This window comes from Amblyomma mixtum, chromosome 2 (assembly GCF_055824585.1).
Source record: "Amblyomma mixtum isolate Tamu chromosome 2, ASM5582458v1, whole genome shotgun sequence".
Taxonomy (NCBI): Eukaryota; Metazoa; Arthropoda; class Arachnida; order Ixodida; family Ixodidae; genus Amblyomma; species Amblyomma mixtum.
Genome location: NC_143013.1, coordinates 118,090,552 through 118,234,730, shown reverse-complemented (window position 1 = coordinate 118,234,730; position 144,179 = coordinate 118,090,552). Strand labels below are relative to the sequence as shown.

Here is a 144,179-nt window from a genome sequence, read left to right as displayed (position 1 = left end):
AAGTTTCTGGGCGCCGTAGTTAGTACGTATTTTTTCCTTATTATAACTTATGTGCCGTATGTTGTAGCTGTGTGGTTTCGTGAGATACTTATGACAAAAGGCGGCAGGATCAGAATGCATTTGTTGGTAAGTGGCTAACGCTATCTTTTTGTTTATAACATTCCACAGTGTAAGCAATTGGTGTTTCCTAAACAATGGGGCAGTGTGGCTAAGGTATGGTGCATTATCCATTAGTCGCAGAAATTTCTTTTGTAATAAGTATATGTTTTCTATGCTTGTTTTAGGTGCTGTGCCCCAAACAAGAAGACAATAGTGGAAACGCGAATGTACCAGTGTGTAGTATAGTTGTTTCTTTAGCCACATAGGCAAAAGGTCCTTTAATTTATACATGATACCAATGGACCTAGAGATACCTGTGCGAACTTTTTCAATGTGAGGGGACCAGTCGAGATGTTCGTGAAATATGACGCCAAGAAATTTATGAGATATTGCACGTTCAATAGATTCATCACAAAATTGAATCAGTATTTCTTGTTTAATGCACTTGTTACGTGCGCGGAATATAATGTACTTAGTTTTTTTAGTGTTTAACTGCAGTTCGTTAGTGCGGAGCCATGTGGATAAGTTTTGCAGCCATATATTGGTTTCTACTTGGAGGGCTTCCAGATCTTGTCCGCAGAAGAATACATTGGTATCGTCAGCGTACAGTACTATTTCTGGTGTAGAGGGCACGTTAATTACATCATTTATATAAAGAAGAAATAACAGTGGCCCAAGGATTGATCCTTGCGGAACTCCATAATGTATCAGACCTAAGCTGGACTTTGCATTCGGAATGTTCGTGTACTGTTGACGATTTGAGAGGTAATTCTTTATTAATGTGAGAGCCGTTCCTCTAATGCCATATTTATATAACTTGTATAACAATATCGGGTGCTTGATAGAATCGAATGCTTTCCTAAAGTCAAGAAAAACACCTATTGTATATATTTTCTGCTCAAAATTGTCTATTATCTTATCCTTAATTTTTATTAGCGCCATTTCAGTAGATTTCTCTTTCTGAAATCCATATTGCTGTTCTGCGATGATATCGTTTCGCTTGCAGAAGTTTAGTAGTCTGATGTTTATAACCTGTTCAATTACTTTCGAGAGGACTGGTAGTACCGAAATTGGCCTATAGTTATTTATATCATTTCTATCGCCTCCCTTGTGTATGACGGAGACTTTTGCAATTTTTAGTTTGTCTGGAAATATTCCGCTACTCAAAATAAGGTTGCATATATGCGTAAGTGGCTCACTAATCATGTGACTAACGGATTTTATAGGTTGAACTTTAATATCATCAGCACCACATGCACTGCTACTTTTTAAGTTTTTGATTACTGTGCAGATTTCCAATTCTGTAGTTGGAAACAGTTGGAAAAGTTCGACATGTACCTAGACGGAGCGGTCTTCACCGTGCAGACAGATCATAAGACATTGTCTTGGTTAAAGAGGCTCAAGAACCCCGCAGGCAGACTCGCGAGATGGGCGCTGACGTTGCAACGTTACGCGTACGCCATCGAGTACCGCCGGGGTAGCTTGAACAAGGTGGCCGATGGTTTATCGCGCGCACCGTGGAAGCCTGGCGGAAGCGCTTCAGAGGCGCAGCCCAGCTTTGTAGAAAGCGGCGTCACCGCTGTTAGAGAGGAGGAGAGGGCGGACGGGAGTGTCGCGCCCGGTTTGGCGAAAGAGCAGACGGACAAAGGTCCCGCACGGTGCTGTGAGAGAAGGGAAGCACAGCAGCTCGTGGCGGCGACCGCTCGCCTGCCAAGGAGCGAGGCAGAAAGAAATCTGTCTTGGGGAGTAGCGCTCAGTAGAGAAGAGCTGATCGAGGCCCAGAAAGCAGACAGTCTTTGCCAGCGGGTGCTGAAGGAGCTTGCGAGCAGCGCAGCTTGCACCGGAAACGCTGAGGGCAAGTACGACGCGTATCTGCTGGGCGATGATGGCTTGCTGCTCCGCTACATTCCCCAACTTGACGAGGAAGAGGCGATAGCATCCCCTTTCCGAGTCGAGGTCCCGAGAAGGTTGCGGAAACGGTTCCTGCAGTACTTCCATGACTCAGCGCTGGCAGGCCATGGCAGCGGCAGTAAGACTTACGACAAGTTATGCCGTGTCGCGACCTGGCCAGGCATGAGAAATGATGTGCTAGGATACGCCCGTACCTGCCCGGTATGCCAGGTAGCCAAGCCTCGGGCGGGCAAGCCCGCTGGCATGATGAAGGCGGTAGTTAGCAACTACCCGTGGCAAGTGGTCGCGTGCGATATCATGGGACCCCTCCCTCGGTCCGCGCGCGGAAACCAATTCATTCTGGTAATAACGGACCACTATTCCAAGTGGGTTGAGGTTTTCCCCCTTAGGAAGCTTGTGTCGGAACGAATTTGGGAAAAACTGTTGGAGACTTTCACTCGTTTCGGTTTCCCTTCCGACCGGATTACAGACAATGCTTCTTATTTCACAAGCAAAGTCTTTGTAGACTCTTGTCGGGCGCTTCAAATCCGCCACAGGAGAACGAGTCCCTACCACGCTCAGAGCAACATAACCGAGCGGGTGAATCGAAATCTGAAGAGCATGCTGATCGCGACGACCGAGCAGCACAGAGATTGGGACGCGCGGCTGTCCGAACTGGCGTTCGCTACAAGGACAACCGTGAACAGGTCAGTGGGTATTACACCCGCTTACTTGAATTTTGGGATAGAGATCGCTTTTCCGCTAGAGAATGCCCTACTCGACGCGGCGGGGCCTGCGCCCCCTCCGCTTTCGCAGTACGCGGCAAGGCTCCGGGAGCGCCTGGAGGCAGCGCAGCGGGCAGCCCGCGAAAACCTCGATGTCGCGCGTATGGAGCAGGCGGATCAGTACAACAAAGGTCGCCGTCACGTCGTTTTCAACACGGGCGACTTAGTACTGAAGAGAACGCACCCCCTTAGTAACGCAGCGCGCGGTTTCGCCGCGTCGCTAGCGCACAAGAGGGCTGGGCCGTACGAAATTACGGCACGGACTACGCCGCTCACCTACCAGCTGCGGTTGTTGACAAACGGCGAAACCGCCGGTCCGGTGCATGTCGCTGATTTGAAGGCTTTCCACCTTCGCAAGGACGATGGCTGCGAAGCGGTGGAAAATCAGCGCGATGCGGCGATCTCACCCCCGGGAGGACGAGCAGGTAGCGGTGCGGTTCGCAACCGACTCTACAACCTGAGGACCAGGTAGCACCTGTGTCTCTCGATCAATAGTCGCTCGCAGTGCTCTCGCCCTCTCAATATGCCTTCTAGGAAGCTCCAGCGGACCGACACCCGGGGCTCGGACTCCGGAAGGGATGGCAGACCACCGTCGAACAGTGGCCGCCATCAAGGCGTGCCACCCGGCCGGCGGCAGGGTCCACGCGAGTGGCGCCGGTTCCACGGCCGCGGTGGCCCTCACCGCCAGTCTAACCGCGCGCCTGACCACTGGAGAGAACCTTCCAGTGGTGCAGGACAACGCAAGAGGGCCAGTGACGACCAGGCGCAGGGCCCCCCTCAGCACCCAGCCGGCGCTTCGGCCGCCGAGCAGCGGCAACCCAAGCGGCCCAGGGTCCTGCGGCACGTGGCCACCTGGACCACGGTCGCCAACGGAGCGGCCATCTCTTACTACGCGCGGTCCAGGTGGCGGGACCAGGCGCAGCCCCTTCGCGGCGGTGACCTCCAGGAAGTGCCGCTGCCTTTCCGCGGCCTGACCCTGGAGGAGAGGGACCAGGAGCCCCCGGCCGTGTATAATGACGAGGAACGGGCCGGCCTTTGTTCCCTCTGCGGCACACTTGTTGTGCACCGGCCCCGCCACGAGGCCGGTGCGCTGCATAGAGCGCGCAGGGAGGCGGCGGAGAAGCGCTTGGCGGCTGCAGCACCTTCCCCCGCTGCGCCACTGCAGAGGGGCAGCCCGGAGGAGGCGGCCCTCCGCATCCTCCAGTCCAGCCGCCCAGACCTGCTGTCCCCGGCGGCCGAGGAGCTTTGGAGGGCGCTGCCGGCAGGGTCCCCAGTGGAGCCAGGCGCCTCGCTCCCCCAGGCGGCTCGGGAGGAGCCCATCCAACTAGCGGTGAGCGGCCCCCCGGCGAGCACCCCTCCCCCCTGCGACGACTCTATGGATCACGACCCGGACCCGGAGGTCATCGAACGCCTACTGGCGGACCCCGGGACGGACGTTTGAGGGGGGGGGGGAGATGTAGGGTCTGCTCGCGGGCAGGCCAAATCTCGCGCCGCTCACCGCGGGTAGCCTAGGACCCCTTCTTCCCGAGTGGTGGGGCGGGGGGAGCGAGGCTAGGAGGAAGCCTTCTTAAGGCGTGACAGCGAAGGCTCTCTCTCTCTTGGACCAGCCCTGCCAGAAGACCACCTGACCCCGCTGCCCCACGACGACGACCGGCCCCCCTGATGTGAGATTAAACCTTTTCATACAAAGACCTGCCTCGAGTCACTGCCTGTGCGTCCCCGCGCAGAGGAATCGCCCACAAACCATAGCAAAGAAGGCTATATTTTTGCGTCGCTTCATAACTCTTGTCGTCATTCGATTGTCATCAACGATGAAACGCCACCGCTAGCCCCGACTTTTTTTTTCCCTGAAAATAGATTTACAGCAGTGTCAACGCTTTTAACGACAGCAGTCGCCACAGAGGGCGGTGTAAGCTTTCGTGCGGAATCTCTGAACGAGATTCTGGCAATCGAAATACAGCTGCTGCAGCTGCTCATACGGCCCATGTCGACATCTGTGAGGCTCCCTATTAACTGTCAGCCTCAGCACTCATCCCACTCACATTATCAAGCACCACATGTAGCTTAGGTTTCGCGGTATGTGTTCGCTCTGGCCTGCGTATGCTCAAGGGCTACAGTCCTGTTCAGTTCGGGCTAAAGAAAAAAAAAATCTTGCGTATGACTCTTGCTCCAACCTGACGCAGATGGTCGCTGCACTGAGCGCTAAAACTAAAGTTCATGGTCGCGTGAAGTTGGCGCTGATACTCGTCCAACCGCTTTGTCGTCGTTGGTTGTTCTCTATCTATTTTGCCGTTATTTCTCTTCTGGAGACATGTGTTCACGTTCTCCCATCATCCGAAAACAGTGCTCATAAATTTTTTTTCTAAAACTGTGAAAACTCTAATTACGCTTTTTCCAGCAACTGCCTTAATGCTGAAAAGAAACATTTGAAATGGCGTTGAGCGCAGCTAACTGTGTTTTTGTGTCTGATAGGATGGCCGTCTGGATGATGCATCTGCTCTTATCTGCGGCACTGCAGCGAGTGCTACGAACGCTGAAAAGGATCCTTGAGGACAGTGCAAAAGTATAACTAAAAATGTGGCATACGGTGTTGGTAAAAAATTCTAAGAATAAAATGGCTGCGACAGCAGGAACAGTCTGGGAAAAAAACACATTCCACTCCTATCGTTATAATGATCGTCGCTCTTGTGAGAGCACGTACTGCAATATACATGGTCTGTTCTGAAAGTAGTAGGACTCATTTTTTAAACAAAATTTGTTCAAGAGAATAGTACAAACGATTACAATTTTTCAAGGTAGCACCCTTCCGCACCTACACGCTGCTGCCAATGAGTTTTACACTTTTCGTACGCCTCCAGGAACGCCTGGACCGGAATGCTGTTTAGCTCCCTCGTCACGGCCTGTTGAACCACCTCTACCGATCCGTGATGTTTCCCCTCGAGCGTCGATTTTATTCTCGGGAATAGAAAAAAGTCTGGCGGGGCCAAGTCGAGGCTGTAGGGGGGCTGAGGCAGCGTTGCCGCCTTGTGCTGGGCCAAAAATCGGGGTCCTCATTGACATGATGAAGAAGGTCCTACCGGTTGGCCTTTTGTTCCTCTGACAACACTACCGGCACCAACTTCGCGCACGCTTTCCTCATGGATAAGTTTTCATTCACGATCTCAAAAACTTGGGTTTGAGGAATGCTCAAGTCATCAGCAATCATTCTGATACTCATTCTACAATAACTGTTAAGTAAATGTTTCCCTAGCTACACATTTTCGTTGGTCTTGCTGGTCGAAGGGCGTGTGGAGCGGTCGTCTTCCTCCACTCTTTCTTTACCTTCTCGGAAGAGCTTGTGCCACTCAAAAAACACCTGATCTACCCATGGAAGCGTCACCGTAGGCCTCCTTAATCATGTTGTGAGTCTCTTTGCCCGTTTTACCAAGATTTATTCAAAATTTGATCGCGTATCGCAGATCCAGTAAACGCTCGACGATTCTGCGTGACGAGACGCTTCGACAGAGGTTCACAGCACAAGCGACCTCCTCTCTTCAACGGCCGAGAGCCGACTGCCGATTTTCCCCAGCATTCCCAATATCCCCCCTCAACGATCCTGCACGCGCAGACCACCTCTCGTCCGCCTGTTCGACCAGGAAAAAACCAGTCCTACTACTTTCAGAAGATAGCTTTCCGTCCTTAGAAACGCACCGCGTTCTCTATCAGCAACATTAACGATGCATATATTGCATGCATGTATCAGCAACATTAACGACGCAACATTAACGAGGCAGGGTATTCCTCATTAACTCTTATCCCCAAATGTTCCCAACACAAGCCTCTGAATACCTAGTGTGCTCGGCTAGCGCCCTAGACATACATTTTTACGCTGAGAAAATTGTAAGGCATAATCGACTGCTAACAAAGCAGCTCATATAGTGTCTGCCCAATTTACTTTAAGGAAGGTGGCCTGGTATTCACGGTTTGACACCCAACCACTACAGAAGCTATACCTACGCGCATACTCGCACTGACAAAAATTGAGGATAGAGGGCCAACGAGGAGAAATATTAGGTACCTCTGTTCCTGCATGTGATTGTACTAACAAGGAACTGTAGCATGCGCTTGAATGTATGAACGAGAAAAGATAGGAAAACCACGAGAAGCGCCATGTCTGGGGCATGGCATTGTTTATACATCATGACCGGGGCTATCAAAAACACACACACACAAAAAAAACAAAAAAATAATAGCATGATGCAGGTGCATTTTTGTTGTCATGCTGTTTATACAATTTCGCTCGTCTGCATTCAAATCCTGAACGCCACTACGTAAATTTAAAATGTAGAAAGCTTAAAGGCTACCTTCTGTGCTAATTGAAATCACTTAAAAAGATATTGCACGATTTAAAGGAAGATTAAGGTTGGTTTTAAAGAACATAGAGTGCAGCTATGCGTTATGTTTGTATGAATATTTTGCAGGTCTGTCAAAAGCCATTCAGCTTTAAAGAAAGCATCTATTGCTTCGAAATCTGTAGTTCGCGAAAGAACGCCTTTTCCTGCCTCTTGATTGAAACTCATTGCATCGATGAAGACAGCAAGCCTATTCTGTGACTCACCAAGCCTAATAGCCTTTTCAATTTTTATTATTTCAAAAACGCGATTACCTTTGTCGCTGTAGCTGAAAATTTGGGCTATTTCTCGCCGCCTCTGAAAAACTTGCGCTTGAGGAGAGAGCAAAAGGACCTCCATCACCACCCCGTGGCGCACGTACCACATCACAATCTCTGCTCCGCCCACTCTCTGGTGCTACCCGACCCTCACTGATTTATTGCTCCTGCGCGGGCGTGGCAGAGAATGTCATGAGGCGCATGCAGGTATGCAATTACTCGATCCTTACCAGCTAGCTTCTCTCCTAAACAAATCACAATTCCACACAGAGAGAGGCCGCCTTTAAGGAGCGAGAACGCCTTCACCCTCGTCGATGATTTAAGAGCGGAATGGCCATTGGTAAGGATGGTCCAGGTATTCCTGCCACAAATCCATGTGCCATTATAAAGAACAGGAACCATATGACTGGCGAAGCAGGTACGCTTGTCGCAGACGCGCGTTGGCCACCCAAACCTCAGCCACACACACCTGGAAGGGTCAAGCTGGTACTGCATACCGAAGGTCGTGAGTTTATAGCTAATGAAACACCAACAAGCCAAACTCCGGTCTTACGCGCGACCCGCAAGTTACTTGACCGGCGAAGCACTAAACGCCCTGAATGACGGATCAGGCTCCGCGCACCCAACGCCCTCACCCTAGTGTCGGCCGGGAATAGACTAGGAACCGGTACACGACAAAGACGAACAAGTTATTGCCATCCTGAAGAATGTTATGAACACCATGCGTGTGCTGCTCTCTAGCCTGCACACGCCAGCTGCACGAAATTCAGTGCAGGTGCTGGTCGTTTTGAATCCAGTCTTTGCAGCACTTCAGTAGCGTGCACAATGGCTCCCCCCGCCTTGTCTTTCCGAGAAGAAATCGGGATGTCTGATATTATCATCGATGTTTTCAAACACCAACGGCACATAGCCTTGTTTCATGGTTGAAAGTCCGCGCCCTGTGACTGCTCTGTGTCTGGCGGTGAAGGACAGACGCTGTGTTGTACTGATGTCGCAGTGCTCGGCAGGCCTCTGCTGCGGTGGACCGACTTGCAGCGCGCTGGTATCTCAGCTTGGTGTGATTACTCCAGAGAGCATTTCTGTTTTCTTTCTTTAACTTTTACAGCCCTCTTTCCTTTCCTCCTTGGAGGGTAGTCAACCGGAACGCGCTTCTGATTAATCTTGTGAAAGACATGAGAGCGCAAAACGGCAACACGGACGAGTAAGGGAACAGGACGAGCGCTGCACTTTCAACAGGATTTATTCAAAGAAAAACGTTTTATAGCCTGTGCCTTTATCCATGCTCTCGATCACAGACAATCAACTCTCATAGATATGCATCAAGAAACAGCATTTCACTGTGGCGAAGAACAACGGACGTGTCACTAATGCAACTATCACCTCTCTTCTTGATTGCATTAGCGACACGTCCGTTGTTCTTCGCCACAGTGAAATGTTGTTTCTTGATGCATATCTGTGAGAGGTGGTTGTCTGTGATCAAGAGCATGTATAAGGGCACAGGCTATATAAACATTCTCCTTTGAATAAATCCTGTTGAAAGTGCAGCGCACGTCCTGTTCCCTTACTCGTCCGTGTTGCCGTTTTGCGCTCTCATGTCTTTCACGAATATGCACCAACAAGCCCAGCTTCAAGTACTTCTGATTAATCTACCTGCCTGTTTTCTATCTCGATTCTAACTCATTCTCTCCCTTTTTGCATTTCTCGTAAAGCTTTCTTTACTTCCTCATTCATTAGCAGCGGGCTGTTGAATGCATCTGCGGCGCAATGTCTATTATTAAAGTCCTGACTGCTTCCGCCACTTTACAGACCTGCTTCGAGCCCACCGCCCGCCTTAACTATGTATCTGATCCCTATTTTTGCCTAGAGTACAATCCTTGTCGCTTGGCAGGTACATTTGATGTTTGTTACTGTCTAGTTTGTTCTTGACTGCTTTTAGGCGACCAGCACTCTTTTGAGCATGTTCAATTATCTGCGTAAAAGAGTTGCTTATGTTATCAACTTTACTCTTAATAAATAAATTTCACAGTTCTGCCAGTTATATTCTGTCTGAGATTACAGGCTTTAATATTTTGGCGTTTCTTAATTAGGTCAGTCGTCTACTGAGAGCGCTTGCCAGTATCCTGTCCAGCAAGCCTCCCTGTTAGTTCTTCTGCGGACTGCGTAATAATATTTGTGAATCTAATTATTCCTTGCACGCTAAGGTTATCATTATGCGTTAAAGCGGGATATCTGTTCTCCGTTCAGCGTGCAGATATCCACAAAGGTTCTCTATTCACTCAAATGTCCACGCACATCGCCAAGTAGAGGCTCTGCGTGGACGCAGAGTCCACGCAGATTTCATCCAGCACGTACATATCAACGTGCAGCATATGCAAGTCCTTGCGCAAAACGTACTTGAGCTCACACAATCAGCAGTTCTCGTACAAATTCACACACAATTTCTTCAATAGGGCACCTAGCCGGAAACTCCTTTATGCGCTTCTTCCGCTTTGAAAGAAGTGCTTATGAACATATTGAATGGTATATTCGAAACTGGTGATATCCCCGAATAACTTAAGATATCTGTTGTCAGGCCAATCTACAAACACGGGAAGAAAGGTGATTTTACAAATTATAGGCCGATCGCAATACTGTCATCAATAGCACATATTATGGAAAAGCATGTTGCATATGTTATGGAATCATTCTGTGAAAAATACTCTTTGAACAATGATGCGCAGTTTGGCTTCACAAGGAATAGAAGTACGACTACACTTCTTGAAGAATTTTCTGACTATGTTTACAATGCACTAGAAAATAATCACATCGTGTTAGCCTTATTTCTGGACTTAACTAAGGCATTTGACACAATAGACCATACACTACTACTCGAAAAATTAAGCTCACTTGGGTTCCGCGGTCATTTTAACAAGTTTTTTGTCAATTATTTTACAGGTAGATTGCAGTGTGTGATGCTTGATAATACGCATGGAGATTTAAAAAATGTTAAATTCGGTGTACCTCAGGGAAGTACACTTGGCCCACTACTTTTTAACATATATGTATCCGATTTGGGTTTGTTACAGCTTAAGTCAAACGTTTTTCAATACGCTGACGACACAGCGCTAGCGCTTGAAGCTACTGATTATCGTACAGGTGTGGAGTCATTTCAAACAGATATAAGTGAAGTTGTTGACTGGTTCTCGCAAAATTTCATTTTTTTAAACGTGAACAAAACAAAACTGACATGCTTTAAAAACCCTCATAAAATTGTTGCTTTCAACCAACCACTGTATCTTCATACATCCCATTGTTACCAGTGTAATTGTAAAGCTATGCAAATAGAGCGAACAGTTCTGTATCTGGGCATCCACTTTGACCAACACCTTACATGGAGCGACCACATCGTCTACCTCTCTCGAAAGATAAGGGCCATTGCGGCTATGATGTATCACCTTCGTGGTAAAGCTCCGCTCCATCTTAGGCGACTGATCTATACAGCATTAGTAGAACCTGTTTTAAAGTACGGCATTACTCTATACGGTAACTGCTCCGAATACAAGAAAGAAGCATTAAATGTTATCCTAAAAAGAATCGTCAACACTATATCGTACGGCACAAAACTACACTCGGTTGACATGAAAGAGAGATACGATGAGTTAGGCATCCTTCAAATTCGTGAACTATTTCACTTTGTTGTGTTAACACGGTATTATTATTCAAATGAATATAAGACTCCCGTAAAAAAAGATGTCACCTTGAGAAAAACAGAACGTTTTTTTAAGCCACGGGTTTACACAAACTATGGTAAAAAGATGCGCAGTTATTATGTACCGGCTGTATTTAATGAAATTCCCGATGATCTATGTATTGCAAGTAACAAACGTAGGATGATGACTGACATGAGAAATTGGTGTGCAAATGTATTTCCCTGTGTATAGCTTGAGTTCTTTCGTATGTGCAATTTTGTGTTCAAAATTTTTTTGTTTGTGTTTTGTTTGGTTTATTGTTTTTTTTTTCTATGTTAGTATGAGTGTTTAGACAAGTAAAGTATACATATGAAGGTATTTCTCCACCTGCGGCCTGATCAGCCAACAAGCAAAATGTGCTTAGGCAGATCAGAATTTATGAATGTGTACGTATACAGACAAATAAAATTTTGATTTGATTTTGATTTTGATTCCTGACTAGTTTAGTCCAATGTTTTGTGAAATCTAGGCTAATTCGAGACTTCATTATCGCCACTACATCTTAACTTGCCGGGAACCTCCATATCTACAGTATGTTAGGGTGTAAGCCAAGTATGCAGTTTATTTTAATGTCCCAGTTCAGCTTTTTTCAATTCCACTTGCAGCTGTCCCGTTTGCGGAGATGAAATTCATGAAGCCGGTAAACTATTTCGTTCTGAAAACAATACTAAAAAGTTGGTGGGGTTCAGTTTTTCTAAACCTACTTACACAAAGCGAACGCTCTGTTTAGCTTGGAGAGCTTATTCTAACTTCAATTGTAATGAGCAGCGGCAGCCTTCTCCGCCAACTTTTTGACCTTTCTCTCCTGGGAATAATTCCGTTTCTTCTCGTTGCTCCTGGTTTCAGCGACACATTTAGCTCGCGTCCTCGGCAGTACACCTTCTAGGCGAGTTATATCGACTGGATCATCAGACGCGGCTTGACGGCGACGCTGCAGAGTTGACGCACTCAGTACGGCGCACGACTCATCCATGGCGAAACTGAAAGAGAAACCGCAGACGTGGAAACTGTTACACCCTCTTCTTGTCACGTGGTATCGCATTGGCTAAGCAGTATATCCCGCAGCTGCGCCTCTCCCAGCCTGCCATCTACTAATCACGTGGTATGACAGCGGTGGAGCCATGGAGGAAAAAAAAAAACTAAGGAGGGAGCGTGACGTCACGCGGCCAGCGTTCGCAAGCCGAGTGTTTACGAAGCCGTTTCCTCGCTCAGTTTTTCGCTATCCAAATAAGTCATTTCTGTTTTGGTTCTGGTATGTTTTAGTGCGCACGTGTGTGCGGCTTGTGGCGAGGGGCGTCTACAGCGAGGAGGTTGATCTACAGCCAGTTTGTCGCGCTAGTCCGCGCATGCGCGTGCGCAGCGGGGCTAGATTTTACCGCACGCTATCACGTGGCGTGATCACGGGGGGACCGAATCTTTTTTTTTACTATATTTCTACTTGTTAAGACTAGGCTTCAAGGCTGTCGTCGGATGCTCCCTCCTCAGTTTTTTTCCCTCCATGGGTGTAGCCGTCGAGTGCGCGCTGGTGAGCCTCTGCTTGGCGAGTCACGTGATTTGCCTGCGCTCCGGGGCCTCGAGGTCAAACGCTCATCAAGATTCACCTAGGGAGACATGTAGTAATACAGCTTTCGATCTAATAATTCCCCACTGCTAATTCTAGGATCTATGTTGTAGTCCCCCACTGCCTGGTGGCCTGCCTACTTGTCGCCCACCTTAGCAGTAAAGTCGCTTATGAGGACATTATACTGAGTTTTTACTCTACTCATGGCTGATTCCCTTCCAACTATCTCGTCATCATGACTTGATGTAGGTGCGTAGGTCTGTAGAACCAGCGTTCAAATTGTACCTCTAATTCAGCTTTATTATATTAACTGTCGCGCTCTCGTTATTGCTGTAGAATAATTTTGTTTTGCCACCTACATCGTAGATGATTAAGAATACCGCACCTATCTCGCCGGTCCGCTAAACACAATAACAAAGTAGCACATGTTCGTCCTTTAAAAGAGCATTTGCTTCATTTGTCCTGTTGAATTCCGTAATCCCTATGGCATCCCATTTGATACCCGCTACTGCCTCGAACACCACTTCTAGACTTGCTTCACTGGACAAGATTCTATCTTTAAACGTGGCACATGCAGTTTCCAATGGCTGCGTGTACAGAGCAAGAGTTTCTTAGCACCCTCCGATGCATCCAACACCCGACCATCGCCTTGGTGAGGTGGTCCACAGCAGCTAGAGACTGAGGACCGAGGATCGAATGGTGTATTCGTGCAGAAAGTGGTGTAGAAGCACTAAACCTGGGTGTCAAAAACTTGTTTTGTTCAGAGGATGCGTTGTCTGCCGTTGTCAGTGCTATCACGGGGGACCGGAGTGCTGGTTATACAATTTTATTGAGGGCTGAGCTTTTTTGTAGCCAGGGGAGAATTGCGGCGGGTGCGTGTTTCGAGTCACCGTCCTCTTGTACTCGAGGCAGAAGCGCCACCTTCAAGCCTTCGCTGCATCGCGACCATTACTCAGTTGCATACTGTTGGTCAAGCCCGCAGGTACGTTTAGAAGGCGACGACAATGAAAGACCACATATGTCATGCCTCCGAAGGAGCTCAACTCTTTAACGCGCATCGTACACAACTGTGTACCTGGCAAGCAAAAATAGTTCTCGAAACAGGCAGCCTGCTGGCACGACTGCCGCCATTTTCTCGATGACAAATTTCGCAACCTGTGATAATGTCTATTTTTTTTCGGAGTTTTCGAATTGTGTGCATCTTCGAAAGACAAAACTATTCCACGATCCTTCGGATGTTGATTTCATAAATATTGATTTTTTTATCGCTCAATTAGAACTCGTTTATTAGGCAGGTTTCCAAAGTTGTGTGTGTGTGTCTGCTAAAAATTAACCATTACCGTTTGCGCTTCTGTCCTGCCATCCCACCTTTTCCCTGTGAACGTCAATTTAGCGCGCAGAATTAAAAAAAAATCATGTACCTACTACCCTGTCGGAGAGTCTTACTATATATCTTTTTAAAGGGAAAAATGCATCTTTTCATTTAAAATGATCGATGGCGCTTGAAAGAGTTAAATATCTTCGATTTCCGGCCTGGCTTTTGCCAACTCTTGGGCAGAACTGGGAACAATATTATTATCACGTCTCTCTCCATCTCCATTCATACTGAACTGTTTCCACTGTGCCTGCTGTTCGGAGCTCAAGGCCACTCCACGTTACCGTGGACCCAATAGAGAGGAGCACTGCACTTTTTAGAATGTCTTTTTCTGCCCACAGAACAGCACTCGCTATAAGGCCCAAAGCAGTAGGCTTAAGATCACCTTGGCTGCCACGGTCACTCTCCGCCCCAGATGTTCATCATGGTTCAGTCCGCTTTTAACTCGACAGCGTTCAGACTCCCGTTCAGCAGAAAATCCGGCTTCGCAGGCGTTGTGAGGGAAAAATTCCCTAACAGCAACCTTGGTGGGCGTAACGGGTGGCAATTAAATTAACAATTGATCAGTCGCGGGAGGCTTCTCGGCAAGGGAAGCCTGGGTGGCACAAGCCCCAACTGTGTCAGCACCTGCCATTGCAGAACAGAGGCGCATCACTTAACCACGGCAGCATCACGCAAGGATCTGTGAATGTAAAGTCGGGAATGACCAATTCCGCATATATGGGCATTAACCCATTGGGCCAGTTGGTGATGCATGATTTGCAGGTTGGCTTAGCGCGAGATAAACGAGGACAAGAGATGGAAACACGACGAGCTCTAACTTGCAACTGAAAGAAACGGCAGCAGAGTTACGGCCTCGGGGAACTGAATGCGCATGCCCATGATAACCACTATTTAAGACTTGGGGGCAGGATAAAGGCAATCTGAGCCGAGATAATGTGGCGCTAAAGGGCCAGATAAAATTAATTGCACGGAAAGCACCAGGAAGCGCCTCTTCCACCTTCAAGCAGCAAAACCCATGAAATTACGCAGGCAGCATTTAAAAACATAGATTCCTTTCGCAACGGAACAATACACGCCTCACTCACGCACTTATCGCTTCCTAATCTTTGAATAAATGACGCCTCACGAAGCTCCCTTGCAAGTTGTCCTTTAGAACGGCCGAGAACAAGGGACACACGCCGCTTCTTTTAAATCGCCTCAATCTAATAATCTGCCCAAGCATTTTTTGCGGTGAAAATGTCACCCACTTTTTTTGGAAAAACAAAATTTCTTGGCCGTTCTAAAGGACCACTTACAAGGGCGCTTCTTGAGGCGTCCTTTATTCATAGGTTAGGAAGCGACAAGTGCGTGAGTGAGGCGTCTGTTGTTCTGTTGCGAAAGGAATCTATGTTTCTAAAGGCTGCGTAATTTCATGGGTTTTGCTGCTTGAAGGTGGAAGAGGCGCTTCCTGTTACTTTCCGTGCAATTTTATCTGGGTCTTCAGCCCCACATTATCTTGGTTCGGATTGTCTTTATCCTGCCCCTCTCATCTTAAACAGTGGTTAGCATGGGCATGAGCATTCAATTCTTCGAGATCGCCCTTCTGCTTCCGTTTCTTACAGTTGCAAGTTAGCGCTCGACCTGTGTCCCTCTCTTGTCCTCGTTTAATTGTCTCGCGCTAAGCCAGCCGCTAAATCATTAACCCATTAACACGATCGTGTCAGAACCTTAGAGATGCACTAAAGAGGAATCAGAAATCGTGTTTTTACATCGGGAACTCGAACTACACTCTCCAAGCATTCTTAGAAACTTCGCATTATTGTCCTGTGCGGACGATTTCCCTCTGAAATTCAATTAAACGTCCCTGCTCCCGCCTTTTATTTTTTGAACTCACCTTCGAAAAGAGCAGTTAGCCAACACGTGGAGTTCCTTTCAGCCAGTCGCGTGGTGGCTTCATTTTCGCTTTTATTTTGTTTTTGTGTTAGGTTTTCGTGAATAATGTAGTTTCAATCGCAGACTACATAGCCGCAAATGAGGCCCGCGGAAATAAAAACACGCGTGCTCTCTTTGCTTTTTCCGGTCGCTGCGTATAACTCTGCCGGTGGTAGAGCGGCAAGCCGCCATGCGGATCGCTGAAAGGCACTCCACGCGTTGGCTGACTCCTCGTGTTTTCGAAGGTGAGCTCGAAAAAAAAAAAAGGCTGGAGCAGAGAAATTTAATTCGATTTTATAGGGAAATAGGCCGCACGGGACAATAATTTGAAGTTTCTAATAATGCTCGGAGCGTGCAGATCGAGTTCCCGCGGTAAGAAGACGAGCTCAGAATCCTCTTTAGTGCCCCATAAAGGCGGAGCTTAAGTGCCCCCTCCTATCCCCTCCCATTGGCCAGCAAGAGATTAATACTTTTATTTACGGCTGCGACATACCAATATGAAGACGCTGGTGCCATTTCCACAAAAGAAGCTGTCGCACGCTATCAACAGTGTTGAAACGCAGGTCGTGAACGCCATTAAGGCAGCAACACCGGAAGGTGTCCTACCCCTCCACCACCTCATTACCCTCCATCAGCTCGGATATTGCCAGTTTTGGAATAGAGCTGTTGAATGCATTTTAGGGCATTAAGCGATGCACGGGATGTGGCTGAAATGGACATGAAGGTCACTTGAAAATATTTAACGCGAAGTTTTCTTACAGACATGTCATGATTAGAGGCCGTGAATGAACTTCTCACAAGGGACATTAGGAGGCAGGCTACTCGTGGGTTTGAACTTGTCATTATTGTGAAGGATTATGTGCATCTTAAAGATCAGTGCTTATTACAAGACTTCTTTAAAGCGTTCCTGTCAGTCTAGCGCGTACTCTTCTTAACAAGCGAGTAACCTCTATGAAGCGTAAACTTGAGAGATGTCATTGGGAACTGAAAATATAAGGGAAATGTTCATGTTTCAATAAAGGAGCTCTTACATCTACTCAGAACTTTCAATCGCGCACCTGGGATAGAACTTCATACTTGTTTCTGACATATTTTTCTGTCCTTGGTTGCTGTGACTGAATCATTACGAAATATCTTTAGTCAGTCCATAGACTGTGCATATACTTTTGCAAACAAATTCTATAGACTTTCGAATGAAAAATCCCATAGATAATCTTTAGACAATACAATTTCTACAGAAAGTCAACAGACAATCTTTAGATTTAGTGTCGTACATTTTTTGTAGATTTGTATTTAGTCTGTAGAATGAATAAACAAAGGAAATATTTATAGGAAAGTAACAGAGTTTATGGAAGTCATTATGAAGTCAGTAGACCATTTTTATAAAGTACGCTGTTTCAATACGTCGTGACATCGCTTCGTGGTCTCCATGAAATAAGAATCCAAATTTTCGCTTCTTATTACACCACTGAAGGGCAACTGAAGAAATTATCGAATTCGAGAAGCAGAAAAGTGTCGTTTGCGTGGATCTTTCAGGTTAAACACGCGAGGTCTTTTTGTGTTAACATCTCGCATGGGGATGTAATGACCGATTAAAGCCGAAACGGCGTTCAGGCTTATCAGTTGTGCACAGGTAAGGGTGGAGGGCCGCATTATCACGCCACAATAAGCCACATAATCGCATGGTAGAGGCGCCCCTGAAAGCCTTCGAGCAGCTGCTGCTGGAACTAGGGCAGGGGGCGCTTTCCTCGACATTTGCAGCAGGTATGGCAGGTACGACGCAGCATGTACGACGCAGGTATGGCCGTGAGTGCATTGTCTTTTTTGTGTTTTGGATTTATCCATCACACACGTGTTGCGTTGGAAGCAAAATCAGACAGGTCCAATTTGTTTTCCTGGAGTGCGGATGTCCTTGGTTTTACCGAATCAAGAATACAGTGAGAGAGGCGTGCGCGAAAGCGCTTTAACGGCAGGCTTGTCGGAAAGAAAACACGCTGCATGAAAGTAGAAAATTAGTTTCACCAGCGACACTGAATTAAACAAGGTAGTGGGGTGCTGTGTAGCTAGAGAGCAGCAGCTTTTGTTGCCGTCAGCATGACAGATATTCTAAGCTGCGTTGGTAGCATGCCCACCGCGCTGAATTTCCTCCAGTGTCGCATGCACCTCAGGTTAGGTGGCTACAGAATAGCTTAAAGTGCACTTATCAACACAGTTGCGTCATTTTCAGTCGAAACTTTAAATGGCAACTGAAGTTGGGGAAAATATTGGGCGTTAAGCCTTCCACCCCGCACTTCCACACCGCGGATGCAGCGTTCCCGCTTGCTAACCGCGGAGGGGTTCGTTCTCGAGGGAACAAAGGCAGGGACGACAAAGCTTGAACACTCATATGCTATTTATTACAATTGCAATGAATACACAGAGCGGGCCAGCTAGCTACAAAAGATGAAGGAGGCATTCCTTGGAAATACAAGGCTAACGTAAGAAGGACTTCCGACTTACCGGCTGGGGCAGGGGCGCGACTTCGGGGGTATCGGCGGCAAACGTTGAGTACGCGATGACAATGGCGGCCGGGTTTTCCCGTGCGCGCCGCATTCTTTGGGGCAAAGCGATCTCCGAGCATTTGCTGGGGGAGGTGAGGAGAGCGCGCGTTTGCTGCGCTCCCTTCGCTGCCTGGAACCAGAAGTCCAGCGGCAGGGCACAACAGATCTTGGTGCGCCTACCCCGCAAGGTGACGAGGGCGTGCAGCTGCAACCGCTCGTATGCTGGCCGGTTCCCGAAGAGACTCTCAAGCAGTGTTGCCAAATGTTGGCGGGCAAACGTAGCTAGATGTCAGGTTGAAAGTAGCTAGAAGTAGCTAAAAAATCCAGCAAGGAGCTTAAAGTAGCTAAATGTTTTTCAAGCGATTTTTTAAAATATACTTTATGTGTATAACGCATTTATTTGCAGCTGTATCACCCTAAAAAGCAAATACAGCTCTCAAGTCATGTTTCTTTGAGGCCAACCACGCAGAACATGTATGGACGAATAATAAATGTCCTCCGGGTTCTTGTTCCAATAATTTAGGGCAGGCGCAGTTTTTGCAAGGCGTCAAGGCTTGCGAGCTCACGAAGGCCGTGCCGCGAATGCATCACGTACTGCTCTGTAAACATGCAAAAATAAACTACGCATACTTCATAGGCGTACCCAATGGCCTATGAAATCGAAACTCAAATTTCCAACAAACTGTGCAACTGTAAAACAGAAAAAAAGAAAAACTGATAAAGTGCTCAATTCTAAGCACTTTAACAAAATAGGATTTTAATTGCCTATTTTGTAGCCCTACGCCAAGCATTTATATATTGTATTGCCTTGTTTGTAAACCACATTTAATTACCATTCAGTGGCATGGAGGATGCCCAGTTGTCTGGTATATTCATCAGATAATGATCAGATACAAAAATACACTGCTAGAAGGCACCTTAAAAAAGTCTGACATTAGTTAACTAACGTCAACTTCACACTGATGAACACAAAATCACCACAAAAACACTTGAAAGCTTTTTGGATGTTAATTTTAGTAACAAAAAACTTTTGATGAAAGTCTACACATGCAGACATATGTGAAAGCCATGAACGCTCGGCAAAAAGGTTCAACGGATCGTTAGAACACTGATTATACAAAAGCTAACAACAGACTTGCTGAAGAAAACATGAAAAATGCATATTTCACTGCGTCATGTGTTCATAAGCAAAATACATTACTATAGAAAAACAAAGCTGAGCGCAATCTTCCGCACCGGGCAAACCATACGTTAACGTAGACAAATTAGGCTGCGCAGTTTGTACGGAGTGGAAAACCTTGGCGAACAAAAAAAGCACTATATTACATAACCGCAACCCATAACATATGGTAAGGCCGAGTTATAAAAATCTCCGAACTTTCATGAGAACGGCAAAACCGGATGAAGACAATATATACAGCACAATAAGCAGGAAACGTACAACTATACAGGAGTACATAAACGCAATCAGTCGTGCTGTACACGCAGTTCTTGAATAATATCTGCAGCTTGCAGAGCATCATCATCTGCCGTTGAGTAGGATGCCATCGTGCCGATTTTTGCTACCACGTCACTTGGCAAGCTATATTCATGGCATTTTTTCTTGTCACTTCAAAAGTGGGATGACCGCTGCAGGATCATGTATGATGTGGCCGCCCCAATAAATGGTCACGCTCGATCCCCCGTGCTGGCTGGACATCAGCAGCGTCGAAACACCGGAGGTCGCACGGTAGCGCTTTTCGGAAACGAAACTGTGGGTGCGAGTTGACATCCGGCACTCATTGCTTCTTATTTATAGGTCATGGCATGTTTGTCCGTTTGCACAAAAGCATACAGGCGCACAAACATCTACCATCGGCGGTACAAGCGCGTCTTCCCACTGACCGGGAGCCAAGGAAGCCGCAGATCGAAAACGAGCGTGTGGGAACGAAGAGGACACGGCGGAGCGCATTTTATTTTTTTTTGTAACATTCTTTCAGACACAGGCGGTCTAGGGTGACAGAGCAAAAGGCAGATGCTCTCTGCCTGACGAGGGCCCTGTCACCCTTACAGTGCATAGGAAAGTACAAAGGATTACAGCATTATACAAGTGCTAATGTAACAACATTAAAATAAATAACATCTAGTAAAAAGTTTGGTTGGTTATCAAAACATGTATGCTTAAAGCTTTGAGTTGGACAGTATGTAGGTTCTGACATCATTCTGCAGTGTCCACAACTGTCGCTCAAGCCGCGAGAGGGCACCACGATACTCATGGCACTGGGATTTGCTTCGGCGGAAAGCGATGTAGAAGACGGCCAACTGAACAGCGCAGTGTCGGCGACGAAAGCCCGGCTGCGAATGTGGTGGACACTCGCCCGGTGTTAGCAGCAACCCCCCACCCCTTCGACCTTTTAATTCATTCGGCTCGGGCGCGGACCTGCGCTCACCCGGTACAAAGGGTACAGCCACAAATTATCATCATCATCATCAGTTCCATCGTCTGCAGCTGTAGCAATAAGTTTTTCCAGGTTTTGACAATGTCACTGTACTAAAGCTAGACTTAGCTAAAATGGCTAGATTAGGAGCTAGATTTTGAAAAAAGGAGCTAAAATAGCTACTCGTCGCTAAATTACATTTTTGGTAACTAGTTGAGTCCAAAAGTAGCTAGATCTAGCTACAAAGTAGCTAAATTGGCAACACTGCTCTCAAGTTTCAACGGCTCCGCGGAGCTCCGCGTAGCCTTCGAGGTGGCGCTGCCGTCGCTGCTTCCTCTTACCCCAAAAGAGAAACTTCCCTCCTCGCCCAGCCGGTGCTGTCTTAACGCGCGGTGATGATGGTCGGCCGCCTCGAACACGAAGGCGTGGGGGGGGGGAACAGGCTTTCTACAAAGTTAGTTTGACAAACTTTTGGACTGTTGTGGGAGCTATAGTCGGATACAACTTAAGTCTGCAGTGAAGCTCCGCCCACATTCAGCCTCCGCGCGCAGAAATCCTCCACGACAAAAAAGTAGTCTGTGGCTGAAACGTTTCTTGTTACGTAAACAAGAAGCTTAGCACAAGAAAAAAGTTACGAGCTCTACAGTTTTGATACGAGGATTGTTTGATATAGTCAAGCATTAAAAAACTGATATCGTTTACAGTTGCGATTTGCCAGCGGAGTAATACAAGACGCCGCGGACCGCGGCCCAGTGTTAGCAACTGCTGTTTTTATAAGTTGTATCCTACTATAGTCACCGTGCTGACCCAAAAGCTGTATCGTAGAGGAGTTGCACAGGCGCTGAAAGAGACCCCGGTTCAACTTAGTTTATGCGTGATCTCTCAAAGATCATAGTAAGTATCGCAAGGCAAGCCAAGCTTTGCGCTAACATTGAAGGCAATGTTGAATCTGCCGAGCTGTTATTGTATACCGCCTAAACATCACGCAAAACGCGCTTGTTTTATTTTTTTCCCCGTAATTCATGAAAGTTCGTCAGAATTGGCGTTGTTTTGGTTCAAATTAAGCCTAGTGACAGATCCAGGAGCTTACCCTTTGAGAACGCACTGAGCACCTGAAAGGCACACAAAGAAGGCCACAGCAAACACGTTATCAGCTGTTGCGCAATAAATAAAATCCACATGAAAAGATTCTTGAGGAAAGGTAAGAGGGCCAGGGAAAGGGCAAGTTAGAAGGCACGACATTCATAAGGGACCATGCCTGGATAGATTTTTAGGCGAAAACCTTTTATGGCTCATGAATGGCGTGGGTGGAATGTGTCAAGCTTTCACCAATCCATTGCCATTTAATAAGTCAATCTACATTACAATTCATAATTCAACAAGTCAAACCATATTCCAGAATTCAATCCATTGTTCAACAAGCCAAACCATAATCCATAATACAATCCATAATCCAATCCATAATAAAAAAAAACACGAACTTCAATGAAGACAAATAAAAAGAAAATTTGGGTCTGGGCGCGAATTAAACCTGGGTCTTCGACGTGCGAGACGGGGACAATCCCACTGCTTTTTTTTCAGCATGACGTTTTCAGTAGGAGGTTATGCATGTACAGAAGTGGCTATATACAAATTATTTACAATTACCTCAGCTAGTGGCTGCGCTCACCAGCTTGACAGAAGACAACACGACTAAAAGGGCGTCAACGATAGACACCGTATCAACAGCGGGAACCGGTCCGGTGGAAAGTAGTAGTAGTAGTAGTAGTAGTAGTAGTAGTAGTAGTAGTAAAAGACTTTTATTCGAACATAACTTATAGGCCGAGCATGTCGACCGCCTGGGCGACCAGAAGCCGCTGTTCTTCTTCCCCTTCAGCGCCAAGCCAGTCGAGCCAGGTGGTGATGGATAGAGAGGGTGGGGGGAAGGAACCCGACTGCTGAGCAGCCGGGCAATAGAAGAGGCAATGGGCCAGGTCAGAGTAGATACAGGGGCAGTTGGGACAGGAAGGGTCCGATCGATAGCGATAGAGGAAGAGGCGGGACGGGATGGTAACTGCATTCATTTGGATGTGCCGAAGAAGGCGAGACTCCGGCACCGTGAGTGATGGATGAGGGGGAGGGTAAAGGCGTTTGTCGAGGCGGAGCTCAAGGTAGACCTCTTTTATGGTGCGGCGAAGGGTGAGTCTCCCACCGTCCTCCGAGGGCTTGGGCCAGGGGATCAACGATTGCCCGGAAAAGTGTGTCGCGGGCGAGCTGATGGGCCAGCTCATTGCCGTCAATCCCTGAATGCCCAGGGTCCCAGCGGAGGATGGAAGGCTGCAGTGCGGAGGAGGAGGGGTCAGGGTGCGTTTCTGTATGTGGTGTATAGCGGCTTGTGAGTCTGAATACTGTGTACTCGTGGAGAGAGGGAAGGAAGGCAAATGACTGGAGGGCATGCGCAATGGCGAGGACCTCGAGGGACAATGCGTCTGGAGGGTATAGATACGGCCCGCTGGTGTGGGTTTCAGGAGCAGGGAGGTGTGGATGGTGCAGGGCTTAGCCGCAGGAACCACGAGGAGCCACGAAGGAGGCATCCGGGTAGGCTACACCCTGGATATCAAAGAGAGGGGAATGGTGCTGTGCGGCCGCATGACGACGGACGGCGTGCAGGACAGGGGACATGTTGGTCGGGAGGGGAAGGATACGAAGATTGGGAGCGGGGTGGGAACAGGAGAGGTAAACGGGGAGATTGGAATGGGCGAGATACCCTCTTGAGTCAATACACTGACCCTGACGGGTAAGGGAAAGCCGGGCAAGCTGCGAGTCACGATGGAGACTGAGAAGAGAACGAAGAGGATGGAAAAGGCCTGTGGCAAAGAGCTTAGTGGTAGAGGTAGTGATAGGGAGGTTGAGAGCTGCCTTGTAGAGGCCCACAAGGGCAGTCTCGAGAGCGTTAAGTTCAGTCTGAGTGAAAGAGTACAAGACCTTGTTGAGGGCCAGTGCGTGGGCACATGGTCGAGTGACCACGCGCCGCAGGAGGTGAGTTACAGAGTGGCAGGTGGTGACAGCGTGGTGGAGGGCTTGCACATTCTTAGCCGCATGCAAAGGGAAGCCAAGAACTTTGCACTGTGTGACGACAGGAATGGGAGAGCCAGAAAGGTGGAGAGAGACGAACTGGTTGTGTGAGCGCTGGTAGGAGGAATGGTTGAGAAGGAGAAGCTCGGATTTCTCAGGAGCAGGAGAGAGGCCAGCGGTGGTGAGAAAGTAGTCGATGAGATTTAGGCCACGTTGCAGGGTGTCCTGTACGTGACCGGGAGAGCCAGATGAATACCAGAGAGTGATGTGATCGGCGTAAAATATATGATTCAGGTCGGGAATTTCAGCTAGCTGGGAAGCGAGAGGGGCCATAGCGAGATTGAAAAGGGTAGGAGAGAGAACAGCACCTTGAGGAGTGCCACGGGTGAGGTGGTGTGGGTTAGACAAGTGGGTATCTACTCGAAAGCGAGCCACACGTTTAGAGAGGAATGAACGGATATAGGAGTACATGCAAACACCGTCAAAGGCCTTGCGAACATCGACGGTCACAAGTGCGTAAATTTGAGTAGGTGTAGGGGACAGGAACGTTTGCTGGAGAATCAGAAACATGTCCTGTGCACAGACGCGGCGTCGGAAGCCAATGAGAGAATGGGGGAAGAACTCCCGTGCCTCAAGAAAATTAGAGAGGCGAGTCAGCGCCATTCGCTCAAAGATCTTACCAACGCACGACGTCAGGGAGATTGGGGGGAGGTTAAGAGAGAGGGAGGTTTGCCCGGCTTTGGAATCAGAAATAAGGGAGGATGTGCAGGAGCTCGGCAAGCAGCCGCTCTCCCAGGCCTCATTGTAGGTTTTAAGGAGAAATTCTTTGGCGCAGTCAGGAAGGTTACGAAGTGTGGTGTATGCAATGGCATCCTCACCGGGAGCCGAGCGTGTAGCATTAGCAGCCAGAGCAGATTCGAGCTCCTGGAGAGTGAAGCATTGGTCCAGATCGGGGTTAAGTCCACCTGAGTACACCGGGTAGGAGGGTGCCAGAGGGGGCGGGAGGTAGAGAGAGGCGAGTTGATCAAAAACTTCGGAGGGAGTCCCCTGAGTGAGGGCTTTAGCTAGATCTTTCATCATAAATGTCCCTCAGCTGGAGCATCACTCGGCTGAAATGACATCTGGATGAAACAAGAGGTTCAGCGTTGCGGTCGAACATGCGCGTTTATCCACAGGGTATGTAGCCCAATCGCTACACATCAGATTATACGTATCATTCAATAAGTCAAACATATAAAGTATGGCATTAGAGAGCAAGATTCTTCAACTGGTCAACGCCTCCATTATCTCCCGCATTACCTGTGGCACCCTATACCTTCCCCTTTGTAAGCGAGCTCAACCGGTTGAACACCCTCATCAGCCAAGTGGTTAAGGCAGTTCTGGAACTTCAACTATGTACACTGGCCGTCAAAAGTAAATGGAAGGCGACTTTGTAAAAAAAAATTAATTTCTTTAAATCTAAAGCATAATGGTCCATACTTGTTGGTGCACAGTGCAATTCGCAAAATCACAATTAGGCTGCACACATGTATTCATGAATGCATGAATTGGGGGGCCAATGATTAAATGTTTTCGTGAATATTGCCTTCCATTTACTTTTGACGGCACCTGTACGTTCACCCAACGGTTAGCCAGCCTCACGATGCACAACAAGATAGAAGAGCTCCATAAAGCCCATCGTCTAGCACTAGTCCGCCTCGTAACCACGCCCACCGGAAGGCACGTCCTTTAGACACTCCATATTTCACCTCCTTATACTGCCCAACATCGTGAAGATCTAGCGCTCCGTATCCACCAGATGCTTAGGGTGGCCTTCAGTTCCCTTCCCTTTCTTTGGAGGAGAAATTCGAGGCCCGTGTACTGTGCGATGTCAGTGCACGTTAAAGAACCCCAGGTGGTCAAAATTTCCGGAGCCCTCCACTACGGCGTCTCTCATAGCCTTAGTCGCTTTGGGACGTTAAACCCTATAAACCAGCAACCATCATCTTAATACCCTTTATGTAGACGCCGCCGCCGGCCATGTTAAGAGTCACATGACCACTACCGTGACGACCCCTGAGGGCATCCTCAACTGTTCTTCTCTTCGGACCACTGAACCTGCTTTTTCAGAGGAAGCAGTCATCAATTTTGCCGCTGCCACTACCCCGTAAGTCACCATCCTCTCGGATTCCTGGACGTCATGCCGCAACTAGACACGCGATGAATCTGCTCCGCCAGCTTTCACATTCTCCTCTCTACTGCTCCAGAAATGATTCGTGTGATGTCGATCCCATGACGTCATTTGATGCCCGGCAATCAAACTGCCCATCGATAAGCTGGCGGGCTACTTCCCCGAGCCTACCCTCATCTAGATCACACTTATGCCTGCCCGCTCCTTACCCACACGAAACTTATTGCACATTACAGGCTACTATTGCGTACGCTGATGTCGCCATGTCTTGCCTTTCCACTTAGAAGGAATGCATCTACCGCCGCCTTCACACTAACACCCTAAGTGCCTCATCAATTCTAAACATTTGGTACCCTGTCCTCTACTCCCCTAACGGTCTACATGGCAGAGAACATGTTCTTCCATACCACATTGTGTGGGCCTCCCAGCTCAATCCTAATTTTCCTCCGCTACCCCACCCCTACACAGAGAAATGGGAGGCCACCCTGCAGGACCCCTGTCCAGAGCGCCAGCAATGGCTGCCTCGCCACGCCGCAACTACAGCCTCAGCCTCAGGGATCCTGGTCTAGGGGTCCGCCCTCATTATCTCCTACAACCTCGTGAATAAAAAATATTTTTTCCTTTTCCTCCAGCGTAGTAAGGCCACTGCGCACGTACATATATACATATACATATTATATCCATCCGTTAGGCCACCTATGTAGCGCCGCCGAACACGCCAGGTGTAAAACACGTGGAGTCGCCGAATGTGCTGTGACAAGCGCCGACTGCATGCGGCAAGTCATTAAATCACCCTGAAAAGAGGATGCCGACTCAGTCAACAACATGCCCTACATGTAGCGTCATAGGTGAAAGCATGTAGATCCTTTGTTAGGCTGAACGGCGCATACGACGAATATGTGGCGTACAGTCGTCCGCACACCTGTCTAGAGGACTCGAACTGCGCGTTCTCGTTTGCATTTAAAACAATCACCGCTGAATGGCGGGCCCGACACAGCTTTGAAAGACATAGTTAATTAAACAAGATGGAGCGGAATGTACATGCAGCATATTGACCGATTTCGAGCCCTAGGTCACTGATATATAACACAAATGTAGTCTCCGCTGCGCCGGTCGAGCGCTCTAGACAGGAGTGGGGACGACTGTGCATGTCAGCTGTCGCAGGCTTTCACCATTATAGCAGGCTCATTGCGTAAGTGATCACTGCCAGACTCTCCGAAAAGAACTTTCTTTTTTTTCGCTGAAGTTCAGCTACGCCATCATAACAGTAGACACATAACGTACGTTGCACAAGCGTTCCCAAAAGTCCACAAGCCACAGGATTGGTTTTTGAACCTTGTATATAGTCGGGGGACTTCCGATACCCTCGCGGCTGGAAATGTGCGGAGGGTGAGGAGGAGACTCGTAGGACCTTGGTAGTTTTGTAGGCGGACTGCAGACATTGGACCAACCCTGCACCTGGTCTCTTGAAAAGCATCCACCAGTGGGAAAGCCGCAGCTATCGACAGCTACTCAGTGGCCAGACCAACCAGGAAATTCGCACAGGTACCACTTCTCCTTTCCGACTTTCGTGGGCTGCTTAGAGAGGGAAGGTGTCTGTCCATTACTCAGAACAATTACTGAAAGAAGAAAACCTTGGCAACACCCCCCCCCCCCCCCCACAAGTGGAAGTATTTTCTCCAAACAAAGAACAAGCTGCAACTTACTGTTGACTATTGACGAAATAACACTATTCGCAACATTCTTCCAGGGTACAAAAGATTTACGCAGAGCGGCCGTGAGGAAAAAAATAATTTAGGAGTTATGAGGAATTCAGGGCTGCTCCTAGCTAGTGCCGCTAAGCGTTGCGCCCAATTGTGCTTTAATGGGAGAACACGTGTTTTTTGGCAGCACTTATCATGTAGATAGCGAAGTAAGTGTTTCAGTGCGCTAGCACCTATAGTAGCCCTTCCACGCATTTTGCCGTAGTGTGTTTGTATGTCTGTGTGTATGTCTGCCTCTCTTTTTGTCTGAAGCTAGTTTTGCGGCAGGCTGCTTACCTGCCCATCTGGTGTTGGTTAACTGAGCAGTCTGTGTGGTGGGCAGGTGACCAGACTGCACACCGTGTCAGGCGGCAGCTCAATTAATCGTGAGAGGCTGCTCGGGAAGAGCAACCTGGGTCGCAACCCGAACCCAAACCCACCGATTGCAGCACCAACCTTAGAAGGGCAGTGGCTCACCGATTAACCGCTGCACCACTGCGCCAGGAGTGGTATGAAGACTCCCAGGGATATATGCATGTAGAGAATAATTAATTCCGCATATATGAACATTAACACATTATCGCTGCCCGAAGAACTGCCTTGCGTGAACACTGAAAATGAAAAAAAAAGGAAACCGCAGTGAAAGCAAGAGTACATACGAGCGCACTTAATCCACGTTTGGCCTAAGTACCAATATCCACCATTATTTTTTCACAGGAGTTCCGTTCTAGGCGGCCACCCCCACAAGTCAACAGCAATGGCTTGTAGATGCCTCACCTGACATTTTTCGAAAACCTCGTAATATTTAAACGATGGGCATGTATGGAAACGGTGAAAATTTAGAACCATATTAGGTGACAAAAACGTGATTTATAAAGAATCTAGAGCCGAAATGAATTTGTCCGGGCGCTCCAAGAACAACAGACACTTGGCTTCCTATTGCTTATTGCTGTGTTGATTGAAGAAAACATGCGAATTGTCCGCCATTTTACGAGGAGCGGGCAGGAGAGGGAGAAATACTCTCAAACACGTGCGCTGCGCGACACACCCCACTGTTGCCGTCCTCCCCTGTGCTGATAATCCGGCGCGCGGAGCAACGTCCGCGGCTGCTTAGCTACCGGTCAAGCGCGTGTTTGCGTCTGTACAACAAAAGCAGCAATGTTGTACGGAATACCAACGCCTTCTAGACATAATTGTTTTATTGTCGGTTGCGGAAATAGTCGACGAAAGTAGAAAAGAACAAACGCCGCCAGTATGTACGCGCACCATGTTATGCGAAGGTCTCAGCACGTCTGCGGTGTCCATTTCTTCACCGCTTTTCCGCCGGTCCCGAGTTGCATTGGCAGTGGACGTAGTTGGTGAACAAAAAATACTTGCGCCAACAAAAAGCTTAAACGTTAGCGCACTTTGTGAACGAAATGCAGACAGAAACAAACCCACCGCCTGTGCCTAATATCGGGCGCGGAACGAAGCGCAGCGCGTGGGTTACCAAACTATACTCTGTGCATAATTTTAGGAGATCAAGTATTTGGACGGCCTTGGCAGAGCTCTTTTAATTCAGCAGTACACTATGTGACGACTTCACAAATTTGGCCACAACTTCGTTTCGCCGCCCCACATGATCGTTAATATCAGGAGGGTGTGGGGATCGCCACCTGAAAAGAAAACAAGCATGTCGTTAGTGCAAAAATACTAATTTAATTTGCACAGCATAGCATGAATAGAAGTGGCGACATGAAATTTTGCCCAACTGCAAAGTGAGGAAAAATGCATCCATGGCAACGTAAGATGAAAAAATACACGGCATGCAGAGGGCAGTAAACTCTGCCATGCATTGGAATAAATTATTTGACTGAAATCGCATCGAATGCACTGTAAAAAAAAAAGCCACACTATGCATAACCGTGCCAGAGATACAACAAACTTGAGCAGTGCCCCGACCCGATTGAGATTGGAATTCTCAACATAGGTGCGGCGATTCTGCCTGTCAGTAATTGGTAATAGCGTCCCATTAGCGTACCAACCTATTAGATCGTGTAATTACACATTTTCTGGTATTTGTGCACCAGTGAGTACTGGCGGGAGCAGAGAAGCCGAGAATGCGAATTGCTTTCAGTCAACTGGCTTGTATAGCTCGTAGTACGAACAGCCCTACGCAAGCGGCAGGAGGGGCCGAATTTCAATTTCATCGCACGTATCTCCGCAAACAAACATTCTAATCATCAGAAGTGGATTCGTTTCAGTCATGTACTCGCTGTTTCCAAAATGTTCAATTTGTAAACGGGGTACTCGGTCGCAAGCTCAGCATCTAAACTGTCACACTTGCCATGTCCAAGCAGGCAGCGAAAGCGGTCATGAACTGCGCTCCACGAAAAACTAGATATTCATTGCTCTCCGCGATCTTGTGTTTCAAAACATTTTGCTTTCGTTTTTCAAACATGCAACACCGTGCCGCATTTGCCCCACAGGCAACCGGCGACAAAAACTACACGCGTGAACTGCGAGCATAGCACTCACAGATGCTGATTGTTTGCTGCGTCGAGGAATGGCCGCTTGCTCTCAGTTGGTTATTGCAGGAGCTAATGGCATAACACACACGAGGATGGACATGAGGCGAACGCCCACCCAAAATTTCTAGGCTTGGCAGGAATAAAACGGGCGAATGACACTTTCAGAGATCGCACGCTGCTTCGGCTGCAGCCCACGGGCTGCAAATTATCAGCCCACGATGGCGTCGGCGGTAGGCGGCGCTCGAGTAAAACAAACATGGCGGCGCCCAGGTATCGAAACTAAAATCATGTATAGGGCTCTAAGGCAGTGCGTCCACACATACTCATACGTCGCGCCTTAACCGATACTTTTTCCAAGATTGTTCCCATTCGTTTATTAGATAATTACTGCATGTTAACTCCGAGATCCTGGTTCCAAACAATTAATAATAAATTAGGCCAGCTAAAAAGACACACACAGGAAAACTGCATAGAAAGGGAAGATAAAAAAGAGGCCTTACTGCAGGAAAGTACCTCTTGTTTACCTTCTCCTTCTTCCCAGTTTTCCTATGTGCGTCTTTTTAGCTGGTCGAATTTATTAATTACTTTCTTTAGGCAATACACCAACTAGCTCAACAACGTGTTTTAGTTTCAAATTTTATTGACCACCCTTCTTTACTAGGACTTCTGCAGGAACTTTACGTTTCGGGGCTTTTTTGACAGTCCGGTTTTCTACTGAGTACATACATTATGTTTCGCAATATATCACGTGCAGGGAACTGATAACAATGCTCTTTTTGTTTCCAGTGTATCGCTGTCTGTTTGTGTATCAACGGCTATGACGGGTAAACACGAATGCTTAAAGGGACACTGAGGAGAAATTGATGTTGGCTTGTATCGACAGAATACCAGCTCCTGATTACAAAAACGCCACTCATACTGACGACAAAGCTTTTGTAACGTAGAAAAGAGCAAGAACCAAAATACAGGTATCGCCGCCACAGGCCAAACTCGCAAGTACAAGCGTGATGACGTCATAGGACAAAACAGTGTTGCTAGAATCAATGGTTCTAGCAACACTAGGACCTGAGAAACCACAAATCACTGAGACGCAGCCAATGCATGAGCAAATCTCCTTGACGTCACCAGATGGCGCCACGTGCCCGGCAGCTACGCCTGCGCCTGCAGCATCGGGACCAATCAGCGCCTGCTCACCGGCGGTAGGCGGGCTCCCGGTATTCCTCCAACGGTAACAAGGTACACGGTGTGCTGAAGGTGTCTATTTGCGAGAACTTTGTTGACGACTTCGAGAACGGGATCCATCGTTAGGCTGGCAAAACGCCGGTGCAAACGTAAGCGAAGCGACTGTATCGACGGCCGCAATAGCCGATAGATGCCTTCAACGTGCGGCCGGCGGTAGCTTTCTTTTCGGCTGCTGCTAGGCCACTCCGCTGGCTGCCACAAATCGCGGAGTCTGCGTTACGTCATGTGCACATCATGGTTCACGTCACTTAGTCCTGTGTCGTCATAAGAGAATCCCAAGTTTGAATTAGAGCGGCGGGAAAAACTTTTTCAACTTCGAATCCAAATTTCTTAGAAATAAACGCATCTTTCGCTGCCGGCCAAGTGGCAAAAAAGCCATGAAATGCCGAACTATCGGATTTTGCTATAAAAAATATTAATAGTGCTCTCCTCACTGTCCCTTTAAAATGCCAATTTCTCCTGTCCCTTTAACCTTTTCCAATGAATTACACTTCAAAGCTCTTCCTGTTGAAACGGCACTCCATAGGCAAGATACTTTTGCATCCTCATTCAATTGTCGTCATTGTGATTTATCTGAAATCATTGAAGGCTTTTTAATAACTGGAAAGATGCCGTGTGCTATAAACGACACTAAACAACGACTTTCCATAAACGTTTCGGAGTGCGTGATACCTTGTGACCACTCAACACGGTTACGAACCCTTTGACAGGATTTTTTTTTATTAGATTGCACAGCCTGTGGAAAGCAGGCATGTTGGTCCGTAACGCTCAACCTGTCGTTTCCGCCATAACACAGTTTAGCGGAATGACGCTTTACCTAAAACAAATATACTAGAAAAGTGACATTCTTTTTAAAACTGCTGCACCGCAACCATTAGCTCACTGTTTTGTACAGGTCTGTTTATACAGCCCCTTCCCGTCCATAAATGCATGTAGTAAATAGCATCCAAGAAAAAAAAGTCACACTCTAGTGGAGTGGTCTATCGCTACACTGTACAGATAAACTGGCCCTCTGTTCTAAGTTTTTCTTCCCCTGTACGTTTGTTTTGTAAAAAAATACAGCCAATAGCTCCTTGTCATGCGCCACGCGGTGGCAACCGAAGCGAGCTAGACCACTGTCCCGAATTCCTGATAATGATTGCCTTAAATGCCTGCGATGACACCTGCATGCTCAAATACAGGCTAGTATCAATTTGAGTCTACTGTCAGCCCCGAGGCATCGCTATAAATTGTTTATTTTTTTTTTTCTCGGGCGCACCTATCCTGAAAACTTTAGGTGGCGACTGTACACACATGAAGCTAGCGTCAGCTCGGCTGCGACTCTCAGCGACTGCAGTTGGCGCAGCGAAACGTTAAGTGGCACTTTTGCTCTTTGGTGGTAAACAGAACACGACCGAAGAATGAGCCCAATTTTTCGTGGCGCATCAAATGTCACAGTAAACTGGCAGTCAAAAACTGCTCTATTGATTCAGTACACTTCAATAAATACAAACAACGGGCCACGTGCCCTTTCCTCAACTTTTAAAAGGCTGAGGCGTACATTAAACGAAAAAAAAAGTGCTAGTTAAACCTAGTAGACTTGCTAAAGCAGGTGTTTATTCGTATTTTATTTATTTTTATTTAAGAATTACTGCAGGCATACCATGCCCAAGCAAGAGAGGTTAGTACAGTCATGATACAGCAAAAGAAAAATTAATAATGCATAATCCAGTAGCACATTAATAAACGCAATGAAAAGGAGTATCACAGTTCAGCGTATCACACGTGAATTGTTGGGAGATAAAAATGGTCAGTTGATCGGTAGCGCGTTCTTGTCTGATACCGTGCATTGCAGAGACGAGAATTTGTATGTGTTTAGAGGGGACTCTTTAGATCCTCCTTAAGAGTATGACGCCATAGGTTTAATGGGTTAATGCCTATATATGCAGACTTGGCTATTATCTAGCAGACACTCATAGGTCGCGGCGAGTCCTCATACCATCACCAGCTAAGTGGTGCAGTGGTTAAGTGATGCGCCACTGCACTGGCAGGTGGCCGTTTCTATCCCATCCACCCGTCGATATTTTGCGACCCATGTTGCTCTTTCCGAGCAACCTCTCGCGAACAATCATTAATTTAACTGCCTCCTGCCAAGGCAGGTTGTGATGACTCCACAGGGTTACGTGACCTAGGTGTCGCGACGCCCTCCTCGAAGTGGCTACAGCTGGCGCAACGCTCCTCGAAACTTACCCGAGGTTACCCGAGTGACACGGGTAAGTTCGGGTTGGTTCGGAGCACGAGACAAGACAAGACGCAAAGATTCTTTCTCGCGGTTGGTACGTCTAGAGCAGCGCTTTCACACTAAAATGCAAGCAACTACAATGCAAGGAACAGTGGCAAGCACGGCCTTGCCACTGAATAACAAATGGAGGCTGCTGTAGCCGCCAGGGGGGTAAAGCTGAGCTCGCAAAGCGGTCCACGCATGTAAGTCGCCATCTTGAACGCCATCTTACAACACACTATTGTGGCCAGCACAGGTTTTTCTCGCAGAGTCAAGGATGGGTGAAGTTTGAGTTTGAATTCGGAAAACTGCGGCAGAGATAATAATTATATGTCACTCTTACGCGTATTTTCAATGTTTTAAACAGATTTCGTAATCTTTAGCATACTGATTGTGGTCATTTCTTTTAATATCGGACGATTGCGAACATGTTCACGAGCGAACTGAATAAACGCTCTCGGAGTTTCGGTTTTAAACTTCTGCTTTCGAACCTGATTTCAAGACGCTTAATTCAAGGAGCTGCATACGACAAGGAGTCACTCGCGCTCTCGTTCACCGCGATGCCACTTTCGTGCGTTGATGCATGGCAAAAGCTCCAAAAGGATCGGGCACTTTGCATCATTTGTGAGTAAACGTGGGAAGAGATACATATGCACATTTCACGACAACTGTGTACTGTAAAGCGTGTGAATGAAAATCTCCCGCTCTTGGAACTCTCTTTAAAGGCGCATGGCACCAAGCGAATGAACCTTGCAGCCGTTTACTTTTTCACGGCATTCGACTTTCTTAACGCCATTGCCTCAGTCTGCTTGACAGAGAACACGTTGGCGATACTTATAAATGATGTAGGTGTTCCTGCTTAAATGCGTTTTATTACGATTTTCATCACTAATGCATGCGGTAATAAAGGTAACACTGTTGAAATGAACGGCCGCGCAACGACAACGGCACAAGAAGGACATGCGCAGTCTACCAACTGTTTATTTTGCGGAAAAGAGGCACACTTATGATCCTCAGCTAAAGCATCTGACAGCGCATTATTGCTCCGAACACAGCCAGTGGGAGGAAATCGGCAAGTAAGCAAGACAGCATACATGCAATCGCAGGACCCTTCTTATCCCGTGCGTATAAAGTACTTGCGGCACTAGCTTCTCATAAATGGGTTTTGAAACCAAACAGAGGAATAAAAAATATCTCAGCAAAAAAGCAGTGTCACACATTAGAAGCAAAAGCAGTCATAAACCTAAAAAAAAACCAACACAAAAATAATAACAAAAACCCACCACAACAACCAACCAAGCACCCAAAATTTAATGCGCACAATGCTGGACATGAAACGAAGGTTTCTTGAGCGGTATATGGCGTTTCATGCATTTCTGCCTCCACCTTGTTTCACTCGTTCGTGATGGAGCTCTGAGCGTTGCTGCGTACGAAAAATCCCATTATGAGCTCGTCACGCGCCAGAAAAGACACGGCACTGTCTTCCTCGTCGAAAGAGAAAGATTAAAAAAAAACGCGAGAGGCCCGCGGTACTCTAACAAAACCTTCGACATTTATTATAACAAAACGCTGAACATTCAAAACAAACCAGGCAGAGCAGTTGCTCCATTTTACCTTGGGCATTCGTTTCCTTTGCGAATTGTGTTCGCCCTTTTGGGGCCAAAGCAAATTTACGACGTGTATTTGCACTCGACAACACAGGACATGCAAAATCCCGTGCGCTCTACAGACGAAATACACTCCAGCGCGTCACAATCGCGGTACTAGCCTTCAAATAACAATTCAGAAGTCACAAGCCACCTATATGAAATTACAGTCGGTATGCGACACTGCATACCATTGAAAACGATCCAAACGCGACGATTTTGCCGTTGTTTACAGCAGTTTAGAGCAGTCGAGAGCCACTCTGTATACCGCCATCTTCCCACGGACTACGTTGCCAGGTTCCAACTCCGTTCTTTGCCCAGATTTAGAAAGTGACAAAACAGCTGGCAACACACGCAAACCGTTGTGTGATGGCTGCGTTCATGCGTTGCCCACTGGAATGCATGGGCTCAATGGGCAGCTTTCCCTCCAGAGTTGGTTATATTAACTCTATGGTAGCCACTAATCGCTGATAGGGATTAATCGACAGCTGGACTGTTCCCACCACACAGTTTTACAAACAGCTCGAGGGAAAAAGACATGCGGAGAAGAAAGTTTGTGGCATGGACTCGCCGCACACTACACGCCCGGTGCCGTGCTCGACCAGTAAATAGGACAATGTAATGGGCTAGTTGGTACGTGTTCTTTCAAAAATGTTGTGCGCTAAATTGACATTCACTGTATCGTATGTGCGACGGGCAGCGTGCGCCAGGCCGGCTGGAACGGGCAACTGATAAGCGTTATGAACCGAAGCGCTGCGCTTGCCCCCTCGCCCTACTCTGGGTATAAATACGCGCTGCTCAATAAAGCTGGGCCCTTTTTGCCCCCTGGCATTCGACGTGTCATGACTTCAATATATGGTGCCAGAAGTGGCCGACGTTGACGCCCACTTCGTGGAAAATCTGCACAGACTAAGGAAACAAGCGGCGGGATGGATTTCCTACGGCCACCGGATGCACTTCGCCTCAAAGGGGACATTGCAAAGAACTGGCAGTTGTTCAAGCAGAAGTTCGAGCTATTCCTGACGGCGACAGAACCCGCCGAAAAGCCGCGACCAGCAGCAACGAAAACTGCGCTACTGTTGACCACCGCAGGTGAAGAAGCCATTGAGGTATTTAACACTTTCACTTTCTCCGAAGGCGAAAGCAGCAATGACTACGCCACGATAGTCAAGAAGTTTGACGTGTACTGCGAGGCGCAAAGCAATGAAGTGTACGAGCGCTACTTGTTCAGGAGGCGTGTACAAGAACCAGGTGAACCATTCGAGCACTTTTTGCGGGATTTGACGACTCAAGCACGGCTCTGTAACTTTGAAGGGTTACTCGATTCAATGGTCAGGGACCAAATTGTTTTTGGCACAAATGACGAGAAAATACGTGAAAAGTTATTAAGAGATAACAAACTGACCCTACAGAAGGCAGAACAGATATGCAAGGCTGCCGAAGCAACAGCAGCACATCAAGAAATGTGGGAACAAGACCATAAGCAAGTAGACAAAGTTCAGAAGGTGCGCTCTGCCCCTCGTCGGGAGCCGCAGTCCTACAACTGCCAAAGGTGCGCACGGACACACGCACCGCGGAGCTGTCCTGCCTTTGGGCGTACGTGTCACAACTGGCATGGAAGAAACCACTTTGCCGTCTGTTGTAAAGCAAAGCAACAAATCCGCGAGCTCACAGGAGCCGAGGAGGAATTCGACGTACTGGATGTGGCTTTGCGCAGCAAGGTCAGGGAGCGCGACTGGCTTGTTCAAGCAAACGTTGGCAACTGGTCGGTGAGCCTGAAAGTTGACACCGGTTCGCAAGCCAATATTCTACCCCTCAGCGTCTTCAACAAAATGCAGCCAAAGCCACCACTGTAGCCAAGTGGCGCGACTTTGCGGTCCTTCGGCGGAAGCAAAATTGAACATGTTGGCACAATTACATCGGAAGTGAAGCTAAACGGTCTCAAAGCTGTCCTGAAATTTTTCATCGTTCGGAAAGGACAAGCATTACTAGGACTCGAAGCGTGCGAACGCCTCCAGCTTCTCTCCCGGCAAGTGCACAGCGTATCGCAGAACGCCACAGAGGGAATAGTGGATGAATTCCGTCATCTGTTCATCGGTACAGGTTGCGTTCAGCGTCGCTACCATATGGTTCTCCGCGATGACGCCGTGCCGGTCGTACAGCCAGCGCGAAGGGTGCCACTATCCCTTCGGGAGCCACTGCGTGAGGAGCTGCAGCGCATGGAACAGGGTGGAATTATTGCCAAGGTGACTGAGCCGACAGACTGGGTAAGCCCTCTTGTAATAGTACGTAAAAAGGATGGAAGGCTCCGGGTTTGCATGGACCCTAGGAAGATTAATGAATGTATAAAACGAGAGCACTACCAGATGCCGACGCGAGAAGATATAGAAGCTGAACTGGCCGGAGCAACGACTTTCACGCGCCTAGATGCAACATCTGGCTTCCACCAGGTACCATTAGACGAGGAAACTTCAAAAATATGCACCTTTGCAACACCTTTCGGGCGGTACCGTTTCCTGAGGCTACCCTTCGGAATTTCTTCAGCGCCAGAAGTTTTTCAAAAGATCCTAAATGAAATCTTCGAGGGTCTACCTGGCGTAAGGGTATATGTCGACGACATATTAGTCTGGGGCACATCAACGCACGAGCACGACAAACGACTGAGATCAGCGCTAGAAGCTGCAGAACGAGCTGGTTTGACTTTCAACGCGACTAAGTGCAAAATTGGCGTGAAACAGATAGAATTCCTTGGCGACGTAATCAGCAGTGAGGGTGTAAGGCCGAGTCCCTCCCTGATACAATGTATGATGCAAATGCCGGAACCGAAGGACAAGCTGTCTGTGCAAAGAATGCTTGGGGTAGCAAACTACTTCGCCAAATTTTTACCGTCGCTGGCACACAGGACAGCCCTACTGCGAAGCTTACTAAAGCAAGCACAATTTTTGAATGGACGGCAAACCACGCCAAGGAGTGGTACCAGCTCTGCGACATCATGACCAAACAACCACTGCTATCGCTTTTCGACCCTGCGAAGGAAACTAAAATATCGTGCGATGCATCACAGAACGGCTTAGGCGCTGCTTTGCTACAGTGTCAAGATAACGAGTGGAAGCCGGTCGCGTACGCGTCTAAAGCACTGACTGAAACACAACAGCGATATTCGCAAATAGAAAAAGAAGCGATGGCGATTGTGTATGGATGTGAACGATTCAATCATTTCACATATGGACGGAAGGTTATCGTGGAAACCGACCACCGACCTTTGATTGCGATATCCCATAAAGCAATCGGTGACATGCCACCAAGGCTGCAGCGCTTCTTTCTGCGACTGCTTCGTTATGACATCAGAATTGTTTTTGTTCCAGGAAAACAACTCTTCCTGACCACCGACATGCTGTCCCGGGGTTCATTCGACTGCGATAAGGCCGGCATCGACAGCGAAGACGCAGAAGTGCATGCCGTGAGTGTGGTTGCGGCTCGCTTAAGCCACAAAACTTTCATGCGACTGGCAGCCGAGACAAGCAATGATAAATACCTAAGCAGTGTACTCGGGAGTCTAGAAAAAGGCAAACAGGTCGAAGGCCATCTGAAGCCATTTAATGCCGAGCTGTCTCAAGTCCAGGGTATTTTGTTAAAGGGATGCAAGGTTGTTATTCCCACCAGTATGAAGCGTGAAATACTGGACAAAATTCACCAAGGCCACTTCGGTATTACTAAATGCAAGGCAAGAGCCCGGGAAGTGGTATTCTGGCCAGGAATGAGTCGTGACATTGAAGATTTTGTTCAGAAATGTGCAGTCTGCAGGAAATACTCGTACAGCCAGCCACATGAACCGCTGAAGATGCGCCCAGTGCCTGAGCAGCCGTGGCATCGAGTTGGCATTGACATTTTCTACTACGGCGGCAGGCCTTACCTCTGCGTCTACGACGCGCTGTCGAACTTTCCAGAGGTGGAACTTCTTCAAGATGCTTCTGCTGACACTGTCATTCAAGTAACTAGCGCCATCTTCGCGAGGTACGGCATACCTATGGAAGTGTGCTCAGACAATGGACCGCCATTTTCAAGCCACCAGTTTGCCACATTTGCAAAAGATTACGATTTTCACCACATTACTTCAAGCCCTAGGTACCCCCAGTCAAATGGCCTCGCAGAAAAGGGGGTGCAAGTGGTAAAACGAATATTAAAGAAGACCGCTGAAACCAATCAAGAATTCTGGCTCGGTTTGCTAGCATACAGGACAACTCCGCTGGAAGGAGTTGAGTCACCAGCAGAGATCCTTGAGGGCAGAAAGCTCCGAACAACGCTGCCAAGCATTCAAGATGGTCCTGGTCTACATGTTGTAAAGCATCGTCAGACAACGAACAAACGGCAAGCACTACCATCTCTGCACCAAGGGGACATCGTGCGTGTGAAGAAGTTATTCTGGGACAGAAAGGCAAGGGTCGTGCAGCGCTGTGCAGAACCCAGGTCCTACAATGTTGTCACAGAGGACGGAAGACTCCTGCGTCGCAACCGAAAGCATTTGCTGCCTACGAAAGAAATCTTTCAGCGTGAACTTGATGACGACAGCGAGGACACCTTAACAAACAGCGCATCGCAGCAGCGGCAGCAGCTGCAGCAGCCGCACCACCACCAACAGCAACAGCAACCGCCGCAGCAACCAGTGACGTCGGATGGTGATGCAGTGTCAAGCGCCCCGGTGTTAAGACGATCGCAGAGACAACGGGTACCCCCGCGTCGTTTGGCATACGGCGGGAACTTTGAACAAGTGTCTTGAGCTATTCCTTGTGCAGTGAGCTGATCCTGTGCTCACAAACTTCCCTTAGTTCGTTGTTCTTTGTTATAGAAGAAGAAAGATGTATCGTATGTGCGACGGGCAGCGTGCGCCAGGCCGGCTGAAACGGGCAACTGATAAGCGTTATGAACCGAAGCGCTGCGCTTGCCCCCTCGCCCTACTCTGGGTATAAATACGCGCTGCTCAATAAAGCTGGGCCCTTTTTGCCCCCTGGCATTCGACGTGTCATGACTTCGATACAATTCACAAGGAGAAGAAGAGACGACACGACATTAGCGCATTTTTTTTTTCGAACTTCAATGATTCTTTCAACTTCAAGATGAGGGCTGCATGATATAGCGCGAATCAAACCAGCAGACAACAACAGCAAAAGGGCGTGTCTAAACAAAACTAAAACAATCACATAGGGGCGCTTCAATTTAGGCGCTTGTCCTGTCGTCTGATGTTTTTCTTGTGGACGTCAACTTAGCGCACATTTCTAAAAGGAGCAGCATAACGCCTTGAACTCACCGTCTGCAACATGGCTGAACTACAGCGGTCACGGCTAAACGTAAATTGCACAGTGATCGGCCCTCTGCGCCGACGGTAATTACGTTTTTCATTGTTTTTATGCAGGCAGTGCAAGAACCACCATATAACACTGTTAGGCATTTCTTTTTTCTGTGCAAATAAATGAACGGGATGATCTGTAAAAGTTCATTGTTCCTCTTCATGCATGTATTCGGATACTTCGCGGACAAAGTTTTCGGAGGCCATCTATGGAGCAAAGCGTATGCATGACCACTTATACCTGAAAAGTGACTTCCGAGCTAACTCGCCTGCGCACGAAATCCTCCGATACGCCGCTATGAGTCCACAAGAGAAACCGCGCCACCTGACCTATGTGCGTAAACTGTGATGTGGGTGATGTGAGCCGGTAAGTTTTAGCGTGCCCGCGTTTTTTCACCGAGCCTGAGACATTTCTGGGCAGCCTGAGGATATTGAACGTTCCTTTGGACGACAATTCACTGTACGTACAGTCGGGGACAAAAGTCTCTGGACCACGTGTTCCTGAAACAAAGCAGATAGCTCTACTAATAGCCGGTGGCTGGAGACCAAACTTGTGGAGGTGAAAGTAAAAATTTTATCATTTCTGCTCCGCAAGTGTGGTCGCCAGCCGCCGGCTAGTAGTAAAGCTATCGGCTTCGCTTCAGGAACACGTGGTCCAGAGACCTTTTCTCCCGACTGTACACCATGAGGGCTCCCTAACTTAGCGGCGAGCAGTGCCGTAATCACTCCTAAAGTTTTCGAAGCACACTAGGCTTTTGTAACACTGGTGGAGATACAATAGTTTAAGTTCGTGACTCCGTTGGAGCTATTGCCGATAGGCCACTGTTATACTAATCCCACCTGTACATTCACACCTCTGCCAGCGCGGAGCTATACGGAGAGTCACCGCACCACGCCGTAAGTGACGCCCCAAAACCTTCTCCATCATGTAAAACGCGACACTGGCGACTGACTGATCATCCAGTTGAGATGTTCATGCTGCCAGATAATGTACATGATCATGATGCGGGGGGCTTTGATAGCTAACGGAAAGTTTATAATAGCGAATACACTTTTGCATACAGTAATTACAAGCATTTTACCGGACGCAGCGCTGTACGTCACGTAGTTCAACGCACGCAAACGCAACGACCACAGCTTGCAACAAGCCGTTTTTTTCTTTATACTTAGGAGTTGCCGAATGCAAAACCAAGTCGACCAACGAGATAAATAACAGGGCAAATTTATTACGCATCCAATGTATAATAGGCAAGATAAGGCAAAGCCAAAGCCCTGTACCCAATTTATAGCCAGCTGGCGTGCCGAAGAACGCAGTAACAATGACTAGGTTACTCCGAAGCGAGAGGCTTTGCATCAGACCGCACCGCCAGATTGTTGTTGGGTGTTCATCGCATCAAGGTGCTTGAACATCTGCTATGGGAGCATACGCTACATGCGTGACGTCGGCGTCCGGTTTCTTCTGCACTTTTCGATGCGTCCCAACCACCGCAGCCGCTTCCGGCGTTTCAGCGAATCGTGTATCGACGAAAATGACTGTTTCGAAGCCGACCAAAGTTAAAGTAGGGGCGCAATTTTATTTTCAAAATCTACCGCGACCCGAGAACATACGAAGAATGTGGAAGAGGTGTACTGGACTGCAATGCAGACTAACGCGCGGGGCGCTGCCAAATGACGCGACGGAGCTAACACTTCAGATGACACGACGATGAAAAAAGAGTACTTCTACACTGATTAAATACTCTGCATCGTCTCCAGGAGTTAAGCCAATGCACAATGCGCCGTTAGAAGGCAGAAGGAAATATTACATGCTTAGACACTTTTACATTGGCTTTTCTACGATTGCAGCTTGAAATATCAATAAAAGTAAATGTTCCATTGTTGGTCGAAGGTGTCATGTCTTCCTCCATCTTTTCGTCCCTCTCTTTCGCGCTGCCTTCACCATGAATACGATTCAACTCGCGCAGCTTTGCGCTTTAATGAAATAGAAGAAAAAAAAGTTTTTGTTTTTACACCCGATTACCTTCCAAAAATATTTATTATAGACTTCCTAAAGGGCGTTTTCTCATAGTAGCATACGATGTACCTCCAAGAAGCAAATCTTGTTATTTCTGTTTGCATTGGTGCCAAAGGTTTACTAGAGCGAAGAATAAATTTGTAATATTTTGTGTTTATTGAACCGTTTGAAAGAGTAACGAAATCTTTGAGCGGCAGGTTGTAATTATTCAAGATAACCTCTAGGTCTCTGTTCGAGCAACTTTTTCTCTCTCTCTCTCCGTCTATTACTGTTTATACTGGCGTAAATTCATATTCATTCAGGGGTATTCCAATCAAATATCAGAGATGCTGAGAGATGGACTCTCGGTCACTAAGTCATATCGGCACTATGGAGGGTGGTGGAGGTGGTGTAAAACATTTATTTATACTATATACAAGAGAGGTATTGCTTGGACCGTGCCTGAAGGGCCCGGCCCTCACAGTCACTAGGAGGGATCCCTAGTCCGGGACCCCTGTGGCCTCCGCGGCGGCCCGGGCTCTTGTCACCAGGGCTCGTTGGTCCTGGAGAGTTGAGCAGCCGAGCAGGGCAGCCTCCCAGTCCTCTCGGGTGGGGTGGGGGTGGGGTGGGAAAGCAGCATTGGCAGGGCATGCCCACACCATGTGATACGTGTCCGCAAACACTTCCCCACAGTGTGGACACTCGCCCGAAAAGGCCGAATTGAAATGTTTGAGCACTGCCGGGCACAGTACCGTGTTGGTGTAGAGGCGAAGTAGCCAACGCTCCTCTGCCTTCTTGAGGCCTTTACAGGGGGTTGGGTATCGGCCGTGAGCGTTTTGATACAGGAGAGAGATCTCCCGAAAAGTTATAGCCGGATTAAAATCAGTAGCCGGATCAGACGGCGAGAGAGGCGATGCCCGGTGGTTAAGCGCGCGGGCGGTAGTGTCCGCCGTCCGCTACCTTATTTCCCTATATCCCCGCATGTGCTGGGGCCCAGATGATGCTGCGCCGGGTTGGGAAATCCCGGTACTCACATCTGTGTAAAATTTGGAAGGCACGATCTGGAATTTGGCCCTGTTCAAAATTGCGGCAAGCTTCCCTTGAATCGGTGATAATGACTCGGGACGCTGGATCCGCAGCTGCAAGTGCGATAGCAACTTCCTCCGCGAATGTAATGTTGGGGGCACGGAAGGCGAGGCCCTGAACTGGGTTGTTTTGGTGGACAACGGCAGCCGTGTACCAACCCCCATGGTGTGGACCGGCCGCGTCCGTGTAAAATACCCCTGGTCGAGCGCCATATTGCTTGGAAATGGCCTCCGCTCGCGCGAGGCGGCGACCATCATGGGCATCTTTTGTCATGTTATTGGGGAGGGGGCGAACCTTTAGTGCGAAGCGCCAGGCCTCGGGCATGGATACCCGCTTCTCCTCTTGGGTTGTGTAATTGATGTGGAGGCGGGTCAGTAGGCGGCTACCCGCACGTGTTTTGCTTAACCGCAAGTACTGATTGCTGAGATGGGCCTCGCGCAGCTCCCCAAAGGTGTTCGTCATCCCCAGGCCGAGGAGACGTTGGTTCGAAGTTGCAATTGGGAGATCGAGAGCTCTCTTATAGATTTTTCGGAGCATCACTTCGAGAGCGTTCTCATCGCATTTGCGCAGGTGGAGGTACGGTGCCGAATACAGGATTCGACTGGTTACGAATGCATTGGCCAGCCGCAGGGCGTCTTTGCATCGCAACCCGCCTCGTTTGTTTGATACCCGGCGCACCATACGGCCCACCTGATCCCCCACCTTGCGGAGTTTCTTCAGCGTGGTGTCAATCTTGCGGTTCTTTTGTATGTAGAGTCCCAATACTCTCATTTCATCGTGTTCAGGTATCGGGCCACTAAGCAGGGAGAGGGCAATTTTGGTTGCGCACCTTGGATTGGGAGGTATGTGCACGAATTCTGATTTGCTCGGGGAGCGCTCAAGGCCGCAGCGGCGTGCATAATCGTCCACAATAGCCGCCGCTTGCTGCAGGTTGGCCTCGATTTCTCCAACCGAACCGTGTGTTGCCTAGAGGGTGATGTCGTTCGCGTACAGGGCATGCTGCACACCCGGGACCTCACCCAGCAGGGTAGGGAGCTTCATCATGGCCAGATTGAAGAGAAGAGGCGAGAGGACTGCTCCCTGTGGAGTCCCTCGCGTACCAAGTTGGTACGGGCCATGTTCACTGTCTTGGAGTCGGATATATGATTGCCGATCTGTGAGGAATTGCTTAATATATTGGAATGGGTTGTACCCACAGTTCACTTGGGACAGGTGGGAGAGGATGATATCATGCGTCACATTGTCGAAAGCACCCCGCAAGTCCAATGCGAGGACCACCTTGTCATCGCTAGGGTGCTCGACGGGATCAGGAATCTCTCTATGAAGTTGCAGCAGCACATCTTGTGCGGACCGGTGTGGGCGGAACCCGTACATGGTGTCTGCAAAGGCGTTGTGCGTTTCTAGGTAGGTGGATAGTCTGTCACGGACCATGGGCGCTCGCCCATCTTGACGTACTCATTCTTTACTGAATTTTCCACTTCAATATTCGAGCACAGCGCGTGCAACTGGGCAGGGGAAAACGCTTATTAGCTGCTTTTTTAAAACCATGACCTTTTGAAAAGCTTCAATTTTCTTTCTTTCTTTACTGGATGACAAATGCGACACCCATTTGCACGTGTGCGAATTCGAGTACGGATTTTCAGAACTAGTTCAACAAAGGCCGTGCGCACACACGCCTGTGAACAGAAGGGCATTCGCCACAGCAGCGGAAACAGATGTTTGCGCTGACGCCTGCATTGCAGAAGGAGGTTCATCTTCGCCAGCGCGTTGGCCGCCCCGCTTACCTCAAACGTATATGGCACATCGAATGACGCTCGGCTGTTGTGCCTGTTTTGCATAACATCGGAGCGGCAGCCATGGCTAGTCGCTAAAAGAGCAGAATCCTCCACTGCCCTATGTGGACTTGAGATACTGGGAGGCACGCCGAGCCACGCAAGTTCACTGGTGAGTTTATTCTTTCGTGTCATTGCGGGTTTTTGAGTGCCGGTATGATTAACGCATTTTCGCCCTGACTCACTTGTTGATCGTTGCCACCAGCGTCATCAGGCCAATTACATCTACTACACGATAAATACGTCTCCCACTGATCTACGGTTAGCCTTAACCTGCACGAACTGCGGCCAACTTTTGATTACAAACTTCCGAATCGCATCCGCCTACCTTACTTAATGCCGACTCCGGTTACATTTGTCTTGCCTTTGAAAGCACTTTATATGAAGGACGCTAACAGTCTCCGAAACCAACGAAAAAATAAGAGAATGGACATCTCGTTTTCTAAATCGCAGTGAGATCAATGGAAAATTAGTAGTGTAATTATTTTACGCCAGAAAGATGGTTGTTAAAAAGTTGAAAAAAAAAATACACTCGGATATCTTGCCTAAGCAATGCATGACCTGCCAATGCCCATTTCCTTTTTTCGATCTTAACAATGGCATCCCTGACTCACGTTTGTTCTATAAGCCACTCTACTCTCTTCCTGTGACAGAACGATACCACTATCTGGCTCGTCGTGCTGTTGACTGAGCTAGTAACTTTGCCATCAGACAGATCACGCGCCAGACCTCCTGAATCAAACCTGAAGGAATAAACTTCAAAGGAAGTTAGGTGAAAAGGTCCCACAAGCAAAAGTCAACCTGAAAACATAGCTGTAGAGGAGATTCGGAACTCAGAGAAAGAGTGCGAAAAATTTTAACTGAGTTCAATGTTCCTACCACTTAATTCTGAGAGATATGTGTATGTTTTCTCTTCGCATGCCGATAAAATTAGGTCACGACAGATAAACATGGACTACATAATCAGCCAGACTTTTTCCTTAGGATTTCCGGGCCAATGTTTCGCGCTTGACGAGTGTCGGATAACTTCACAATGTTTCATCACCTTCATTGTTAAGGTGGTTTGCCTAGGCTTATCTGTGGCTGTAAATAAGGCGTGTACGGATGGTCATGAGTCCGAACAGATGCATCTATTTACACAATGACGACGCACTCAGAACGTATAGCAATAAAGCATCTTTATACGGATGATGCGAAAGTGAAGTCGCGCTACTTAAAGCGCCGACAGAAGCAAAGGCTTGCGCTACAGCGCCATTTGGCACACGCTTTGTGGCATCTATCGGCGTGCGACACATTATTCTTTGTCGTTTTCGCTTTTACATGGAAATTAAAAAAATTGAAGTAAACGGTCACATATATTTTTTTTCTCTGGGCCTGGCTATGCTTCCTCTTGTGAAGCTTTGACTATAGGACATTCCGTTAACAAAACCATGGTGAAATTCATGCCGCATACTAATCGCTTTTCACTCGCTAAAGTAGGCTGCAGATTTTAGCAGTGCTGGCAAACGAGGCACGTGTGGCGGTCGGTGTTTCTGGATTGGTGCCGTCCCTGAATAGGCAGATGTGTGAAACATCCGGGAAAAAACGAGCTTGATGTACAATGTTTACATACCATGCTTTCAGGATGACAGAAGGCAAAAAGTAGTGATGCTATGTAGAAAGAAAGGATCCATTCCTTAGTTATGCATATTGTCTGTATAGATAAGTTACATCACGTACCCGCTGGTTAGTCCATAGACCTCACGTGGACCAAAAAGGCGCCTAGGCCAGTGTTCTTTCCGTGAATGATCACATGTGCGCCTACTGAAAGTGGCGTTCGAGCGCCTGGCAACAGCCTGCGGTGCCTGTCGCATATATTTGTGGGTCGAACTGATGAGATGAGTTCGGTGTTTTCGTTATTGCTGTGGCAAGAGGTTGAAAGGTGGTGGCCGTACTTAGAAAGCAGGTTATAAACACAAGTCTTTTGTGGATTACGGAAAGGCCCTGTTCATATCGGGGATCGGATAATCAGTTTGATCTGTAGGCCAGGATTGGCAAAAGAAAAAAGTTACTGTTTTGCACAAAAGTTTGTTTATGTTGGCTCGTTAGGAAACGAATTCGGCTGTGCTTCCAGCTAAAATTGCTTTATGGATGCTTGGATGGATAGAGAGATTCTATGGGCAATCTCTGGAATGAAACTGTAGGGCGTATCACCAGGTCCAGTCTGTTTTCCTCTCTATTATCATTGACATGCAGGCCAACCTTAGGAACTGCGATCGCGAAATCTGCCCTCCTTCAAATACCGATTCTAATCACCACTGGGCCATACTAAATTTGAATCCTAAACTTCTCCTTAGGCCACTAACCTGCTCTCAAAAGCACGGGGGGGGGGGGGGTGGCACTCTACTTTTCATTTATTTTGAAACATATTCGGGACTCGTGTTCTCAGCGAACACTGCACGTAGTTCCTTCGGTTTTATTTCATTTTATTTGCACTTTGTGTATTTGTAACTGTACTAGAATCGTCGTCTTGCTCAGTGTGCATAATATTCCACTAACAAGAAAAAGATTTTCTCTGACTCCTGTCTATCTTCTAGGAAGCATTTAGTGTTTTATAGTTTTCCTCGAGGCCATTATATTTTTCCTGCTTTCTTCCAACAAACTTTTTCTAGAGAAATCTGTTTAGTAGATATGCCCTACTCCGGTGAAGTATTGCAACTCTATGTAGACAGAGCTAGTAAAAATTCGCCTTTCTATTCCTTCATATATTTATAACCTTGAGAGAAACTTACCCTTTTGATATATTTTAAGTAAATGAAGAATGTTTACTTTTATGTTCTTCTTTTAAAAACAACTTTCACTGGAGGATCTGTTTTGTTGCTAAAAATTATCGTCGGCACCAAAATAAAATGGTAACATGTTATGGAGAAGGTTTGTTCTCCTTATGATAGGGATTTAAGCATTTTATTTACATATAGTGCGTAAGGCCGTAAGGCAGGGACTCAGCAGAATGTTTGCGAAACGCTGTGCATTATGGCACTTCAGAATGCATCAAAGTTCATCATTGTTCAGGTGCGTATTCACTGTACCCACGTTTTGCCAGAATAGGTTATTCTTACAGTCGCAAAATATAGATAGGTGCGGATGATGCGTGTGTTCTATAATATATTGCTATCTTTTTCACCCAATGCGATTTGTCGTATATGTATAAAATAACAAACATTTCTGCATTTTACGCGCTTTTCAAATTCATTATTATGCATTAATTCACTGCTCCCACTTTTGTAGTAATTCCTCATTCTTATAATTTCAAACGATGTTGGATACTCGTCATGCGTGTGTTCCGTAACCCATCTTTTTTCTTTTTAAACCGATGCGAGATGTTCTTCACTTATAAAATCATCAAAGCTTGATTCTTAATTTGGCGCGCTTGTCATTTTCATTACTATGCATTAAACTTGAAAGCTTTCAGCTACAAAACCTAGAATGCGAGGACATTCACGAACCCCAATAAATGTCTTCCTTTTTTTTGTTCTACATGAAACCCAGCCCAAGCACCTGCCTACAGAGGTTTCTGGACTTTTGTTTTATGCGTAAATTGACAACTCCTCTCTCAGAAGCTTCTCACTGGCGCTGGTCACTAAGGGTTCGACAACAGCAAGGCGTTAGTGCGGATAATTGGGCAAGCTTACATGCCTTCATTTTCAAATAGCGCAGTGAACAGGGATAACTCGGAACCAGTCACTGTGCTATCTCCCACAGGCCACGCAGAACTTTGGAAATATGAAGCCCACACAATGTACCATAGGAGGCCACGGCACACCACACAATACCAAAGAACACAACATCAAGCCACACTAGACTATATCATAGATAACTTATTTGGTTTAATCGCCTTGTGTCAGAAAGTGCGTACTCAGACAACCTTAGAGCGTGTGGGGTTAGTTACGTTTACTTACTCAACGTGTCCTCGATTTCACGACAAGCTTCTCCGGAACAGCACTGCCAAGTGACAAAGGAGGGGTAGCCATTTGGTGCTCAGCTTCCGCCGGTTACAAGACACAGCGAGGCGGAGCCAGAGGTTCGCAAAAGACCAAACAATTATATTAGAGACAGTGCAGGGTAATTAGTGTCCACCGATAAGCGCATATGCAGAGATATTAAAAGGTAACACGGATAAATTTACAAGAAAAGAAGAGTAATTCAAGTCAGAGAGGCAAACAGATATTTCAAAGGGCACCGCGATAGCTCGTCGATCCAACGACACTGAAGTGGCCGCCCCAGGAAATTTCCTTCAATTACGGAGTGCGTACGTCCGATGTTCCGACTCGCTGAGCGACGATGGTAGTGACAAGTGCGGTAGCGTCTTCTTGAAAACATCGAATCGCTGTTCTACAACACGGACTCGTTGCCAGCGATAAGAGGTCTTCTTCTTGTGTCACGCTGCGTCTGTTTGTTTCATACCCTCGCAATCATTCACTAGTAAACACTTCCTCATTCTTCCGTCGGCACGTCAGGATTGACCAAGAGCTCGGGCTCTGTTGCTACGGCCCAAGAGCGATGCGCGCACGGCATCGCACTAACACAGACAACGCTACGCGCTTATAGGCCAATTCTTGAGGAAGCCCAAGGAATCCTGCAGACTATAGCTCTTTCGACGTCTCGCGTGGACGCGCTTCCGTTGGCGGCACGCCGGATCCCTTAATATTCGCCGATTTTTGTGACACCTCGACTTCCGCATTATTCTTGCCAAGTCTATATTAGATCACTAAATTTGCCATCGTAGATGAGCTTGGAAGGACTGAAAGCTGTGTTTTCGTGAAAAGCCGAGCTTGAGGCAATCATCATTATGGAAATTCCCAGCCATCCACTCTTCTTTCCGAACAAAGAGCTTCTAAAAATGTGCTTCAAAGCGGAGTGCTTCCACTGTATAGGATACGGTTGCGGGTGGTGAAGAACGCTGCAGGATATGCTGTAGTTTGCGCAAACGCTTAACGTCGCTTTTCGACTTAGAGACACCATAAATGCATTGTCAGTTTTGAGTGAGGTAGTTCAAGCTGCTAATGTCAGAGAATTTTATGAGCTTGCACTGCTTTTCCTCTTATCTGTGCAGTTCCCGCTTCTACCTCGCTCTCAAAAATGGGAGCACTAAGGTAAACGCCTGTATGGAAAGAGTGTTAACTAATAACAGTTGGTTCACTATCGTGAAGTGGGGCCCGGCAGGAATACTTTCCTGTTGTATTCCTGTTGCGTTCTGTCCCACACTGCCGCGGTTGCTTCCGCCTTTTGTAGCTAAAAGTCCCCGGTTTTGCTGCATTACCTACTAATACGGCAGGCTGCTCTATCATTCACATCTTCTATTTTTAGCAAGTTCTCCAAAAGATGAAAGACATACTGTCATGTCACTCGAAATAGACTGTCTATTGTCATTCAAAACCTGTTCGGACCTGCAAAAACAGAGTGGGGAGATGCTCAGGACGGCTACCTGAAACTATGTCTCAGGTCAGGACTGAGGTCAGACTACCCTGCCTAAAGGCAGGCAGACACTCTGCTCATGAAACACTGGAAAAGAGAAACGCATTTTCGAGGAAAATTCTTCTGGAGAGCTCCGGCATGGACTCGCCAGATGCCTTGTCAGTGTTAATGGCAGAATCACTCAGCAGCCTCCTCACATTCCTTTCAGTACTAATTGCGCATTACAGGCAGTGGCGTAGCCAGAAATTTGAAATTTTGTTCGGGGGGGGGGGGGGGGGGGGGCTCATGTTGCGGCGCGGCCTCCTCACAGAATTTGTAGAGGGATCAAACGCAAGAATAATAACTGTATTTCCATTGACAATGACGTTGTGTATTAGATGACGCTACGCACTGTCTAGACAAGTGAAATATGTATTTTTTAAATAAAAGAATGCATTCGTCTGTCTTAAAAATCGTGGCAGACATAAATGATACCAAGGCATCCATGTTTTTGCTTATTTAATAAGTAAAGAAAGTATCACACGAAGTCTAGAACTATATCAGCCCGAAACCAGCAAAGCAGTGCATGTCGCTGATATGAAAAACACAAAGGCCATGAAAGTACTAATTAGAGGACAAATATTTTAATGAATCTTTGTCGTTCAAGAACCTTTACATTTTTGTACATATGCAGCGGCCAGGGAAAAATCCCAATGACGCTTTCCTTCGTTCCAGTGTACTGCGCAGCAGCAGCTGTCCCCGGTCATGTATTGCAAATTTTAGCCGCAACAGCGAGCACATGTAAGGAGTTCTGCAAAGTATGCAAAAATACAAAAATATGCAAATATAATATAATAAATTAATTGAAGTTCCCGATTTGAAATTCTAAAGCACGACTTTTGAAATCTCATTGCAGCTGTCGAGCCAAAAAGTTTATGGGAATTTTATACCCAATTAAGTTTCGGAATTGAAATGCGTGGCTTCGTAGACTCCGCGGCCGGCGTGAGATGCCGCGGCGAGCGCGCATGCCATCGATAGGCCCTTGAAAGTTTGTGCTAGGATGGGGCCCGTTGCGTTACGTGACTCCAGGTGCATGGCCATTACCATGAAATCTAACCGGAGTTAGCAATGTTCGCGCCAAAATGTTTTTTTCTAGTCATAAAAAGACATCGTAGGTGACAAAATCTGGAATGACTTCCGGCGCCGGTGGTTTTGGTCAGCGGTGCGTGAGAATTCGAAAAAATTTTTTTTTTGGGGGGGGGGGGCTGAATCCCCATAAGCACCCTCCCTGGCTACGCCCCTGATTATAGGGATATAAAACAACCGGTTATCACTCATTATTCAAAACTGAGCAAAATGCCTTCGTTTTTGTCCTCATGTACTTGCTCGTCAAGCGGCCTCTGCGCTCACAGTAAAAGAACAGAAATGCATTTCGCGCTTCCAATGCATTGGTGCTATCAGCAGCTGTCTAAATTCTTCGCTGACTTGGATGTCTCCTCTTCAAAATCTACGACGAGCACATCTCGCTTCTACAGGTTTACGGGAGTGAAATTCTATTTTGTAGCTTCTCTGGCTTCCTCAAGGCTAATTTTCTCACAGAGTTTCTGCTTTTATGTCCTCGTAAACTTCACTCAAGAGTCGTGCAAGCGGGGCCACTCTTTGAAGACTGTTTGGTTTATGGGGTTTGACGTCCCAAAGCGGCTCAGGCTATGAGAGACGCAGCAGTGGAGGGCTTCGGATAATTTTGACCACCTGTGGTTGTTTAACGTGTACTGACATTGCATGGTACACAGGCCTCTAGCATTAGGCCTCCGTCAAAATGCTACCGCCGCGGCCGCGATTGGAACCGTGTCTTTCTGATCAGAAGGGTGAGATACAGAATTAAGGAGACGATCAACGTAACTGATATGACAGCATGCGATAGCAGGCACTTTATTGCTGGAGCGTTCCTTGTTTCACGATGGAAAGTAGCTGTGGTGGCTGAAATCTTTGGACGCTCCGTACCGCTCCATGTACGTCAGATGGCGCTTCATTGCGCCTTTTTTGCGCATTGCGTATCATCATAATCATCATCATCAGCCTCACTACGCCCACTGTAGGGCAAAGGCCTCTCCCATGTCTCTCCAACTAACCCCGTTCTTTGTCAGTTGCGACCACCGAACCCCCGGAAACTTCTTAATCTTATCCGTCTATAACTTTCTGGCGGAAAACTGCTACGCTTGCCTTCTCTTGTAATCCACTCCGTTACCCTTAAGGACCAGCGGTTATCTTGCCTTCGCGTTACATGCCCTGCCCAAGCCCATTTCTTACTCTTGATTTCGACTGTGATGTCATTAATCAGCGTCCTAGCCGAAATCAAGAGGAAGGAATGGGATTGGGCAGGGCATGTATGAAAGCGGATGAATATTGATGAAGACAACGATATCCCAAGCCCGAAGATGCAAAAATGCGAAGTTGGGGGTAAAGGAATGTATTTATGAGCAGTAATTCCATTTCGCTCAATCAGGCGGAGAAAGAGCTACGGGACGTGCGCGCTCTTCTGCTTAAATAAAAACGGTTGTTGCGCAGGGGTCCTTTGGCCTTTGGTTTGTCGCAGAAGGCGCCTGTAGATGAAAGTCCGCAGGCCCAACCTCAGACAGGCCACTTTGAGACGTGTTTAGTTTCACTGCGTAAGCAATACTGCGCCAGGTTTCGAGCCGTCGCGTAGCTCCCGGCGGTGGCCACTGTTGACCTTCAGCCGCAGCGAGGTCAAACAGATGGAGCGCCGTTGCCATAGCAACCGTTTCAGCCACGCTCCACCAGGCTCCGCGCTGCTTACGCAACTTGCCCGGTTTAACCAGAGCTAAACCTCAGCTAATTTTTTTTTGAACCGTACGAATTATAATCAGATAGAAAACTGCGCAGAGAAAATCAGGGACATAAAGCCTGCTCGACAGGCGCAGTTGTGTACCTTTCACGCTCTTTTTTGTGTTTGCGCCGTTATCTGATAATTGACGACCGACTCGACCAACGACGTGGTCTCTTAAACGTACGAATCATGCCTACCGAGGGAGCAATTGGAGCCCTTGGATGCAGGGTGCGGTGTTTTTAGTAGCCCGCCCTCAAGTCGGTGCGAAAGTAAACCTAGGTATAGAGACTTTGTATTGGCTGTCGTACAGCGTGAGCTCAAGGAAGCAGTTAGAAGCCACTCTACAAACACTCTGAAGTGTTCAGCTTTGACGCCCCGGACTTTGTCCGGGATCGCGTATTCAGCCGATGGTATATCAAACGTCGGCTGGTAAAGATGAAAAGAGGTTAATAAGGTAGTGGAAGGGGCTGTTTAAGTTTCCTATGTGGGACACTACGCTTGGCTAACCGTTCCGTTCAAATGACTTCTCGGCGAAATTCCCCCATGTGCAAAAATCGTATATTTAACTGGCGACTAAGAAAACGTACTTAACTTCTTACTGCCGTCGTCTAAAAGTTTCTTCTCTTGCTTTCCGGACTGGACAGATTCACTAGTGCGCTGTTTTATTATATGCAGCCGCTTTCCTGCTTGAAAGTTGTCGCCACCTGGCAACACCGCCAAATGTACAGACTTTTCCTTGAAAAATACACTTGAACAATCATGTCTTGTAAGTCATTTAGTGGTCAACTTGTAGTGAACGCCATATATCAGCGCTGGAATGGGTTTTTAAACCGTAATCTAAAATATATTTCTAATATGCTAATGATATTTACTTGGAGGAAATTAAATATCCGTCGAGATTTATGCTATTTATTGTATACTTCCATCGGGTTGAACTTCGTCTTTTCATCCCTACGTCGTCCTTTGCTTTCGGTCAGTTTCATATTATTTCCACATTCTTCAATGCACGTTAGGTAAGGATTGCGTAGTTCTCTATGCACTATCCAAGGCCCATTTCAATTTCACGCGTGCAAAATTTATCCCAACAATAATGCTTATTCCTTTCTTTTATAATTCATAGCTCTTGCTCGCTGAATATTGACCACTGTATCTACTACTAAAATGCGCATTTTATCAATGCGAAAGCATTACTAGGCTATGTCAGCGGGGTCATGTCCGCGAAATGGGTCGGCACCGGTTGTGGGCAACTCAGAAGAGATAGCGTCAAAAAAATGGTTGTAATCGAAAGATGATGATGGAAGGATGCTGCGCAAAAAAAAAAACAATTCGGAATTTCATGAATAGTTAATTAATTAGAGCCAAAAATCTTTAAAAAGTCGGCGGGGCCAGAGCAAAAGTAGCGCGGAATTTGAAAATGCCGGAAGTATGGAACCACGTGACTGGAAGTGCGGGCGGAGCCAACGCGTGGCGGCAAATTTGAAAGTCAGGGATTAATACTGAGATGAACCGAGGGAAAATGTGCAGTTAATCGAAATTCAATCAAAAATTAATGATTTTATAAAGTGTAAAGAGTGAATTAAGGTGCATTAATTGTGAATAAAGGGGATTTCGTTCGTTCGTTCAAAATATGCTTGGGAGCGCTGGATTATGGTAGCGCATGAGCACAGTCACTTTTTTCTTTCATATTTCGCGGGCTGTCTTTAAATTCCCTGAAGAAGGAGATCGTAGGAGGTACGTTGTTACTAAAAAAATGAATCGGTTTTTTCTTAACCCTCAATATAGCTTAATGAAAGGCACGTGACCCTAAGGTGAATATTTGAAAGCTTGAATCGTAATTTTTGCCTATCTAACTAATTATTCAGGTTTTAAAAATACCCCGAGGAGCGCGTAACGACAGGAAAGAAAATGTCTTTGTTTTCGCCCAGCTCCTCTGCGGCACTTTTTTATTCCTTGTTTAAAGTTACGTGAAACACCGTGTATATACAAGACGTGTAATCCCGGTGCATTGGCCTCGTCAGGAGACGTTTTAGCCCGTTTTTGCAAAGCCTCGTAGGCATATTGTACCATATATGTATGCCCGAATGAATGAATGAATGAATGAATGAATGAATGAATGAATGAATGAATGAATGAATGAATGAATGAATGAATGAATGAATGAATGAATGCTCTTTGAGAGGTTCTCCCTGATACTCGGTTGACCACGCACGCACGGAGTGCTCCAAAATATGCAGTGACGTAGTCAGGGAATCCAGGTGCACGGGAAACAGATACAGAAAGGCAAATGACCTTGAGCTAGTGGAAGACGCTTGTAAATCTAAAATTACTGCACGCGCGGCTTGTGAAGTATATCAAAGTGTCCAAACTTTGTGCGGTTGGTTTCATACACCTCCTTTTTTCACGCCAATCACAGACGGAATGGAATTCTTGGACGTGGCGAGGACCTTGAAGTTTGCAGCAGTCGGCTGTACCCTGTTTGCAGGATTTGAGCTCTCGAGGTGGCAGTCTTCTTCAAAGGGGAGAGCAGTGTACACACTCATAGACGTCTTCTATCTGGTAAGAGGTTGTCATAGCGGCAAATAGCTGCGTGCCACTGTAATGCACAGTGCACTCCTTTGAATGGACGCATTTCGAAAATACCTATCACGCCGCTGTTACACTGGCTTTCCCTAACTCAAAATTATAGTTTTGTCCTACATCCCGATATGAAGGTAACACCTGCGTTAAATTCTAGTAATGCTCTACTGACTGCTCCTTGAACATTAATTGCGAAATTGTTTTGATCGCAGGCTTTAAGTCCACTTATCTGAGAAACTTTCTGTTATAACCAGCGGGCGCACACTTCTTCGGCCATCATTTCCTATCTTCGGCGATATAATATTGACAGCAGCGAAAAAAATTCCCGCAAGGAAAAAAAAAATTGGCAGAGGCTTAGCTTGGTTAAGCCCGGAAATTGCGAAGGCAACTTCATCCGTTTCTTCAGCCCGCATCTGCCGTGTCTACCGCCGCTCTGCGCCGACGATTGGTTGGTTGCGACTGAGAGAAGGATGAAAAGGAAAGTGCACGGGCCTGCCTACTGGCTCCAGACCAACCACCACCGCTGCCACGTGCAGATAGCAGAGAGTTGAAACATATGAGGAAAGATAAACACCACTCATTAAACTTGGCCCTGCACTTGTAGATGCACCCGTATCAAGCGATGTTGATCGGCGTGCTCGCCAGGCTGCTGCATACGCACGTTGTTTAGCTAGCCATTCTTCCCGTTCCTCGTCTGTTTCTTCGGCGCGGCGCCGTCGCTTGGCCGCAGCAGATCGTTCCAGCCTCGCTTTGTACACATCGTCCGACATAGCGCACTGAGAGGAGCGCAGCAGCAGCCCCCCCTGTTTTTTTTTTATCCCGCTCTAGCGAGCGCCCTCTCTCGGCAGTGGCGCAGCCGGCGTGTAATGCTGTATCTCCACCATCGATGGCACGAGCTTGGGCTCCGGCTCTCGGTCTGTCGTGACGTCACATGGTCACGTGACGCGCCGCTGTATAAGGAGGAGCCACGACCATCGATTGCAGAAAAGTGCAAGCAGTATTGCTTTCGCAATAATATTTGAGCAGTATAAGAGCACTAACCATTTGCACGTGCAGATTTTGAGTCACTGCAGCAAACACTTTCATCACTAAACATTAAATGACTGCGCTTACGACGCAGTGTTCGTCCAGCAATTTATTTGAGTTTTCTGTTCATGTTCCTACTCAAGTAATGATTTATATTTGTATGCATTAAGTGTGGAGCTTCACTGCCTCTTGAGTGGTACTTTCACGTAATTGGGCACGACTACGAAAGCTAACTGATGTCAACATCAACTTTGGGTTTTAATCTTCAGCCGGTGGTTTCATGAGCGTTGATAAACACGTTACGTTAAGCAAACAATTGATGAGCGCTGGCTGTGCACAAGTTTACGATATACGGAGGAAGTTGCATTAAAATTCAAGTAGTTGAGCTTCTGGAGTTGAACTGCTGAAATTCTGATAACTGCTTCGTTCAGATACTTAAGGAAGCAAAACAAAAATAAAACATTACCTCTTAAAGTTAAGTTCAACATAAAAAAAGGCATATCAAGATTTCGGACGCGCACCAGTTGCTAACACCTCGCAGAAACTTCAGTTAATTGAAGAGAATTTAATCGATATTTGTCCTCGGACATCTGCTTGAGATACCAGAGAATGCAAAAGGTGCTACTTAGATGCAGCAAAGAACTGCCGTGGAGTTACTACCTCTGTAGAGCAATGGTTTCTGAAAATCGATGACATGATCAAAATAAATGTTAAGGACGTTCAAGAGAAACGCACGCGAATAAATATTCACAGGAGAATAAACATCCGTACTTTCAAAGTCCCAGAAAACTGTTGCTAAATTAGACATTAATGATCAAACACGGGTTAATGACATCCCAGTAGAAATGGGCTTGGGCAGGGCATATTGCGAAGGCAAGACGACCAATTATCCTTAAAGGAAGGGAAGCGCAGCAGGAGGCGGCAGAGAGTTAGTTGAGCGGATGAAATTGGTGGCCGCTGCTAGCACAGGACAAGATTAATTGGAGAGATGTGGGAGAGGCCTTTGACCTGCAGTGGGAGTTGTCAGGCTGATGATGATGACATATCATGAATACGTATGCTACGCTTTAAACTCGACAATTCATTTATTTGAATTCTGTGATGTGATGCTTTTCACTGCGAAATCATTGCACAAGCAGCTAAAGCTGCGGAAGAGTACTGCTGCCACTAATATAACTATTTTGAGCGTAGAGCGCACAAAGCGGTAGCAGTGCGAGAACTCGGAGGCCAAAAGTGTGGCAGGCGTTTTTGTACTATTTTCATGACCCACCCCTCAGAAGCCATCCCAATGTTTGATCAAATGGTGTTTGCCAAGACTTTCACATTTCAACGAACTCATCACAGAGAATTGCGATTTGAAGCGCTCACAAATTGACGTGTGACGCATTACAGTACCTTATCTCGTGCTGACATTTTTGCGTGCTCATTATTTCTTGAAAAACCTAAATATCCTAGCGTTTCAAGCAGTTAGAATTTCTCTGTAGTTCACCTCGGATTGTACGTTTATTAGTGTCTGAGTCCTTAATCATATCTCTTAATATACTGCAGATATCGTGCGCGGTGACGTGTGCTGCATTCGTTGTCCAAGGATATGAACTCTATCGAGTTCAGCTCTTCTATACTTCTTCTCAGCTCTCCTGGGAGGTCTCCTTTGTTGCAGCATTTTTTATGGCTACGGTAAGTGACTTTACGAGCGTGAAATTTCGCAGCGACAGCTGCAATGCGGACATTTCCTGGGGTCATAGGCTCTGCCTTGGGATTTTCTGTTGCAGTACTCCAATTTCTAAAAATATCACGTCAATCTTTCCGTCAACGAGAATGTCATACACTTTATTATAGACTTGGCCCCTGCGGCTCCACTTCTCACCAACTTCTAACTAAGACTAGCGTTTAATTGGTCCTTAGAAAATATTTAATGAGTTTATATATACGAGTTATTCAACGCGCTAAATAGAACCTTTCGATAATCAAGTGACATGGTATTGAGGTTTTGTGTTCAGTTTCTGTAACAAATTTCCCACCGCTTTCTAACTGGAACACAATACAGAGTACCAACTAAGGCTCTATTGAGCTCACTTGGTACTTTCTGTGGAAGTGAAATGAACCGTCAACGCCACCAGAAGGTTATAAAATTGTCTGGTTAGGAAGAAAGAAAAAAAAATTAATCTGTCTGCTATATATTTTATTCTTTCTGTAACATCACGCTTATAATCAACATCACCCTTTTAAAGGGCAAGTGAAGAGGTTTTAGAATTTGACGAGTTTAAAGGGGTCGAATGTGTGAAACCTGCAGGTAAATAATGCGAAGTATTTTTAGGCTAGCATTTGAAATGGTGAGGTAATCGAAGAATAAAGGCGCATCGGCGTTCAGTCTTCTCTGCAGTGCGCAGGGACGGGCAGAGAAGACGTCAAGTAGGACAGCTTTGTGTTTCCAGCTAAGAAACTGTCGTTTCAAGGAAGTAAACCATCGCTGCCGAAGGTAAAGCTCAGGAAGCATTGTTGGAAGCATTACGCACGGTAGCTCGCAGGGGAAAGCAGCGGGCTTCTGAGATTTCGGCAACAGTGATGTCATCACAAGTTTCTCCGCACTACTCGATCGTAGTGAGAAGAAGCCTGACTGTCGTTGCGGTTTTAATCGGCGATTACGTAACTATTTTAAACGCTAGCGCAAAACTACTCTGCTAATAATAATAATAGCCCTTATTTCCATCAACTTGATGGGGGAGGTTGGGAAAAAAAGCTGGACAGCTTGACTGGTTCCCGCCCCCTAAAGAAGAAACATAATTGCTTCCACAAAGGCAGAGCTTAGCGGACGACAGAACACAACATCTCCAAAATAAGCACAGTCATAACGGGCATGAGAAATAAAAATAACATGTAATAAAAAAGTTATCATGAAACAAAACAAACAACGTAGTATCAACAGCGAGGCCTGTTTGTACATGATTGTAGTGCTATTGAAGATATGTCGCACTCACGTTTGCTCTAGACAAATACAAAGCTGCAAATGCAATTTACACGTGGAAAGGGGTATATTTCAAGCCATAACAAAATTACATACAAAAAGAGCAGAAGAAAAATTGTCTTGCTTCTCGCGCTTTACCTACAAGCTTCATTGATTTGATTGCTTAAAGAACCTAAAATTCTCAAAAAACTTTTAGCCTTCCTTTTAAGCTTTCACGAAACTAAAGATTTATGCGCAACTTTCGCTAAATCATTTTATAAACGGAACCACGAAGTTTTAACGTACCCTCTGCCAGCACTTTAAAAACAGCAAATAAGAAGATCGTGAAGGCACCAGTAGAACATAGCATCAACATGACACACGTATGTCTCTAGTGCACGAACGGTGCAAAAAAGGTAGAATTAGTTCTTGAAACTGATGCTTGACACACATTTTTATTGTCTGTAACGTATGCTTTCCCTTCGCACGAATGTTTCATAAATACTGCTGAAACGTCGTACTAGTAACATTATTGATGAGCTTTTTATTGAGCGCTCCATAAAAAAAAAGATTTTTATTGTCTGCAACGTATGTTTGTGCTTTGCACCAATGTTTCATAACTACTGCTGGAACGTTCTACATCTAACATTACTGATTATCTTTTTATTGAGTGCTCCATGAAAAAACTAAGTTACAAGAGAATTTTTGGTGCACACAATTAACTGTTATTCAGTTCACTGGCGGGAAATTGTGCCCCTGTTGGCTCACATTGAAATGAGACTCATTTAGATGAGCACATTTGGCTTTATTTTGACTCATATCAATATAGAATGTTTTAAGAACTTAAAAAATAAGTTCAATATATTTGCATTTCGTTGAAATGTCATGAGCTCTACAAGGACCTAATATACGGTTAATTGAAACTCGGTGTGCATTTTTTAAGGGTAGATTAAGAATTAGTCCACGTTTAGAGTTTATTTCGCGGAGACAGCAAGGTATTCCCTTTAACATACATAATTTTTAGTTGATAAATGTACCTTAAATGAAGTAGATATTTAAACAAAATACAACTAAGCATTTTCTGCTGTATTTATAAACAAGTTACGATGTGCTAACGTGGTTGGATCATAAGCCATGCTAAGCTGTCAGTATGATACATATGCTATATTGACAGTCGTTAGTTCGATGTTGACGCGTAACGTTCTGTCTTATATCTCATTCTTTGTTGCCTTTATCTCCGAAGATTCGCAGTGCTAATATTTTGAACTTACTTTGAACAGTTACGTTACGCAGTTAAATGCCTCCACTTATGTGCGATACTGGAGTGTTCAGGACTGTCTTTGACAACAGGCAGTTTCTAGACTGTCTGCAAAGCGTTACTGCGAAAGAGTTATCCCAAACACCTGGGCAAGTTGTCTTAGCTAAGGCACTCGGCCCCGAGGAATCTATCAGCGCAAATTACCTAAGCAAGCGGAGCTGTGATCATCTAGACACATATATAAAGATAGCAAGGTTTCTGAGGATTGGAATTAACAAATGCGCCCGCTTCGATTTCAGGCGTTTACGTGCATTTTGGTTTTCGAGAGGAGGCAGAGAGGGGCATTTCCTCCAGGAATATGCTGCACTGTTCATGCGATAATGTGTACCGCTCTGGTCAGCGACGTGCTTCGTGCTGTTGAAGGGCTGAAATGCGACGAGGTACGTGTGTCGTGTTCTTTTTGTGCCAAATATGGGGCTTTGCTTATTGCATGTTGGTGTCCTTAAGGCTTTTGATGAAATAAAGTTAAACCAGAACTGTAAAAGCTTGAAAATGAGGAAGTGCCTTCATGTTCCCTAAGGCTATTGATAACTAAAATTGAGAAACGAAAGCTGTAGCTTGGCATCTCAGCATGATACTGTAATACGCCCTACAGACTTACTGGCTCGCAGGAAGCACAGAAGATTGCATCATTAAAGTAGGAATACACTTTCTAGGTCTTCTTGCGAAGAAGCAAATTTCGAGATTGGATCGCAACCGTGACATCAGATACCGCGGTAACCCTGTCTACAGTAGCCTAAGCACCCAGTGAGTAGGTGTTTTTCTAGTGGGTGAACAGCTTTCGATGTTCAGTTCCTGATTTACTTGCGTCATTTGTAGCTTCCATTCCAGGTCTAGCAGTTTCTGGTTTTGTTTGCAGCAAAACACAAAGAAAAGCAGAAAGATCTGGGGCCGTATGATTTAAGCTTTCCACTACCCGTTTTCCATTTCGACCCCATTCTGTCCGCTGTCAGTGCTCACTGAGATATACCAGCAGCTTTAAACGTCTATGGAAAACGACGCTCCAGGCAGCTGGTATATCTGATGGGCCGCGGACGGTGCAATCGATAAATTATTCTCTCCAGTCATCCGCAGTTGAGTGACAATTTCTAAATACTTCACCTTGAAGCTGTTCGCCATCCCTTCATACTGTCTGCAAGCTAGTTTAGTTAAACAACGCGTGTGTTGTTTATTGTTACTTGAGTCTAAGCTATGATCATCTATTTCGAGCAACACGTCACACTTACACCGATAACAAAAACACCTTCTCTATTTTCTTTCTTTCACTTAACCTCGCTTCTAGCGCGTCATGCAGCATTTGCCACTAAGATCTTTACATATTCCTATGCTTTACAGGAATGTCACCTGCCCTGGCGATACTATTCGCTAAAAGAAGCACAGGTGTTGGTGATTTCTGCATTTCTTGCCTTTGGAAATTTTTTGATCTCTGGCCTAGCCTACAGGCCAAGTGAAAAGCTAGGGAAGCAGGTATTTATTCAATTTTCTCTCCATATTTCGTTCGGAAAAGGCTCTCGTTTCTATGGCTCTGTCATGTCCGCTTGTCTACACATACAACGACGAGGTGTTCACGCTAGTCACCAAGTGAAAGGTGGAAATTATTGGACCGTAAACACGATGGTCTTGAGTCTCGATCCTTTCTGTGCTTGCGAATAATTGGACATAATTATTCTTGGTTTAGTCTCAAGCAGTCCGGATTACGCGTAGTCTTTTCCTGCTGATGAGCCAAACATTTTACAAAAGCACAAAAAGCTCCATCCTGATGCTAGTTTAAAATTTCAACGTCTTAACACTTAGTACTGCATTAATTTAAATTTTCTTCAAGTCCAGCCCACAAGTACTCATGATTTCGCTTGCATAAATTGACACGAAAAGTGACTGTGTGCAATACTGCAGCCGTGCTCAAACAGTGATTACCCCCCCCTGAAGTTCCTTAGAGAACAGAATATTTCTAATGTTTTTTTTTTAAATTGCAGCCAGGAAAACGCCCTGAAACAGATGATTGCTCCTTTTTTGGAAGAATTTCGGGGACAGTTCTCATCAAGTAAGCTCTCTAACAATATTAATCTCAGAACACAATTTTTCGGTTCTTGCCATAGTGTAACACCCAAAAGACATCCTTCACGTTATTCGTACATTGGTGATAACATTCGGATATCTATGAATGGTACGTACCGTAAACACTCGTTTAAGAAACGCATTGTTTTTCGAGTATTTCATGGGATACGGCTCTAAGGTGAAAGTGGCATTTTTCTTGAGAATTTTTCGCACTTTATTGAAACCCAAACAATGCCCACCGCGTTCGCGCCGCAGTTCGTGTTCTTAAAAGATGGTTTATGGTTTATGGGGTTTAACGTCCCAAAGCGACTAAGGCTATGAGAGACGCCGTAGTGGAGCGCTCCGGAAATTTCGACCACCTGGGGTTCTTTAACGTGCACTGACATCGCACAGTACACGGGCCTCTAGAATTTCTCCTCCAAAGAAATTCCAGCCGCCGCGGCCGGGATCGAACCCGCGTCTTTCGGGTCAGGAGCCGAGCACCATAACCGCTGAGCCACCGCGGCGGCTGTTCTTAAAAGAGTTCCCACTGGCATGAGGGACTCTCGATAGTGGAAATGCTGTAAAAATGGGGGTGCTACGACGACCGCGAGTGGGAACCACTCGCAATAAAAGAAAGCGATACGGCATTTTATTGGTGGACGTCACGTCACCTTAAGTTATTTCGAAAAAATTACCGAAGTCACTTTGCAAATTCTAAAGTGTGCTTTGGCGAAAGCTTTATGGTCAACCCACTGCCTCTTCCCCGAACCGCTTGGCGCGGAATCACTGAGCCGCTTCTGAGCCATGCCTCTCACTCACTCGACTGCAACGAGACATCTGGCGAAGGAGCGGCAGTGTAGCTGCCACCGCCGACGCGTGCGCGCTCGTTCTACCGCTAATGTATGACGTCACGGTTGCTACGCACAGCTACGCCCCCCACCGGCGCGCCGTTTGCTAAGGAGGGGAGGAGGTTGCGCCGCTGCGCGGAGGAGAGGCCACAGTTGGCACGATTCCAGAAGCGCGACACCTCTGCTGACAACCTTCTGTCGACAACGATGAGGCATTAAATGCTTTCGCCTTAAAATAACCATGGCGAGGACGTGCGTTAGGCGAAGCTACTGACGTTCGACCGTAATGGCGGTTTGGACTACGGTTCGAAGCGGAGCTTCGCCTGTGTGGGCCACGGCGACCAGCGGCCGCCGGCGCGTCATGGCACACGTTTGGCTTGCTTCTCTATCGCTTCGCTGCCACAGGTATTGGGGAAATCAACCACAGCTTCATTTTAATGCTTCGTTTTTGTGTTATACGTAGATGTAACCAAGTATCGGTATTTACAATTAATAAGTGGCGGTTAGCTCCCAACCACTTTCCTTTGCGTGTTCGATGTGACGGACGCTAGTCTTAGCGACACCGAGCTAGCGCGGTGCTTACAGTCTGTCGTCACCCGGCGCACTTTCTGGCGGCGCGTGGCTACAGGGGAGTGTGCTGCCAGCGAATGCGGGCCTCACCACGGCTTTCACGCTGGAGGCGAACTTTGCGATAACGTTTTTTATCCTTCTTGATGCGAGCGCCAAACACATACACTCTAAACGTAAGGGAGTAAAAAGGGCTAGAAGACAGCTCACTCACTTCTTACTCCCATATAGGTGTATTCGTGTTTAGAGTGTAGGGCGAGTTCCGCTAGCCTGAGGCATTGCTTAAAATGATGACGCCTCTCTGAGGTACCGGCTGCAGGCGAAATCTGAACGCAATGACGCGTCGTCAGTATGGTCGTACCGCTTGTGACATGCAGTTATGGCCGACCTGTAGCTTCCCGAAGGACACGCCGGACGAAAGAGTTACACCAGGATCAAACGCAATTGCTCTCTGCCGACTTATGTTTTCATATCGTCTGCCCCTTGGAGGGAGCGGCCTTTACACGAACTGGGTCCTTCCACGAGTGTGCACGGTACATTCAGATAAAGTGGCTTCTTCATCAATTGTTACAAGTGGAATATTACCTTAGCTTCATTGCCACCGCTCAGAGCTCAGAGCCTGACCGACCACGGACTGCGTTTCGCCGCTGCTACCATTCAACTAAGCGCTGACCTAAACCCCTGTTACAGTAGCACTACCTGCGAAACACGGCTGTTTTTGTACCTAGCGTCATGTCCATTTGACAGTCACCAAGCGGAAACCTTTGGGTGGATATTTTGCTCCAATCATTCACCGAATATGGCAGGTGTTTCAAGGAAGAGCTAAGTTTTAAAATCAGGCGTTTAAATTTTAATATTTGAAAAGCTTGAAGGCTTGTCAAAGAAGTTTGTTGTTTATGTATTTATTTATGCAATTACTTATTTATTTGTTAATGGGCTAGAATTTAACCCCTAATCTAAGATTTCTCCGATGTTTGTCCGAAGCCTCTGGCAGGTGGCCACCTGCCACGATGGGCAGGTGCGTCATGCCAACGGGTTGTGGACAACCTGCCAGCATGCTTTACGGCCAACTATGCCGAGCGCTGCATACACGACTTACTTTCACAAGACATTTGTGCTGCGTTTGGTTACGGACGTGTACAACCGGTAGTGTAACACCAGTCAAGTCTCGTGTGGAACAGTTCGTTCTGTGGACGCTGACATTAATCAGGGAGTGATTACTCATTGACATCCAGGCAAGCGCAGCCATACGGATACAAAGGAAAGCTATACAGCTTTCTCAGAAACTTTGTAGTTAAAGAAAAATTCGGCCTTTTTCTGGAGCAGTCGCTCTGGTAGAGCGACTGCTCCGGTGAAGCGGTGGTCCCGGGTTCGAACCCCGGACCAGGACGAATTTTTCTTTAACTACGAAATTTCTGAGAAAGCTGTATAGCTTTCCTTTGTAGCCGTATGGCTACGCTTGGGTGGATGTCATTGAGTACTTACTCCCTTATTATAAATCTACTCCATCTTGGGGGATTCCCCTAAACATTTGATCAATGCTGACATTGCGTGTGGCTTGCCGTAACCTTGACAAAACTGGCGAATCAATAGCTAAAACATGTTAGCGCACTTCATTTCCATTTAGCCTAACCATGGAAATCTGCTACCATTTCATACTTAATTATTTATTATATCCGAAAATGTCTCTGGCCAGGACATTACGTGAGGGGTGGGCATAACATGGCTAATATTTTTTTAAAGTTAGAAGGCCTGGATGATGGGCCTCGATTGTAAATTCGAAGCGTGACAGGTCACTGATAGCGGCAATATATTTGAGCAGGTGATTTCAATCACTGGCCCTGCGGGCAAAAAGTGAATTTCGGTATTTTACTATGAGTGTGGATGCGGGATACACAGCGTAGAAGTGGTATTTTGGGTTTTGGGAATAGCGATAGGGTTGTCTGATAATCTGAATACACGGCCGCAGTTAATAATCAAATCCATAAACAAGACCTAGTCGGGCTGTTTTACCTCGGAATGGGGGGGTAGATCAAACTGTACTATTAATGCTATAATTGTGTTGCTGTAAGAGTAATCAAGTAGAATAAACCTAGTGACCCAGTTCTTACTGGATCCAAGAGTTATGTTTCGGTTAGCGTAATTATGGTAGAAATAGCGCCAGCATATTGAACTTTCCAGCTCATTAGAGTCTTGTAGGCAAGCAATTCAACCGAGTAGGGTGCAAAACCAGGTTGCGATGGTTAGCTGAATTGGTGATGATGTTTAGGAGGAAAACGGCGCAAAAAAACGTGGACAAAAGAGGCAAACACGACAGGACCAGCGTGTTTGTCTCTTTTGGCCACGTTTTTTTGCGCCGTTTTCCTCTTGAATCATGAACCAACTAGCCCAAACTAGAGTTCTCCTTGACGATGCTTACTTGACGTGTGCAGTGATAACTGATATAAAATTGCATATTCCTGCGGCAGCCATTTCAGGAACTCAATTCGGAAATCTAAGCTTCTTGTGGAGGACTTGCCGCGGCTGATTCCCCGTCTTCGCTGCTGCTGGCGGACGGAAACCGATTCGGAGAACTTCATTAAAAGGACGCAAGTATCCTTCCATATGGTCACAAGATTTATAACTGCTCCAGGGTTTCTACGGCGCCTGCAGGCTGCAATTCGAGCTCTTCAGGAATCTTAAGAGACAGAGTAGAAACCTCTGCTACTCGCCGAAATCCGTTATGCTCAAAGCAGAACAAATCATGAGTGTCCGATGGAGATCTGTTTCGTACACGCTACCAGTGATTTATTCTCTGCGCATTCCAAAGTTGTTCCTAAAAATGCGGTTTCGTAATGCTTGTTTTACATTGACTCCTTAAAACTTTCAAGTTCTGTAACGTCAGTTTTATGCTTTATTAGCGGAGACGCTTCTAAACACGACACGAATGCCCTAGCTGTGAACAACATTATTAGATTTCTCATTATCTTGGGCTCTGACAATCTGCGAATCGCGAGTTTCTTCGTCGTCGAGTTAAGCATCGGAGTTAAGATGAGGTCCCCTCTGTTCCGCTGCAAAGTGTGCAGAAAAATTTGAACCGAAGTTCTAAAACGATAAGCGCTTTGTTTGCAAGGTGCTTGACCAGAGCACTGTAGTAAGCGAGCGGTCTTAAAAAAAATGGGCAAGTATTTTGCATCGCTAGTAGAATTGTAAGCGCCTATCAAGAAATGAGGCAGCACATACAAGAGGTAAGATCATTCCGACCTGATTCCGAAAACTAAAAGACAGTCACGGTCACCCATGCACCGATGGAAGCCACCACTTGATTCAAATTTCAGTGCTAGAGTAATGGAAGTCGAAACACAGGGCTAAAAATCCCCAATGTAAATGACCACACGTGTTCTGAGTGCATTGATGAGCATCACCGTTTGTTCAAAATATAAGTGAAGGAACAGGTTAGTTTGCGCGGCTGTGCGTAGGCGGACATATCACGGCGCTTAACAGAGAAATGGAAGTTAAGTCTATGAAACCCACAAGATCTGTATTCCACTATGTTTAAGAGCTTTGTGACCCACGCAAAACATGAGATTTACGTGTCTACGAAGTTGTGACGGCAATGTTTTTCTGCAGCGCGAACTATCGCAGTGGGGGCCGATTCTACATCTCCCTGTTACGCGACGCCTGGTGGGAGCAGTTCTGGTCGGGCGCAGCGACGTTGTTCTACAACTGCACGCTGCTACTTCGAATTCCACTCTTCGGGTGAGATCATGCCATCAGGTTCGGCTGATGCTTCGTTCTGCGGCAACTAGTCTTATTTCCAAGTGTCCACATGTTGTAACACGCAATCAACAGCACCCTTCTTATTCTGAGCCGCGCTGAAAGTTGCACATTAGAGGATACAATATGCTATTAAATTACACATCCGAATAGCCTTCACCCTCATTAGCGTAATGACTCTAGCTAGTATCGCTGGGTCAGATATTTTATGTGACGAAACTTTGGATATAAATGGTTTATGGTTTATGGGGTTTAACGTCCCAAAGCGACTAAGGCTATGAGAGACGCCGTAGTGGAGGGCTCCGGAAATTTCGACCACCTGGGGTTCTTTAACGTGCACTGACATCGCACAGTACACGGGCCTCTAGAATTTCTCCTCCAAAGAAATTCTAGCCGCCGCGGCCGGGATCGAACCCGCGTCTTTTGGGTCAGCAGCCGAGCACCATAACCGCTGAGCCACCGCGGCGGCACTTTGAATATAAAGTTGTAAACACAGGTCGCATATCATCTGAGCGGTGTTGTGACTACGGCTTTTAAGAAGGAAAGGAATGAATTTTTGTGAAGAACTCCTGTTTTTGTTAGGTTGACAGGGACGGGGCCTGAAAACTCGTGAGCTTTGCTAGTTATTGCGCTCACCGAATATTAATCGAAGCAGTCACCTGCTAAACCAAGCGACCAGCCCTCAAACTAGGTGAAGCGCTTACGAACATAGAGCAAAGTAGCTTGAACTTTTTCTCACTGCTCGTCTATTTTGTCATGACGGCTGTCGACGTCGGTGGAGGACGGTCAACGTTCGGTGTAGCCTGCACAGCTTTAAATAGTAGCGGAAGCAGGGTCACAATCAGCACCTGCTCCGGAAGTGGACACGGCAAGCAGAGCTCTCCGAAGCTCATATAGAACGGAAACGAAGAATCTGATTTGAACTGAGAAAATAACATGTTGTAGAAGCCACTGCGCTGGTTACGTATGAAGTGAGATAGCAATCGCCATGATACTCACGTTGGAACTCAGTAGGCATGTTACAAGACAATTTGTTTATTTTGAGCAAACTATCTGCACAAATACTATCGACCTTGTTGTTTTTGTCATGTTGTTTGGTTCCTAATATTTCGTTCGTAATAGTGCAGCTTAATTTGTAGAGTATATGATTTTGTCGCTCTGAGAAAACCCTATGCATTGTATTCTAAAACGTTTTAAACCTTTTTACAGCCCTTCTTCACCACAATTCGCATTGCTTTCTGCTGTGTGTTTAGCGTTTAGAGTATAGCGTTTAATGTATAGCGTTTAGTGCATAGCGTTTAGGCGTCCTTCACGGAGTGAAAAAGAAATCATGAGACCGACGCTTGTAATATTATTGCGCGAGCATCGAGCCTGGAAATGGAAGTAATACTAAAGAGAGTGTAGTGAGAAACAAAGCGTGCAGAATAGTCTAGCTTCGGGAAAGAGGAAGAGTTTCGCGCGAGGAGGGAAAGAATGTGCTTGCGTTGTCGCTTTTATAACTCACAGTTCCATGCCACGCTCTCGAGAGCACGGCCCGCACGGCGCTAGGGCGTATCAGGTGTAAACGCCTTTCCTTGGGTCCTTGTGGCCCATTCTACATTTTCCTGCATAAGCACATATAGCCGAGAGAAAAAATAAAGCTTAATATAGCTTCGGGCGTTACTGAACAGAAACCTACTTTCAATATTTACTTCAAGTTCGTTTAAGTCATGTGAGACGCAAAGCTTGAGTAGCTATTGGTCAAGCAATTGAGGGACCATCCAGCTCTTGGAGGTTTCCGTTTCAAGATAACGGTTTATATTCTTAGCTTAAAGCATATAAATGGCCGTGCAGAAACCAGAAGAAATAAATGATTTCATTTGACTAAATTTGAGTAAACCACGGAGTAGGGAACGTGTGAAACGTATAAACGTTAGAGGCAATCTTTCGTACTAAATGCGATGTGAAATTTCGCGCAGGCTATGCTATATTGAAAAAGGCAATAGCCCAACTACGACTGGCAAATGCACCTGCATGCGCTAAAAACGCGTAACAGAAAAAAGAAGGCCTAAAATATCGGAAGCGTGTCTATTAAGTATTTGCGCTTGGCTATAAAGAATCTCTCCTACGCAGGGGTCTACTGGCCGGTAGCAACACTTCGTCCTTTACTCAGTCAGTGCTGCTCCTGTCTGCGTCGTGCTTGGCAGAGTGGCTTGTGTCCTACGTACAGTCCTACTTTTTGATCCGGACACAGCTGAGGGCGCAGCTAATCCTTCAGACTGCGGTGTTCAAGAAGGTACGCAATGTATTTTTGTCTTGCGGACAATTTTCTCTCATCACGTTTTCGGTGCTCTTGGAGACGATACAATTGAGACGAAGTTTGTTCAGCCGGCGTTACGGTGGCCAGACTCATTTTTCAGAAATATGAATGAGGGACGACTCTGACCAAGTTGCGACGTAATGTTCTTCATAAATAATTAGCGTTTCAACTTGCATTTTCACCAAACTTTTCCGAGGCATTTCAGGTGAAGTCAACTTACTTTTTAGTTGCCCGCTGTAACTGTCATTCTTAAATCTCTAGCGCACGTAACACAGGGCAAAACTCATGTCTGGAACGACCGAACTGTGTGTTCCGCCACTCCCAAAGCCGGTGCCACCAGGCAGACAAGAAATGACGATGAAATCTTATCAGTTTAACTGGACATGCTTACATCCACACCGTTTATAACCAAATGTTATCGCTAGACATCGCGTGTTGTGCCCTAAACACGCCCAGAACGTGTTCTAGACACGAATTTTGCTCTCTGCACATCGTCTCCTCACTTTAACTTCCAAACGTAGTTTATCGAGTGGCTTCTCCCAATAGGTGTACAGTATAAATATAAGTTTGTAGTAAATTTACAAGGCAGAAGAATACTCGAAGGAGAAAAGGACTTCGCTTCATGTAGCAGCTCAGTAATACACGACCTTTGAAACTTGAAATGAAGGTAGCTTGAAATGCTAGACATATGAAACTGCAGTTTCCATTTAAAAATGCCTCATTTTTTTACTAGTTCACGCAATCCAAGGCCCAACATAGAATTCAGGTTTATCGCGTCCCTGACGACGTCTCAGATCTTTTGGTTTCACTATAGTAAAATATTAAGCAAACAAGAGAAGGGGAATGAGGGGCTCGTTATAAATATAAGAGAAGCCAGCAGCCACAGAAACCAAGGAGCACAGGGGATTTTTTAATTATTTATTTTTTGTGCTGTTGATCAAGTAAGAATATTACTGAATATGTTGTCGCATAAAGCTAATTGATTAGAAAAGCAGAAGAAAAAACAACCACATGCCGCCGGTGGGATCCGAACCCACGACCTCCGAATTACGCGTCCGGTGCTCTACCTCTGAGCTACGGCGACGGCTGTCAAACCTTCTGCTTTCGGGGGTTTTTATGTTTACAAATAACCTAACCTTAAGAGTGTTCATCACCGCCACCCACGTTCGTAAGCGGCGGACGTGCAACGTCCTGAGTTACCGCTGGTGTGACGTAGAACGCCATCGAACGGCGAGGGTGGAAGCTGTGTGAGAACCCTCTTGTGCTTCCTACGGCATCAAGGCTGCCAGAACCGAGACCCTCGCTAAGCAATTAAGCAAACAAGAGAAGGGGCATGAGGGGCTCGTTATAAATATGAGAGAAGCCAGCAGCCACAGAAACCAAGGAGCACAGGGGATTTTTTAATTAATTTATTTTTTCTGGTATTGATCAAGTAAGAATATTACTGAATATGTTGTCGCATAAAGCTAATTGATTAGAAAAGCAGAAGAAAAAACAACCACATGCCGCCGGTGGGATGCAAACCCACGACCTCCGAATTACCTCCGAAGTAAAAGATGTATTACTGCCTTGACTGCTTGCGTTTTGAACAAGCACTCTTTTTCCGTACTTGCTATAAAGTTTCTCACAATATGTCCCATTGCAGCGAAAAGAACATCTGCAAGAAGGTTAATCCAGTGAAATGCAGGCTGCCTAGGCAATAGTGATGGCTAAGGTTAATGGCAGGTATTGTCTGACGCCTATCATGACAGCAAAGGCTTATTGACGAGCAACAGGTAGAAATAAGCGTTATGGAAAACTCAATAGGCTTGAAGACTACCCTATCGCACTTTTATGTTGACCCCAATTTTTGAAAGTGGACTGATACATAAATGAACTAGCGCATGAGACCTAGTGAAGTTAATCAAAGTTATTTACGCACGTAAACAGTGATTATATCGCATTCACTGCCCAGGAGATGGCACTGATAATGTTATGGAACTTGCCCTGATGCACTACAAGCAGGCTTATTCATTATCCCAAGTAGTTATCTCCACCACCACTGAAAGCTTTGGCTTCGAATTTATTAGGAGTTTGGCCCTTAAAATGAAATAGAAGCAGCTAACACTGCACTCACACACCCAGGTGATTCGCCTGTCTTCAGCTGCGATCGCAGAAAACCCTATCGGACACGTCTGTACCCTGCTCGCCGCAGACGCCTGGATTGTGGGCCTGTCCACGTGCTACTTGACTAGCTCATTCGTGGGGGTCGCGTGCATACCCGTCATCCTGGCTGTGCTGGCTCGCCAGATGGGATACGCATCTGCGTGCGGTTGTCTGGCGTGGCTGGCTTTCGCCGCAGCTGTCTCGTATGCCATCCTTTTGTTGCTTGAGAAGCGCTACGTAAGTATGCTTTTCAACATTTTATTCCAACGCAATGTTTCAGACAGCTAATAGGATCTGTTTAGGCCGAGCGAAATGTTTGCTCCGAATGTTTTGATTGTATTAGCGGCGTAGCCACGTCTACTAGGGAAGAGTCATTTTCAGGATACACATGGGCAGCATGTCCGAGGAAAAAGGAAACCATGACAGCCTGCACCTCATAGATAGCCGAGCATGTGTCACATGAAAAGTCTTCCATTGAAAAGGAAAGTTGGGGTCGAAGCATGGCTTAAATATACGAAAAGACTTGAAAATATGAGAGCAACGCCGACTTGAAATAAAAACAAGTGCATGCTTTCGATATCGTGCTCAAAGTGTGAGATATGCAGCCTGGCTTTAGAATCAATTTTATTCTTTCTCGTGATGGGTATGAACTATGGGGCAGAGGTGAGATCCGTCAACACACCGTTCACCTCAGCGCACCACGGGCCACAAATCAAGTTCACTAATCTATGAACGCTTGTTTTTTCTGAATTAAAGATTCAGAGGAGTGATAGCATTGAGTACCTATTTAGCATGGAAGCACTGACACACATTTGCAATATGACAGCCAAATTACACAAGTTGGTATTACAGAACACACTAATAGATTAACTTTGTTTTATTAATCGTAAGCATTACTTGGCTCATACGTGGCACCAACGGAAAGTCTGTACACAAAGTGTGAACACTTACCCGAGCTTTCCCGAGCTACTCGGTAGTAACTCGTGTAAGCTCGGGTAAGTTCGGAGGAGCGCCGCGCAAGTTGCGCGAGAACTTGCTAGGGAAGAGTAACATATGTCGTACAATAACTACGGGTGGCTGTGACGGGAACAGCCACCTGCCAGTAAAGTGGCGCATCGCTTAACCGCCGTGCGCTTCTGGTAGTTGTGTAAAGACACGTCTCCACCTATGGATACTAAGTAGAAAAATACCCATTCTTCATATATGGGCATTACCACATGGAGCTCTGATTGGTGTGCAGTTTGTGACCCACAAACGCCCCGACAGAAACAGCAGTAGTGCACAATGCTTACGCATTCATGGCACGTAGGCAGACTTAAGTGCCCTCGATAGCACTATAAGTGCTAGCGCACTGCCACTTACAGTGACCATTCTCCGCTGTGTGTTTGAAGCCGCTTTTATGGTAAGGCGGCCGTCACCTGCCCACCGAGTGTTGGGCAACCTGCCAAGGTATACATATATATGTATACATATGTATGTATACCTGGACAGGTGAGCAGCATGTCCATTATGTGAGGTGGCAGTTCAATCGTGATAAGCTGCTCGAGAAGAGCAACTTGGGTCGCAACCAAACCAAAGCAACCCAAGTCAGCACCCGCCATAGAAGGGCAAGTTGGCAGCACTCGCCTTAGAAGGGCAGTGGCGCATCGCTTGACCGCTGCACCACAGAGCCAGGAGTGGTACGAAGACACCCATGGATCTATAAATGTAGAAAATGACCCGACCGTATATACAGACATTAACTCATTATCGCTGTCCGAACAATTGCAATCCGTGTACACTGGATCTGAACACCGAAAGCGAAGTGAAAACCGAACTGCTAGCGCATCTAGTTCACATTTGCCCTAACTACGCAAATCGACCATCATATTTTTGCTCTGATATCATCTCTACGTGTGACGACACGCTTATTGCTTGAAATTTTCCTTTAACAACAATGTATCTCAACACGCATTGGAAATGCGGAATTAGACATTGCGTCTTAATAGGAAGTATGGTCTCTTAACTTCTGTCCCTTTAGACATACTAGTCACGGAGTGCTTTGTTTATCTTCATACAATGCGGCTTAAAAGGACATTAAGATGTAAACTTTAGTTAAGAGAGTGCCTGCTCATAAACATCTACCTGTTCAGAGCCCGACAGCTGCATGAGAAAGCTAAACATCCGTCTGAACCCTTTGCATCTGAAGAGAAATTAAATATGTACTGGACTCAAACCAGAGATCACGAATTATAAAAGGTAGTCTGTGTACAAAGTGAGCTAACCAGGGCGGCTAGGAGATGGCAGGGCGAGGCTCTGTGATCAGCAGCTGCAAATAGCGGAAATATTTGAGACTTTTTACTCCTTACTGGTGTATCTATATGACTGTCCTAGAGGGAATAATATCGAGTAAACACTCCGTCATTCTATTTATTTTCATTCTGGCAATAGGAAGCTGCGGGCGCAAGTACAGCCCTAGCTATTCAAGTTTTTCTCGATTTCATTGGAGAAGTCCACATTGTCCATTTCAGAGTGGCTACTGTATCCTTGGTGTATCTATCTATTATCGATGGGCAATGCATTAACAGCGAAATGAACTCGGGATATTTATTTTAGGAGAGTGACGCTGTCTTGGCCTTCAGGCCAAACAAAGAACGAGAGCATAGTTATTTCCTACAGAGGCAAAGTCTACATTTCGAGAGCTATTAAAAAGGCCTATCTCCATAGTGTTACTGTTTCCGTCAAATACGGTACTCTTTGTGTCCATTTTTCGTCCAATGTCATGTTATTCTCTTACAGAAGATGGGATTTATTTATTTAAACATGCGCAGAATGTTGCGCCACTCACAGAGACTAGCGTAAATGCTTACTACACCGGCGCAACGGCTGGTATTTTCGCGCTCAGTGTCGTGCACAATAGGAATCTGGGGTGAACCTTGTTTATTACGAAGTTTAGGTGGATAACTTCTTGTGTCTTTCAGAATTATAGTTAGGCGCGTCCTCTGCATCATATCTGGGTCGAAAAACCATATTCACAATTAATTCAGCTCCACTACTGATAAGCAGACAGACAGATGGATGCATTATGTCTAATATAAACCCACGAACAAATGGAGTTGTGTATTGTTTAGTTCGATGCACTGACATAGCTCACGATGCCAGAAAGGAAACTTCCCTGTAGTTTCAAAAATTTTGCAGATGCGCAATGAATATCGTAATTTTGCTTCCTCTCTGCATGAATTACCGTCTACACTCCCTTCCATCAGACTCCCTTCAAAGCATTTATACTTCGCGAAGAGTGAGATTTTGGATAATTTTAAATTTCAGGGTATGACTAATCTGTTTGTTGGCATCGTGCACTGGACTTGGACTCCCACGCTCCGCACAAGAAAAAGACTCTCTCGCTTTCATTTCATGCATACAGAGACAACGCATATTTGCAATGCATCAAATTTCGCAAATACTACTCCCCTCTCAGGCACTACTCATTCTCAACTTGAAATGGACGGCTTCTCCCCAAGTTAGTGTTTTTTTATTGCGCAAATTCGTACTTGAGCATAAACACTGAATAACTTGTGAAATAATAATTCCTCTTTAGTTAATTTTTAGCCGGGTTGCAGACCTTTCTTTCGACTGATAACCATTCATGAAAGCTTCACTTTCTACTTCATAATTTACTACTGACCTTTTCATCATTATCATCATCATCAACCAGATTATGCCCACTGCAGGGCAAAAGTCCTCTCCCATATCTCTCCAACTAACCCTGTCAATTTTACTTGAACCTTATGTTCTGTATCTACTCGTGAGCCTCCGGGTTCTCCTCTCTTCATGCCGTGGTAATACTATTGTGGTGTAAATGCCCTAAGTCGCCTCTCGTTCTCCATCAACAGCACCTTATAATTAATTTGTTTTCACTTCCTGTGCGTGAAATGTTCACGACGCTATACCATCTCAATGGGCTTCACATGTAATGCCATGGAATCCACGTAAAGCTAGCCTGTTGACAGCGCTTTGTTCCATTTAGCTGCCACACCGCAAGTATATAAAGTGTCTTCAAAACAAGAAAAACATTACAAAATATGAGGTGACAGAGCATAAACAACGTGAACAAAAATGACGTGTAATCGGATCCGATACACTAACATTTCTTGTATCACAAGATGTAGTCAATGATAACTTAGGTTCCATGAGGAAAAGCGCCACCTTGGTGCTGTGCGCCGCTTCTATGGTGTAAATGCCCGAAAAATGCTGTCGTTTTTGTTTTCTTGTAATTTCTGTTAACAGCACCTGAAATTCTGTCCAGTCCGTTGCGGTGCTCTCTTTCTGCTGTGACTGCAGACACATTTCAAAGAGATGCATCTTTGCAGCGACAAGCCCAAATTGAGATAGAATTTGCCACGCATAAGTCGAGATTTTATTTTAGGTATGGTTACCTCTACTTGCACATGTTAGCAGAACATGTGAAACAAACGCGTTGTAAACTGTCGTAAAACTGAACAAAAATTATTTCAGGGCTTTCGAAAGGCGTCGTTATATACCAATGCCTGTCCCTCATTTTATAGCCTTCCGTTGTTCAGCAAAGTAGTTGTATTTTTGATCAGTAAACTGCTGAAGAGCTATTATTTTAGATTTACGTGCTTTCGTGACGTCACTTCTGTTTCCGGCCAGCGGGTTTGACTCAACCGGAGGTAATTAATTTTAGTGAAAAAGAAACACAAACCTCTGGTTGCGATTCTTTTCGCCGCGGTTACATTCGCCGCCGTTAAGCAACCTTATCAATGACATTTACTCGCACACTCCTACGAATTAGCAGCGATGTCCAAATATCAGTGATTTAGGAGTCTCAATTCGTACATATAGCTTCAAATATGTAATCGAATATTGTCTAACAAAGCGCTGCTCCATCTGTTCATAGTGCGTTTTTCTTTTCGCATAGTGGAAAGTTTAGCTTTAATTAAGGATTAGCCTCTGCAGCAGAAGCATGGATGGTCAGCATACGTGATGACATTCTCAAAGGCAGTCATTTTTTAGTGAGAGGCTGTGGCTACCCTTTATTAAAAGCCAATGGCCCGCACGGTGTGAAGAAGAAATATTCCCCACTGGAGAACTAAATTAAGTTCGAAATAAGAAATTTTATTTTAAGTGTAACATAAAAGATGGCTGGTACTACGCACATCCATGAAAAATACCACTGTGTTATAAGATACCATGAAAAAGTTTGTACAATCAGGCCGACTGACTCAACTGGCATGTTGCAGGGACCCATTTGATGAAGATTTTTTTAAAGCTTCATGCACGAGGTAGAAAAAAAATGGTATAAAATATATTCCTGAACAGAAAGGTTTCTCTTAATGATATATGGACTTTCGATGTTTCGAAATGCAAAAGAGACAGTTATGGAATTGAATACAAATATTCAAGGCGTATGATTCGATTCGTATTCAATTTTTTTAAATATTCCCGCGCTCCTTGTATTACAATAAAGCGAGCCACACATTTCACCTTATTCGGAACTAATTAACTACATCTTAGAGATAAATGACAACTCTTCATCGGCAAGCCTGGCTAGCAACTGAGTACACATATTTTTGTTTTGCTATTGTTTGCCTACATTACCACTCACCAAGTAGGCCTAATTTTTTTGTGCTAGCTATAGTGATAGCACCGCAATGTTGACCTCTCGTATAACAGATATCGTGCACTTTAACAAACTGTTAACACGTTGACGTAAAAAAGAGCACATACCTGTTTAAATATTTATGTTACCGTACTTAGTGTCCATAACAGGTTTTAGAATTTCGAAAACGCAGACGGTCCTAGTTAGGGCTTGGAGTTAATTCAAACTTTACCACTGATTAGTTTGGAGCTTACAGGTGACTTCACGCTGGGGTGCAAGGTCTTGTCCAGCTTATGCGTACATTGTAATCATGCTTGTGCTGCGACGCAAATATCCTGCCCTAATTTCATACTTAACTAAAGCTTACGTATGGCTGCGAGCAATTCATCATGACTCGAATTTCTTTTTTATCCTATAGTCACTGCTAAAACCCGAAGTAGCGTCAAGAAATGTTCTTTGCAGGGATATTTCATTACATAATGTTTGCCTGCTACTTTCCAGGCTGTGTTTTATAAACATCGAGAATCGAGGATCAAGAAATTCACCGACTTCCTCGTTTCGATACGGTTTATCAAGATGTCAGCCCTGGAAGACATTTTCGAAAAAAGCCTTCTCCAACTGAGGTTGAAAGAAGTCACAGCGGCTTTCCACATCAATATCTTGGAAAGTGTTCTCGACACTGTTTTCAGTGCATCCAGCTCCATGGTAAATATCAGACGTCATCGCTCTGCTGGCGTAATTTTTTGTGTGGCAATTTTTACATGTTTTAGCTAAGTCCTCTTTTTCATTCCGAAATTGGCTTGGATGTTCATTACAAAGTCCGCACGCAAAAATTTTCACTCAGCGTTTGTCAACTAAAATACGAAGTATATTTATTACACCTTGTAATACAAAAGAAAAAAATACTGGCAACTCTGAGAGATAAACGACTGCAGAATGGTTCCGATAACATCGTGGTCATCACAGTCATCAGGCTGACTGCGCCCACTGCAGGATAAAGGCCTATCCCACAACAAAGGCAATATAATGGTATCATAGATGAAATCGAAAACAGAAAATTGACATTGGTAGTGCAGGTAATGCAGATAAAAGGTAATCGGTAATCTTTTCGCGTAACAGAAAAGAGTCAAAGAGAGAGATAAGTTTAATTAAATGAAAGGCAATGAGGCCAGCTGGAAAGATGGATACCTGGCCTGTTCTGCATTGGCGAAGGGGAAGAGCAGAAGAAAGAGGGTCTTGAAGATCAACGATGTGAAGAAAAGAGAAGGAGAATATGTGCTCGCACATTTGATGGCATCACAACCGCGAATCGAGGCCCGTGTCGCTCAAAGGAGAAGGTGAACGTAGCAAGGGTCGCAGAAATTAAGGTGGCTAGATTAAATTAGCAACTTTGCAGGTATAGGGTTGGCGCAGTTGGAGTTGTACAGAGTTCAGATGAAGTCACTGGGAGAGGCTTTTGCCCTGCAGTGGACGTACGTCGTATAATGATGCTGCTGCTGCTGCTGTTGAAGATGATTATGGAAAGCAGGGGTTTTCTGGCTAAGCGTAGACAGCTGGGCTAGTTGGCGGTTTATAACACTATGACTCATCTTTCCAGCGCACCTAAAACACACGGACAGAAAGAGAGTATACACCACGGATGCTCTGACCCCTGTAAGACAATATGTTTCACCGAAAGAGGACAATCATATTTATAAATAGTTTTCTTGAGGCATTAGAATGGGAACTGTGACCTATCAATGCCAGTATAGGCAAACGTATGAATTTAAGTTAGTCGTGATAGCTAGTAGTGTAGATAGATAAATTAACGTTATCTTTTCACTTTTACGGTTGTGCGCCTGGTTGTAGTTAGAGATTTGTAGCTGGCTGCTGCCAATAGCCGTATAAGATTTTTGAATTTCGAAAGCGCTAAATAGGCACCGCTGCGGCGAAACAAATTCTGGATAACCTGGCGCATGATTAGCGAAACGGCGCTGCAATTTAGTGCCCGCAAAGACGCTCGTCAGCAGAAATTACTCGGTGGCCACAGGTCCAGTCCTCGATAATAGGAGTGGTGTTCGTGTGGTCCACTGGGATCATGCTCATCAGGAATTGTATGCTCCTGTTACTGCAGGGAGCAGAAACCGTGGAAGGGGAAGGGGGGGGGGGACGATATAAAATTACGCGCTTAGTAATCAGCAGCTCTAAACGCCCGCTGTAATGTTTAAAAAAAGCTTCTTTTCACATTTTTAATTCCCATCTTTTGGCTGGAGGAGGAGGTAAACTTTATTAAAGAAGAGGTCTTAGGCGCGGATTGGGGTCATGTTCCCCTCCCCGCGGTGGGCTCTTCTTCTGGGCCGGACGCCAGGTGGCCGATCGACGATGTCGTTCGGCGACCTCTTCGTCTCGCTCCGTGGCTCGAAGTTGAACCTCCGGGTCCGAGCTGACCAGCGCGACCTCCCGCTGAGATTGGGTAGAGAGCTGCAGACTCTGCGATGGCTTGTCTTGATTACATGAGTATAGGATGTGCGGTGTGTCTGCGTTTTGGTGCCCACAGAGAAAACAGACGGGGCTGAAGTGCTCTGGGAACCGTATGAAGTACATGTACAAATTAAAGGAAGTGTTTGTTTGGACCTGCCGCCAACTGACCAGTTTTGTTTTACTCAGAGATCTATGGGGTCCTGAGAAAATTTGTCTTCCTTGAAATGGGTTGTAGTTTCTTTGTAGGATGTCACTCGCTCATTGGCCGACGTGAGCTCGATGTAGCGCACTTCCTGGTTAACCACGAATCCTCGGGAAAATTGGTGCGCCACCTCGTTTCCAGGATAGTCCGAATGGGTGGGGACCCAGATCAATGTGATTTGGCGGATGTTGGAGATTTTTTATAAGGTTTTGTTAGTTGCGGGGTGGTTCCTTCCTTTGGCAAAATTTCGGATTGCGGTTTTAGAGTCGCTGATGATGTATTTGTCAGTGGTGGAGGCAATGGCTAAAGCTATGGCACGTTCTTTTGGCTGCTGGGTGCTCTCTGCTTCACTTCAAATTAACCGCTAGATTGCTAAGTTTCCGGCTCCCCATCAGGAGTTGCAGCTTTTTTTTCCCGCACTGAACTCTTCATTCTACCCTTCTAACAATAATAATCTGCCCTTTTCCGGCAAACTCATCCCTATTACTCCCAATGTGAGGGGCATGTATATTCGTCAACAACGATTATCACAGCTACCCAGACAAAGAGAAGTCTTTTCGTCGAATTTGTCGCAGGTCTGGGGATTTTTTTTTCTGCATTAGCACACGTTCGTTCCTCCACATTCATCTTCTTTCGCATCTTCTGTGTTACTTAACGAGGCCCAGTAAATAGCTGTTCCCTTGCTGTTTTCAGGGAAAAGAACTCCATAATTCTTTTCTCATAAAGTGATGAGGAGGTTCACTTGCGCTATCTAGCTAAGGTGGAATTTGTACGTTCAAGATTTTGGTTGACTTAGCAAAAGCCCGAACAGAACGCAAGACAAAGATGCACAGTCTAACGTTATTTGAAAGTGATCACGTCAGGGTTAACCTACTCGGATTAAACAGCTCTAACACGCTTTATTTTCACAAGGCAGCTGCTACGAATGCATGAGCTTAGATAGCCGAAGGATTCCTCTATCTTGCATCGTGATGTCTGCTGCTGATTAGGTGATCATTATGCATAGAAAAGTTTCTTGATCAGTTACAGTCGGACCGAACCTGGTAACATTTAAATCGCTCTAGACTACGCCCATTTGTCAAGCACTTAAAATAGGGCTTACCTTTTCTTGAGATAAACGGCGCTCCGAAAAAGGTCACCATCATCATCCTGACTACGGCCACTGCAGGACAAAGGCCTTTCCCATATCTGTCCTATTAACCTAATTCTGTGCCTGCTGCGGCCAACCTATTCCCGCAAACTTCTTAATCTCATCCGATCACCTAACTTTCTGCCGCCCCCTGCTACGCTTGCCTTCTCTTGGAATCCAGTCCGTTACCCTTAAGGGCCAGCGATTATATTTCCTTTACATTACATGACCACCCCAAGCCCATTTCTTCCAATGTTTCGACTAGGATGTCATTAACCTATATTTGAATCATCACCCTCTCCGCCCGCTTCCGATATCTTAATGTTACATCTATCATTTTTCTTTCCATAGCTCACTGCGTTGTCCTCAACTTAAGCTGAACACTTTTCGTTAGCCTCCACGTTTCTGCCCCATAGGTGAGCACCAGTAAAATACAACTGTTATAAACTTTTCTCTTGAGGGATATTGGAAAAATGCCATTCATGATCTGAGAGCTGCACCCTCTTCTAGTTATTTCACTCTCGCGATTTGGATCTGCGGTCACTACCTGCCCTAAGCAGATGTATTCTATTACCACTTTCAGCGCTTCGCTACCAATAGTGAACTGCTGCTCCCTTCCAAGACTTGAACGTTACTTTGGGTTTCAGTATATTAATTTACAGTAAAAACCAAAGTGAGAAATTAATTTCTATTTTGTTGTGTGTGACAATTAGTGACATGGTACTGATGTATATAAGACACATTACTCAGCTTGTAAAGCACACGCGTGAACAAGCCATTTAAATTAGCAAAGTTCTCTGAAGACTCTATTGGGTGGCATAAAGACAAGCAATTTTGACTGGGGTATTAAGTGTGCATGTGTTCGCAGTACATTACGTTCATCATCTGTGAGTCTTCGGGGCTGTTCACATGAGCATCCTCCTCGTCAATCCTCTACTAGACTTGCCTTGCGTGGACGGTTCAGTTTGTAGTCTTGTTGTATTTTGTGTTCAGCATTTCGTTTTCTTCTTTTCTTTGTTTTCCACTCTGGCCTCGGGTCATGTGGAGCTGATAGCGCTTGTTATAAATGAGCCAAGTCAAAGTGATGATACATGAAATAGACCTCAGAATCTCCAGGGAAAAAAATCAGCATAAATATCTTTTGCTTAGCAATGTATGTTTCATCCCTTAACAAAGAAAACTTCGAATCAAACCTGAGAGTTCCGACAATTTCTTTGTTAATCGTTCGTAACGTGGAGAATATAAATAATTATGAAATTTTATAAGAGAAGTGCATTTGGTGCGTAAACAATTTTGATATTGGGACACTGTTAAACGCCGGAGAGCGCTGATTTGCGCTTACATGCTATTGCAGACTAAAATTCGGAGCAAAGTAAAAAATTATTGCACGACGTATCACTCCTACAGTGCGCCCGATAAACTTTTACGTTGGGTTTTCGTTAGGGTTAGCTTTTGTAGCTAGTCTCTTTCAAGGAAGTTCCCTGCGCTCTTGCAGTTGACAGTTTTGCCTTGTTTTTATAAAAAAAGGCGGAAAGTGCTGTTATGGCATAGTGCGACGAATCGGTGCAATTTTTTTATGCAGAAACTACTAATAACAATTTTACAGCCTGTTTATCAGGTCGTGATCCGGGTGCTCGGTGTTAACTGCCCAACGTGCCATAGTAAATGTAATGCAATTCACCTGAATTAGCTCTTTCAAAACTACATTTCATGCGCGCTCAGAAAGCACGTAAACCAGCCGGCAGTGATGGAAGCTCTGCTCATAACCTGACTTCAACTTGTTCTGCAGATGATATTGGCGGCCTTTTGCGCTGTCTCCTTTACGCATGCTGATGCAGTCTTCACCCCTGCTACCATGTACTCTTGTGTATACGCCATCACACTAATGGACGTCTTCATGAACTATACGCCGCAAATGGTCCGGCTGCAGAGACCTGTGAGTATCGTGGACTGAACGCGCCCAAGTGATGACCTATTCTTTGTAAAACGTCCGCTAGATGAGCACAATGTAAATTTCCTACCTCTTTTGAAGAAGGCTCAGTGCAAAAGGAAAGAAACACATTTGTAATTGCGGTCTAACTTAATAATAATTGTTTATTTCGGTTTATGCAATACAAGACCCGAGGACGTACAGGATAAAGGTGTTAACCCAGGTGAAAATCGCAACTGGTCTAACTGGTTTAGGGAACAATTTCCCAGTTGATTCCAGTTGGATACCAGTTGGATACCAGTTGGATGCAACTGGAATTCAGTTGGGATCCAACTGGAAACAACTGGAATCAATTGGGAAATTGTTCCTTAAACCACTTTGACCAGTTACGATTTTCGCCTGGGAAAAAACACCTCGCAAGGACCTGTCATCTTGGATGAAGACATTCAGCAGCAATCAGCAATATTTCTATAATTATCTACAAGAAACCACTGCAGTAAATGAAAAAGAAAGCATTCAAGGCAACTTGCAACAGATACACAATAGGCAAGTAACACAGCAAGAGAGAAGAAAACGAATGCAAGAAAGCATAAAGGCGGGCACTGTTTAGTTCACCTCGAAAGCCAGTATAGCGTGAACATCATTTTAAAATTTATTTTATGAGTTATTTTTAAGCGTTAAATCTAGACCTAACTAAACTAGAACTAAATCTAGAATCATTAAGAAATCACCCGTGCAGAGTGCGTGAACAATTTAAATCTATGGCGAAGATAAACAGATTCAAATCTTGGCACGAGCAGGGCAAGTAGTCGGATATGTTGAGAAAGAGAAAAGCTTTAATGGTTGGTTGGTTTATGAGGTTTAACGTCCTAAAGCAACTCTGGCTATGAGGGTAAGTATGTGGTAAGCACATAGAAGCATACACAGGACATCGCCAAAGGCAAATAGCTATTTACTATCAGAACCTTGCCCTTTCTCAGCAAATAAGAGTTTTCGATTGCTCAGTGTAAAAGGTGTTCCGCTCTTCATTTTGTATCCCTAAAGGCGCTTCGTAGCTGCAGAAGACTGATGTCGTTCTTTGCTGCTGAAGAGTTCTCTTCAAACATGACTGACTGTCGGCTGAAGACAGAGGAAGCCGGTATGATCATCGTGTTTTCTTACCTTTTTTTTTTCCATGCTCTCCGTTTTCGTCACGTTTTGTTGCAACCGTTTGTTTTGTTGTTACTACAAAAAAAAACACTTTACACTTCGAAAGTTAATCGCTTGATTTTCGCCGCATTTGTGTGCGTAAATATGCGTGTCGTTTATGTTGCATATTTCAAAACAGAGTCTGTAGTCAAGCGGGCCTATGGTTTACTTGGTGGACACCGTAACAGCACGCAAAGCCTTACAGCTACAACTACTGCAACTTCGATCACAAAGATTACTGCCTAAGTTTTCACTTGCTAAAGCAAAACCTACAGTGGCGTCCTGCTTTAATGACGAGCAGCGCTGCGACCTAAATTCACGTCATTTTGTTATTAATCAATGGGTGAATTAAACGGCAACATAGCTTGGAAACTGGGAAATTGAAAGTAACAAGTTGAAGTCGCAGATCTACTGGATTCAGCCGGTGTCAAGGAGCAGCAGCGATAGCAGGGTCCTTCAGGGTCATTTTCCTGGTCATGAATCTTCCGCGCATGTTTTGTTATGGGGACTATAGCTGCCGCTCCTCCATCAAAATGACGCCGATGCTGGCACTCGGTGAAGCACGTCGGCGATGAGAAACTCGCTGATATATAATTGCGTCTGCTTATAGTGGATTTCAAGGAAGCTTACGTGCAAGGCAGGGGTGTGGTACAGATAATTTAATACGACTTGGCGGCAAATCTAAATTTGAAGAGAAAAGATTGGTGGCAACAAACGGATGCGTTTTCTGCTGTGCATAATTGACGCCTTAGAAAGACTTTCCTTCTGACTTTCATTACTGCACGTTTTTTAAAGATTTCGCCAGGTGACTCTCACACATTAGAGTTTAACTCGAAGCGGGAGCGGTCACGCTGAACTGCTTCGTCCGACAGCTGTATCGTGGCTCTTCCTCTGAGCGCCCTTTGTAGAACGAGAAGCGGAAACGCTATGGAAGAATATCGTAAGAGTGAAGCTGCTTTCGGAAAGCCGCAGATGCAATTTCATTCCAGCCTTACGGTGTACTGAAAGAATTAGGACAGAATATGATGCAAACATATGGATAGCTCTACGTCGCACGAAAGTGCAGCAGCGACCACTGGTTAACTCGCGTGTAGTGCTTTTCATTACTAAACGCAGGCATTTTTAAAGGCATATATTGGTCATAAGTTCACTGACTGGTGCCCGAACCGTCTTGAGCAATGGAAGCCTTTGTAATGGCACTGAGCGTTCTGTCCGTTCAATGGCCAATTAGACGTGCATGCGGATACGTGCATAAAAAGCAGAGCTTACTTCTAAGCTCAAGCCATTGAGCTTTTATGCGACTACTTGCTCCGTTTTGTTTGGGAGTGAAGGCAGATCTTTAAACACCTGCAATTATCCACTTCGTTCGAGCAGTTAATTTCTGTTTACATATATCTTTTCGCAGTATATATGCAAGCTGTAATCCGAAGACGCACGCCTGTGAAATCCCAAGAAGTCAGGTTTATTTTCAGTGCACCGGGATAAGTTAAGGTATTTAAGTTACAATGCCAGATGTTAGGGCTTACCTTTTGTACCTTTCCACTGGGGCATGATGTGACGATATGTGTACAGCACCATCGTGGCACTCCATGCATTACGTTGCTCGACTTCCCGCTCTTGTCCCGTGCTTCCAAATTTTCATCTCGGCATTATTATCAGCTCCGCTGACTTCAAACTCTTTAGCGGTGGACGCTAGATTGGGAGCAGTGTTTATGGGTCGCGTCTAAAGTAATAGATAAATTAACAGCTATTCTTATGAAGGACAGGCGTGCACCCTGTCAAAATATTTGTGCCCGTCCTTGCTTCCTCTACAGCGTAGGAATGTGCTAAGCCTTGCCATTCACCTTTCTGGCTATCGAAGCGTTTCGCTGTCGCACCTTCAGAAAACCATAAGTAGGCATCCCTTGGGTAACGGAATGAGCCTAGATAACCAAACGTAGCTGAGGGCAACAGAAAATCAGCTCCGTCAGAAAATCAGAAGAAAATCAGGAAGTGTGAGAGGACAGGGTAACCACAACTGGCGCAGGGCAGGCGTGTTTAAAGATGAACGAGAGAGGCATTTGTCATTCAGTGTATACTTATGATGATGATGATTTAATCAACCTGTTATGCTCTGCTATTGTGCAGGTGGGGAAGTTATAATGAAAAGCTGTTCATTTGCTTGGCCAAATAAAGACAGTGACAGGAGCAACCCTCCTCTCACTGGCATCAACATGCGGATCAAGGGTGGTTGCGTGACCGGCGTTGTCGGTGCAATAGGCAGCGGAAAGTCTTCACTTCTGTCTGCAATTGCCGGCGACATGAAGTGTTTGAAAGGCGACATTGTGGTGAACGTGAGTACCAAAAAAAAACTATATTATTCACAAGCGAAACGCCTGTCGGATTTTAAAAATCTGAGCCAGTCTAAAAGTTGAGCGTGCCCGTGGCATTGAAAAAGAGTTATATGTGGGAGAATTCCGGGGCTTGCTTCGTCACTAACAAAAAGTGCCAGCAGCAATGCCTTCAATCTAAGCAGCTCGGCTTATCAATCTAAGGCACGGTAACCGGCAGGCCAGAAAGCTCCAGTTCATGCAAAATACTTCACCTTTGCGATACACAAATAGATAAGCACGTGCCATGATCAAGGACCGAAGGTGGCCGTTCTGAAAGCAGACAGATGAATTCTGTGCAAATTAGCAAGCAACTTTACTGAAAAAAAATAAATAAACATTGAGTAAACCATGAAACCGAATAGTGCAACACATAAAAATAACACGCAATATTTTATAAAAAAAAGAATTAATCCAAATTGGCCATCAATTCTACAGAACACAAACAAGCGAAAAACAAATATCATGCTTTATTAGAAGGTGGAAAATTAATAAAAACAGGAAGACAGCTACCAAGGTTGCGTTTGACCCTGGCAGAGCTTCTTGGAATAGTGAGCGCCAAAAATTAGCTCAAAAGTTTTCAGATTTATCGTGACACTTTAGAAGACTCATTTTGTAATGAAATGAACAGATACAACTGGCTATTGTGAGCAGTGTGAACGGCAACTTATTCCTAGGAAATCTGTAAACAAGAAGAAATGCATGATGAAAGAAAAATTTGAAATCTGTCATCATTGATTAAGACGCTGTGCTTTTATGTAGCGGTTTTCGGATACTGGCGAACAATGACGAAAAGCTGTGGTTTGTAGGGAGACGATTGTACGCTCCACAAATACGGTGCGTGTGTCAGGCTCGGAGAGAGCATGTGACAGCCGCGCTGACGTGTGACGCGCATTCGTAGGAGTAGCCAAAACTATGTTCGCGCGGTTACGGTTTCGGTTTTGTGCTGCCCTAAAACTGCTTGTGCTGATGCAGCGACGAGAATAACATTTCAGAAAACCTAAAACCAGATATGGTGGGCTATAAGCCTGTTGATAAATAAGCAGTGAAACATAATGCAATTCGAGGCGCTTACATGATTAAGAAAAAAGGAGCGTCGCCGTAATAGTTCCAAGTTAACTATTCACTATTAGGCAACCAGCCTGCTAGCTGGCATATCAGCTGTTTTCTGATGCACTGCGCCGCTAACAATTCTGTGTAGAAATGAAAGGTGCTCTTCTACTTGAATATATCTTTTTTTAAGATTCCTGACCGTCGTAGGCGAAACACTTTTATATCAGTGACTAAAATAAAGTTAATAAGCGGTCAGTACAAATCTTCAAGGCCGCGAATGATGTTTAGTAAGCAGCCAACACAGGGGTTACTTTCTAATGGTCATACACCCGGGCCTGCTTCCAAGCTCAGTGATGCATTGCAGTAAATGTAGTACTTTTGACGGATCACGACTTCAACAGCAGCGATATCCCTTTATGTATATTTCTGCACTTTTGTAGGCGTGGTTGCAAAGAGCGAGTGATTTTAAGCAGAGTAACGCAATTTTATTTTTTCGCTGTTCAACAGCAATGAATATAACCTTGCCATCTTCTGCAGCTTGGTACTATGTCTACGAATATCCAATTAAAATAGTTATATCTCTCAGGACACATCACACTAGCAGAGTTCGCTTTTTCCAGGGCTCGACTGCTGTTCTGCCGCAGCTGCCTCGATTGTTAAATATGACCATCAGAGACAACATAACTTTCGGAAGAAAGTTTGACGACGCGTGGTACAACCGAGTCGTGGAAGCTTGCCAGCTCGTTCCAGACATTAAAAGTTTGCCTGGAGGGGATCTGACGCAAGCCGGTGATCAGGTAATTATCCCCATGTAATGATGCACTGCTAATAATTAACATTTTCGCGAAGGAACACAACAAGCCGTCTCGTAAAACAACTTCTGCCATAATCTAGACGTCAGTACTGCTGAAGCCCCTTCTTTCAAAATGTTACGAAACCTAAAAGAAAGCGTAGTATTCAGTGGAACAAGCTGCCGTTTGTCCAGACACGGTATCAACAGGAAAGGGACAAAATTTCAGAGAAAAAGGTCTGAATTGAATGTGCATATTATTGTGAGAACAAGTGAGGCTAGTATCAACAGCAGTAATCTGTGAAGAAGGAAGCAGTAAAGCTGGCATAGGCTACTATCGGCGATTTGAAACACGCAAGGGTTATATTGCAGGATGATCTTGCCTAAAAAAGAGTGGAAATCACGCCCGTACTTATCAGTCAGGCTGCCAAGCTATTTAGATTTCTCCTACTCCGTTCTAACGTTTCCGCAATATGTTCCTAGGTACTAGACAGAATTTACCCCGTGGTGCTTTGGCAACATGGCTGGGCAGAAAATTCCGCAGCAAAGATTCGTTTTCTCAATACCGCAGCAACAAACGTCTTTACACTATACCTATGCATTGAATGAAAGAACTTCATTTCCAAGGACATCTATCGCACTTCAATGACAATGTTGCGACGCATATATGAGAGAGCCCTCCCACTACTCCCTCATCAGAGTCGGCGACCTGAGAGACGAGCTTGATGATTGTTATTATTCGCTTTTAATGACTCAAGAGCAGCTGCAATTAAACGCATCATTGTTAACGCGCTCTTGGTCAGCACGACGTGGGATCAAGCATCCATTTTTCTCAGCCTTTCACTCCAGGAAAGCCCAGCTGCAAGCAAGAAGGCTTGTATCCATTGCAAATCTGCTACGGCCCGCATAGAATACCGTTGCTCTAAGTACAATGCAACCCCCCTCCCCCTCTTATGCTGCAGCTTATTTCAAAGTTTATGGCATAATCAGTAAAAGCGGCTGCTTCTGTCATCTGCAGTGTGGTTACCTGTAAACTCATCATAGGCCGTTTGGGGACAGTAGCTTGCAGCTAAAGCCTACTAGGTAATATCGTTACTGACCAAATGCAATGATGAGCTGCCCTCTTGAAAGTCACATAATAGTACGCCGCCATTTCCATAGCCATTGCAGCTGTCGCACAGGGCTCAAGAAAACGGATGGGAAAGTGCTTCTTATCGGAATTTCCTCAACTATTCACATTCAAGTCCAGTTACAACGGCCGCAGTTGCTACGAACGTTCGCTAATAATATTAGAAACGAATGCGGTGCTGCCGTCAGAATATGCATTACAGAAGTGGCACTGCATCTAAGATAAAACAAACAACTGTGGCCCCTTCATATGGTTATATCGAACGAGCTGACGCCATTTCCTGGCCCCGCCGCCGAAAACACCTGCTTCCCACCGGCACGGAGACTAAAGAGAACTTTCCAGTTCCCGTTTAACACCCAATTTCCCTAATAAAGCGTGTCGGCAACAAAGTGGAATTGAAGCTGCAATCAACGAGAGCCAAGTGCGCACCGACGGCACCGACTGACTGACAGGGTCAGACGTTGCGCGCGTGTGTGCCGAGTGGGGAAAACGTGTGAAATGGAATCAAAAGTACGGATGGTGCAGGACAGTGGCTGCTTTAGAATAGAAACAACTACGCACAGTAGGTTTGATCGGTTTAAGAAGTCTGAACACAAGTCATGCGGTATGCCGGCTGGTCCACTCGGGAAATGTAGCATTCGTCGCCTGCGCTAAGGGATCTCCATTTTCTCCTCTGCAGCTTCATGCAGGCAACCAACATACAGCAGACTGTACTGCGCGCACTTAGGCTGCGCTAGCTAAGTGGCTGCATCCGGAATACCAACAGTTGCGGCGGACGTTTCAGTCGTGATTAGTAACATGGCGTCCGTAAGCAGCTTGTCGGCAACAAGGGTCTCAAAGAGAAGCACATCACCGCGCTTCAGAGCTTTGAACAAACCGTGATAAGGTCTGCAAGCAGACGTGCGTAACAAACTTGCGCCGTTTTTGTCTGTATTTTTGTGGCTGCATAAAGGAAGGCCACATATTATGAACTTGGGATACGACGAATGCAAACCGCGCGCCCATCAGGATCTTCATAAGTGGGCTCCTAATAGGACTGAGTATTGATGATTTGCAAATTTTTGCCCAGCCGTGCTGGCTCACTGATTGCAGCGTTCGGCTGCTGAATATTAATGGCACGGGGATTCCGGCCGCGGCTGCTGCATTTCGAAGAATGCAAACTGCAAAACATGCCCCCCTGCTGTGGGATGTCAGTGCGCGTTGAAGAACTCCATATGACGATATCAATTCGATATCCTTCCTTCCTTCCTTCCTTCCTTCCTTCCTTCCTTCCTTCCTTCCTTCCTTCCTTCCTTCCTTCCTTCCTTCCTTCCTTCCTTCCTTCCTTCCTTCCTTCCTTCCTTCCTTCCTTCCTTCCTTCCTTCCTTCCTTCCTTCCTTCATTCATTCATTCATTCATTCATTCATTCATTCCTTTCCATCCTTCCTTTCCATCCTTCTTTGCTTCCTTCCTTCTTAATTTCTTTTTTGGATCTCTCTTTTTCTCTTCTTTCATTCTGTCCTTCAGCCCTTCCCCCAAGCCACGGTTCAGGTTCTAGCCTTAATGAGGCACGTACGGAGATTTTCCAAAGTCCAATTATTGCTAATATTACTAAATTTATTACTATTTGTAATTGAGTCAAGGGGTACTTCCGCATTGTTTCTTTCCATTCGTGGCGTTGGAAACCATTAGGCTTGGTGTGAACCTTAAAAGAATAAATCTAAGCCATTGATCATGCTCTCGCGGTTTCAGTAGTTCTCAAGAAACGGTCTGAATTAAATTGGTATCTTTTGTACCCTCTTCGGTTTCTTCTGTAAAAGGATATACGACTGGAATGTCTTTCACTTTCTCTTCGCAAAATATAACAAAAATGCAGAAAGCCGCTTTGAAATAGGGTTTAATTTCGAAAGAACAACACTAACGAAACAAAACAATACGTTTTGCTTCGCGTGCGAGAGGAAATTCCTAGCCTGGTGTCTGACACTGTTATATACATTAAAGATATTAAGCACTATGGACCCCGTCAATATAGGCATTCTGGCCTTGACTTAGCCTTATACGTTTGCGGTTTTTCCGCAGCGATTTCTCATGGCTCTTAAATTTACACGAGATGTATCTATGCCCGATACCACTACGTAATGCAGCGGCAGAGGCAATTTCGTATCCTAGGAGGCTCTCCAGTCGATAGCCCCGGCCTGTTGTGACTTCACGGTTAACCAATGTATAGTACGTACCTGCTCGTGTGGCATCGTCTAGGTGAGTGACGCGTGCAAGGCAGTGGGCCGACGCCGCTTCCTTTAGGTGAATTTGAAGCTGCTTATTTGAGTTGATTGCTGCTTTAGCGATTTTTACTACGTTTCGATGAATTTACTGAAAAGCTGTGAAAATCGAACTGCTACAGGGTGAAATGCTCAGCGGTGGACAGAAGCAACGCGTCGCCCTCGCGCGAGCGTTGTACTCTCGAAGTGACATCTACCTCTTGGACGACCCCACAAGTTCTCAAGACGTCGGAGTCAGGCAGAGGATTCTGAGTCACGTTCTTGGGCCAGGTGGGATTTTATCTGGCAAGGTGAGGTGCTTCGGCACTATGCAGTAGAAGCACGAAGCGTTAAGACACTATGCTGACCATTCCAGTGTATAACGTACATTAGTTAACTACGATTAAGTAGTCTCCCGTAAAAAAGAGGTCAGAGGGAAAACGGCGCAGATGCGGCAGCGTGCGAGTGTGCTATAATAAATAGCGCCAGCAGACTCATTGGTTGCAGGACTTCAAGGCCACCTCCAGAAGTGGATGACGTTGTTTGAACTATAGTTGTCTTCGTTGCAACCTCTGTAAGAGTTACCAGAAGTCTAAATAACGTAATGCAAACTTACTTGGTTATAGATATTTACTAGCCGACCAATCTTATTTAGTCTTGTTAAAACTCAAGGTCGTATCGTTTTCTGCATCACTTGTTTTTTTTTTTTAAGGCGACCGCAAAAATGGAAGCGCATCGAAGTTTCGCTTTAGCTCTTTCCTTGATAACTTACAGAGTGTTCAATTCATTTTATACACATCACAACGGCAGGCAATGACTAAGACGCCGCTGATTTTTACAGTCAGTAGCAACCACGCCTGAACCAAGCTTCAGGGTAACTGGGCGACAAAGCTGGCACGATGCCCAAGCCATTGCTCGGTGTTGTGTTTAGGCTCATAATTAATATCAATCCAAGTAAAGAATTAGGACTAATTATATACTAAACTTAACAGGAAGGGTTTCGCTGTTGCGGTTGTGAAATTAGGTTCAATATTTAAACGCGTCACGCACAGCACTTGTGCACCTTTTGCGCGTTCTTTTCAACGACATAAGGGTGAGGTCGCGCCTCTCGTGCTCTGCAAATCACATTGATGGTCTGGTGCATTGCAGACTGTGTCTCAAAGGATCATTTTGTATAGTTTTGGCGTCTCAAAAGAGACAGCTTAGTTTGGCGTACTCTCGCCGTATTCAAACTAAGCTAAGCCGCAATATTAGCTCATCGTTATTTTTTTATTTTTAATTATGAGTACGGTGACACGCTGCGCAAAAATATCTGTTTTAATGACCTAGTATTCCTACTCGCTGCAGAGTCGCAGGTAAAAAAAGGTGACCTCAAGTTTAACGCGACAACGGTGCCATCTCGACGTACTCGTTTGAGAACCATTCACGGGAGTTTTTTCTCGAATTTACAGGACATATTTACGATTTATTTCTCAGAGCCCATTATGTCGTTAAAGTGAATGCCTTTATTTGAAATTCTATGCCATGTTATTTCAAAGCTCTCCAAATAAAGAAAAAACAGGGAACTGAAGCCTAATGTTAGCTGTGCAGTCGAAGGTGAGACTTCGCGTGTCATATCGACGGTGCATACGTCAGCGAAGCTAATGTCGGAAGGTTGAAGGGATACTTTATATCGTTTGCAAACGATGAGGCCTTTTTATAAAGTATTAGAAATGACGCAACAAAGTTCTGATGTTTCATTTTTTTTCCTGCAAGGGCATCGTACGGTGACAATGGATGGGCATCATTTGTGTCTTTAGAAAGGAAAACTTGCATATAAAAACACTGAAAACTTATGCTTTGATATGCGCCCTACATAAGTGCAGAAACATGTTGCATGTTTCCTCGCAACAATTTATAATAAGGATTGTGCTGCGCAGTGCTACACATGCTGTGCACAGAGATAAGCGAAGTTTTTCATAATAGTCACCACGGGCTTGCTGCTCCAGCCTCAGGTTCAATGACATGTCAACATTGTTATGAAAAAGCTTATAGCTTACTTGCGTTTACATTTCGCTTTCGCCTTTGTCCTAATGTGGTGAGGTAGTAGCAGGTGCCATGAGCGAGGCACACCGGGCCTCGTTTGTACAGTACGGTCCATTGTTAAAGGGAACATGCGATCGCGTGCCTACCGCGCTTCACGAAGACCTGCCGCCTAGATGCGGTGAAAATAGGCGGCATCAGGTGTATGCGCAGAATGACCAGTCGTCATGCTTACTGCGCATGCGTCTTGTGCCGACAATTCCCACAAGTTATCGGCGGCAGCGCTCCGCGAAGCGCGGAGGCCACGCGATCGCATGTTCCCTTTAACAGTGAACCGTACTGTACGTTGTATGACGGCCACCGTCACTAAATATTCACTACTGGATATCCGGCAATGTTGGATATACTTTCGGTCGCAAATAACTTATGTTACATCCTGCTTTATATGATTCCGACTGATGTGGAGCGCATGACTAGTGCCCTGTACTTGTAGTTGGCAAGGAAAGCATCGAATGACGATTTTATCGCCAATATTTTCAGACATGCTTGCTTGTGACAAATTGTGCTCGACTTCCATTCCCGCTGAAACGATGGATTCTGATGCACAACAAGACTGCCCTGTGTTTTAATGACTTGAAGAAGCTTCGAGGTCACACTACGCTACCTTTGGAGATATTGAAGGAAACAAAATCGGAGCCTCATTTTCCCGAACCAGTTGCAAGGTACAGTCTTGTTTCGTTCCCAGATGAATAAATATATTTATAGTAGACGGGTATATCTGTGCGTGCACAGATAGACAGACCTGTACACGATAAACAAGTTCAGCACTAAGTGCTGAACCGCTCGCGTACTTCTTTAGAGTGTACTTATCTCAGGCGTTTTTACCGTGATAGCTTCAAGTGGTGTAACTTTGACAATGCTGAGGGGCATTTGAAGTATCGCATTAACATGCAGGATGAGCATTTACTCCTGCAGGCATGCTACAATTTTCTTTTCGAGGCACCAACCACCTCAACATGTGAAGTATTAATAAATTGAAATTACACATTCTGAACTGTGTTTCACCGCGTTACATCTATACAAATTAGAGCCCCAGGCAGGCACTAAAAGCCTTAGCATCTGTCCTGGCTGCAGGCTCAGTATATCGCCCCTCGCTGAAATGAAATAAATAAACAAATCTTTAAGCATCCAAGAACACGAACGTCATCTATATTGAGCAACTGGAGAGCGAGGACCCCCAAAACAGCTCTCGCATTTCCAGGCTATTTCAGATAACTTGTGTGATTTATCACAAGCTGGTCAGAATATCCCTCAAGAGAAAAGTATGCAACAGCTGTATCTTACCGATACGCACCTATGGGGCAGAAACGCGGAGGCTAACAAAAAGGGAACAGTATAAGTTAAGGACAACGCAGCGAGCTATGGAGAGAAAAATGGTAGGTTTAACGCTAAGAGATCGGAAGCGGGCAGAATGGGCGTGAGAACAAACGCGGGTTAATGTCATCCTAGTCGAAATCAAGAGGAAGAAGCGGGCTTTTGAAGGGCATGTAATGCGAAGGCAAGAAAACCGCTGGTCCTTAAGGGTAACGGAGGAGATTCCAAGAGAAGGCAAGCGTAGCAGGCGGCGGCAAAAAGTTAGGGGGAGGGATGAGATTAAGAACTTTGCGGGGATACGGTGGCCGTAGCAGGCAAAAGAGAGGGCTAATTTGAGAGGCATGAGAGAGGATTTTGCACTGCAGTGGGCGTATTCAGGCTGATGATGATGATCATGGTCTCTAAGGACACTCGCTAGTGCCTTGAGCTTGCAGCACCCAATTCCAGTTGTGGCCTGATGTGAAAAAAAGGACAAAATGTACCGGCTGCGGGCTCATCAATTTCTATCTGAAGTGTTATTAGCGGATCAACTTGTACTGATATGCGACCAGGTGGAGTTTCTAGCTTCTTTTTCTCTTGGATTTAGACAATTTGAAATTATGGCCTTTAAGCTCTTATGTGATGAACGCCTTTTATACCAAGTGTTTCAGAGAAGACTCTCAGAAACTTACAAAATTAGGCTTTTTGGGGTAAAAATATGGCTTTTTCAGCATGGTATTACCATTGCTGGCGGACTCTAGAAGAGCATTCAATTGTTTTAAGTACTAAGCGGGTTAACCGATTTTAATGAATTACCTTTTTAACTATTGGAGTTAGGAGCCTAGTTGCAATTAGAGATTTGTAGCCGGTCGTGAGTAATAGCCATGTCAGTTTTTAGAATTTTGAGAAAGCGATAATCCTCGGCTCTGTAGCTCGACAAAATATGGCTAGATCGTGCCAAAATACATGCGCTTTTAAAAGAACGCAAGCAAAGAAACTTTTCTAGTGCAAGTAACTTTTCAAGAAAGCCAAATGTCGTCGAGCCACAGCGCCAAGAGTAACCGCGTTTGTTGTATTCTAAAAACTGTTATGGCTATTACTAACGGCTGGCTACAAATTTCTTATTGCAACTATGTACCTAACACTAATAGTTAAAAGTTAATTATTAAGAATGAGTTGACTAGCTTACTACTTAAAACGATTCATCATTTTTGTGGTGTCCGCCGACACTGGTAACATCATGCGCAAAAGCCACATTTTTACCCCAAAAAGCCTATTTTCGGAAATTTCCGAAAGTCTTCCTTGAAACAACAGATATATTTCCTACTAAAATTGATTACCGCATGTATGCAAAATACGAAAGAGAACGCACAAAAAGTGTTTAATAGGTTGCATGTAGCAGCATGTAGAGGGCCGTTTTATAAGGAACTTCATCGTTAATTACTTCTTATCAGGAAATGCCAGCCGCTTTCCTTGGAGGAAGAATCTACATTCGATGTTGTGAAGGAAGAAGGAATGTCTTTTCAGAAGGTGACCATTTCTTTGCCTTTCACCCCGCTTCAGTACACTCTCTTTGTTAGTATAAACAATAATTAAAGGCCTATTGAACTATTATTGAATGGTTATTAAAAGTAGTCGGTGCAAAGCCTTTCATTAGATGGTATGCCCTCTGTCCTTCTCCAGTTATATCTTGTAAAAATAAGAAAACAATATTTAGAACGGCGGGCTCATATTTCAACTCAGCAGCTAGAAAAGTAGAAAAGAAAAGTTGTCTTAATGATTAAAGAGTAAATAAAATGGGTTTTGGCAACCTATCTAGGCATATTTGAACGCTCACGGCTCGATATGCGCGGAAAAGCTGCTGAATTACCCCATCCCTGCATGCTAACTTGAAACCCTGTCTCTTCCCTTAATCATAGCTGTTGAATTCCCCCTTTCCTCACTCCTCCCTGTTCTTCTTGACGTCAGCCCAATAGGACGATCAGCTGGGACTAATACGACAAGCCACTGACTTACTCAGCGGTTAATAATGCGCACAGAATCAAGTGTTTTCTTTCCTCGGGAATTCCAACGTTTCGCAGGCGTGCAAAGAGTAGGTAGTTACCAATACGACAAGCGGAGCTAGCTGGTGTTTCATTTTTATATCTGTAGTAGAACTGCGCTGAGTATAAAAAGAACAAGACGATACAGGACTGGACGAAGCCCAGATAGCTGCGGTACACCAGTTGACTAGAGTAGACGGAATAGAAAGTTGCGGTACACCAGTAGATTTCAAACATAATTCGAACCGTGGTATAAACCTTATAGGCCTAGAAATTATGGTTCCCTGCAACCCTTTAACCAACACAAGTAGCGACATCGTTTTCCTCCTCCTCCTCCTGTTATTCTTCTGTACGGTTCTTCTCGTGCGCGGACGATGGCGGAACTTAGCGCGGGTCTGGCTAGCAGACTTTCCCTTGCAGTCGGGTGTAGGCGTCAGTGCATCATAATGCATTGCTGATTGTATTTGACACTTCCGCTTGAGCGTGCGTGTGCGAGTGCATGAATGCGTATTTTTGTGCTTAAAGGAGTATAGACACCAAATTTTTTTTCGTGTTTTCTTCTTTCAAATGGCACGTTATAGACAAGCATACATGGATCACCCCGGATATCCCCTTACGAGCGCTAAATATTAAATATTTCAATTTTGTTCTTGTTTTGGTTTTAACCCCCGAACGATGGTTGTAACGTAATAATAGCGCTTAGGTTACGTGAGGTATGAAAAAAAATTCATTGTAATCGCTGATACGTGGTTTTAATTCACTACAACGTTTTAGCTAGCTTGCATGAAGCGCCGAATAGCAAAAAACGACGTAACAGAGTTGAAATTGTAGTTCTTTTGCTTGCCTCACGTGACCAAAACGCACCTTGCACATCACAGCCATCGTTCGCTTGGTGGAACCGAAACAATCTCAGAGAAGCAGGTCAATTTTAAACTGTTTAACACTGGAACGCGAATAACACAATTGTGATCCATGTACGACAATGTATTAAAGACCAGTGTTTCAGCAGTGCACCATTTTAATGAGAAGTAAATACAGTCAGTGAACCGACCTGCAATCTTCAAGACAATTTTTCAAAGACCAAAAAAAAACAATGTGTGCATCCCGCACTGCACGTAGCAGGTGCGGCGTGGTTAATGTTAGCCTACAAGAAGAAGACGGCCGACACCAAAGCGTATGCCAGGCAGCGAAGTGATTGTGTACCGTCTGACCTGGACCAAATGGTTTAATTCACATTTTGTGTTGATTCTTCTGCTGGCTTTGGCTATGTTTTGACAAGCGAATGTGGTACTTGCATACCAGTGAAATGGACTGGTTTTGGCTGCGTTTTGACCAGCGAAATGGGATACTTGCATACCAGTGAAATAGATTAATGTTTATTGAACTACATATCCCGTTTCCCTTTGCAGAGCTTGGCTTCGATTACAGTGCTCGCGCGTGGAAGAAATTCTAACCTGCCCAACTTCCTATTCTAGTAACCGCAGCCATTCTGTCCAGGGTCTCATCGACGTCACCATGGCGTATTTCAAGTACTCGGGAGTCTTCGCGGTACTCGCCGTCGTATGTTTCGCAGCCAGCGCAGGGCTTCTTGCCTGCCAGTTGATCTGCGTCAAAACATGGGCAGCACTCAGGATCAACCAAGCGGAGGACGCACACCATGCGAGTAGGGTCATGGTTCGCTGGTTGGCTGCTTTCTGCCTCGGAGATGGTGAGCATGTAAGAATATACTCTTCCAATATTGGTAACGTCGACGCATTGTCACCCTACACATTGTCACTCTATTTTTTTCACAGTGATAGTAGTATCAGTTCCGTTCCCAAGGTTTCACATACATGTCGGAGGCGTCCATGCAGTCCATGCACATGCCATCCTCTACTCATTCCCTTTCCCGGATGGGGATAGAGAAGGGAAGGCAGCTATTGGCGTTGCTTGCTCATCTACAGTGACAAAGAACGAACAGCCAGATTAGGAATAAAAGTAAACGGAAGTTTGAAATAAACAGCCGCTTTCATCCACTCATCGATTCAAAGGGAATGCCAATAGTACTGCCCATCCGTCCGACTGTCTTCTATCACCCATCTGTTTGTCTATTTAATGTCTCTCATTTTATCTATCTAATTTCTGTCTGTCTGTCCATCTATCTATTTATCCATCTATTGGTCGGTCTCTCTGTTTAGCGAGATCAAGCGGCGCCACAGCTGACTACCAGCTGTGCGTCTGCGTTCGACGTAGCAGCGGTAGAACTGAAAGGGATGACGTATGACATCAGTCGTGTTGTCGGAAAGCCATGGCTGCGCAGTGCCGTAACGCTGCATGTATGCGAGTTCCCCGAGCCCGTTAACAAATGCGTGTGTGGAGGAGGGGGGTGGGGAGCAAAGGAACAACGTCCTCGGGAAACTTCCCGCAAACGCGCTGCGCGACAAGATCCGCAATCCCATGCTCACACATTTCTCACACCATACAGCCCTCATTGTAACCTTCCAATAACTTATAAATAGTATAAACAAACACAGTCGGGTATACGCGGATAGGATATACACGAATATATAAAAACAATAGGATATTTTGTGGATATTTTCATGTAGTGGTGGACGGCAGTAAGGCGTGCAGGATCACAGCAAAGAGGGCTTCAAAACAAAACCTTTTACTTCGGCTGACATACGCTCTGAATGGACTGAATCACTCGGCGTCAGCGTAGCAACAAGCGTGCTCGGCGGTTGTCGAACTGAATGCCCGCCGTTCTATACTGTGCTCAATTTAAAGCTGATAGCGAACGCTAGGGATACGGCGTGCAAAGTTACTGGAATATTCTAGAACAACGTAGAATCGCTTCTGTCTGGATGCGATCAATCGAGATAAGTTTGGTCGCGTCTCGCATCACAAAAAAAGCCATAAAGCGGTGTGCCGGCAGCTTTGAAGAATTAATGAACAAACGCTACAAAAATTCGCAGCAATATACACGGCGTCATCATTAAGATCATCACTCGCGAGCCGGCTAGCCTTTATAACTCATACATTGGAGGACTGAATATTTCTTTCGAACAGCTTTGCCCTACTCTACAGCGCAGTGCACACCCAGAAAGGACCCTGCTGGAGAGTATGCGTGGAAGCTAAGTTTGCCAAGAAAATTGCCTATTAAGTCTAGATAATCAGCAGGGCTATAGATTTCGAGTAGAGTTATGTGGGGAGTATTTTATTCAAAGAAGCGTACAATTGCGCCCAGTGTGTGAATAAATTTTTAAATCTAATTTCTGGACACGGTAAGGATACGAGCGAAAAGAAAGAAAAAAAAACGTAATCAGCAGTGAGAAACCACAAGTGGCTTTCGAAGCCATGAATGTGGAGCCCTTGTCAAAAATATGCAGCCCAAGGGCTTTGCTTCTAATAGGTGTAGCGAAACACTCGAGCACATTCGCTACTCATAAACTTGGAGGTCGAAGATGAGAGTTTCTCTTGTTTTCGAGAGATTACAGTTGTCGCTGAGGATGCAAAACCATGCTGCAGAGCTCTGGGAGAGACCCATTGGGCTGCATATTTGGACAAATGTTGTAGGTCAGGGTGTAGCGTTGCGCAGGGCTGTTAGATTCTCATTTATTTTAGTGCGTTAGCGCTAGACTTTTCGCTGAGCCGCTTAGCCATTGCCTGTGCGGTCCTTCTGTGGGCCGGTCATGATGACGTCACAAGGTCATATGACCTAGCCAGCAAACCATCCCCATAAGCTGCATCTCTGAAGATATTTAGCGCGCTACCACTGCAGTCCCCCCACGCCGATATCGCTGATTTGTCCGGTCCCTCTGCGATCTTGAAAAGCTGAGTGGCTGGGTACCACCCGCCAGGGTAACAAGTGGGCCTACTAGGTAACATAACTTTGTGACGTCACCGCAAACTGTCCACCATGGCAGGCGGCATTTAAATTAATGATTGGTCGCTAGAGGGTGCCCGGGAAGAGCAAACTGGGGTTCACAAGCCCCACTCATCGCAGCACCTGCCAACGTAGGGCATTGGCGCATCGCTTAACCGCTGCACCACTGCGCCGGGAGTGGTATTATGACTAATAGGGATATATGAATGTAAGGTAGATAATGACCCATGAAAGAATGAAAACCGCAGTGCAAGCACACCTTATTCTCATCCTGCCTAACCAAGCTAATTCATCCGTCATTTTTCTCTTTTTTGAGGACACATCAACTCCCTAATTCTGCTTTTCGAGACCACACAGGTATTCAAAACTTTGTTGCCTTTTCCCGATTTCATTTTTTTTTCAGTTTGGTCACTACGGTTCTCATGGTAGGTGCTCATGCCCCCTTGCAAATACTGTACTTTGTCTTGCTCTCCACTGTGAGCTTTCTTCAGCCACAAAAAATCAAAATGCATTTAGTAAGGTAGGTTTTGAAGAGACAGGGTTTGTGTTCTTTCCTGGATATTAGACGGTATAACATCCCAATATATAATTTCGTTTCTTACTTGACGTCCTATGATTATAGAACGATTAAGTTTGGGATTATTTTCGTTCAGAACGCGTTAATAAAAGAGGAATCCTATTAACTATTACCGGGAACACCAAAATGTCAGGTATACATCGCACAAAATGAGCACTATGCAGTGAGTTCACCCCCGCTGGCCTTTGCACTAAGCGCGCAACAGGACTCCATGCCTAGTCTCTACATCAGTAAAAAAATTTTCAGCGCATGCGACCAAACCATGTCAATTTCATCGTTATTTGTGTGACAGCACCGAGTGCCGGGGGTTTTTTTTCTTTCCCGAACATACTGCTAGCCTCTATCAAGGCTGTTGCAAGATTTGGTTGCAATATGATGGGACTAGACATGTCAAAAACAAAAAGAAAAAATATCACCAAAAAGTACGTTCACACACATCAGTAATGCAAATATCAGAAGATCAATAGGCCCCTGCGAAAAAAAACACATGGTGTAATATTATATAATACGATATCAATATGAAAAATAAAATTTCACAACAATTGGTACATGTAATGAAAGTGTGCAATGGTTCAAATGAACAATTTTGAAATATTGAAAGAAAACTGCTCAGAGATTCAGATTTACAACATGCTTGGTTAACATATTCCATTGCCTTATCCCTTGCGGGAGAAATTAATAACTAAAGGTGTCAGCGTGAAAAGTCACGTGAAATGAACTAGCCAGACAGCATATGCCTCAGCTACTTCGTCCAGCTCTTGCTCCCATCGTTTCTGTCTCTCTCATTGAGAAGTGGTTCGATCCGTCACCTCCCCTTCTTAGAAGAAATTATGGGCCAGAAAAAAAAACACATGGTGTAATATTATATAACACAATATCAGTATGAAAAATAAAATCTAATAACAATTGGTTCGTGTAATGTCAGTGTGTAATGGTTCAAATAAACAATTATGAAAGTCTAGAAAGAAAACTGCTCAGAGATTCAGATTTACAACATTCTTGGGTGACATATGCCATTCCCTTATCGCTTGCTAGAGAAATGAGTAACTAAAGGTGTCAGTGTGAAAAGTCACGTGAAATGAACTAGCCAAACAGCATGTGCCTAAGTTACTTCGTTCAGCTCATGCTCCCATCGTTTCTGCCTCTCTCGTTGAGAAGTAGTTCGATCCGTCACCTCCTCTTCAGAAATTATACACCAGAAAAAAAAGGCAAGTGAAACACGTTCCCGCATTCTTTCATACTCATCGCAATAACTCTGCAATAATTAAGAAAAAAATTCAGGGGGGCGCTTTGTTGACCTAAAGCGCGTAGAAACGAAAGCCTTAAGCGCGGTGTTGCTGCTTGTGTCACTGATGTGTGGTTAAGATGTTAAGCTTCGCCTCTACGAGTGTAGAACGCGATAGCGCCTTGCAACGCTGCCAGGGAGTCCAGAGAACGCCATCGCCCGTTCGGCTGTACGTCTTGCTTGTCGGTAAATTAGTTTTCGAGGAAAGATAATGTATCGGTATCGCATATCTCGGTGGACACCTGAATCTCACCTTGAGGGAAGGGTGAAAGATGGCAGTGAACGAAGACACCGTATTCACTAGACGCGCCTTTGTTCATTCCGAACGAGAGGTGCGTTCCTCTACCACTACGAGCGGACGTGCGCCACATGGGCTCCGCAGTTTTTGGGCTTTTTGGCCCGGTCAACTCAGCGGAACTGCCAAAATTTTGGTTGGAGGCGACGCAGGAAGAGAAGCGGACCACGAGGACACCATTTTCAAACCGATGGGCCCAATATTTTTGGATTTATCCGGCCTTGAAGATCAACCACGTGGACGAATGAGCTAAGCTAACGCTAGGCCTAGCGACTAGGCTTCACGGGCGGCGACTTCCGCGGACTCCTCGACCTCGGCAGGCGACGGAGGCAGCGGAAAGATGGCCCAGACGCAAGACATCCATGCCAGACGTGAATTTTTGGCAAACCGAATTATGGAGACCCAAGAAAGAATGGAGGAAGACCAAAGAGACGGCAGGCCACGTGACGGGGGATCCGAGCCCCTCAAGCGGAGGGAAAAGCACAGGCGACAAACAAAGCACAACCAAGCAAGGCGAGAGGGAAGGAGCGCCGAAGAGGAGACTCCCTCCCCTACCGAAAGAAGATTTAAAGGTGATCCTGAGGCCAAAGGGACTAGCAGTGCGAGAGCTGCAAACACACCAAGTGGCGCGAGCGGTGGTTGCAGCCACCGGGCATGGATGCAAGGCAGAAGACCTTATAATCCGACTGCGCAACGGCTCGAACATCATAATCGTCAGCACGAATAAGGAAGAGACAGCCAAACAAGTCAGAAACATAGCGCAGCTCAACTTCGGTGGAAGAAGCTACCAAGTCACGGCACACGTGGCGGCGCCGGAGGGAACGCTACGGGGAGTCATCCACGGGGTAGACCCGGGAACCCCAGAAGAAGAATTAAAGGCCAACCTAAGGACAAGAACGCACGGAGTGAAGATTTTGGCGGCACGAATGCTAGGGAGATCCAGCACAGCAGTCATTACCTTCAGCGGCCCAATCCTTCCCAAGCAAGTCCTGCTCTACGGGGGAGAGATGTGGTGGCACCCATACAGACCAACGAGGCAGATATGCTACAACTGCTACCAGCAAGGGCATCGAGCAGATGTATGCCCAAACCCGGAAAGCAAGGCGTGCAGGCAATGCGGCCAAGCAAATCCGGAGACGCAACACCAATGCGTACCGAAGTGCCTCGTGTGCAAGGGCTCCCACGTCACAGGAGCAAGGGAATGCACACAGCGACTAAAATCATTCGGAGAGCTACGAGCTTGGGGTCAGCAGCAACGCGGCCGCAGCCAAGGCAGAAATGTAGGACGACGACCACGCTGGTTCCGGAACGAGGACCAGGAGAAACAACCTGACTACCGAAGCGAGTCCAGGGGACGCAGCAACAGCCGCAGCCGGGACCGGAGCCAGAGCCGGGGACGAGGCGAGGCGAGCCAGACCACGGCCAGCCAGCAGCAAACGCAGCAGAAGAAAAGCGGCGGAGTTAAGGTAAGCTGGGGAGGCGGCTCTTCCAAAATACTTTTTGCTCCGCACGAGGAAAACAACACAACAGACACCAAGGCAGAAAACGAAAGCCTAAGAGCAGAAATCAACAACATAAGAAAGGAGAATAGGCAGCTAAGAAAGCAGATCAGCGACTTAATCGCAGAACTACAGGAGATACGGAGAACAGGTTTCTCACCAGTGAGAACGCCAACACCACCACCACAAACTATAGAGAACCCACAAAACATGGGGGAGACCAACACGGCAGGGGAAGACCTAAAAACACTCATGCTGCAAATGCAACAACAAATGCAGCAACAAATGCAACAACTAAGCCAGAAGATAGCTTTGCAAGAACAGAGCTTCCGTAATTACGTTAAAAATCAAACAACACAGAGAACACTAAACGACGCCAGAGACCGCCTCTTTAATGAGCGGAGGTTCAGTACAGAAACCCAAGGGAACAATAGTAGCTGCAACACAGCAACATGGCAGGAGGACAACAACTAGAGATTTGGCAATGGAACTGCAGGGGCTGCAGGCGCAAGCAGGAGCTCCTGCAGCAATTCATTAGCACTAGGGGAACCCCACCAGACCTAATCTTATTACAAGAAACAAACTGTACCCCATCCCTAAGAGGCTACTCATGCCAGGAAAAAGGGAAAACAGCAACACTCATTAGCTACAAAATAACAGCAATAAATCATGGGGAAATAGCAGACACACACCTAGAACACGTGATAACTGAAATAATTCCCAAAAGGAAAAGGAAAGCAAAAGCACATTTGTTATAAACATATATAGCCCACCTAAAAACAGGGGAGACTTCATCAAGCTTTTCGCGGAGGCAATGAAACTTGCAGGGCAGAACACCCTAGTTATAGCAGGAGACTTCAACGCGAAAAGCCCGCAATGGGGCAGCAAAAAAGAGGACATAAAAGGGCGGAGCATATGTACAGCCGCAGAAAACACAGGCTGCGAGCTACTTACGGATGAGAGCCAACCCACAAGGCAAGGCAACAGCGTAAGCGTAGACACGTGTCCCGACCTAACCTTTGTCAGAGGAGCTAAACAAGCAGAGTGGGAAAACACACAGGAGAACCTAGGCAGCGACCACTTTATAATCAGAGTGGCCATTGAAGCCGAAAGCATCAGAAGGAAAATAGGCAAGGCAAGACTGACAGACTGGGACGCTTTCCGCACCCACTGCAAAAGCATCAAAGGCGACATCACGTCTTTAGAAGAATGGAGCCATCAACTTAAACAAGTAAGAGATACATATACCAAAGAAGTTAACCGCACAGAACAGGCACCAGAGGTAGACAAACGACTCCTCGGCCTATGGGAGGCAAGGAAAAGCCTAACCAAACGCTGGAAGAAACAGAAGCTTAACAGGAAACTAAAAAAGAAGATAGCAGAAATCACCAAGCGAGCGGAAGAATACGCAACACAACTGGCTAGACAGGGATGGCAACAATTCAGCACAACACTGAATGGCACCCTAGGCACGGCCAGAACGTGGCAAATACTAAGGAAGCTCATGGACCCATCGAAGAACAAAGCAGAAAGTCACAAATCGATACAAAGACTGATCCACCAATACGAAGGGACGGAGGAGCAGCTAATCCAAGCAGTAAAAGAGAAATGCTACGGAAAAGAACAGGTGAAAGCCTACCAAGGAGAATACCAAGGGAAAGAAAACCAGGACATGGACAAACCGATAACAAGAGAAGAAGTTATTCAAGCCATAAGGGCAACGACAAAGAACACGGCAGCGGGGGCGGACAAGATCCAGAACTCGTTGATAAGAAATCTCAGCGATGAAGCGGTAGAACAGCTCACAAAATACTTAAACAAACTCTGGGAAGAGGGAACGGTTCCGAAAGAGTGGAAACACGCGGAAGTCGTTATGATACCCAAACCAGGCAAAAAACTGCAGATAGAAAATATCAGACCTATCTCGCTAACATCGTGTCTGGGCAAGCTTTTCGAAAGAATCATCCCTAAAAGAATACAAAGACACCTAGAAGACGGAGGATGGTACCCCAACACCATGTTCGGCTTCAGGGAACATCTATCGACCCAAGACGTGCTGCTTCAGCTCAAAGAAGAAGTACTAAAAACAATGCCAAGCAAAGGGGAAAACGTAGTCATGGCCGTGGACATCAAAGGGGCCTTCGACAACGTATCCCACGCAGCAATCATGGAAGGCATCAACGCCACCAACTGCGAAAAGAAAACACACGACTACGTGAGAAGCTTCCTCACAAACAGAACTGCAACGGTGGGTTTGGGAGACCTATGAAGCGAGGTCTTTCAAACACCATGCAGGGGAACTCCACAAGGCTCAGTGATATCACCAGTGCTCTTCAACATATCAATGATCATCCTAGCCAAAGAGCTCAGCCAGATACAATTACGGAATCAGACACGCAATGTATGCGGATGACATCACCATATGGACCAGCGAAGGCTCGCTAGGAAGCAAAGAAGAAAGTCTACAAGCGGCAGCCACCTGCATTGAAGGATACATGAAGAAGAGGGGACTAAGGTGTTCCACCGAAAAGTCCGAACTTCTCAGAGTAGGAAGGCACCCTACAGAGGCTAACCTCGAGGTGAAACTAGAAGGGCAGAACATACCGGAACAAAGAATGATAAGAATACTCGGTATGTGGCTGCAAGGTAGCAGGAAATGCAGCCACACACTCAGCCTGCTACGCAAAGCGGCGGAGCAAGTAGGCCGAATGGTAAATAGAGTAGCCAGCAAAAGGCATGGCATGAAGGAAGAAGACACAATCAGACTGGTGAACAGCATCATAGTCAGTCGAATAACATACTCACTACCACACCACGTAACCATCAAAGCTGAAAGAGAGCAAGCAGAAGCTATCCTTCGCAAAGCGTACAAGATAGCCTGACATCTACCAAGGAACACGTCCAACGAGAAGCTAATGCAACTAGGGCTAAACAACACTTTTGAAGAGCTGAGTGAATGCCAAATAAAGGCACAACTTCAAAGACTCAGCGACACAAGAACCGGACGAGCGCTTCTGACTAGGTTGGGTCGGGAGACGGAGAACCATCACAACAACAGGGCAAACATACCAGACGCACTAAGAAACATAAGCGTACAACCCATCCCCCGCAACATGGACCCAAACCTCCATGCCAGCAGGAGGAGAGCCAGGGCAGAATACTATGAAAAAACAATAGGGCGCAGGGACAGCACGGTATACACCGACGGTTCCCCGTACTATGGCGAACGAGGAAATAAAATGGTGGCGGTAGTCGTCAACCACCAGGGAGAATACATAACGAGCCTCACGGCCAGGGCATCAAATGTAGCAGAGGCGGAGGAGATAGCGATAGCCCTAGCAATGAGGGAGGGGGATAGAAAGGGGAGACCCTTGAATATCTTAACAGACTCACAAGAAGCGTGTCGAAACTACACAAAAGAAAGGGTAGGCAAAACAACACTCAGGATCCTCAGCGAGGGGACACCCTCGGGGAGGAGAGAGAAACATAACATAATTTGGATACCAGGCCACGCGGGGGTCTGGGGCAACGAAAGGGCGGACGAACTAGCTCGAGGGCTTACTATCCGAGCTGGGGGGTCACAAGCCCCGGAGGAGCTCTGGACTAGCCTAGGGGTGGGTACTCTGAAACACTAAGTTTATACAGGGGGCTAAGATACAAATACCCCCCACCACACAAAGAGCTAAGCAAGGAAGAAGCCGCAAAATGGTGGAAGCTACAGACAGGCTCCTTCCCCAACTTATATATACTAAGCAAGATGTTCCCGACACAATACCGCGCCACATGCCCTTGGTGCGAAGCGAGGCCAACACTATACCACATAACATGGGAATGCGACAGAAAAATATCGTTCCACAAACACGACACACCAAGTGCGGAGCAATGGGAGAGCCGGCTCACCAGCTGCGAGCTAGAGGCCCAAAGGGCACTCAAAACACACGCAAGCGAGGTGGCCAGACTCAGTGGAGCCCTGGACTAGGGGACCACCCAAGGCTAAGGAGGCAACCTCAAGACTTGAAGAGAAGACTTGAAGAAGACCTCCACCGCAGGCTAAATCTTAGAAATCAATAAAGTTTCTACTCACTCACTCACTCATTCCGAACCACCGAGTGAAGCTGCGGCGATTGCTGCCGGAGTTTGTGGTATCCACAGAAGAGCTCTCTGGTGGAACTTTTGGTTACTACAACGAGATTGTAGCAAGCGTTCGGTTTCTTTCTGCACGTTTTTCCACCGATTATTTGTGGAAAAGTAAAAAGAAAAAGTTGTACAATGATCTTTGTGATATTGTTTTCCCAGAGCCCATGTACAGGGCCTTGTACAGTGATGGCCCGGGGATGGGATGTTTTAAAAAGGGTGAAGAAAATGCAGGTGCGACCAAGAGCAAAGACTTTTTTTTTTTAATTTACACACCGGGACGTTACCAGTTAAAAAGTTTCTAGAGGGAAAGGATTTCTTTTTACCGCGGGGATCGAACTGCTTAATTTGTAAACAGCCTGAAACAATAGACCATGTTTTTTTGCATTGCTGGGAAGGGGTTTATTTTTGGGACGTGTTACAAAGGACCATAAAAAAAGAGCTACCACTTGACGCGCACGGAATTCCCACGCGCACGGAATTCGCTATTTAAGCACTGATAATGAGGATGGGGCACCTTTTGATCTCATAATGCTCTTGGGCCTCCACTGTATATGGCGCTCCAGAATGGCAGGCTACCATTGTGACAAATACGCACGACCGGCCCGAATTTATTTTCGGGAAAGCATGGACTGGTTTCTTGCAATCCAAAAATCTGCTGCGGAGCCTCCCGAGTGGCTCTCAAGACTAGAGCCGTTGTGTACGTTGCGGGAATTTTAAGCTGACGAAGCCAGTCTCGTGCTGGCTGACCACGACAGTGTTGTATGTATATAGCGTTATGCGTATTTTTGTTGTGCAATGTCATGAGCCAAAGCCAGGCAATTAAGAAAAAAAAAGCTGGCACGGCGGAGTGGTTACCGCGCTCGTCTCGCACTCCGCCGACCCTGGTTCGATTCCCGATCTCGACCAAATTCCATATCCATTTTATTTATTTATCTGGTCTGACTAGAAACTTTAATGACGCCAATTGGTTAATTAAGCAATGAACTAAGCTTAGTTCTACTTACTTGGAGCATCACTATACGATCCCATTAATTGGTTGCATGGTTACCAGCCAAAGTACAATTGGCTCCGTTTGAAATTCGCGCACTGTGGCGTCACGACCATTTCGACCAATTGAAAAGTGTGACATTTCTGTCGACAACTCCTGCTTACAACGATGAGGCATTAAAGGCTTCCGCCTTAAAATGTCTATAACTCCCTTGCCACCTACAGCACTCTGCAGGCTGGCTGCCGGCGTCTCACTGGCCACAGGATCGAAGAGGAGCTCTCACCGCCTCCACGAAGACATGCTGGCGAGGCTTTCCGGCAGTCCGCTATCGTTCTTCGACGCGACGCCACGTGGGAGGATCCTGAATCGCTTCTCGGTAGACCTGGAAGTAAACGACGTGCGCATTTTTGTCGCACAAAAGCAGCTTTTACAGAGCATCTTCGCTGTCGTTGCGAGACTGGCTGTGGTTGGATCTCAATCACCTGTTGTGTTCGGCGTCACATGCGTCGCAGGGGTGGTCCTCGTTTTATGCATGGTAAGCTTTAGTGTTACTCTCTGTTTTGAACATAGAGGTTCTTACTTTTACCTAGAGGGAAAGCTGGCGGCGCTGCACTTCAGCCACCATGGACGCCCAAAGCATCATGGGGCGGTGAGCTACTTGTTGCGGCACAGTCCTAATTTTTCGGAAACATGGAGTGGCACTACTAAGACGTTTCATTCCGAAAACTCTGTTCGTGTGTGCGCAGACGACTTTCGCGCGAACGCAGTGTGCAAAACCCTTAGTAGTGAAAACGCAACGACACACGACTCCAATAAAAGGTTTCACTTTTCCGAAATTCCATTAAAAAACCTCTTATAGTATTTAAGCAACAACATCTTTTTTGAAAACATATTAACTTTTAAAAGTGCGCCTTTTAATTACGAAATATAATTTTTTATAGTGTTCATTACTAGGCCAATAGGAGAGCGAGTCGTCTCTTGTTTTGGGCAAACTTTGCACTTAAATTCTTTTATGCTCGTTTGTTGCAATCATTAGACAAGATATTGAATATTAGGACGTTTGTAGTTATCAAATAGCTTAATTTTTCTATTATTTTTTGGCCAAAAGTTGCAGTTCCGCAACAAGTAGCTCACCGCCCCATGATGCTTTGAGCGTCCATGGTGGCTGAAGTGGTCTCGAGGGGTCGCCATGCAAACTCCCATAGACGGGCTGCCAGCTTTCCCTCTAGGTAACAGTAAGAAACTCTATGGTTTTGAACAAGATCATTTGGTGCGCAGAGGCCATCGCTTGCAACTGAGAACTGGCGATGCTATGATCTCTCGCGAAAGATATATTTAGTCAAAGTAATGGTATTGACGTTTCACAGGCCGTACGGGTTCCGTGTTCCCGACAAAGAACTTGTTGGGAGCTCTGAAAAGATATTGCCATCATTTTTAACTTGCGCAGTCGATTTCATTTTTACGTCATCATTGCATTTATTCGGGAGAGTGGAGCAGGGGTGCGCGCGTCACAAGATTATTGATGGACTGGGCCACGCCGCCGCTCGCACGGTCTGAACGGGAGGAGCAGTCGCTACCACTGATGCTAATGCTAGAGCACTAATGCTGACCCGTACTCTGACGCATCAATTGCATAAATCGCCTATAAGTTTTTGTTTGAACTAAATACATGTTTTTCCTTTATGTTGACGGCACTGCTAAATGCCTTCTAGGTATTGCTTCTAGGTATTGCCTTCTAGGTATTGCATGAAAAAAAAGGAAACAAATCTATGAATTATGCCAATCTGTATGAAAATAGAAAACAAACAAGACAAGAAAGACTACCAAATGGGCTTGTCACACTGGAACATATTGACGTAGCACCAAGAAAAGATTCCACGCTAGGAAGCGATGGTAAAAGAAAGATATCAACTATGAGTACAGAACTTAAAACTGCAAATGCGCGGATATCGTAAAATGCGTACAAACCCTCACGGAAAGCATGCTTCCATGAGTGCTTAATGTTGTAAAATCTTATTAAATATTTTATATTGCCACCGGTGAGGATTCCATCTCAAATAAATCATTATAAATTGTTTCGTGTTCTCGCTGCCGTCTCTACTGATTAATTCATTTCTACATGCCATTTTTTTTTGCAGAGCTACTGCGTGCGTGCCACAGTTCTGGGCCGTCTCTACGAGAGCACGAGGCTGTCCAGGCTTCTACAGCACTTGAACGAAACTCTAGGATGCGTGGGCTTGATCCGTAGCTACGGCGTCACAGAAAGCTTCTGTGCCCTGTTCCGGAGACTTATGAATGCCTACCTTCGCGGATTTCAATTATTCGTTCTGTGCTACTCCTTGAGTCGTCTCCTGATTGCCTTCTGTGGTGTTCTCGTTATCCTGCTCACTGTTGCCATTGTCGTGGTTCCTTCACATGGCTACCCGGCGTCCACAGCAAGCGCTGGCTTGTCTTTGCTTTCGTCGTTGACGGTAAGCAACCAAAGTAGTAGTTTCGATGCTTTTAGTGGAAGAAAAAGTTTCGGAGGGTCAGTTTGCTGAGCTGTAGACGGGGTTCACAAGAGCTGCGAACCACTGTTACTCGCGGTAGCGCCAAAAGCGAAAAAAAAAACATATTTTTTACACCCAGTTAAAAAGAAAAGGGGAAAGCGTGGACCTTGTAATATTTTATAATAAAGAGTACAGAGGTGCGCTGCCCAGCTCAAAAACGTTGCGTGCGAGATAAACCTGTTCAGAGACAGGTTTTTGGGCCATTGCACTAGGCGATCAAAAATGTGTTCCTTCTGTTTATAAAATCCATTGTCATAGCTTTTTAAGATGCAAAAGTATCAAGTAAGCAATAGCTCCTTTGGCTGCAACGTATCACAAGTAGTTTTGTGTTGTGTTGTATTTAGTGGCGCATAAGCATCCAAGGCTATCATGCGCCAAGCTCAAAGTATAGAATATCGCAAGCAATAGTGGCACGATTTGCGAAAACTTCATTGATGTTTTCTTTTATATCGCATCTGTTCGCAGGTTTTACGTTGCATGCTAGGCGGCGCCATTTCAACCCCGTCTGGATTCTATGGGCGTTCGGTGTTATGCTATTTACATCTATTAATAACTTACTTAGAGAAACTGGACGTCTGATATAAACAGTAAATTACGAACACTTACAACAGGCGAAAAGATTAATCGGGCAAGAATTTACATATCTCTGCATTTGTTCACATGCAATAATAATTTCACTTCAAAGTAAAATCCTTAGCTGGGTCAGACACTTACCGTTACTGTTTTGACAATCCATTTTTATGTTATTTTTCAGGTGCCCTTTGCTCTGACGGGGATTTTTATAGTTATATATTGGAATGTACAGGGCGACGTTGCTTTGAAACGTGTTCTGGAATACACGGAACTGCCTGCCGAAAATGTAAGACAGTCACAATTTCTCGCCACTTTCGGTGAGCCTGCCCGAAGCGAGCGCAATGAACGTAGAGCTTTTTTTGGTGTCCATGAGGACTGATACATTTTGTCACGCAGCATACGCACTATACAAGCCGCCTATAGGGGGGGGGGGGGGGGGGGGGGGTGTAAGTTGTTCCGAGAATCGTTCAAGATTTGGTTACGAAACTTAAAATACTTTTGATCTGCATGGAGTGTATTTAATGCTACCTTTATAAACTCACAAAGGTCTCCATTCTGGACAGGGAAACTAAACACAAATGTCCGAATAAGACCAGCTTGAACTGGGCGCGTTCTCCTGCTCGAAAATAGAGCAGACACTATCGCTGGAGTCTGGGGCAATGTTGGTTGCGTAGAGGCTTCCACCGCGTTCTAGGCAAAGGCAGTCTCCTGTACCTGGTTTCAGAAGTATTAATATAAATAGAAAGTATTCATAGAACGTGTATCGCAGTATTCACTTTTTGCACTAAAATTACCAATGCATTGCAAGTGGAGTTGCAGCTTAGCTGCAGTTCGCACTTAGTATTTGGGACAGAGTGAATAAACTACAGAGCGACTGCAAGCCTAAAGGGTACACATTGAAGAAAATCCAGCGCACAAAACGGGACGAAGATGACAGAGCGCCACACGTAGCGCTGGCTTTATGGGCTGGTTTTTCTCCAATATAGATCCATACCGATTAGTCCAGCTCACCACTCTACTAAATGATACACATAACTGTGCTCTGACGCCCAACATTGCGCTTTGTGGACGTGTCTTCTTTTCTAACAGGACATGGCAGGAGCTTATTTGACGACGTTCGCTTTTATGGAAAGTTAAAAGTGTTTGGTTTGGTTTTTGGTTTTTGTGAAGTTTAACGTCCCAAAGCGACTCAGGCTATGAGGGAGGCCGTAGTGAAGGGCTCCGGAAATTCCGACCACCTCGGGTTCTTTAACGTGCACTGACATCGCACAGTACACGGGCCTCAAGAATTTCGCCTCCACAGAAATTCAACCGCCGCGGCCGGGATCGAACCAGCGTCTTTCGGGTCAGCAGCCGAGCGCCGTAACCACTGAGCCACCGATGCGGCTGTGAAAAGTGTTCGTTACGAACTACGAGCAGCGCCATAATTAATAACGATCCGCAGTGAGGTCACAGTATTCCTGAGTATGAAAAAAAACATACATATTGTGCATGCGTTTTCTGATGGTATAGCATTCTAATATTTTATTTATTTATTTTATTTATTTATTATACCCTCAGGGCCATTAGGCATTACAGAGGGGAGTGGTTACAAAAAATGAAATTTAACAAACAGGAGTTAATTAAACAGGCAAAGTACAAACATGACTACTACACATACATTGTTAGCTAAGGCGTTCAGGGAAAGAAAAAGCAATAACACAGTATAAAATACATCCTAGTTAAACAATGTTAGCTATGACATTCTTGAATAAATGATGATCGGTGATGGTGGCCGTCGAAGAAGGAAGGTGGTTCCACTCATTCGATGTGCGTGGTACGAATGACTGAAAAAAAGTTTTTGTTCTGCAGAAAGGGATGCCAACCTTATGAATGTGATCTAGTCTTGATGATACGTACTGAGGGGGTGAGATAAGTTCGGTATGAAACTGCGGGTGATAGAATAACTTGTGAAAAAGGGAAAGGCGAGAAAATTTGCGACGTGATGATAAGGATGGTAAGTTAAGGCTAGATTTCCTGGCACTGATGCTTGCTGTTCTGGTATAGTTAGAAAGAATGAAGCGAGTAGAGTTATTCTGAACCATTTCCAAAGCTTGTGTTAGGTTTGTTAGGCCGGGATCCTAAATTGACGCGGCGTATTCGAGTTTGGGCCGTATCAGAGTTTTGTAAATGAGTAATTTTAAAGAGGATGGTGCTTTAGAAAAGTTGCGTCGTAAGTAGCCAAGCATTCGATTAGCATTGGATATTATATAGGACGCTAATTTTCTATTGCCCTATAATTAAAAATTCGTGGTAACTCTTCACGGCGAAAGTAGAAGGAGCATGAAACGCTCTGCAGAAGAAGTGCAACATATTTCAATGCGAGTCATAATTGCTGATAGTCGCGGTCTATTAATCAGCATCGACCAGATTGCAGGCGTATTTGGCTCTGCGTTTGCGCATGTTTATTCTTTATTGCTAGCTCCGCGTTCGGCTGCTTTTTTCGCATTCGAGTGTGCCTGCAAAAAGCAAGGTTTTGAGATCAATCGTGTGCTTTTGTGCTTCGGGGTCAGACGCCTGTAGCGGTCTAGATTTTGGTGCTCCCGCTGAATTTTAAATCTTCAAGCCTTGGGAACGGGTGCAGACCCGCTGCCGTCGAGGACGTGGATGTGCCGATCACTGTACCCAGCGTAAAAGGCGACCGATAACGATGTCCAAGATTTTTTAAAGTCTTCCTTTCTAGCCTTGGCAACACAGAATTCCCTTTCTCATTACTCAGAGCTGCAAAGTGAAATTCAAATGAACAAAATTTAACTTGTAAAAATGTTATTGGCTTCGAATTTTCTCGATTTAAAACTGTAATTGTTTGCTGAATGTGCAAAGCACACATGATTCTGCAACTTACTTGAGTTCCTTCTGAAATTCTATTTTCCCCTTTAATCACATGCTAGACGCGAAAAATTTAGCGGCGCCTTTAGAAGGAGGCTGCTTAAAAAGGAAATCGGGATAGCATTTAAAAAAAAAATATTTCATATCGAGGTTAATCAGGCATAATTTTTTTAAGTTTCAGCTGACGGAGCATGCCTAAGGTCTGTTTGTATAGAGCTGAATGAGCACATTAATCTCAAAGTGAATGCTTACAATAAAGAAGTAATCTTATATTTATTTTGTATTTACAGCCAGAGCAGTCACGGTACGGTAGTCCCGCTAAAGACCCAACTTCGGAAGCTACTAGCCACTTCATGGAACCGTACGACGATAGCTGGCCGAATTGCGGTTCTGTAAAATTTGAACACTTCAGTGCTTCCTACAACATGGAAATCATGAACAATGCCCTCAAAGATATCTCATTCGAAGCACACGCGGGAGAAAAGGTAACCGCTTGCCTTTCGAATTTTTGCAGATTCAGTGTATGGCTCCGGTTGCTTTTACTTTGTCAAGTCTATTTCTCACGGCTTTGCTCGTCACAGATTAGGTCGTTCTGCAATATTTGTTGTAGAAAACACGATTTACAATAGTAGTGTAAACACCATTTACAATAGTAGTTAATGAGTCCTGCTAATGACTCCTTTGTGACAAAATGCTGGCACTAGCGCTCACTAATCCACATAGTCGATGTGTTGCCAAGTTCGAAGGCAGAATCTTCATGACGAACTACAGGTTAGAAAATCCAGCAAAAAATGGATAAGCTAAAAAAAAGAAACAGCAAACCAGCAAAACAAAAAATCACCTAAAAACTGAATGATCAATGCGGGACAAGCCCACAAAGAAAACAAAGAAAACTATAATAAAAAATATCTCAACTGCAATCCATGAGCAAGCCTATTTGATCTCAGGGGATTTAATTTCACTTTTTCAAATAAAGCACTCAGGTTAAAAGTGACCCCTTCAGCCATGTACATATTACAAGATCAAGCTAAAAAAAAAGAAATAGTTCACACGAACAAGCCGAATCTGTTAATGCACAACGCATATACTTCGATCTGACACATTAAAGTACGCAAACATTATCGATTCCGCTTAACCAGGCGCGTATTAGTCAATGCAAGAGGCTCTCTAACAAGTGCACTATGTTCCGCGAACTGCACGCTTTCAGTTCAGTACTAAAGGACAACTCCAAAGGTTTTTAACCATTTTGAGTTTTCTGTCGCGCTACATTTCTTGAACCTTTCAATCTGAGATGCTAGAAATCATATTGAAAAATAAAAGGGAAAAATGATAAATTGTGAAAGAAGGAAACCGAAAGTGGGTCGTGGCCAACGTTTCACAGCACAAAATACGAACAAATTACGCCGCGGATACTCTCACAAAAGCTCTCGTCTGGCGTGGATTAGCTACACTGGCGACTGGCAGTGATAGCTTCGATCGTTAATTTTCTGAAATTAACAAAAATGGTGTCGAATTTTTTTTTTCTGCAGCAAACGCACTCCGTATAACGACAACCGTACAGGTCGTGACGTGGCATAAGGAAGGTTCTCAGTGGGTATCGTCCCGCTTGAGGTCAAGATATTTGAAATTTTAAAATTAGGTTGCCCTGAAGCAAATTGCTGCCAGCGTGCGAAATTCGGCCGAAAGAATGAGAACACCCCACATAAATAATCGCAAAATTTTCGGTAAGACGTGTGGACGCCAAACGAAAAAATACCCCTCAGTGGCCCTTTAAAAATTCTGTTCAACGAATAGTGCTCTGTTTACACCACTACATACTGCGAAAAATCTATATTGATATTAGCTCTCTAACTGATCTAACGACTGTTAGAAGAAGTAAATCATATCAGTCAGAAATTGCCAGAGCCCATCGCAGTCGCTCGGTGATTATGGTCTTGTGTCAGAAGGGCCAGTGTTGTAAACTCCATGAAGACTAGGGTAGCCAAAGTAGGTGAGGAGAAGTGGTAATTAAAGCTGTAATTTGGGCGAGTTGGTAATGATTCATGGCGAAACAGTGCTAGAAGATGGAACACTCGAGGGAAAGACACGCAGAAAACAAAACAATTTCGCCTAAATAATAGATTACAATCATGCTGCACGCATAAGTATGTCGTTTCAATTAATCGTGAACCTTCCTTCACCTTTTCTAAATTCCAGGTGGCCATCGTAGGCAGAACGGGGGCTGGAAAATCGTCACTAGTGCTCGCACTTTTGGGCATGATTCAGCGTACATCTGGGAGGATCACCATTGACGGATTAGACATCCATCATGTGCCGTCGAAGAGGCTTCGCTCTGCAATCAGCGTCATACATCAGGTAGCGAACAGTGGACTTGCCTAGTTTATTCTGGTCGTTCTGAGAACTATAAAATGCTTTTCTAACAAAAACTTTCAAGTGTAGAAAAATCTCGATGGAATTTTTTCCTGTGGCACAAACGCTTGTAGCATTCATTTCCTATTTCTCTTAGCCACTGACTATTCAGAACTCGCAGCATAAAATGTGATTACTTATAACGGGAGATTTGAGGGAATAGCGAACCACTATAACCCGTAAAAAATTACGTACAAAAAACAAAAATATATACCACCTCCCATTTTGAAGTTCATCGAAAAAACATGCGTCAAATTAAAAAAAATAAAAGAATGAGATGAGAATTCAGGAGTCTTTTGAACTAAAAAATATAAAGCATTGGTCTCCTTTACAAAAAGAAAAGCAGTCCCCACGAAAACGTTAAATGAGTAATAAATGAATATTTTCTATGAACCGATTGGCAATATGAACAATTCTAGCTGAAATCCGCCGCGGTGGCTCAGTGGTTGTGGTGCTCGGCTGCTGACCCGAAAGACGCGGGTTCGATCCCGGCCGCGGCTGCCGAATTTCGATGGAGGCGAAATTCTAGAGGCCCATGTACTGTGCGATGTCAGTGCACGTTAAAGAACCCCAGGCGGTAGAAATTTCCGGAGCCCTTCACTACGGCGTCCCTCTTAGCCTGAGTTGCTTTGGGACGTTAATGCCCAATAACCAAACCAAACCAATAAACTAATAACGAGAGATTTGAGGAAATAGCGAACCACTATAGCCCGTAAAATAATATGTACAAAAAACAATAAATATATAACACCTCCCATTTTGAAGTTCACCCAAAAAGCATGACTGAAATAAAAAATAAAATCAGTGGGATGAGAATTCAGAAGTCTCTTGAAATAATGGAAAAGTAAAGAACTCGGATCCTCTCTAAAAAGAAAAGAAGTGTCCAAAAAAACGTTAAGTAATGCTTAGATAATAAATAAAACTTTTGCACAAACTGATGAACATTTAAGGAATCTTCAAAGTGAAAGGCATGTAGTGCGAGAAGGCAAGTGAAAAAGAAAGCTAAGTAACAGCGAAAAGCATCAGCTTGCGCGAAAAATGCACTTCTACACTTGTACACTTCACTTCACACTTATAAACTTCACAATACTCGTCACGCTGCCCGTCATGCAACAATGGCCAACCCACTCTACACCACCCACTTGGGAGCTAGTACTATGGTCCGCACTCACCGATTTCGTATTTTAAGGCGAAAGCATTTAATGGCTCATACTGTTGTCCGGTAACAAAACGTGTCACACGCGTTTAACTCGGGAATAAAAAAGAAAACAAACGGTTGCTTCAGATAGAGGAGGAAAAATTAAGCCCAGAAGCCAAGTTTGATGACTGTAGATTATGAGTTAATTAATTCTAGGCAAAAATGTCTAAATTGCGTCGAAATAGCGCGGACGTCGATATAGCCACGGGAACGGTGTGACGTCACATCCACCGGAAGCCGTCACGGCATATTGAAAATTGAGAAAGAATTTTCGGGAAAACGTCGTATTTGTGTCAAAGTATATAGAAAAATGTGTAATTAAGCGTAATAAACACTTAAGATCCCCGAAAGATGTATGATTTAGGTGTCGATATAGCCACGGAAACGGTGTGACGTCACATCCACCGAAAGTCGTCACGACATAGTGTCCTCGGCTTTCACCTCTCAACACTCTAGTTGCCAAAGTGTCCTCGCAATTTTTCCTGAAGCCTGCTTGACCTTGAAAGCCGAGCCTAGAGCCGAAACTGCATTATCTTCTGATTTTATCTTCTGATCTCACTTGGAATGTCACATTGAGTACATTATTAACAAGGCCGCTAAAACATTAGGTTTCCTGAAGCGTAACTTGTATCAAGCTAACGAACAAACAAAACTTCTAGTCTATACATCCCCTGTCAGGTCCCAACTCGAATACGCTTCCATCATCTGGCACCCTCACCAAACTTACCTAGTAAACTCCATTGAATCACTTCAGAATAAAGCAGCCAGGTTTATTGCCCACGATCATTCAATTCGAACCAGCGAAAATAGCCTTAAGCAACAATTTAACTTATTGCCCCTCCAAATTAGAACACGAAATGCGTGCCTATACTTCATGCACAATCTATATCATGGTTCATCTGAATTTCGAGAATTGTTTCTGCGTCCTGCTGCCCACATATCTTCTCGTTTAGACCACCCATTTAAAATCAGCCCCATATTGTCACGGCTTGACGTACAGGCCGGCGGCGAGAACGGGTGAAGACAGAGAGCACAGAACAAAACAGGCAGGTCCACCAGCAGCAACGTCGTCGTCGGCGCGCCGCAATCGCTACTCGTCTTTTTCTTCCACTCGCGACACTACCTCCCCCTATAAAGAAGCATCGTCCCGATGCTAGCACGGAAGCAAGAGCACAGGAAGGAAAACCACACACGCGCCCAGCAACTCCTGCTGGCCAGTGTAAAAGGGAGTGGTAAAATCAGTTCGGGTCCAGGCGATCATCGCGCGTAATACGGTTTAAGCCGCACTACGTGCACTATTTCAGGGCGGGGTGAACGACGTGATGACGGTCGGGTTCCTTCGGGCAGCACCTCGTAATTAAGTTCACCGAGGCGGCGAACAACTGTATACGGGCCGAAGTAGCGCTTCATGAGTTTTTCGGAGAGACCTCGACGGCGCACCGGTGTCCACACCCAGACCTTGTCTCCAGGGTAAAAATGGACGTCGCGTCGACGGAGATTGTACCGACGAGCGTCGGCATGTTGTTGATGTTGGGTACGGAGTCTGGCGAGTTGCCGAGCTTCTTCTGCGCGCTCGCAGACTAGTCGGGCATCATCGGCGACGTCGACAGGTGGCTCGTGCGGTAGCATAGCGTCAAGCATCGTGGTGACCTGTCTTCCATGTACCAGCTGGAAAGGGGACATACCTGTCGTCTCCTGGACAGCGGTATTATAAGCGAATGTAACGTAGGCAGTACCGCGTCCCAACTGCGGTGGGCGACATCCACGTACATGGCGATCATGTCGGCCATGGTCTTGTTCAGCCGCTCCGTCAGCCCATTCGTTTGCGGATGGTACGCAGTAGTTCGGCGGTGGCTGGTGCAGCTGAGACGGAGGATCTCCTGTGTGAGCTTGGCCAGAAACGCGGCACCCCGGTCAGTGATCAAAACGGCAGGGGCACCGTGACGGAGCACAATGCACTCAATAAAAAATTGGGCTGCCTCAACAGCTGTCGCCGACGGAAGTGCTCGGGACTCCGCGTATCGTGTTAGGTAGTCCGTCGCTATGATAACGTACCTGTTGCCCGACTGCGACGTTGGAAATGGACCAAGAAAATCCATTCCGACAGTGTGGAACGGAACAGGCGGTGGTTCGAGTGGTTGGAGAAGACCAGCTGGTCGTATGGGCGGTGTTTTGCGCCTTTGACACTCTCGACAAGTTCTTATGTAGTGACGGACGTACTTAGGAAGTGTCGGCCAGTAGTACCGTTCTCGAATGCGTGAAAGTGTTCGGCTGTAGCCAAGGTGACCAGCTGTAGGATCGTCATGGCAAGCTTGGGCGACCTCGGCGCGCAGGTCTTCCGGCACAACAAGGAGCCACGACCTCGGGCTGCTGTCGAAGTTCTGCTTGTACAATACACCATGCATTATCTTGAATGTCGGCAGTATGCGCTGGAAAATGCGAGGCACCGCAGCTTCGTGGCCTTCCAAGTGCGCCATCAGCTGATCAAGCTGAGGATCACTGCGTTGCCGAGCAGCCATATCTGCCATGTCCAATGCCCCAAGGAAGCCGTCCTCTTCGTCATTTTCGCCTCCCGGTGCCGGCTCCACGGGGGCTCGAGACAAGCAGTCAGCATCATGGTGTTTGCGGCCGGACTTGTAGGTGATGGTGACGTCGTACTCCTGTAGCCGAAGGCTCCACCGAGCAAGGCGGCCTGCTGGATCCTTAATATTGGCGAGCCAGCACAGCGAATGGTGATCAGTGACGACACGAAAAGGGCGACCGTACAGATAGGGCCGGAATTTGGTGATGGCCCAGATGACAGCGAGGCACTCTTTCTCAGTTGTCGAGTAATTGCCCTCCGCCTGCGAAAGAGCTCGGCTGGCATACGCAATAACCCTCTCAGCGCCGTCCTGGAATTGCACCAGCACTGCTCCTAGTCCTTTGCTGCTGGCGTCCGTGTGGAGTTCAGTGTCGGCGTCTTGATCAAAATGGCCTAGTATGGGGGATGTTGCAAGGGCGTGTTTTAATTGGCGGAATGCTGATTGTTGCTCCTCGGTCCACTCAAAGACAACGTTATCCTTCGTCAGGCGGTAAAGTGGCGCCGCGATCTGGGCAAAGTTCCGTACGAAACGTCGGAAGTATGCGCAGAGACCAAGAAAGCTTCTGACGGTCTTCTTGTCCGACGGTGGAGGGAAGGATGCGACGGCGGCCGTTTTCTCGGGGTCTGGCTTCACACCCACTTGGCTGACGATGTGACCAAGGAACTTTAGTTCACTGTATGCGAACCGGCACTTCGAAGGCTTGAGCGTGAGTCCGGCGTTCAGAAGAGCTTGAAGAACCGCTTCAAGACGCACCAGATGGTCTGCGAAAGTGCTTGAGAAGATGACGTCATCCATATACACGAGACATGTCTGCCACTTTAGACCGGCGAGCACAGTATCCATGACTCGTTGAAATGTCGCGGGCGCTGTACACAGGCCAAACGGCATCACCTTAAACTCGTAGAGCCCATCCGGGGTTATAAATGCAGTCTTTTCGCGGTCGCGCTCATCCACTTCAATTTGCCAGTATCCACTCTTCAAGTCGATGGACGAAAAATAGCGGGCATGACGAAGACGGTCTAGGGTGTCGTCGATGCGTGGTAGTGGATACACGTCCTTCTTGGTCACCTTGTTGAGTCGCCGGTAGTCGACGCAAAATCGTAGGGTCCCGTCTTTTTTCTTCACTAGTACTACAGGTGCGGACCACGGACTGTTGGATGGTTGGATGACGTCGTCCTTTATCATTTCGCGCACTTGCTCCTGTATGGTTTCCCTTTCCTTCAAGGAAACGCGGTACGGCGGCTGACGAATCGGGTGCGTTGCGGTGTCGACAATAATTCGATGCTTGGCGACGGGTGTCTGGCGAACTCGGGATGTCGTCGCGAAACAGTTATTGTACCGATGCAAAAGAGAGAGCAGTTCACGTGTTTGGGAAGGCTCAAGTTTGGGGTCGATATCCAGGGACAATGTTGCAGGGTCTCGAGACTCGGGCGGGGTCGCCTCTGTAGGCAGCGCAACAGCTTCACGAACGCCGCTAAGTTCTTCCATTTGGGCTATAACTGACCCTTTTGTCAGGTGCTGCGGCTCGTTCCTGAAGTTGGTCACGAAGATGTTGGCACACCCTCGTCGAACATTTGCGACCCCACGCGCAACACCAATGCCACGCGTAAGTAACAGCTGGACACTGCCTTCCAGAACGCCTTCTCCACATGCTGTTGTATCGGCTCGGACCGGCAGGAAAACTGTCGACAACGGCGGCAAGTGGACATGGTCGGCATCAACTTTCATCGCAAAGCCTGTGGCCCGAGGCGGTACTGGCGATGAAGAACGTGCGCGGAGGGTCAACCTGTTCTGCCCTATGTCGATTACCGCGCCATATTCACGGAGAAAATCCATGCCCAGAATAACATCTTTAGAGCAATTCTCCAATATCACGAATGTGGCGGGGCACGTCTCACCGTGGATCTCGACGCGGGCAGTGCACTTGCCAACAGGGTTTACGATGTGGCCTCCCGCGGTACGTATGGGCGGTCCGTCCCACTGGGTGGTAACCTTGCGAAGACGCCGAGAGAAACTTCCGCTGAAGACCGAGTAATCGGCGCCGGTGTCCACAAGCGCCGTTACGTCGCGTCCGTCGATCAGAATGTGCACATTGCTAGAGGTTACAAAACGATTCGCGCTTCCAAGGATGCCATCGGTCGAGCTGGAACATTCCAACGTAGGCGGAGGTTCTTTACTTCGTGCGACTCCGGCAACGCCACCTCCAGGCGTCGCCGTACTCAGTTTTCCCGAAGTGGCGAAAGGCTCTCACGGCGAGACCCGCGAGAAGGGGATGGTGGGCGGCGAGGTGGCGGCGACCGGGAGGTGCGAGGAGAAGCTATAACCGGTGATGGAGAACGTCGAAGGTAGTCTTGTATGTCGCGGGGCTGTTCACCGTAGCGGGGGCACGGATCAGCCCGGTTAAAACCCCTTAGGCCAAGCTCGCGGTATGGACAGGAGCGATACATGTGGTCAGGCTCACCGCAGTGAAAACACAATGGTCGCCGGTCCACAGTCCTCCAGATGTCGGTCTTCCTGCGTCTCGGCGGTCCCAGGCGGGCATCAGACGGGTGCAGGAACTCGCGGCGTTGAAGGCCAGAATCGGGAGCGCTCTGGACTTGGCGATGGGCGGGAGGCGGACGACGAACTGCGGCGGCGTAGCTCAGAGTTGGTGGGTCGGCTGCAGCTACAATTGGGACGTTTTCTGGCGCCAGCGTGTGTCGCAGTTCCTCGCGAACGGCCGACGCGATGGAGACAGAGGCGGGCTGCTCAGGAGAAGGGAAGAGCTTTTTCAGCTCCTCGCGGATGACGTCGCGAATTATTTCTCGAACATCGGCTAGACCAACTCCGCCCAGGCCAGACGAGGCAAGACTTGAGACGGCAGGAAGGGCGCTCAGTCTCTGAAAGTGACTGGTTCTTGTCGCCAATGCGTGCTCGATATTTGTAGCTTCGGCGACAAATCCGGCTACTGTGGTCGGAGGATTGCGTATGAGGCCTCCAAAGATGTCATTCCGGACACCCCTCATCAACGCCCGTACCTTTTTCTCCTCAGTAGCCCGCGGGTCGGCGCGGGCACTCAGACGCAGCACGTCTTCGACGAAGCTCCTGACGCTTTCGGTGGGTCCCTGGATGCGAGCGTGGAGCAGATCTTCTGCTTGCTGTCGCCGGTGTTGGTTCGCGAACGTGCGCACCAGTTCGCTCTTGCATGTCTCCCATGATGTTAAAGAAGCCTCATGGTTCTCAAACCAATACTTTGCTGTGGCTTCCAGGGAGAAGTACAGATTCTGCAGGCATTGGTCGGGAGTCCACCCGTTATGTCGAGCTACTCTTTCATAGTGCTGGACCCAGTCTTCAACATCGTCGAGGCCATCGCCACGGAACGGGACGACAGATCTTGGAGTGACAGGCACGTAGACGATCCTCGACGCAATCGCGGGGTCGGTTTGTTGTGACTGGGACGCCATGGTGACGTTGGCTGTCCTAGATGTCCGCGATCCCTCGGGCAAGAGTCCGAATTCCGGCGCTTGGCCTTGCTGACGTCGGCTAGCGCGAGTCTCAGTTTCTGCCGAGGGCTCCTCCAAGAAAACTCGACGGCCAGGACTTAGGACGGGGCTCGAACTACGAGGCGGGGTGCGCTGCATGAGATGCGTTACCCAGCACCTCCACCAAATGTCACGGCTTGACGTACAGGCCGGCGGCGAGAACGGGTGAAGACAGAGAGCACAGAACAAAACAGGCAGGTCCACCAGCAGCAACGTCGTCGTCGGCGCGCCGCAATCGCTACTCGTCTTTTTCTTCCACTCGCGACAATATTCGCGCGCACAAATTTGTTCAAATATTCACCTCTTTTACTTGGCATGTCACAATGGAACAGTTTGCCTGCAGATATTGCCTCCATATTTAATTATGCATCTTTTCTCAAGGCTTTAGAAGGTATTTAATGTTGGGCTGTTTTGATTGCTTTATTGTTATTGGCTGTCTTAGACTACTTATCTTGTTTTTTTCCTTTCCTGTACAGGGCTAATTCTGTTATAGCCTTGTGTAATAATTCAAGCCTATATATTTATTGTATAAATGCACAGGTTCCAAATTAGTTTATTTCTTCCTACATTTTTTCCTTTTTATATATCCTATGGTTGCCTTATAAGTGCGTTTTTGGTTATGCGCATATATAACCAATCTTGAACAGTAGTATTCCCCCCCTATGTAATGCCCGAAAGGGCCCTTAGGGTAAATAAATGAAATGAAGTGAGGTGAAAACCGAAGTAGCGCGCCTAATTCGCATTTGGAATAACCACGTACAATCGTCCGTTTTCTTTGCTCATTATTTGAACTTATACTCAGCTGTCCCACGGCTTCACCGCTTGACTCAGCATTTCTGACCGAAGAGCTTGTATTTATAACGTGACCCAACGGCGAGGGCCGCGACGCAGTGAATTAGTTATTCCTTGGCGCTGAAAGGAAACCAACTGCTGGCGATAGCAGAACAGGGAGGCAAGTATAGAAGCCGCCTTGTTAGAACGGAGTGTGTCGGAATTTGTCGGAATATGTACTATATTCCTATATATATGTACTATATATATAATATGTACTATATTCTATAGCGCTCGTGTTGTCTCAGTGTGTCTCTCTTTGTCCCTCGTCTGTTTTTTTGCGCTGAATTCAATTTAATATGTACTATCGTACGCCGGGGAAACCAAGATCGCCGATGCGGGGGATGCGAGCCAGCCCAGTGCTGCTAATCGCGGGAAATTTCTCATATTGGTGGAAAATTGCAACTTTTAAGGGGAAGAGGGAAATTAGGGCTTAGACTGTGCAAAGCCTCAGAAGTTTTTGCGATCCCGGTGAGACTCATTTTCGATGCTGTTCTTGGCCGGATAAGATCGTGAAAGCTATTCTCCTAGAAGTTCCTGTCAGTCCTTGTGATTGGTTCCATAGCATTACCTCGTGTAGAGTGAGTAGAATAGCTGTGAAACGAAAATATATTGAGCTGGTTTTTGTGAGCTAAGAGCGCGCGCTTGATTTCTATGGGCATCGCTGAGATGCGGTTTCAGACCTCACAAAGCAGGAACTTTGAAGAGATTCCGATATTCCCTGACATAACCAAAGTTAAAGAGTGCTTTTTAACTATCCACACGCAAACGCTGAATCAAAACATTGTTTCCCTCCAATAAATCATATTAAAGAGCAACGGGAAGTGCATGGATATCATTACTGCGATGGGTAATCCGCGCATGTCACTCACGAGCCGTGCGCTCGTGTGCAGAGCTTGCTGTGCTAACACTGCTTTAACAAGAATGCATACGCAGCTTTCCATGAATGATACAGCTAGTCGGAAAGGGAATAAAGTAGTGAGAGAAATCATATTACTTTTGTACTGCGTTATTGAAAATTTGCCCAGTAATTGCCTATTATGTTTGAAAACAAGGCACGAACCACGCGAAATGGCAAATAGCAGTGCCTTCGTGATAATGTCGTTTATTAACAGTTACAATGGAAACGGACTATCCACAAATAGTTTGTACGGGTTACGTTGAACATCATTTGAACAACTCTAAGGTGGGGTTTTGGCTTCCACTGATGATGGCTCTTGGACTCTAGAGGCGAGTGTGTATGCTGGAGCGGACGGCTATGTCTTTAATGATTCTGCAATTATTTATTTTTAGTGCATTCCTTGCGGCTACTAATTCTAACATATTATTTCCTCGAAAAATATTCTACAGGAGAAAATTTCTGACCACAAGGGGGAAAAGTGAAGTGATTAATACGGCAACTCTGAGACAGACTCGAATCGTTTTCCTGACGTGGGAGATGCTCTCGTTATTCGTCTCTTTATCCACAGAAGCTTCCGCTTACTTCTCAAAAAATTGTGAGGCGGAATGTACGTGTACCACATGGCTCTCTAGTTTTCTGGCAAAAGGAGGGAAGTTTGAGAGAGGCTGCAAGGTCGCTAGTTAAAAGCCGCACACTTCCCACGGGCAACACCACCTAGACAAACTCCACGGCACAGGGGCAAAGGATAATCTCCTTCCCCTTCCTGCCTAGCCTCTGCTTCATTATCATAAAGAGTTATCAGCGAGCGCAGCGTGAAATAGCAGATGACTGACAAGTGCCTGCGTGAATTGACATTAACCGCGACGTCATAACAATCGGTCTATGGCATTGGCTGGAGGACTCCTTTGAGACGCACTTGTCACTGCCTTCTTTACTTGTATGATGCTATAGCTACGTGCGCGCCCAACGCCGTGACGTCTGTTTTACAATAACAACGAGAGCGCGGTGAAAAGTCTCCGCCGAGCACTGGCACTTGCCGCTTAATAAATTCTTTATATTGGCCGAAAATTACCTTGCAAGCAGCTGTGTGATGACTGCGCTGGAAATAATTTTGTTTCCTTCCGTTGCCCATTGACACAAGGACTGGAGTAAGATTCGTTCCGAGCATATTTATTCACTTCGGGGAGAAGTGGTCGATGCGAAACCAAAACAGCCGGCTTGAAATCATGTTTTCATATAAAAATGCAGCTTACGCTTACTGTTATGTCACTGCAAAATGCAAATGCTTCCTGAAAGTAAATTTTGAGAACTTTTCATTTTCCTGCAGGATCCTTCGCTGTGGGGCGAAACGCTTCGTGAAAATTTGGACCCTCGAGACACAAGCACGGATGCGGAGTTGTGGACAGTTCTACGCAGGGTACACTTGAGTGACTTCGTGGAAAATAATCCTAAAGGACTCTCCATGACGATAGGTGAAAAAGGGGGAAATTTAAGGTAAGCGCTCACTAATTTCAACTCCTTCCTTTCTTTAAAACACATACTGATCCGTAAGAGTAAAATATTTGCCAATTCGACAACCAGAAGAGCCATGTTTGAAGTAACGGCTCCTCTTTGCAAGATATGTTGAGTCGCTGCATGTCTCGTATTTCAATTCCACATATCAAAATTTCATAAATTTCCTTTTCTCCAAGTAGAAAAATGAGATTTGGCAGGTTCTGAATGCTTTCACCATGAAAACAATTCAGGTGAACCTGTGCGCTTCGCTACTATGAGCGTTGGACCTAATCGAATGCGATAGCCGAATGCGCCTGTTCACTCTGGGCGGGTGTAGTGATTTCGTTTTCCTCTTTTAGCGATTTGCTGTCCATACGCAAAAATACGTTTCAGTGCGAAAACTCTAAAATGCACCAAGGCTACCTACAGAGAAGATTTAAGAAACAACAGCGTTTAAAACAAGACGAGCCGATGAAAATTGATAGACAGCCTGGGAAGCAGCTATATCTCCTTTTCTTTCACCCTTCATCAACTGCTCGTTCACGTCTACTCCACGGTAGAGAACACCCCCCCCCCCCCCCCCCTTATCTGCAATTAATTCTATACTGCGCTATTGCTGCCCTCCTGTTTTCATTAAGACTTCATTATCTTCTCTGCACACCGAATTCTCTGCCGCCACTTTTTACGTTTGCGACCTGTTCGAATCGGTTGCATTACTTTCTTTTGTTTAGATACCTCTGTTCGCTTCGGTCAAGAGTCGTCTACTCTCTGCATTACATATCCTGCATAAGCACATGTACAGTCTTTGCCAAAAGTAATCGGACAACAGTGGTTCGTTTCTTAGCCGCGTAGCGAAGCGCTCATGGCAGCCCTTAAGCCCTGATTCTGTGCAAAATATGATGAGCCCTTGCCCTCATGTTCTGAGACCTTTCGGTCTTGAGGGGTGCCTTGAAGGCTCCGTTATGCGGTTGAGAAGCAAAAACCTGTTGCTCGGTTACTTTTGGCAAAAGGGGGTACATTTCACATAAGCCACTTAAATAACTTAGCCTCCTTATTTTGGCAACTTAAGCAATTTATTTTCTCCACTGCGCTGTGATCATAAATTTAAGTTACAGAATTCGTTATAGACGTCTAAATTAGGTGTTATCAATCTGTCATACTTAAGGGCACTATTTTTCTTGCGGAAAAAAGAGAAAGGACGGGAAAATTTATGAAGAAAATATCACGTGGGAGTGCGAGTAAGCCACCAGCCAGAACTGTAGCACCGCAAGAACGTTGTGAAAGAAATAGACTCCTTTCGCGATGTACATCGGCGGTAGTATGTTGGAAAAAGGTTTTTCCGGAGTCCAGTTGCTTCGACAGCGCTGCGAATACCATGCCTACTTAGCTGGGGCAGCTAAATAGTTACAGCGTTTGCTAGTCAGCATCAGTCAACACTAATCTACCAGGTGGCTGCTGCGTGTCAGTAAAAAGGTTGGTTTGGTTTGGTTTATCGGGTTTAACGTCCCAAAGCGACTAAGGCTATGAGAGACGCCGTAGTGGAGGGCTCCGGAAATTTCGACCACCTGGGGTTCTTTAAGGTGCACTGACATCGCACAGTACACGGGCCTCTAGAATTTCTCCTCCAAAGAAATTCTAGCAGCCGCGGCCGGGATCGAACCCGCGTCTTTTGGGTCAACAGCCGAGGACCCTAACCGCTGAGCCACCGCGGCGGCGTGTCAGTAAAAAGATCGTGTGGGATTTGAGTATTAATTCAGAACCCTCTTTTATGCCTTCGGCTCTAACACAAAGAAAAGGGGGGTTTGTAATGGAGGCAGACACATTTTAAAGCTCGCCAGAATCAAACATAAAGTGATGCGAACAGCACGCAGGGAAGTAAATTTCACATTTGCGAGAAGTTTTGCCCAGTGGAGCACTTTGGTTGCCATTCTTTTTTTCGATAATAAAGCTTAAGATATGTTGCACTAAATAGACCACCCTTTAGTGAATTCAACAACGAAACTGGTTCAGTACAAAGTAACTTGCCAAGTGGTAGGAAGTGCGTAGCTTTGGATAAACTAGTGCATTGTGCTTCCACGAGGGAAAAAAAAGCATGCAGAACACCCTTGTCAGTAAGGTACTATCGAGAGCAAAAGTAGCAGACCCCTGCCAGCGGGTGCCGATCCGCGCCGAACTAACGCCGAACTTACGCCGAACTGAATGCGAGCGCGGCCTGACGAAGCAGTCCAGATACTGAGACGAGCGCAGTGGCACACAATGCGTAGCGCTCCTCGAGATGGGCGCGCGCCACTGCGCTGGTCTCGGCATCCGGAGTGCTTCGTCAGGCGGCGCTCGCATGCAGCTCGGCGCGGATCGGCACGCGCTGGCAGGGGTCTGCTACTTTTGCTTTTGCCAAACTTGTGCCGTGATACTTCTTGTAACATGAGCCAGTCTAGTTGGTACAGTCGTCCACTGACCTGCCTAGAGCACTCGAACTTCGCGCCGCCTGCGCTCTGCAGCGCGCGGAGCGACGTCTAGCGGCAGCGCGTGGTTGGAGACAGCGATTGTCTGATGCTCATACGATACTCAAACACCGCTGCCTTGAACCATGGCGCTACCGCCAGACGTCACTTTGCTCGCTGCGGAGCGCAGATGGCACGAAGTATGAGCGCTTTAGACAAGTCTGTGGACGACTGTACAAGAACAATAGCACCAAATATGCCCAAAGCAATGCCTTTCGTAAAAATGACTACGCGAAATGTATTGCGGTAGTAATAAATACCGACTCTTTCAATGCACTGCCATCTCATGCATTGGTTTTAGGTATTGCTGATAAAAAAAATAATTCTGCAAATCGTGACTAATAATTAATGACTTAGGCCTCACAACCAAAAAGCTGGGTTATTTCAGTAAAGCTTACTGCTAGTTTAGAGTGCCAAAATGGCCATAGTAAAATCCCACTTCGCTTGAGGGCGCAAGAAAGCTAACCACAAGAAAATGGAGAAAAACAACGCAGGAACGAAAAAAGTTCTTCCCATCTTTCTTCTCCTTAGCCTCTTTGCGACCAAATCAGAGTAGTTTTGGGCTACCAGCCAACACCGGCTACGTCACATTCTTGCGTTGTTAATAGACGGCGCCTTACGAAGGTACCGGCGTAGTTTCACATGTTGTTACCGGGACTGCCTTATCTAGCTGTGGCCAGCGCCAGCTGGTGTCGCTGGCTCGCGCACTCCTGCGGGCCACGAAGATTCTGGTGCTGGACGAAGCTACGTCGCAAATGGACCCGGACACGGATCGCAAGGTGCAGCAAACCTTGAGGGAGAACTTCTCACACTGCACGCTCATCACCATAGCTCACAGACTGGACACCATACTGGATTACGACAGGTTAGTGACCTTGCGATTCTGATAAGACATACAGAATATTAAGGCAAAAGCCTTTATTGCCTCATCGTTGTCGACAGAAGGTTGGCAGCAGAGGTGCCAGGCTTTTCGGTTGGTCGAAATGGTTATGACGTCAGAGCGCGCGGATTCGAAGTAATGGGGTCACCCGCGGATGCCTGACGCCACCTTTCGGAGCAGACGACAACTAATAAAAAATACTTGTTGTCCGCTCTGACAGGCGGCGTAAGGCGTCCGTGGGTGACCACATTACACACCTCATACAGTCTCGCAGTCAATGCCAAACAGTGCGCCAGGAAAGGCTTTGCGCTTGCAGCACTTCAGGAGCCAAAGCGCCCCCTGAATTTTTTATTTCACTGTTTGACAATGCAAACTCAGCAAGCATGTAAGAGCTAATTTATTTCCTTTCAAGAGTTGCTGCAGGGCACTACAAAGGCCCAATTTTCGATTTTCTTCGAAGCTTACTTCATCATCTTCAGCCACACTACGTCCACTGCAGGACAGTTACCCTCCAACTGCGCTTCCCGTGTGCCGGGTGCGGCCACTTAACCCCGCAAACATCCTGTTCTCAACCACCCACCTGACTCTGCCGCCAACTGCCAGGGTGCATGCTCTTGGAATCTGCTCCGTAACCCTCAAGGGCCATCGGCTGTCTTCAGTTCGCACAACACTACCTGATAATGCGCATTTCTTTTTATTTATACTTGATATCATTAACTCGCGTTTGTTCCGTGACCCATTCACCTCTCGTCCTTTCTCTTAGCGTTGCAGCTATTTTTTTCCTTTCGACAGCTCACCCTGCAGTCCCGAGTTTTAAGCTCAGCCCTCTTGGTTAGCTTACATGTTTCTGCCCCATAGATGAGTACCGGTAAGATGCGGCAGTTGCATGCTTTCAGCTTGAGAGATTACCTGTCGGGAAGCTTTATTACGACGGCAGAAAACGAAACAAAAAAGTGTAGCAACACAAACTTGAAAGTTAAACCCCCTTTTGCTTGGCAATGGTGCCGTATTTCGCTCTGTTAAGGTGCCAACCCTGTCGCTCCTTCTGATGAGGGCATTGATCGTGGGCACGACCATTATGGCGCAAATAAGGTCGCACAGCTCATTTTCCGGTATTCGCCTTACTCACAGAAACAAGTTCAACACGGAGAATTACAGCTTCCTTTTGTATGTCAAAAAATGTCCTAAATGACGGCTGCTTCTCCTGCGCTTTAATAAGTATATTTGCATTTGCGAAAAGAGTTGTGTCCGATGAGCACGAAGTATTATTGTATTCACTTCTCGTCATGTAAAACCCTTATTATGTATGAGATGTATTGATTTTTTTTAAGTCCTGAAGGGTTATATTTATCTTGTGATTCAGAACATTTGTTTAGTAACGGGTGCATTTTGCTAATTTTTTCAAGGACGTCCACAGATTTTGCTCCCTGGCACATTTGAGCTATTTAGAAAGGAAGCCGGAAATATGAATTCTCATTATGCTGTGGCGCATACGTTAAGGCGTAACAATGAAAATAGAGGAAAGTGTAATAATGGGTGTGTTCTGTTCCACTCTTTTTCAGGGTGGTCGTAATGGGTAATGGTCGAGTCCTGGAATCGGGGCCAGTTCATCAGCTTCTTGCCGACGAAAGTTCAATTTTCCACAGCATGGTGCTCGCTGCCGGCATGGATGAGGAATTCAAATGTCAAAGAATAAACGGGTCGTCAGATAACTTAAGTCGGCTATAAGCTATTTAACGCAATAAAAATAGACAAATCGTTCTGTTCATTCCCTTTACGGTCATGCACTTATAACATCTGCCATAACAGCGGGCATGCTTTGAAAACACCACAACGGCGTGCTACACAAAGCGAACCGCAGAAAGTGACAGGAATCACACGCAGCCGCAAGGGCGTGGCACACGTCTTTTCCAAAAAGCTATCCCGCCATTTCCTGTTTCAACCCGTTTTCCGGTTCAACTGTGCACCCCCCTTTGGCGTTTTAATAGCGCTGACACTACAGTTTACGAATTTAGGCCAGGATGCGCCCTCTAGTGCCCAACAATTAAACAAATTGAGCAAGCAATACCGCTTTCAGGTAATAATGCGTATGAACGTATTCACCAGACAAGAAACCCTGCGGTCAGGGTGGAAGGCGGGACTCATTTATCAGCCTTGGAATGTGCTCTCTGTTTGATTTCTCTAAGCATTATCAGCCAGTGGAGGAAGTTGTCCGGTGGAATTTTGTCAAGGGGACATTCACTCTAATATGCAAGTCAGTGGCTATTTATGATGACAAGTTCGAGACAGCTCGACTAAATCTAACCAAAGCAGGCTGCTTACAATGTGTGTTCAGTAAGCTTTGTTCTCCAGGGTCTACTATCGCGAGGAAAAGTTTGAGGGACGTGGGTGTGCGGAAAATATTTATTCCGGCACAGTTTCGCAAGCCAGATGCCTGAAATGTACGAAGGTATTGGGGGACTACACGCTCCTTCCTCTGATACATTATCAGGCGCCTCGCCAGCAAGGTGGAGCCGCAGTAAACGTTTTTTTAAGCATGAAATGCTTTTAGCTCCCGTTGTCGGCAGTGTGGTGACGTCACGCCGAGACCGAGAGCCATCATCCGGGCACTGAAATCCACTCATCCGGGCACTGAATTCCAGTCATCCGGGCACTGAAATCCACTCATCCGGGCACTGAAATCCACTCATCCGGGCTCTGAAACGAGAACATCCGGGCACCGTACGAGACTTAACGAGATTTAACGAGACTCTCTAAGCCCTCCTACGCGACCGGCATGCAAGCGCCGGCTGGTCTCCAAATGAGACAAAAAATAACTGCTGCCAGTGCCTTCTCAATGTTTATCAAGATATCAGTGGAGCTGTGGGTTTGATAATGCACGGAATTATAATTTCCGATTTCTAATAACGCGTGCAAAAAGCACATAAATGCCACGTTACACTTCGTTGTCATACGTGATCCGGGGGAGAAGCGCTGCGTTCAAAGGGCAAGGCATCGCGCCGAACGGGTGGTGGCGTTCCTCCCTTCCTTTACGGTGCGGTTCGGGTGTCCACCGAGATGGCAGAGAATTACTGCGCCATTTCCTTTCCTCAAAAAACCTTGCGTTCAAATGGCAAGGCATTGCGCTGAACGGGTGGTGGCGTTCCTCCCTTCCTGTACGGTGCGGTTCGGGTGTCCACCGAGATGACATTAGGCCCGTAAACATTTCATGCTTACTCTACTCTCGTTTACGGGAGAGGCAGAGATTTTTTTTTTTCCAAGAACTCGCGGCGCACACACTTTTGCTGCCGATAGTACCTTTTACATTTTTACCCAACCCCTTCATCAACGTACGGTGATGGAAATAAAATAATAATAATTATTATTATTGCCACCGTACGAACCATTCAGTGGCGCCGTACCGCGGCCGAACTGTTTAAGCTGGGATTTGAAAAGCCTTGGGCAATAGAGGTGCTCGAAGAACGTCGTCTTCCACGCTCGAGCTTCCTGCTGGCTGGCACGCCCACCTCGTCTACTTAGAACCTGGTCTGTTTCTTCAACCGTTTGTCGGTGACATATTTGGTGGAGGTGCTGGGTAGCGTCCCATGTACTCTGACTGCGAGGACTCTCTCGACACCTGTTCTCCACGCGTGGACACAACACCCGTCCAAAAAGCGAGCCGCCGCCTGTGAGGCCTACAACCAGAGTTCGGCCAACTGGCAGCGCCGGTAATAGCGGTAAGAGCAATGACGTCAACCGTGGCTAGCCAGACAACACAGCGTTCCGGAAATGCCCCGCCATTCGTCCTTCACACACCTCGGTCGCCGCCACCGTTCCACGGGGACAGGTTCGAGGACGTAGAAGACTGGTTGGCCAGCTTTGACCGAGTGGCGGGTTTCAATGAATGGGACGGCGAGCGCAAATTGCGCAACGTATACTTTGCGCTGCAGGACTCGGCCAAAAAACATGGTTCGAGAACCACGAAGCTTCCTTTACCACCTGGGAGGCTTTTCGCCGAGAACTCCTAGCGACGTTTACCACCAGCGAAAGAAAAGAAAAGGCTGAAATCGCTCTGCACTCGAGGTCCCAGCAGTCCAACGAGAGCGTCGCGATGTTCATCGCGGACATGACGCGACTGTTTAATCGGGCCGACCCTGCTATGCCAGAGGCGAAGAAGGTGCGCCACTTAATGCCCGGCGTAAAAGAACAGCTATTTGCCGGACTGGTCCGTGACCCGCCAAGAACAGTGGCCGACTTCACAAGGGAGGCAACGAGTATCGAGCGCTCTCTGCAGGAACGGGGCACGCACTACGGACGTGAAGCTACTGTAGCAGCCGCTTCCCAGTACACGCCTACGTCGCTGCCCGCCGAGGAGCTTCGGGAGCTTGTAAGGAGCGTTGTGCGTGAGGAATTGGCGAAACTTCGTTTTGAAGCTCCACAGGCCAATGTCGCTGCCGTAACCGACGTGGTCCGTGACGAAATCCGACGAGCTGTGCAGCCGCCCCCCGCTCCACACCCGGCGCCCCCTCTGTTATGACGTACAGCGAGGCACTACGAAGTCCTGGGCCAGCGAGGCAAGCCTTTTTCCCCGTCGTTCCCATGCCAGTGCCATCTCTGCAGTACCAGAGCGCAGCAGTACCATCTGTGCCGCAGGAGTACAGGCTCCCCATGAGCAAAGCCCACGTGTGGCGAACGCCAAACAATCGGCCGCTCTGTTATCACTGCGGGGAGTCCGGCCACATCCTCCGTCACTGCCCCTACCGGAGAATGGGTTTAAGAGGGTTTTCACCTGACGCACCTCGACCGCGCTACGGTGAAAGACCACGGGATATCGAGCTGTACCTGGCTGATAACGTGCAGTCCACGACCCCGCAGCGGCGTCAGTCCCGATCGCCATCCCCAAGGCGGTTCTCTTCGCCCGGCCGCCCGTCGTCCTCTGGCCAGTTCAGAGGTGCGTCCCCACGTCGGGAAAACTGAAGACGGCGTCCTCCGGGGGAGGGCCATCGCTACTGAACCGTGTCAAGAGCCTCCATCCGACGATTCGCCGCGACGCTCCGACCAACGACGACCTGCCCCGACGACTTCAACGACGCGCTGCGACCGACTAGTTTCTGCCGAAATTCCGGTATCCGCCGACAACCACGACGTTACCGCCCTAGTGGATACAGGCGCCGATTTTTCTGTAATGAGCAGTCGGTTAGCCACGGCCCTGAGGAAGGTTCTGACCCCTTGGTCTGGGCCGCAGATCCGGACAGCTGGTGGCCACGTCGTAACTCCGCTCGGTGTCTGCACTTCACGAATCCAGATCCGCGGAGTTACTTTCCCTGGTTGCTTTGCTGTGTTACCCGAGTGCTCCAAGGACCTCATACTCGGTTTGGATTTTCTTCAGGAGTACGGTGCCGTTATCAACCTGCAGGAGCTAATCGTGTCGTTTTCCACCCAAGGCCCTGTCGGCGACGATACCGAGCCACGCAGGGCTAAGCTATGCGTCTGTGACGACCAGGTACTAATCCCGTCAAGAGCCAGCATGTTTGTTACCGTAGAGTGCGATAACAGCCCCAGCACTCGTGGCATCGCTGAAACCAACATCTCGCTGCTCCTTCGCCGGCAAGTCTGTGTAGCTCGCGGCATTATTGAATTGAACAGTGGGCGAACCGAACTTCTGGTGACCAATTTTGGTTCTGAACCTCAGTGTTTGCCTGGCAAAACAGCTATTGCGTATTTCGAAGAACTTTGTGAATTCGCGGGACAGCACGCGTTGTCCGAAATCCCGGCATCAGTGGAGGCACCGACCACTCCCATTAAGACCGACGTGAACCCGAACCTCCCGTCTCATCAGAAGCAATGCCTAGAGAGCATCATCGAATCTTTCCGCGTCTGTTTTGCATCGACCTCTAAAGTTAGGCAGACTCAGCTCACAAAGCATCGCATTATTGTTGACGCAAACCAGCGACCGTTATACCAGCCGCCTTATCGGGTCTCTTCGAAGGAACGTGACGCTATTCGCCGACAAGTTCAAGAAATGCTTCAGGACGACGTGATACAGCCGTCGACGAGCCCGTGGGCATCGCCTGTTGTTCTTGTGGCGAAGAAGGATGGAACCCTACGGTTCTGTGTTGATTACAGGCGTCTAAACAAAGTCACCAAAAAGGACGTTTATCCTCTGCCGCGGATTGATGATTCCCTGGACCGGCTACGCCACGCCACGTATTTCTCGTCACTAGATTTACGTAGTGGCTATTGGCAGATCGAGGTGGATGAGCGCGACCGGGAAAAGACCGCCTTTATTACACCGGATGGTCTGTACGAATTCCGGGTGCTCCCTTTCGGACTGTGCTCGGCTCCTGCCACCTTCCAGCGGATGATGGGCACCGTGCTTGCCGACCTAAAATGGCAGTCTTGCCTCGTCTACCTGGATGACGTTGTCATCTTCTTCGCTACGTTCGAAGAGCACCTGAGGCGCCTGCGCGCCGTGTTCGCCGCAATTCGTTCGGCCGGTCTTTCCCTCAAGCCCGAAAAGTGTCACTTCGCTTTCCAGGAGTTGAAGTTTCTGGGCCACATCGTGAGCGCTAAGGGAGTAAGCCCTGATCCCGATAAGACTGCCGCCGTCGCTGCTTTTCCCATGCCAACCGATAAGCGAAGTGTGCGCCGCTTTCTGGGCCTCTGCGCCTATTATCGGCGTTTTGTGCGAAACTTCTCCCAGATTGCTGATCCCCTCATCCTCCTCACGAAAGATGCCGAACCGTTCTTCTGGGGCCAGGAGCAACAACAGGCCTTCGAAGACCTCCGCACTCGTCTGCAAAGTACGCCCATCCTTAGCCACTTCGACGAGTCAGCCGACACTGAACTGCACACAGACGCCAGCAACATCGGCCTCGGTGCGGTCCTTGTGCAGTGGCAGGATGGTCTCGAACGCGTAATCGCATACGCAAGCCGCAGCTTGTCACGCTCGGAGGCGAACTATTCCATCACTGAAAAGGAATGCCTGGCAATTGTGTGGGCAGTGACCAAATTTCGCCCGTACTTATACGGCCGCCCTTTTAGAGTCGTCAGTGATCACCATTCGCTGTGCTGGCTGGCGAACCTCAAAGATCTCTCGGGGTGGCTTGCACGCTGGAGCCTTCGCCTTCAAGAATTCGACGTCACCATCGTTTATAAGTCCGGCAGGAAGCACAGTGATGCCGACAAGGAACAGTTCGTTCCTCCAGACGGCCGACCTCCGAAGTCATCCATGTCGCCCGGATGAAGCCGTACCACGCCCGCTAGCGCTTCAGGCGTGTTTACAGCTGCCGCCGGACACATGCAGCATCCCTTCTCTTCGTGCCGCCCACTGCTGCGGCACCGAGTCGGTGCCCTTCAGAGAGGGGGAGCAATGCCACCGTACGAACCATTCAGTGGAGCCGTACCGCGGCCGAACTGTTTAAGCTGGGATTTGCCAAGCCTTGGGCACTCGAGGTGCTCGAAGAACGTCGTCGTCCTCGCTCGAGCTTCCTGCTGGCTGGCACGCCCACCTCGTCTACTTAGAACCTGGTCTGTTTCTTCAACCGTTTGTCGGTGATATTATTATTATTATTATTATTATTATTGATCAGAATCTTTTCACGTGTGCTCTTTTCTTAGATGTAGGGAAAGCATTTGACTCCCTGAACCATCAAATCTTGCTAAGCAAGCTGTATTCGTCAGGTTTCCGTGGGCCTTTTTACCACATTCTCGAAAACTACCTCAGCAATCGTTATCAAGTGGTGGCAACCAATGATAAGAGCATTTTCAGTTGTAAGTTGCCGCTGAATGCGGGTGTTCCTCAGGGGTCAATTTTATCTCCATTGTTGTTTAATATTTTTGTCAATGACTTCCCTTTGGCCATTTCCAAATGTTTGGTGTTCCAATATTCTGATGACACAGTGTTACTGGCAAAGGATCTATCCTACAAAATGGCCTCTGGTTTGTTGCAAAATGACATTTACAATGCCATGCGCTGGTTTGCGGAGAATGGAATTGCTGTCAACGTCCAAAAAACACAGCTTGTCTGTTTTCGTTCCCCACTAAAGACAACTGTTATTAACATTCCTATTTACTTACATACTTCAAACTGTATTTCTTGTAAATGTTCACCTATTGATTATGTGGAATGTATTAGGTATCTAGGAGTGTCTTTTGACAGTAGCTTAAAGGGGTAGAGACATCAAATTCCAAGGTTGTACAAAAGACTGCCATACGTTTCCTTTGTATGTGAGGACCATAAGAGCGAAGTATTAAATTTAAGGGAGGTCTAGAACATATTTTAATTTCATTTTAAAGTTTGTGAAAATGCTCACTCTTGAAGTCTGAGCCATCGCTAGTGCATCAATGTGACGTAGGAACAGAGAAGAAAATACAAGCAAGTATTTCCTACGTCATTGCACAGTTTTCTGACGTACGGGACCAAGTTTTGCGGTTTCGCGGCCTAGCAACCTTGGTTACGAGTGCTCACGAGTCTTATTTTTTTTTTTTCTGCACGCTCGCGAATGCGATGGTGCTTTACGCCCGGCGTTACCGCAGGCGATGTCGTTGCCGAAAGATCCACTTTTGCAGAGGCATATTGCCCGTGCTCTAATGTAGGAAGCATTCTCTAGTATCATGGATGCTATGTATTTTCTTGTGCGAACGTGAAGTACGCCGAGCATGCCGGCCGGCCAGCCTGGATCCCGTCTGCCGGCGTCATAAAAAGGAGCTAAAGTGTGTTCTTGACGTAAATAATAAACCCTGGGATAAGAAATGTGAAAAATGTGTCATTTTTGAGGATCGCTGACGAATACTGAGCTGCTGGCAAAGGTAACGACTGTGGTACGAGCAAACTTTTTGCCACAACCGCCTCGCAGCTGCCGCTGGCCCGACGTTGCGGTCCGGCTCGCCTGGCGCCCGCTCGCTTCGCTGCTGAAGACGTCGTGGAGATTTACCATACTATTATTTTATTGTGAGATGATGCTGTTGACAGTAAAGCGATGTGTAGAGTAGGCCTTTTATTATAGCGCAGGCGACTTCCGAAGCGCCGGCCGCTGCGACTTCGATGCGGAAGAGGCTATAAGGCCTAGACGACCACGGCAACCAGGCAGTAGAAGAGCTCGTCGCCCGGAGCGCCCGCGAGCGATGCCGTTGCCGAAAGCTCGAAACATAAGCAGGCATGCATGCTTTGTCGCTGCTCGAGCAGTCTTTCTGAGGGACTGCTGTACGGCGGAGAAGTGCGACACCGGTTGCGGGCGGAGCTTGGGTAGAGCGGCGCAGCGATGCTCACCGCTCCGTGTCCCTGCTTGCAGTGGGGCGGCTGTTCGCAAGCGACGATCAGCGCGGCGCGTCGGCCAAGTGGCCATATGATATGGCTTGATGAATGTTGCTGCGCGTGCATTATTTGTCTATATAATGATTGCACTTCGCGCTGTGAGCTCGCTACTTGTTTTTGGTCGGCGTATGTTTTCGCTCGGCCACCGATATGTCCAAGGCACGTCGGCCAACGGGTCTCGTTTTGGTCGGCGGCGTTGTCACACTAGGACAACGCTTGGTCGTTGGGGCGTCGTCGTCGGTGCAGTGTGACTGGCTAGTCGGGGAACGACCATGTTGTCGGACGCGACCGTCGGCGTCGCTGTCGCTTCGACATCGGGGTACCGTCGGCCTAGTGTGAACGCGCCTGAACTGCGCGCTGGTCCCAGGCTGCCCTAGTCGTCGCTAGGCCTAGGTGGTCTCGCTTCCGCAGTTTACGGCGCTTTGGAAGTCGACTGTGCTATAATAAAAAGCCTACTCTTCCCATCGCTTTAGTGCGAACTCGTCCCATAATAGAAGATAAATTCGATTTCCACGACGCCTTCATCAACGGAGCTAGCAGACGAGCAGCGCGCACGAAGAAGCAGCGTCGAGCTGTCGAGATGGGACAACGTCGGCGTGAGGTCGGCGCTGTTGTCGGCAGAGTGTGACACACGGGTCGGCCGACGGCTGCTATCTCGGCGACGCGACCGCGATGCGCTCGTCAGGCGACGACCGGTGCTCGGTCGGCGTCTGCGCAGTGTGACAGACGCGCCGACGGCACGAAAATCGCTGCCGCCGACCATCATCGCCAGACTGAAATCGGCCGATCGTCGGCGT

The 144,179-nt window shown here is 46.5% G+C and overlaps 1 protein-coding gene across 1 annotated transcript; it reads left to right on the top strand.

Moving 5' to 3' along the window:
• The first annotated feature begins 45,716 nt into the window (after window positions 1-45,716).
• On the top strand, window positions 45,717-135,815 carry LOC149360713 (multidrug resistance protein mrp-7-like). The gene is made up of 27 exons (XM_089567899.1): window positions 45,717-45,948; window positions 56,531-56,673; window positions 59,269-59,397; window positions 62,222-62,362; window positions 63,318-63,449; window positions 63,956-64,023; window positions 67,903-68,022; window positions 69,044-69,172; window positions 71,303-71,465; window positions 73,614-73,871; window positions 79,735-79,938; window positions 84,814-84,960; window positions 85,999-86,092; window positions 88,270-88,475; window positions 90,185-90,361; window positions 93,864-94,031; window positions 96,283-96,464; window positions 98,550-98,625; window positions 100,635-100,845; window positions 112,005-112,315; window positions 113,919-114,251; window positions 115,084-115,188; window positions 118,061-118,255; window positions 119,967-120,125; window positions 130,540-130,706; window positions 133,878-134,072; window positions 135,650-135,815. The coding sequence occupies exons 2-27, from the start codon at window positions 56,536-56,538 to the stop codon at window positions 135,813-135,815; spliced, it is 4,374 nt and encodes a 1,457-aa protein (XP_089424025.1). The 5' UTR covers window positions 45,717-45,948; window positions 56,531-56,535.
• Window positions 135,816-144,179: the final 8,364 nt, after the last annotated feature.

Coding starts and splice junctions, on each gene's coding strand:
- LOC149360713 (XM_089567899.1), top strand. CDS start 56,536: ATGGAATTCTTGGACGTGGCGAGGACCTTGAAGTTTGCAGCAGTCGGC. Junction 64,024..67,902: donor TCGGGGACAGTTCTCATCAA/GTAAGCTCTCTA, acceptor TTCCTGCGGCAG/CCATTTCAGGAACTCAATTC. Junction 120,126..130,539: donor CAATCAGCGTCATACATCAG/GTAGCGAACAGT, acceptor ATTTTCCTGCAG/GATCCTTCGCTGTGGGGCGA.